We start from the raw sequence: 120,652 nt of genomic DNA, 5'->3' as shown, positions 1-120,652 counted from the left end.
GCAGCTGTGGCCATTCACAATTGTGTCTTGGCACTCAGTGATACATGCTACATGGAGTTTTTGGATCGAAACAAGGTAAGTACGCGATAATATCTCGTTAAAGTCATGACGTCTGTAATTCAGCTCTCGCATGCTATCACCTCCAGATAGGGTTTTGCTGTTTAAAAAACTTTTTTTTTTTTTTTTTTTTTTAATGCCCTCCTGTTCAAAATTTTTCTTCCCCCAGAAAATTGAAATTTTAAGCTTTCCAATGATGTATCACACATGCATATTGGACAATTTTGAAAGTTGGCCAAATTGGAGGTCTCGGAGCAGAACTTCAAGTCACCTGAGTGTTTTCCGCCATATATATGGCAAAACCCTAACTGGAAGTGAGAGCATGAAAGAGCACTTTTCATGGACAACACTGGCAAAATGACACTTTGACACAATGAAAAGTAGTCTGTGTGCAGCTTATATAATACAGTTCATTTATTTTCCCCTCAAAATAAGTCAAAATATAGCCATTCATATCTAAACCCCTGGCAACAAAAGTGAGTACACTCCTTTAAAAAACGTACATCCCTAAATGTCCAAATTGAGTACAGCTTGTCATTTTCCCTCCAAAATGTCATGTGACTTGTTACAGGAGTGCTGTTAGCATTGCTGCAGAGATTGAAGAGGTGGGGGGTCAGCCTGTTAGTGCTCAGACCATACACCGCACTCTACATCAAATTGGTGTGCATGGCTGTCACCCCAGGAGCTTTCCTGTGTATACAGTGCCCTCCATAATTATTGGATTCATAATAATTATGTGTTTTTTAGATTCAAATTTTTTTTTCTAAATAATATGGGACCTTAATGGAAAAAAAAAAAATCCAACCTTCAATACAAGTGCATTTATTCAGTGGGGGGAAAATCCCACATAAAGAAATAATTATTCGACATCAAATAATGTGTGTCACAATTATTAGCATCCCTGGTGTTAATACTTTGTACAACCCCCTTTTGCCAACAAAACAGCACCTAATCTTCTCCTATAATGTTTCACAAGATGGGAAAAGACAGAAAGAGGGATCTTCAGCCATTCCTCTTTGCAGAATCTCTCTAAATCATCCAGAGACCTGGGTCCTCTCCTCTGTACTCTCCTCTTCAGCTCACCCCACAGGTTTTCAATGGGGTTGAGGTCTGGGGACTGAAATGTCCATGGGAGGAGCTTGATTTTGTGTCTGGTGAACCATTTCTGTGTAGATTTGTCCATATGTTTAGGGTCATTGTCTTGCTGAAAGACCCAGTGACGACCCATCTTCAGCTTTCGGGCAGAGGGCAACAGATTTTGATTTAAAATGTCCTGGTATTTCAAAGCATTCATGATGCCATGCACCCTAACAAGGTTCCCAGGGCCTTTGGAAGTGAAACAGCCCCACAGCATCACTGACCCACCCCCATACTTCACAGTGGGTATGAGGTGCTTTTCAGCATGCGCATCTTCTGTGGCACGCCAGACCCAATCAGAGTGTTTGTTGCCAAAAAGCTCAATCTTGGTCTCATCTGACCAAAGCATGCGGTCCCAGTTGAAGTCCCAATACCGCTTGGAGAACTCCAGACGTTTGCGTTCATGATAGTGAGTGAGGAAAGGTTTTCTCCATGCATGCCTCCCAAACAGCTTGTAGGCGTGTAGACAGCAACTCATACCTACTGTGAAGTATGGGGGTGGGTCAGCGAAAAAACACATCATTGTAATAAATCCAATAATTATGGAGGGCACTGTATATTATAGAAATTCCATGCAGCAGACTTGTTTGCCCAGTGGAAGGGGACAGCCTATCGATGAGTTAAGGTTTGCAGACACAGTATCTCCCATTGCTACCTGTACAGTGTGACAGAAGGGAAGTGGTCAAAATAGTTGTAGCCCTGCTTGTTGGCTTGCCTAAAAGTCGGGAGATATTGATGTGATTTCATCTGAAATAAAACGGATGGTTCAGCCACTGACCACACAGAAACCAGCTGATAATGATCAGTTGCCTGGCACCGCCAGACTATTCTCCCTGTATTTTTCAAACACTGTGGGAAGAGTCTGGGACCATCTCCTTATTGGCCTCTCGAGCCCGAACTAAATCCTCCGTGCAACTTATTTGCGTGACGTCTTCTTAACGAGCAACGTCACTCTTGCGCGTCGGAAGTTGTCTCCACAACAACACAGATGGCGAACGGGAGAGCCAAGAATATATTCCAACCCGCGGTAAATTCAGTTTTAAATGACCAAAAACACATCAAGTCGCTAAAACCAACAGTCTGTGTCGCTCTAGCCATGTTGAATAAACTTCTCGGTTCTCCGCTCTCCTCATATGTTTATTCCTTTGCACTAGTTTCTTGTCGCTTTATCAACGGCACGGCCGCCCGTCACTGATTGGTCCACTCCGCTGGCTGTTTGCTGTGGCTTGCTCCGCCCTGGGAATTTGATCCACGTAACGGTCTCCAGACTCTATAGCTGGAACAGCGGCGAGTCTGGTGTACCAGGCAAAATGATCAGTAGCTGATAGATTTTAGCATTACTCGTGATAAACGTCATAATCTAAATCGAAGCATCTACCTGTGAGTGAGTGAGTGAGTGAGTGAGTGAGTGAGTGAGTGAGTGAGTGAGTGAGTGACAGAAAGAAAGAAAGAAAGAAAGAAAGAAAGAAAGAAAGAAAGAAAGAAAGAAAGAAAGAAAGAAAGAAAGAAAGAAAGAAAGAAAGAAAGAAAGAAAGAAAGAAAGAAAGAAAGAAAGCGAGACAAGGGAAATGCTTATTTAAATGAACTTTAATTGAGGTATCTTGATGTACTTGTATGCAAGTATGCACAGCGGAATTCCTGGAGATAAAAAAGAGAACATAACCACAGGCATTAAGAATAGATGATGGTTTTGATTGATCCCATGATGACAGTAGCAATGATGCAAAAACTGCTGACTAGGCATGAGACTATATTGCTCTGGGAGTCTGTGTGGGCTTTGTTTCTACTCGAGTTGTATGGCTACGTGTGTGGCAACAAATTCCCTGCCCAATTTACTTTCCCTGCATGAATTACTGAAGCACCTTCTCATGAGATCACTAATAAAAACATCTTCATTGCTTTACTTACAATTGCGATTGCGCACAGTAATATCTATTGGTTGCAATGATTTTCCACTGCTTTTTTCTCCGTTGGTCAGCAAATTCTGTGAATTATCACCAACCATCTCTCTCTGTTCTCTGCATCTTTTGCTCTAACTAATCTTCCTTCACCCTATTCATAAATCTCCACTCTGGTCTTTCTCTTTGACTCACTCTAAAAACAACCCAATGTGGGTTCATTCGAACCAAATTACTGGGTTGAAAAAAGACCAAACACCCAGAGGTGGGTAGTAACGCCTTACATCTACTTGAGAAACATTTAGAGAAAAATGTACTTCTAAGAGTGCTTTTACTAAGCCATACTTTTTACTTGAATAGTACTACTCCACTTCTTTGGGCTACACTCGTCTTTACATTTTTCCTCTTTAATTCTACAATATTTTATTAATGTTAGTGATGTTAAAATAATATTCTCTTGCACATATGTATTGTTGTGCACTTTCAACTGGTTTAATGGTGTTAATAAATGTAACATTCTAAGCAAATACTGTGTTTTGGTTGTCGGGTTGTGATAAGTATACTTCATGCGCTGTATTTTGTGAGTCAATCGTTTTTTAATTTTCTTGCTTTTTTTTTTTTTTTTTTTTTTTTTTTTTTTTTTTTGCGTGGAGGGTGACACCAAAGCATAGTATCGCCCATGTAGGCTAGGAATGCCACTGGCCGGAATTCAATGTTTGTTTTTTTGTATTTAATTTGGCTTAATGTGGTTATGTAATAGGATATAGTACAGTTTAATAATGTTCAAGGTTATATGGGTAACGTTTGTGCTGAGAAAAAAAATACCATACTAACAATACAATACCAACATCTTTAGCAGTTACTCACAAAGTTACTCATTACTTGAGTATTCTTTTCACCGAATACTTTTTCACTTTTGCTCGAGGACATTTTTTGGGATGACTACTTGAGCAATTATTATTTTGAAGTAATATTATTTTGAAGTTATAAAGTATTTTTATATTTTATAGACAGATAGATAGATAGACAAAGAGACAGACAGACAGACAGACAGATTTTATATATATATATATATATATATATATATATATATATATATATATATATATATATACCTGTGTGTGTGTGTGTATATATATGTGTATATGCGTGTATATATATGTGTGTATATATGTGTTTATATATATATATATATATATATATATATATATATATATATATATATATATATGAAACGGAAAACACTCAGGTGACTTGAAGTTTTTAAACTTTTAAACAGCCAAACCCTATCTGAAGGTGAAAGCATGCGAGAGCAGAATTACAGACGCCATGATTTTAACGAGAGATTATCGCGTACTTACCTTGTTTCGATCCAAAAACTCCATGTACCATGTATCATCGAGTGTCAAGACACACCTGGGAATGGCCACAGAGGGATTTTTGGGGGATTTTAGGGGTGAAACATGGTAATATAACAAGGGTCGTGATGCATAAATCGCAGACATCAAGGAGAGGTCGAGATTTTCTTTTGCATATATTTACCTTTTTAAATGTTTTTTTCCAATTTTTCTTTGTTTGGATCGATTATTTATCATCTAACATATCGGAAAAAATGCGACAAACCATGCACCCAGCTTGGAGGTTACTGCCCGTAGTGTCCCTAGTGTATCTATATCTTTTTTTTTTTTTTTTTTTTTAATTAAAAAAAAATATATATATATATATACAGTGCCGTGCAAAAGTATTCGGCAAGTATTCTTGCAATCTTTCGCCACATTTCAGGCTTCAAACATAAAGATATGAAATTTAACTTTTTTGTCAAGAATCAACAACAAGTGGGACAAAACCGTGAAGTGGAACATTTATTGGATAATTTAAACTTTTTTAACAAATAAAAAACTGAAAAGTGGGGCGTGTAATATTATTCGGCCCCTTTACTTTCAGTGCAGTAAACTCACTCCAGAAGTTCAGTGAGGATCTCTGAATGATCCAATGTTGTCCTAAATGACCGATGATGATAAATAGAATCCACCTGTGTGTAATCAAGTCTCCGTATAAATGCAATGATCCAAAACATAAAGCCAAATCTACAATGGAATGGTTAAAAAATAAACGTATCCAAGTGTTAGAATGGCCAAGTCAAAGTCCAGACCTGAATCCAATCGAGAATCTGTGGGAAGAGCTGAAGACTGCTGTTCACAAACACTCTCCATCTAACCTCACTGAGCTCGAGCTGTTTTGCAAGGAAGAATGGGCAAGAATGTCAGTCTCTCGATGTGCAAAACTGATAGAAACATACCCCAAGCGACTTGCAGCTGTAATTGGAGCAAAAGGTGGCGCTACAAAGTATTAACGCAAGGGGGCCGAATAATATTGCACGCCCCACTTTTCAGTTTTTTATTTGTTAAAAAAAGTTTAAATTATCCAATAAATTTTGTTCCACTTCACGATTGTGTCCCACTTGTTGTTGTTGATTCTTGACAAAAAATTAAAATTTTATATCTTTATGTTTGAAGCCTGAAATGTGGCGAAAGGTTGCAAGGTTCAAGGGGGCCGAATACCTTTGCAAGGCACTGTATATATATATATATATATATATATATGTATATATATATATATATATATATATGTATATATATATATATATATATATATATATATGTATATATGTATATATATATATATATATATATATATGTATATATGTATATATATATAATATATGAATACGGCAGAAAACACCCAGGTGACTGGAAGTTCCGCCCTGAGACCCCAATTTGGCCAAATTTCAAAATTGTCCTTTATGCATGTGTGCTACATCATTTTATTGTGTTCATTGTGTGATAATCAATTTTCTGGGGGAAGAAATTTTTTGAAAAAGAGGGGCATTTAAAAAAAATAAATAAATAAACAGCAAAACCCTAACTGAAGGTGAGAGCACGCAAGAGCATAATTAAAGACGCCAGGATTTTAATGAGATATTATCGCGTACTTACCTTGTTTCGATGCAAAAACTCTATGTAGGACGTATCATCGAGTGTCAAGACACACCTGGGAATGGCCACAGATGGATTTTTGGGGGATTTTAGGGGTGAAACATGGTAATATAACAAGGGTCGCGATGGAGAAACTGCAGACATCAAGGGGTGGTCGAGATTTTCTTTTTCATATATTTAGCCTTTTAAACGTTTTTTTTTCTCTTTTCTTTCTTTCTTTGGATCGATTATTAATCATCTAACATATTGGGGACAGTAACAAAAAAAAAACTATTAAGCGACAGTTATGAATGAAGGAGAGGTTGAGATTTTCTTTTTCATATATTTACCTTTTCAAATGTTTTTTTTTCCCCATTTTTTCTATGTTTGGATCGATTATTTATCATCTAACATATCGGAAATAATTGGACAGAAACCAAAAAAAATACAATTAAGCGATAGTTATGAGGTAAATATCCCTGACTTTTTTACAGACACCATTTTTTTCATTGTGACGTCATTTGTTTAAAAGTTTAAAACATGCGAGTGAATAATTTTTTTAAGTCATTTTTTTTTTTTTTTTTTTTTTTTTAATTAATGGTTCTAAGCTAAAAATGACACATTTTGAATAATAAATATAATTATCTTCATTTTATGGCTGGGTCGAAACAAAAGCGGTTGTGCAAGGTCTGTAACGGGGATTTCCAGGGTAAAAGGGACAAATTAAAAATAGTTTGGGGGCTTAATGCGCCATAAATCTGCTATGGCAGCAAATAGACATATTGTTCTATCAAACACAACAGTTATTTTGGCTTAAAATACAGCAGTTTCTTTTAAAGAAGAGTGCAAGAGCCGAAACTGCTTTTTCAGTCTTGTCTGTGTTTTCTGCCATATACATATATGTATATATATTTATATTGTATTTTGAAGTACTCCTACTTCAGTAAAAATTTTGGCTACTTTACCCACATAGACCCCCTAAAATGATGAATATTACTTGGGGAAGGAGGTGCAAGATTTCATTCCAACCAATTAGGACACTTTGTCACCAAAATGGCCAAAATAATCCAAGTGGTATTCAGTCCTTTTTGACCCAAATTAGTGGGTTAAAATAAATTGGGTTAATTGACCCTTCGCAAAAGCTCCAACCCCCTTAATTACGGTTGCTAATCCGACAAGCTTCATCACTCTCACAGCACGGCCAATTCGGGCGTATATACCGGAGTGTTTTAAGTGATTCATTTTGTTGAAAAACCAGTGGAACAACCTCCGGATTGATGTAAAAGGTTTACAATATGCAGCGGAGGGGTATATTGAAAATATGAAAAATTGTAGTACATTACCTTGGCCAAAGCCGACAGGTTCAATACCAACAGCAACATTGCTGGCAGACATACAGGAGTGTTTTAAGTGATTTATTTTGGAGCAATACCAGTGCAACATTCTCCAGATTGAGGCAAAAGCGTTCACAATATGTAGCTGAGGGTCATTTTGAAAATGTAAAAAAGGGTATTGAGGCAAAAGCACACAGGTTAAAGACTTCAAGCCAAGCAAAGGGTTAGAATACTAAGGTGTCCGTTCAACAAATGTTATGTGAAAGATGAGAACAAATTAAGTTCAATGCATTTATTAGGGTGCTATGTTGACTTAGAAAGAGGAAGCATCGCTTAATATGTTTAGCGCACAGTATTGTTAATCTTACCTTTAAAAAGTAATTAGTTCCAGTAACAAATTACTTTTCCCAAAATGTAATTGAATTATTTACCTCATTGTAAGACTAATTATCATAAATACTCTAGAGCCCTGTATAGTGTTTTTCTACCTGCATCGGGACTGATAAAGGGTTCAGCATCTTGCTTAAGAACACTTCAGCACAGTCACCAGGGTGGGGAGTGACTACTTCACCACTGAGCCATGAGGCGATAGACACTTCGTTGGAAATGGGCAACAGTGTTTGTGTTCCATAAAACCTCTTGATCGTAAAACAGTTTCCATTACTTCAGTGTACTGCACATTAAAAAAATATGTTGAGTTGAAAAACAAGTCATTGTTATGAAGATGCAACACAGAAATATTAATAACTATTAATGTTAGATGTATAATTTTCAACAATAATGTGTTAGCTTGGGTAATGGCTTTTTCCTTAGTTGGGAATAAGAGATTACCGGTGCACATCATCCTTGAATACTTGCCCTCAATAACACCCATGAATATTGAATGCTAATAGGGTGCTCCTCACTGCTTAATAAATAATGTCCATCAATATTTCTCTCTCACTTTTGCTCCCTCTCCCTCTCAGTATGTCTGTGTCTCTCTCCATTTGTTAGTCAAGGCAATGATGAAGCTCAGGAGTAAAAGAGCACAGACAGAGGAGATACTGGAAAGCTACTGAGATCGTAAATTCAAATAGAACAATAGTCAAGCAGATAAGCCAGAGCATAAAAACAGCTTTTCATCCAGCAGGACTGACAGGACAAATTGTGATTCCAGGAATTCATATAGACGTTGTCCAAAGATGGCTTCAAACTTCAACGACATCATCAAGCAGGGCTATGTACGCATGCGTAGTCGCAATCTTGGGGTAAGTTTTCTCAGTTTCTTTTTACAATTTCTGCAATATATATATATATTTTCTTCATTCATTCATTTATCTTCCCTACCGCTTATCCTTGAGAGGGTCACAAGGGTGCTGGAGCCTAACTATAGGAAGGATGCGAGCTACAACATCAACTGGTCTCAGGGCACACATACACAAGCAACCACTCACACCGATGAAGTCATTTAGAGTGCTTTTCGGGATGTGATAGAGAGAGTGGGGTAATCAAATAGCTTCAATAATAATAAAAGTTAACGTAAGAACCACCCATTGGAAAATGTTATCTGCTAGCCGTTAGCGCATCCTGGCAATGAGGACATCAAATTGCCAGATGTATCCTATGTTCCTATGTTCAGATGTAACAAGACTGAAGAAGCAGTTTCTGCTCTTGCCCGCCTCTTTAAAAGAAACTGCTGTGTTTTAAGCCAAAGGGTGTTTGATCGAATAATATGTCGATACGCCGCCATAGCAGATTCATGGCGCATTGAGCCTCCGAGCTATTTTTAATTTGTCAGTTTTACACTGGAAACCCCCGTTTACAGATGTCACGTAACCACTTTTGTTTCAAACCAGCCATAAAACGAACGTAATTAGGGCCCGAGCACTAAGCGTGCGAAGGCCCTATTGTTTTGCAAAGGATTATTATTATTATTATTATTATTCTTCTTTTTTCAGGGCAAATGAAAATGGCCAATTTGGAGGCCTGAACATGCACGAAAAGTCACCAAAATTTGCACAAACGTGCGGCTTTGCGTAAATTTCGATAATCTTGTGTCGTTTTGAAAAAATGTCAAAAAATGGCTCAGTGGCGCCCCCTTGACCCTTAAAATTTTCAAAAAGGCCTCTCCTCTCAGGTTTTCAACGTAGAGCAATGAAATTTGGGGAGTAGATACCTTATGCCTAACTGTTCAAAAAAGCCTCTTGCACCCATATTCCAAATCCAACAGGAAATCGGATATTTTGGATCAAATGTGAAATTTTTATCGGTTCACAGTTTGAGTTTACATTTGGAGGCCTGAACATGCACGAAAACTCACCAAAATTTGCACATACATGCAACTTTGCGTAAATTTTGATAATCTACAAAAAAATTTAACAAAATGGCTCAGTGGCGCCCCCTTGAAATTTTCAAAAAGGCCTTTCCTATTAGGTTTTTTCAACGTAGAACGATGAAATTTGGCAAGTCGATACATTGTGCAAAACTGCTCCAAAAAGTCTCTTGCACCCATATTCCAAACCCAACAGGAAGCCGGAAATTTTGGATCAAATGTGAAATTTTATCGATTTACATTTGAGACCTTGTCGCTGAAGAAAATAGTTGGATAGTCTTCAAAATTGGTCAGACTATTCAGGAGACATATGAGATCTTAAGTTTTCAAAATGGTGAGTTTTCACTCAAGGGTCTGACCTGGGCGTGGTCCCAAAGTCGGCCATTTTTGGGCAAAATACCAAATTCAGAAAATGATTAAAAACTCCGTGATACAACGTTCAATCTTTTTCATTTCTAGCATGTATATGAGATATCCCAGCCTGAACACGACTGCATTGAAATATTACCCATTAGGCCTGGCGCCCCCTAGTGGGAACAGGAAATGGCCTTCTTTACGAGACAGGCTCCTCCTCCAAGGGAAAAAAATCTATTGACCTCAAACCTGTTTCAGGGGAGCCTCACGACATGTGTTCAGGTCCCTGATGAAAAATATTGAGGTTTCGTTGAAGCGGAGAGGTCCAAACTGGAAGTGAAAATGACCGTCAACAATTTGTCTCGCCAAAAATTTTGAACAGTCATAACTCGGCAGATATGCAACATATCTGCGCCAAACTTTCCGTGTTTGTTGAGAGTCATACCCTGAAGGTTCTTGTAGGGGTCATTTGCATCAACTCTACAGTGCCAACTAGTGGCGACAGAAAGAAGTTTTAAAAAAGGCCTTTCCTATTGGGTTTTTTCAACATAGAGCAAGGAAATTTGGGGAGTAGATACCTTATGCAAAACTGCTCCAAAAAGTCTCTTGCACCCATATTCCAAATCCAACAGGAAATCGGGTATTTTGGATCGAATGTGAAATTTTCATGGGTTCACAGTAAGAGTTTACATTTGGAGGCTTGAATATGCATAAAAACTCACCAAAATTTGCACATACATGCGGCTTTGGATAACGTTCGATAATCTTGCAACGTTACGAAACAATTTAAGAAAATGGCTCAGTGGCGCCCCCTTGAAATTTTCAAAAAGGCCTCTCCATTTAGGTTTTTCTAACATAGAGTGATAAAATTTGGAGAGTCAAAACTTTGTGCAAAACTGCTCCAAAAAGTCTCTTGCACACACATTCCAAATCCTACAGGAAATCGGGTATTTTGGATTGAATGTGAACTTTTTATCGATTTACAGTGTGCACATTTTACACCTTGGCACCTAGGGAATTAGTTTGATCATTCTCAAAATTGGCGAGACTGTTCATGAGGCATATGAAATCTTAAGTTATAAAAATGGTGTGTTTTCATTCACGGGCCTGACCTGGGCGGGGCGCCAAATTCTTACATTTTTTCGCCAAAACACCAAATTCGGAAAATGACTGATAACACCCTCATACAATGTTAAATCTATTTTAAATCTGGCATGTGTGTGAGGTATACCAGCCTGAGCAGGACTGGATTGAAAATTTACCATTTGTGCCTGGCACCTCCTAGTGGAAACAGGAAATGCCCTTTTTTACGGGACACACTCCTCCTCTAAAGGGAAAAAACCAATCTACCTCAAACCTGCATAAGGGAAGCCTTAAGACCTGTCTTCAGGTGCCTGATGAAAAATATTGAAGTTTCGTTGTAGCGGAGGGGTCCATACAGGAAAGTGAAAATGACTGTCAACAATTTTTCTCTCCAAAAACTTTGAACAATCATAACTCGGCAGATATAGAACATATCTGCGCCAAACTTCCCGTGCTTGTTGAGAGTCATACCCTGAAGGAACTTGTAGGGGTCATTTGCATCAACCCTACAGCGCCAACTAGTGGCGATAGGAAGTCACTCGTTTTTCCAAAACATGTCCAGTTCTTTTCATGTTGGTCATTGTAGTTTCAAGACCTATTAAAATACTTTTTTACGGCCCATGTCCACGTGTCTCTGTCTGTTGCCGTGACGACCCTTTGTTCGCCATTTAAAGGAAATATTTTTTTTCAGAGACTCAGGCAGCTTATAGAGCCACAATATTTGGCACACTTGGTCGAATTGGCCAAGTTAGAAGATTAATTTTGGTTTTGAATAAGGGCTTGGCTGCACAGCTCAGTAGTGGCTCCTTTTTTGTAGTACTCTCTCCAATAGGGGTTTTTATCTCTTGGGTGTGGGAATGTAATTAGGCGACTTTCGAGCATGTTAGGTTCTAATGAGATGATTAGAGAGGAGGATCTGCCACCACCCTGACCTGCACACAGTCCGAGTTGCGTGACGTCCGAGTTGCGCTAGATTGCGAGGGCCCGTTCAGTCCTGCTTGCAGGCCTAGTTATATTTATTATTCAAAATGTCTATCATTTTTAGCTTAGAATCATAAATGGATGTCTCATATTTCGTTTAAAAAAAAAAAAAACGTCTTTAAAAAATTATTCACTCACATATTTTAAATTTTTAAACAAATTTGTCACAATGAAAAAAATGGCGTCTGTAAAAAAGTCACGGATATCTACCTCATAACTATCGCTTAATTGTATTTTTTTGTTACTGTCGCATTTTCTCCAATATGTTAGATGATAAATAATCAATCCAAACAAAAAAAAGAAGAAAAAAAACGTTTAAAATGGTAAATATATGAAAAAGAACATCTCGACCACTCCTTGATGTCTGCGATTTCTGCATCGCGACCCTTGTTATATTACCAAGTTTCACCCCTAAAATCCCCCAAAAATCCGGCTGTGGCCATTCAAAGCTGTGTCTTGACACTTACTGATACCCTGCTACATGGAGTTTTTGGATCGAAACGAGGTAAGTACACGATAATATCTCGTTAAAGTCATGGCATCTGTAATTCTGCTCTCGCGTACTCTCACCTCCAGAGAGGGTTTTGCTGTTAAAAAAACTTAAATTTTTATTTTTTCCAAATGCCCTCCTGTTCTAATTTTTTCTTCCCCCAGAAAATTGAGATTTTAAGCTTTCCAAAGATGTATCACACATGCATATCGGACAATTTTGAAAGTTGGGTAAATTGGGGGTCTCAGAGCGGAACTTCAAGTCACCTGAGTGTTTTCCGCCATGGATGGATGGATGGATGGATCTGAGTCAATATTGAAAGAAAGAACCAGAAAATATATTAACTGCTCAGTTTTATTTAAATCTGTGCAGACTGGAAAAAATAAGCAATTAAAATTACTGCACTGTAGACAGAAACTTAACAAGCTTAAATCTCCAGTATTGTCCCAAGTACTGATAACTAACCAGATTTCATCTCTCAGCAAAGTGAGGCACCTTTTAGCATTGATGGTATCGCTAAGGATGAAGGGACCTACAATCCTGTGGTAAATGCTGGTGTTCATATAAAAGAAAAATAATAATAACAGATCTTAAAAGACAGTGAGAACATAGTTTTACAGTAATTGCCATACATCAATGAACATCCACAGAAAATATGGAAAAATATTACTTTTGAATATATATATTTTTAAAAAGGAGTTACTTATCAATCATCCTGTAGGCAACGTATATGCACATGCACCTACACCCACATTTTTTAAAAGCGACTTTCAGATACTTAGGCTAGGTTCATATTGCAGGGCAAATGCACAATTCAGATTTTTTTTTTTTTTGACGTTTTCTTGGCTTGCCAGTTGTAACGTGTGGCTGGACAGGATACGTGCATAAAAAGTAAAAAAGGAAGCAGACTTCAACTTATGCACTTTTATTACACAAAATAATAAAAAAACCCTGCTTGACCACTCGTCACTCGGGAGTACGACGGGCCACGCACACGCGGTCACAATTGACTCCAACAAAAAGCGAGGAGCAACAGAAGGAGAAAACAAACATAAATAAAGAGGCGCCACCATGTGGTGGATGTCGTAAGGAATACAGAGGTGACCGTTACATCGTTCAGACTGCCTTTTTTCCATTGAGCCCGTTAAAGTATCACAAATGCGCAGTCCGAGATGCGCTGTGCAAACTGACCCGCATGCGCAGGAGCATCAAAACAAATTCTGGCTCAACAGCATTCTAGGGTGATCATTAATTTGATTTCCAAAAACAGCACACAAATAACACAGATAAAGAATCCCCATTTTGTCTTATATTTAAAGTTTATATGGATTGATAGCATGCACGCAATGACACATATAGGCTACGGACAGTTTGCGCCGACTCTCGGCCGTGTAAGCAATCTTGAACTATTGCTCATTTGGAACACAGATAAGCCCCCATTTTATTTTTTATGACTGTTGTCAAGCTCCCCTCTTCCCTGAAAACTGCGTTCAAGCTAGGTGCTAACGCTAATGTACAACTCCATCGCTAATGTAGCGCCATGTATCTCTCATGCTTTGCTGACGTAATTGCTGCATGAATTCCGAATTTGGGGGACTTGACAGTTCAGAAGAATGCAGCCACATTATGGAAAAATGTGGCCCAGATCGGATTTTAACCACATAGGAAAGTGACCTAGATTGGTTTTGAAATGGTCCACTTTTTGGTTTTGATTTGCTACGGCCACCTGATGTTCTCGATGGTTCTGAGAGCCCTGCTGTCAAAGCCGTCTCATAGAGGAGAATAGAGAGTACAGCGGTGTTGAAAATATAACCAAAGTAAAATTGGAATTGTGTCTTACTTTACCCCATCTGAAGTGCGAACTGAGACAGACTAGAAAAATGAAAAGGGTAAAGTGAACCAATGAGGGCTAAACTGAGTTACTTTTTCCATCTTAAAGTGATCCTCCAACTTAAATACATGTATGCTCTAATAAACCACAATTGTTCTCTTGTACTAAAATATGTTTTTAGAAACACATAAAATGTTAAATCAATGGCAATATTTTATAATATTTAGTCCATAGTTTGACCGTTAGTTGGCTCCATGGTTTGCGGGCTCACAGTGATGACGTAATTGGTATCTTTCCAAATATGTAGCGTGTTTAACAATTGCTTATTGCCGCCTAAACTCGCCAAGTAAAATGCCACGGTGTGCTGATTTTGGATGCAATTTCCAGTCAAATGGAAACAAGGGGAGTGAAGTGAGTGGTCAAGGTGGAATTATTATTTTTAGTGAATAAATGTGCATAAGTGGAAGCTTCTCCGCCTTTTTGGTCCCTGTATGTACGTACCCTAGCCACCACGCGTTACAACTGGTGCCCGAACATTTTTCCTGGATCCTCAGTCAAGTAAGGGATCAGTCTATTTTCTGGATCCAACGGTCCCACCCCGTCTGCAATATTGGTTTCGGATCTGTCCATTTTTTTGATTCGTCGGTCCCACAGCGGCTTTTCAGATCAGTCTATTTTGTGGAATCCACGGCTGCGACATTGCCATGGGATCGGTCTAATACCTGGATCTTCGAGTGAGTAAAAAACGCGGATTTGGATTACTACTGCTATCTTTTATGTTGACTATTCTCCGTGGACGTTTTCCCCAAATCATACTAAATAATCAAAGCACTATGGCACGCTACAGTGACGACAGTGACTCTGACGTGGACCTCACAACAATGTTGGAGTTCGTCAGGGAACGCGGGTTTGCTTACTGATGAGCTCCCGAGTGAAGAGTGGTCAAGGTGGAAATAATTTTTGTGAATAAATGTGCATAGTGGAAGCTTCTCCCCTTTTTGGTATTTTTATACACGTATCCTAGCTACCACGCATTACAATGTATAAGACAATGGATTACACAAGGTGTGCTCTTTGGCCTGTACTGTATGTAAAGCACATGAAAGCTCTGGATGCTAACAATCTACATAATTATATTGGGATAAGTTTGAAAACACAATATGCTTACCTTGAATATCTGCTAATAAAACCGGACAGCGTACACTCTCGCTCCCAACCGGAGTTCCCAACACAACAGCACTCTCTCACATCACCAGTTTTGCCCAACTTTTGTCTTATCAGGTATTTGCTGCACGCATTTTTCCCTGAAGCTCGTCTTGTGAACGACCGACAGTGCTGTCCTGCTCTTCACTTTTCAGATCTGGTTCAAATAGGAAGGGTAGAACTGACGACATGTTGGGAAAACTAATGAGTGACACGCTGGAATTTCTGCAACGGGAACACTAGGGATGGGAATTGATACGATTTTTACGATTCCGATTCCATTATCCATTCCATTCCATTATATTGCTTAACGATTCGATTCTTTATCGATTCTCTTATCGATTCTAATTTCAGGAAAAAGAAGAACAAACATTTTGATTGGCATCAAGCTTGTTTAATCAGAAGTCACAACCTCACAAACTCACAACGAGTTCAAAAGAGGCCCAAAGCCTCAATGTTAACTGTGGCTATAAGTGGCAAATGCACAAGAATGTGTAACATTTTACTGAAACATTTTTCTAATAGAAATAAAAAATATTGGTATATTTTGGCATATAGGTCGTTGTTCTGCCTTTGGCGATGTCCCCAAACTTTTTCCTGTGAGGGCCACATAACTTTTCCCTTCTCTGATGAGAGGCCGGGGTCAGTTTGTAACAGAAAAAGTGTGACGATTGCAGGAGTGCGTAAATGTAAAAAAAAATATTGTTTTTCAGAAAGCCACAATCAAATAACCCTCTGTGGATTCTTTACGAAACAAAAGTAAATAAAATAAAAATAATAATATAACATAATAATAATAAATAATAATAGCACTATTAATTAAATAGATAATAACCAAATAACCCTCTCTGAGTTATTTACTGAAAAAGGCCAGGAAATAAATAATACTACGGAGGGAGAAAAAAAAAAAAAAAAAAAAAAAAATCAAAATGCTCTCTGGAATTGTTCAGGGGGCCGGACCAAATATGGAGCCGCGGGCCGTAGTTTGGGGACGCCTGTTTTTATTTACTAGTATATTGAAATGCATGCCTTTTAGTTTTTATGGTGCTTTCACGCTCAAGTGGTGGCGCCCTTGCGCTTCCTCACGCGAAGAAGAACGCGCTCACGTGAAGAAGAGCGCGCTTACACGCGAAGAAGAAGAAATGCCGCATCCAAGCGAGTGAGCGAGTTAGTGAGAAAGGGAAACACTGCCACGAGCCTACGTTCTTTGTTAATGTTTGCAAAATATCTACAGAGCCAATGCCTGTATGTATCATCTTCTGTGTTGTTGTTGTGTGTTTCCACTCGCGATCGGACACTTAAATCCAGTTGTGTAGTGGTTTAAACGATGTGCTAATGCTAGCGAACGCATGCTATCTGTTTGTTATTTCTGTGTTAGTAGCTAATCATCGCTGATTTACTTTGATGCAAACCTGTTTTTTATTGGGGACGAAATTGATTTGTTTCATTTCTATTTTTAGTTTCAAGTGATGGTTGAACAAAGTCAGCAAATTATACCAACGTCTTCTGCATCGTCATTTGGGAGTTTAGCTAGCTGTATAGCCAGGACTGAGCCTTAGAGTCTCGGTGAGGACAGTGCAGTCTATTCCCTCCCGATGCAGTTATTTCCATCTCGCAATGACTGCAAGTCGCTTTGTTGTAATTTTTCCTCGTGAAGTGAAGACACACTTTCGAGCGTTCGAACCTACGTGCTGTCATTGTTATGTTTACGGCGGCAATGCTCGTGCTAAACTATCGTAACCTTTCATTTTCACCCTTTTTCCTGGTGAAGTGTAGACAAACTTTGGAGCGAGTGGTTCTTGGCGTCATGCTAGTTTGATGCGTCTGGACAACAAGACAAGACACGTCACGACGCAATATGCATCTTTAGGGATCGTTAAAGGGATCGTTAAGGATTTTTCATTGTGATGTCGAGGCCTCGAAACACTCGGAACCGGTTCCAAATTGGAATCGGATTTCGATTCCCATCCCTAGGGACCAGTGACGTCACGCACTGCGACGTAACAAGAATGGCGACCTATCACTTAAAATAATTTTCCAAACTTTATTAAAACAAAAACATTAAGAGGGGTTTTAATATCAAATTATTATAACTCATACTAACATTTATCTTTTAAGAATTACTCGTCTTAAAAATAGAGGATCCCTTTAATATCAAAAATCATAATAGCAAATGTTGTGAAATTTAGCATCCTAAGAGGTAGCTTGACAATAAGACAATTCAGAATGAATGTCAGAATAGTAACAGCATCCTCAAGTTTGGTCATTTTTTTAAAAAGCCTGAACACAACTCAAGATCTGCTACACTATAATAGAATATCATCATACACCATAACATAATATGACAAAATTACCCATGGCTGATCCATGTTTCCTGGATCACTTCTGTCTTCAGAACTATTCATTTGGCAAGTGTTATTATAAGTGTTGGAGCCGCCAACTACAATTTTCGTTTTGGTTGTTTTCTTTTTTGAGTTGGTCTTTTTTTCCCTTTTTTTACAACTTTGCATATTTCGGTCTGGGACCATGTGGCACATTTGAGTCAGCTGACCAGGCTTATCCAGGTGGACCACATGCAGTGAATTGATTCGTATCAGTTACTGAATTGTCTGAAGCGGGTAGTTCATCTGCAGGTGGATCATCTGCATTGGTGGGTTATCTAGATCTTCTACAGCTCAGGGTTTGGCCTGTCTGACACCACGGATGGTGCAAATGCTTCATCAGAGAAAATTCAGTAGATCTAAATCAGTGGTTCTTAATCTTGTTAAAGGTACCGAACCCCATGAGTTTGACACGTGCATTAATCGAACCCTTTGGAATGAGAAAAATCATTTTTCTTTCAAATTCAAAATTGATAAGTCTCAGCTAGCAAGGTAAAACCGAAGAAAATTTCCATTCAAATTTCTTTTCATTTAGACAGCATGTTTTTAAACAGGCCAAAATGTATGTTTTTATCTTTATGCCTGCAGCATTATCAGACCACTAAGCCAAGACTGGCCCAATGCACATACCTTCGAATTTTTCATTCAGATTTGGAGGAATATATCTTACATTGTTTAGCATTAAACCTGCTTGGTTGCATTAACCTTGGCTGTGCAATTTCTGTCATGTTTTTTACATCTCAAGTGATATCAAATTTAATGAAAAACCCTGCACAAAATGATCGCCAAATTTTTTATACAAAGTCATTATGTTAAAAAATAAATAAATAAACATGAATCTTCTCACAAATCCAATAAACATTGTGACTTCACAACAAATAATTTTGCCTTTTGGTTTGCTTTTCACATTGGAAAATGAAATTAAACTCAATTTATTTCACAGTTTCTATTTTTGTTTTCATGTCGACATTCTCATTCTATCTTATTCTTGCCTCACATACTATTTTCGTAGTGTAAAGTGGGACGCAAATGTTTTTTTGTTTGTTTTTTGTTGTTGTTTTTTTTTTATGTAAATGCACTGCCTGTTACCTGTAGGTCCATTATACTTCCTCCTACCAAGTGAGAGTCAATCTTACACTGAGCAAACCAGTTTCTTCTCCCATCAGATAGAGGACTAGCAGTTGAAAGAATTGAAATAAAGCTGTAAATTGGGGCCTAACCAGTCCAAAACCTGGTCTAAAACGCCACTTTGCCTAGATTTCAGCATCCCAAAATCTGCGTGTCTTAACCATTACCAAACCCCTTAGACTGACTCACTGAACCCCTGGGGTTTGAACGAACCCAGGTTAAGAACCACTGATCTAAATCCAGATGCTATCTTATGTATTGTGTCACTGCTGACATGAAGGAGTGAAGTGAGACTTTACCCCACATCATTTGTCTCACTTTACCCAATCACCAAAATATTTTGTAGAAGAAAAAAAAAAAAAAAAAAAAAACGCCCCCCCCCCCCAGTAACACAGGCTAATCTTAAACTAGCACCATCACATGGTTTTAAATGTTGTTAGTTGATAGACATGTGTAATAAAATATTTTCAAGCTAAATCAGTTTGCTTTGGCACAACAGCTGATTAAGTTGACAGAAAGAACATTTACCTTTACATGAGAAGAAATATATTTTTTATTGTGGAAAAAAACATGTTTACCACAGTAGAAAGAGGATTTCTGGACAGGTGCATTGGTAGGGGTTTGAAAACATGATGGTTGCATGATCACAAATGTGCTCCCTCACTTAGGTATAGGGGGTGTCACATTACCCCAGTCTCCCCTACTACAGACAGTAACTTTGGGATATGAAAATATGGGTTGTGCCAGTAAGTTGCCTCTTAGCTGCACACACTGTATAAAACTTTGCATTTCTTCGGTAGCAAACGGGCTATGAATAGTGAGTGAAGATTTTTCCCTCCCCTTTTAAAGCCTAATTATATATAGGTGTACTCACAATTTTTTTTCATTCATGCAAATTTTGCAGGCTGGTTAACAACAATCTTTACTTTTGTAACCCTTACTTTTGGAGTTCATGAGATCTCTTGAGGCTGTGAGTAGATCGTAGGCCTGAATGATATTGGAAATAACTATTGTTGTGATTTTTGGGGGGTTTGCGATATATTGCAATATTATATTGTGATATAAAATAAATAAATATATATATATATATATTTTAGGGCTGTAAAAATGATCGCGTTAACGGGCGGTAATTAATTTTGAAAAATAATCGCGTTAAAATATTTGATGCAATTAACGCACATGCCCCGCTCAAACATATTGAAATGGCAGCACAGATTCATGTGCACTTGTTACTTGTGGTTTTTGGAGTTTTGTCGCCCTCTGCTGGCGCTTGGGTGCGACTGATTTTATGACCATGAGAATTGTGTAATTAATGACATTAATAATGACGACCTACTAGTTCATTTTTTGATTGAAAATTTTACTAATTTTATTAAAACGAAAACATTAAGAGGGGTTTTAATACAAAATTTCTATAACTTATACTAACATTTATCTTTTAAGAACTACAAGTCTTTCTATCCATCGATCACTTTAACAGGATGTTAATAATGTTAATGCCATCTTGTTGATTTATTGTTATAATAAACAAATACAGTACTTATGTACAGTATGATGAATGTATATATCCGTCTTGTGTCTTATCTTTCCATTCCAACAATAATTTACAGAAAAATATGGCATATTTTAGAGATGGTTTGAATTGCGATTAATTACAATTAATTAATTTTTAAGCTGTGATTAACTCGATTAAAAATTTTAATTGTTTGACAGCCCTTATACATATATATATATATATATATATATATATATATATATATATATATATATACAGTGCCTTGCAAAAGTATTCGGCCCCCTTGAACCTTGTAACCTTTCGCTACATTTCATGCTTCAAACATAAAGACATAAAATTTTAATTTTTTGTCAAGAATCAACAACAAGTGGGACACAATCGTGAAGTGGAACAAAATTTATTGGATAATTTAAACTTCTTTAACAAATAAAAAACTGAAAAGTGGGGCGTGCAATATTATTCGGCCCCCTTGCGTTAATACTTTGTAGCGCCACCTTTTGCTCCAATTACAGCTGCAAGTCGCTTGGGGTATGTTTCTATCAGTTTTGCACATCGAGAGACTGACATTCTTGCCCATTCTTCCTTGCAAAACAGCTCGAGCTCAGTGAGGTTGGATGGAGAGTGTTTGTGAACAGCAGTCTTCAGCTCTTTCCACAGATTCTCGATTGGATTCAGGTCTGGACTTTGACTTGGACATTCTAACAACTGGATACGTTTATTTTTTAACCTTTCCATTGTAGATTTGGCTTTATGTTTTGGACCATTGTCCTGTTGGAAGATAAATCTCCGTCCCAGTCTCAGGTCTTGTGCTGATACCAACAGGTTTTCTTCCAGAATGTTCCTGTATTTGGCTGCATCCATCTTCCCGTCAATTTTAACCATCTTCCCTGTCCCTGCTGAAGAAAAGCAGGCCCAAACCATGATGCTGCCACCACCATGTTTGACAGTGGGGATGGTGTGTTCAGGGTGATGAGCTGTGTTGCTTTTACGCCAAACTTATCGTTTTGCATTGTGGCCAAAAAGTTCAATTTTGGTTTCATCTGACCAGAGCACCTTCTTCCACATGTTTGGTGTGTCTCCCAGGTGGCTTGTGGCAAACTTTAAACGAGACGTTTTATGGATATCTTTGAGAAATGGCTTTCTTCTTGCCACTCTTCCATAAAGGCCAGATTTGTGCAGTGTACGACTGATTGATGTCCTATGGACAGACTCTCCCACCTCAGCTGTAGATCTCTGCAGTTCATCCAGAGTGATCATGGGCCTCTTGGCTGCATCTCTGATCAGTTTTCTCCTTGTTTGAGAAGAAAGTTTGGAAGGACGGCCGGGTCTTGGTAGATTTGCAGTGGACTGATGCTCCTTCCATTTCAATATGATGGCTTGCACAGTGCTCCTTGAGATGTTTAAAGCTTGGGAAATCTTTTTGTATCCAAATCCGGCTTTAAACTTCTCCACAACAGTATCTCGGACCTGCCTGGTGTGTTCCTTGGTTTTCATAATGCTCTCTGCACTTTAAACAGAACCCTGAGACTATCACAGAGCAGGTGCATTTATACGGAGACTTGATTACACACAGGTGGACTCTATTTATCATCATCGGTCATTTAGGACAACATTGGATCATTCAGAGATCCTCACTGAACTTCTGGAGTGAGTTTGCTGCTCTGAAAGTAAAGGGGCCGAATAATATTGCACGCCCCACTTTTCAGTTTTTTATTTGTTAAAAAAGTTTAAATTATCCAGTAAATGTTGTTCCACTTCACGATTGTGTCCCACTTGTTGTTGATTCTTGACAAAAAATTAAAATTTTATGTCTTTATGTTTGAAGCCTGAAATGTGGCGAAAGGTTAAAAGGTTCAAGGGGGCCGAATACTTTTGCAAGGCACTGTAAATACAGGGGTGCACATAATTTTTTTGCCCAGGTTCTCAGAGGAGGACCTGGAGATGTGACTTGGTCCTCATTGAGCTTGAGAGCCGACCCGCCTGATGCGATAAATTTATGACAAGCTTTACTTAGAGCCAATTAACTTTAATTAATTATATTAACAATTAATGCTTGATTAACATCAACTGGCACAACGAAATTGCCATTACTTTGAAGTGAAATGTAAAGAAATAAAAAGCACCAATTCAAAATAAAGGGCATTATGCGGCTCCCACATTAACTCCAACCCTTTTTAAAAGTGGGATGTCCTCCTCATAAGACCTTATTGAACGTGCATGTTTAGCTTTGTAAAATGCAAGCAAAAACATGTTTGTCAGTGCATGTCGCTGTTCATTACCTTTATTTCGCCACTTGTCCATAGGGCGAGCGGGGTCCTGTTTGACATCGATAGTTTGCTTAATTGCCACATACTCTCTGTTTTTTTCGTGCTTTTCAAAGTTTGGATGGCTGAAATTCTTTGACCCTACATAAAATGCGCTGCTCTTATCGGCGACATTGGGATTCTCACAGCACATTTTGTACCGCATTTCCGTGCGAGCATCATTTGCTTCTAGCCATGGTACCTCCTACTTTTCAGCAAAAGTCCTTTTTTTCGGTAGCTCCGGTGACGTCTCTGTCGTCTGTCTGTCTTTTGACGGGGGTGGGGGAACACGAACTCAGTGTGGCCTGCCTCTTTGACATTTTGAGAAGTTATTTTCTCGTGTCCGCCGCAAATACGGTGGTCAGCCATCGGTACGCAAAAGCGTATGGAAGTCGTTGAGGGCCAGCGCGTTTTTCTACGTCCGGTACGCATGCGCGCATGCGGACCACTTATGTGCACCCCTGTATATATATATATATATATATGTATATATTTTTTTTTTTAAAGAAAGTTTTACTAGATGACTTGAATAGGTGTTTGGAAAGACTTTGGATGATTCACCGTGACCACAGTGTACAGTGATCCCTTGTTTTTCGCAGTTAGTGGGGACCAGAACCCGCCGCCATAAATGAAAAAAAGCAAAGTAGCGCCCCCCAAAGAAAAGAAAAAAAAATTTTTTTTTTTTAGTGTGTGTTCATGTATTATTTAGATTTAGCATCCGAAAGAGATACATATAAGACATGTTTTTTCACTTTTTTTCCCCAAAGTATGATTTTTAAAAATGTATATATGCTGTCAAACGATTAAAATTTTTAATCGAATTAATTACAGCTTAAAAATGCATTAATCGCAATTAATCGCAACTCAAACCATCTATAAAATATGCCATATTTTTCTGTAAATTATATACATATTCTGTAAAATAAATTGTTGGAATGGAAAGATAAGACACAAGATGGAAATATACATTCAACATACGGTACATAAGGACTGTAGTGGGCATTTCACTCTACTGTCATTTAAATCTGTCTGTGCTGTCCTCACTCCGAAGCGTCTACTTTTTCCAAAGCTAGACAGCTAGTGAACGAGGCCTTAATAATCAGACTTCTCCTTTTTCATCTGATTTATTAATAAAATGGCCTCAAACCATTGTCTTCTTTAGACTGTCGTAAAACTACAAAAAAAAAGTACACAAGCATTGCATTAGCAACAACGTTAGCTTAGCACGCTATACAGGTTCACTAAACATAAACAAAAAGCGTCTCATACAAAAAATATAACATTTCGCTTACTAACATAATATGTACATTCTTTACAACTTACGGACAAATGTTGTCCAAGGATCATATAAGCACAACATTACAACGTAGGCGTCAGCCCGAGACGTCGTGCAGCCATATTGAACTAGCAAGAAAACAATAAACCATGTCGCAAAGCGACCACAAGAGTTTGCTGTTAGACTGCACAAAAAGCCTTGCTGTAAAACTTACCAAAAGGCAGAATACTGTCTGAGCGGGACATGTGCGTTAATTGCGTCAAATATTTTAACGTGATTAATTTAAAAAATTACCGCCCGTTAACGCGATAATTTTGACAGCCCTAGTATATATATTATATTATCATTATATTATATTTATATATTTTTATATTATATATTTTAATAAATTGTTTTTAAGAACTTCAAATGTAATAATTATGATCAGTTTTAAACATTACTGTCCCATCGAATCATTTTTAAACAAGATGGTGTTAAATGGTGTTATACTTATATAGCGCTTTTCCACCTTTCAAGGCGCTCAAAGCGCTTTACACTATCTCGCCATCCACCTACTGGTGACGCAGCACCAGGAGCAACGTGGGGTTCAGTGTCTTGCTCAAGGACACTTAGACGAGTTCATCAGGGCGGAGAATTAAAACCCACACCCTCAGGGTTGGGGGACAACTACTCTACCACTGAGCCATGCCGCCCCATAAAGTACTGTCGTAGAAAAATGCTTGACTTCATTAAATGCTTTCTGATTCCTGGAGTGACCTGCAGAAATTACAAACTCCTCAAGATCACTTCTAGCGTTTATTGCCCGACATAACATGTCCGGCTGCCTCAAACGTCTCAATACACACACATTCATTCCAGCGCGCGCTTCCTTGCGCAGCAACTGTTTTCCAAGTTAAATGATGATTGACTTATGAGCCGCGTGTGAAGTCGGCTTCTCTGGCAAGATCAAAGACAACCATCTGTCAACATTGTTAACTTTAATAAGCGAGTACCACAGTGACTAAGGAGCAAAGAGCTGGGAGAGGGAGGGAGAGAGGCTGTGCGAGCGCATGAAGTTTGTGGGATAAAAAAAAAAAAACTATCGCACGTCCTTGCGATGGGACTATTGCGCATGCGCACATCGCGATAGGGATGTTTAAACGATATATCGTTCAGGCTTAGTAGATCGTGTCACAGTTTTCTTGTTGTTGTTGCTTGACTGCTGTTTTCCTTGCTTTAACAATAACCAACACGGCAGGACAGTATCAACTCTGTCTTTTATTTTCTGTGCGGTGTGCACCAGTACTACCCGTGTTCAATGTAAAACCGTCCTACCACAGCAAAACAAGTACGAACTAATATTCACAGAGGAACTAAAATTATTTAAGAAAAATATAGATGATATCACATTTGAAAAAAAAAATACAAAATAAAATAAATAGCCCATATAAATAAATACATTGAAATGAGATAAAACACATGTAATTAAACAATAAGAATAATACACAAATCCTGCTTACACTTTTGTCCAATTAAACAATTTATTCATTTTTACTTAGACTGGACAGTCACTTTAAATATATGTAAGTGTTGTTTTTAATATTACAGATATATCGACGTTGCTGGTTAGTTTTCAAGAAGTCATCCAGTAAAGGACCTCGTCGACTGGAAAAATATCCCGATGAGAAGTCTGCCCACATTATAGCCTCTCCTAAGGTGAGTGTGTGGGTGAGTGATGTAGGAGTGATGAGCTTTCACACAAACATACTGTTTCCATTCCCTCACTCCTTAGCCGTTAAAGTATGTAACATACTCAGCCAATGTACTTCCCTCTGGATACGAGTAAATGAAATGCCCTTCTGCTCCACAACCAACTTATTATTTCATGTTCTCTGATGAGGAAAACTAAATTGCTAATAAATCCTACTTTTGTATGCTAAAAGAGCTGTAATATCAGTTTTTCCCATCACAAACGTCACTCTCAAGTCCTGTCTATATGTATTGGACTTTGAATATTATTAAAAAAAAATTTTTTTTTAATCTCCTTGTTTTTATCTCTCTTCTGTTGAAGACACGACCGTGTAGATAGGCGAAGAAACAGGCTTGAGGAGAAAAACATTAAATGTGGAATAGAGTTTCATGAAAGGCTGTAAGTCAAGTTGGACAGGCAACGTGTTTTTTATGTATTAAACCTGGGTTTATACATATACTGTATATATGTGTGTGTGTGTGTGTGTGTGTGTGTGTGTGTGTGTGTGTGTGTGTGTGTGTGTATATATATATATATATATATATATATATATATACAGTGGGGAGAACAAGTATTTGATACACTGCCAATGGGTTTTCCCATTGACTGTGTATCAAATACTAATCAGATACCCTGCTGGCATCGTATCCTGGCCACTGGAAGAGATGCAGGCTACCGACATCAAGACAAGGAAGCTCCTTACAATGCACGGAGGGTTTCACCCTAAGTCCAGCATCCTGAGGCTCTACACAAAGCGGAAAGAGGAAGGCCGAGGACTAGTGAGCATGAGCATCAGAGCCATGATCCAGGAGGAAACTACATCCCTCCAAGAGTACATCATGAAAATGCCCCCCAGTGATGACCTGCTCGGTGAATGCCTCAGGCAACAGAAACCCAATAAGGAGGAGGACCCTGAGGAGCTATCATGGATGGACAAGCCCCTGCATGGTGTCTACCACCGACAAATCGAGGAGGTAGCTGACATGGGAAAAACATACCAGTGGCTGGAAAAGGCCAGACTGAAAGACAACACAGAGGCACTGATCATGGCAGCACAAGAACAGGTCCTTAACACAAGAGCAATAGAGGCTGGGGTCTATCACACCAGACAGGACCCCAGGTGCAGGCTGTGCAAAGAGGCCCCTGAGACAGTCCAGCACATCACAGCAGGGTGTAAGATGCTAGCAGGCAAGGCATACATGGAACGACATAACCAGGTAGCAGGTATAGTGTACAGGAACATCTGTGCCGAGTACGGACTGGAGACCCCAGAGTCAAGGTGGGCGACACCTCCGAAGGTGGTCGAGAACAACCGAGCCAAGATCCTGTGGGACTTCCAGATCCAGACAGACAAACTGGTGATGGCCAACCAGCCTGACATAGTGGTGGTGGATAAACATCAGAAGACAGCAGTAGTGATAGATGTAGCAATCCCGAGGAATAGCAACATCAGGAAAAAAGAACATGAAAAGCTGGAGAAATATCAAGGGTTGAAGGAAGAGTTGGAGAAAATGTGGGGAGTGAAGGCAAGAGTGGTGCCAATAGTGATCGGGACACTAGGGGCAGTAACCCCCAAGCTGGGTGCATGGCTCCAACAGATACCAGGAACAACGTCCGACGTCTCCATTCAGAAGAGCGCAATCGTAGGGACAGCTAATATCCTGCGCAGGACCCTCAAGCTCCCAGGCCTCTGGTAGAGGACCCGAGCTTGAAAGGAGAGACCATGACGCTCGGGTGGGTGAGACGACAATTTTATATATATATATATATATATATATATATATATATATATATATATATATATATACACATATATGTACATACATATATATATGTGTTAATAACGGTGTGAAAGCAAACCCCCTTTGACGCCGTCAATTTTGTTAATGCGCAAATAATTATGGCCCTGCCCACCCCCCGTAGTATGGACTTCAAGATAATGTATGCGTTCCCGTGGTTGCCAGAGTTGAACCAGAGAGCCATTTTTGAAATACTGGCTATCAGACAAAACTTAATTTTGGACTTTAATGGACAAAACCGGGCATGTTGTGGTGATGCAACAAGTGTGAACTTGACTTGCAACTTGGCACAATCCATTATGGTCGTTTCAAGCATGCTTGGATCAAAAAAATACAGCAACTGGCACAGTGGGCCGCCCAAGACTCACTATATGTGTTCTAAAGCACACAGAGGTTTGGGGTGAAATCCCTGTGTCTTTTTAGCCCAAAATGTGGCACTCTGAGGTGGATTGTGGCATCTGTTGGCTGTTGGGGGTGGCGTGACTCAGCGGTAGAGTAGTTGTCCCCCAACCCAGAGGTTGTGGGTTCAATTCTCTGCCCTGATGAACTCACCTAAGTGTCCTTGAGCAAGATGAGCGCCTTGAAAGGTGGAAAAGCGCTATATAAGTATAACACCATTTACCATCTGTTGTCATTCGTTGAGCTGCAATGCGCTGATAAACTGTGAATGAATGTGTGGAATGAAAAAATTCGACCACCAAGAGAACCTCCAGCGTGGAGGCTCAAGGCGGTTCACGCTCCTGTTGCACCTGCTCGAAGCACACCATTTTGGGGGCACAAGGACACAGAAGATTAGAGTGAAATCTATGTTCTCAGGCATAACGTAACTTTGGCGTTTTAGCCAAAAACGTGGCGTTTTGGTGAGTTCATCATTTTATCTTATTTCATTTTTTTCTAATTTTTATCATTAATAATATTGAATCACTGTTAAAAAATGATATATTTCATTAACGTATACATGTATATAAAATAAAGATATGTAAAATATAACAAAAGTGTTTTAATCGCTGGACGGTGCTGTTATAAAAATTTAACAAAATAGTCGGACGGAAAAAAATCAAGCATTTTTTTTCCCACAGAACTGCGAGTTAACCCCTACAAGTCTGGGCCTATTTTGTCCGATTTTGCATGCCTTTGATGTTGCCTTTATATATCAAAGACAGAAGGGTTCACAATGTCCTCGGTTTGGTCCCCTTTTTCCAGGACACCTTGAACTTCATGTCCAAACGGTTGTTTACGTCACTGATGTTATGTGACCCAAAAGCACAGCAATGAGAAGTCGGAAATCAGTGGCCTATACTACGAAGCCGATTTTCTGGCTTAGCAGGGTAACTTCGAGAGTAACTTTATCACGTGCGACGTAAGTTCGCGCCTATGCGAGACTACGAAAGGTGGATATGTTGGAACCGAGAAGTGTTGCCATGGCAACACATGCCACACGCCAAACCTGGTCGTGTCAGAGTTAGATCTTGCTTAACATCAGGATTCCAATTAACCACGCTCTATTTAAACAGCACTCCTCCGCGGACGTGTCCCCCTGACAATGACAGCGTACTTGGACGACCCATACGACATTGGCGCGCGGATTGTGAGGGGCTCTCTCCGGAGGGCACGGGTATTTCGGGACCGCCAGAATCCGCTGGCGTACCCGGAAGATGTTCTCCATGAAAGATATAGATTTTCAGCTGAGGGAATTCTTTACCTGTGCCAATTGATCTAGGCAGACGTCACTAATGTAACCCGCCAAGTCAGGCCCTCACAACCGCGCAGATTGTGTGTGCCTGTCCGTGCGCTCTTTCGCCAGGAAAAATATATGTATTCCATCGGTGATGCTGAATATCTGCGTAAGAACACTGTATGCCGTGCGATTCGGAGTGGGGTATGGAAACGCTTCAAATTGATGCATTTATAATAATCATAGAAATATGTAGACTATTTCAACATTGAGAAAACTTGAGTTTTTTTCTGCCAACTCGAGGAGATTAAATTAAATGTCAAATCCACTGATAGGACAGACGCACACATATAAAAGATATAAATGTTTATTGAATATGCATCTTACAGTCTTGTTTAACTGTGAAAAATCGTTACAAAAGACGGGCTTTTATTTACGCAACAACGCATGGCATCCCCGCATTTCCTTCTTCTCCTGAGTCCTCACAAATATAACATAATTTTTTTTGGGGGGGGGGGGGGGTCGCTGTCAACAGACCCGTTGCGCTCTACTCGCCGAAGCGGTGTTGGATTTCGCGGTGAGGGTGGATTTTAATTCCTCATAATTCCGCATGATCATCGCGCATTCCTCCTCCGTGAAGTAAGGTGCCCGTGCCATCGTCACAAGTAGTGTTTGACTGTGGTCACCGCCCCCTTTTATGTGAACGCGCAGTAACTCTGACTGGGTTGACACAGGTTCGACTAATCAACCTCATAATCAGCGTCGTAGCACCGATTGACCACAAACTAGACAACCAGGTTTTGTCAACTCCGGTTACCCGATGGTAAACTGGATTACTTCTGGGGAGGTTGAACTCGGTTCGTAGTATAGGCCACAGATGTCCAAGGGCGTGTTTTGTAAACAAAGACAAAAATGGAGAATAGGTAAAAAGTGGTGGTTCTGCAGATTTCTTGATTGTGCTGGAAGGCTTAGTTGGCTCAGTATTGCTGTAATGAAAGTAATTACAAATGAGGCTCAAATTTAGTGAATATAGTGGCCTGAACTTTTACTATACGAAGTGAGGTGAAGCTCTGGCGTAGAATTATGTGTAGACCAGTCTCTCATAGTGGCAGGCAGTTGATTGTGGAGTGGAGGCAGGTGTGGACATTGGTGATAGGTGTGCACAGCAGTCAGTGAGGAGAATGTGAAGCTGAAGATGAGTGAGCCGTAACAACTGACCAATTATAAATTAACATTTTGGGCCCAAAAAGATAAAAAAATCAGAATCTTATGAGTCAAAATTTGTAATTGTCCTATTGACAACCAAACATGCTTAACGAGCCATTTTGAACCTATATTCAACATGTTAGGATGAACATTCAAACCCCAAAAAATACAATAGTTTTACATTTGATAATTCAACGTAAACAGCAGGTATAGTCATAAGTGTTATTGGCCTTTATACGTATCGTTTTGTGGTCAAAACTACTTGAATACCCGGGGGCCTCAATTAGCGGACCGCGGTCCACGACCGGACCATGTCACACCTCTCTGCGGACTAACGGACGAAAAAAAAACATTCCAACATATATCATTCGTTTGAATCGCCGATCTATCACTATGCACTATTCTATCGCTAAATTCTGTTTGATTTTTACTTAAATATCTATCATGTTCCCACTTCTGTTGTCCTCTCTAACAACGATGCGCTGATTGGCTGAGAGAGCCTGCATGGATGCGCTAATTGGCTGAGAGAGCCTACATGCAGCTAGCTAGCGTGGACGAGCCGCAGCAGTGTGAAACACGAGTCGCACCCGGCACTTTGCAATCTCTTTGTTAACATGCCACCAGTAGAAGATCGAATCTAGCAAAATGGCATGACCAAGAGAAGAAAAGTGGACAACGAAAAATGCCGTTTCAATGAGGAATGGAATGACAAATATGAGTCCATTTTACCAACTGCAAGTACCAAACCTATGTGCTTAATATGCTTAAAGACAGTTGCTCTGATGAAAATGCGAAACGCCATTATGTTAAAGAGCCCAGCTCTTTTGAAGATTGTTTTATCCTAAATCAGAATTGAGAAGGCAAGAAATTAACAGGCTAGTTTAGATGTTCAATGTATTTCTAGTTGTTGTTTGTGTATGTGTTTCTTTTCCTTCTTCTCTTGTATTTCTTTTCTTCTGTCCCCCCATAATCCCTTCCTGTTCGCTGCTTTGTCATAATAAAAAGGTATTTTGAATGATCACAATGGGAGTATGTCAGACTCTCAATGTGAAACATTAAAACTGTTCAGAATCTGGGCACTTAGACTTCCATTCTCTGTGTCAAACAGCTGAACAGGACAGGTTTAAAAAAAAAAGGAAAAAAAAAGAAATTAACAGGCTGAAGCAGTCATATCAAGAGTCAAGAAAGGTTATTGTAAAATCTATGACATAACAACAAATTTCAACAGAGTGCACACTCAGAGTGTCGTGGGTGTTTGCCAAATATAAGAACCTGTTTTCTAATGGAGGAATAATAAAAGTGTATGACTGAAGTGATGACAGCAATGTTCAAAGGGAAAGAAAAGGAGGAAATGACAACAAATCTCACTCTCAGATTTATCAACCACAAGATGCATTGAAGTACTGGCTGATGATGTCAGTAAACAGCTTTGTAACCCCCAAATGCCATTTCTCTCATTGAGCAGTGTTTTACAGTTAAAGTTACTGTCAATAATTGTTATGTTTTCACCTTAATGACGGAGCTTGTCATTTATGTTAACATGTACTGTAGACGCTGAACTGATCTGCCTGTCCATCTTCCGCTCCCTCCTACCCTCACTCGTGAACAAGACCCCAAGATCCTTGAACTCGGGGCAGGAGCTCATCCCCGACCCGGAGAGGGCACGTCACCCTTTTCCAAAATGAAAATTCTCCTGCCCTGGGCCTTGTGGTCTTGCTGCGGTTCAGGCCAGGTGGGGAGTTGCGGCAATGGTGGGGGATGCAGTGGGTGGGTGGTGGTGGTTAGGGTGGTCGCGCCTCTCTTCCTGCTCTTACCGAAGGCCGGTTGGCGGCAAATTGGATGGACTGGGAGACCGCTCTGGGTTCTGGGGCACTGAGGGTGTCCCATCTGCCAGAACTGCTGGTGGAGAGGCACGCTGTGCCCACACCCCTTTTAGCTGTGCCTAACCGGGGGGGCCCTGCACAGCAGTTATATTTTCTGCATAACTAACACACACCAGAGTGGATACATATAATACTGATTCAGATAAATAAAATGTTGACAGCATAATCAGATCAGATAGTTAAAGTAGGATGTCGTTTCATTAAAACTCACATGTTTTGTCGTCAAGAGTTGACAAGGCAGGACTCTAATGCAGTTTACTTGATTAACAAAAACATTTAATTCAAAATTTTTCACTTAAGGTAAAAACAAACTTGGCAAGTTCTTAAAAAAAGGTTCACTTCATCAAGGAAGGCAAAAACATTATCCAAAACACAAAGTAGCAAACAAACACAAAAAGGCTTACGTATGATTCAGATTCAAAAAAACAAAACAAAGGGGAGACTGACACAGCACACAGAGGGTAATGGGGAACATGTGGAACCAACTGGTGATTAGGGTGGACATGAGGAAGGGCAAGTGCTCTGAAACAAGGAGGGAAAGATCAACAAAATTAAGCAGGAAATACCCATGACACGACAAACCTCACCACGGTGTGACACCCTCTTCTTATCCTTCAGTTACTCGTCATTGTGAATGCATTTTTGTTGATTTGCTTCCATCAGAATTACTCAGGGATGCTGGAAATCAGTCACAGCAGGGGATGCTGAGGATTTTCTTTTTTTTTTAGTTTTCCCATCCAAACACAACCGTTTCGGTCCAAATTTGTCCTGCGCACGCGTTTTCTCCATACAAGGCATCCGTAATGGCAGTACACGCGCAAGCTGTATCATTTATGTACAGTGGTACCTCTACATACAAAGTATATCGTTCCACAGCCTTGCTTGTAAGTCGAACTGATCGTATGTCCAGCTGGATTTTCCTGTAAGAATACATTATAATTCCATTAATTCGTTCCACAGCCCGAAAACCTGCATAAAATGCTTATTGTTAAATCTAAATCTAAATTGTTAAATCTATGACATAACAACAAATTTCAACAGAGTGCACACTCAGAGTGTCGTGGGTGTTTGCCAAATATAAGAACCTGTTTTCTAATGGAGAAATAATAAAAGTGTATGACTGAAGTGATGACAGCAATGTTCAAAGGGAAAGAAAAGGAGGAAATGACAACAAATCTCACTCTCAGATTCATCAACCACAAGATCAACCACCAGTACTGCTGGTACTATTGAAAATAGCAATTACACAGGGCAAAACAAATAAATTATGAATAAAAATATAATAATAGTAATAATACCCGCAATAATGTAATGAATCGGGTTCTAATGTGGCGAATGTGTTTTGCATGGTGTACCTGAATGCACCGCGTGGCTGACGTGACAGAGAGAGAGAGGACTTTTTACTTTCACTTTTCATGTTCAGCTGCAGCGGAGAGTAGGCATGTTGTGTTGCACAAGTTCTGAAATAAATGCTTAAAAACCTGACGAAGCTGGCGATTTATTTTGCGATGTTACCACAATAATAATTGTCACCATAACCTACAAAGACTGGCGAACGGAGGTCAGAGGAGGACCGTGGAGATCGTCGACCTTCAGCGGCCGAAAAAGTAGTGGAGTAAAAAGTATAGATACCTGCTGTAAAATGTAGTGAAGTAAAAGTAAAAAGTACAAATCAAAAACTTTGTGAAAAATGCTTTTTATGTTGTAAAATCATGTGCTGAAAAATGACATTATGAAATAAAAATTGTGGAAAAAGGGATTATGAAATAAAAAAAATAAAAAATACTTTGTGAAAATAACTTGTAAAATCGTTTCAAAATTACCTTATTTTACAATTTAAGGGCCGTAATACATAATTTGTCTGTGATTTATCAAAGGGTAATTATTTCAAAATGTTTTTATTTATTTATTTTTTACCCTTTTGGGGTTCCATAGAGAATCTCTCACTCAAGAGCTACGTCTATGATTATTATTATTATTATTATTATTATTATTATGATTGATATGTGGTATTTAAACTGTATCAATACTAATATTATTTTTTATATGACCAAATGAATAGAATCAATCTGAGTGAATTAATTGCCTATCATTGGGATATATCCTCTCACAAGTTTATTTATGTGCTAGAAATAATTTCCTGATGTTTCACCAGCATTTTATTTATTGCTGCAGTCCCTGTAATCTGTAACATGATGTGTTTTTTTTATATTATTTCTATGTGACTCAAACAGCATTACTCCTGCAAATTGATATTAGAGAGTTATTTGCTTGCAGCAAGGATAAATCAGCAAGTATGGGAAGAGGTAAGCTAGCTAACCCACCTAGGGAACATAAACCACTATTAGGTCACAACCTATCAGTTGAGAAACACTGATTAATTGCATAACAGTTCCAGTGATACAACCCCATTTCTGTCCAGACAAAGTAGATCAGCAGAGTGTAGGAAGAGGTGAAGGGGGGATGGAAGTTGATGAGCATGAGCAAGAGTGAATGGACTAACATTAATACACTCATGTAAAGCTGTCGGAACACGAAGAGGATGCTGGGACACACACATACACATACAGCAAAAATCCATCTTAGCCAGTTGCATGCCAGAAATGCTAGGCAATAGCCACTGGCAGAACAGCAATAAGTATGTTACGTTCACTAAACTTTTGGAGCTGCGAGTAAAAGCCATACTGTACTTTTGCCTTTCATATCCTGAAATTTCTTTCGTAACGAGAGGCAAAAGTTTCTTAACCTGAAAGTTCTGTATGTACAGTGTATCACAAAAATGAGTACACCTCTCGCATTTCTGCAGATATTTATCTTTTCATGGGACAACACTGACAAAATGACACTTTAATACAATGAAAAGTAGTCTGTGTGCAGCTTAGCCTGTATATTGGAGTCAATTTATTTTCCCCTCAAAATAACTCAAAATATAGCCATTAATATCTAAACCCCAGGCAAAAAAGTGAGTACACCCCTTAGAAACTACGTACATCCCTAAATGTCCAAATTGAGTACTGCTTGTCATTTTCCCTCCAAAATGTCATGTGACTCGTTACAGGAGTGCTGTCAGCATTGCACTGAGATTGAAGAGGTGGGGAGTCAGCCACGAAAAGATATACTTAAATATCTGCAGAAATGCGAGGGGTGTACTCACTTTTATGATACACTGTAGAGACGTCCGTAAGTAGACAGTACCACTGTATTACATAACTTGGACATGCCAATGTGGCCAGTGCTGCTCAAGTTCAATCAGGTTTGTGTATCACTATTTCCTCTGTGTCCGTTGTTACTTCTGAATTTTCTGAATAAACAAAAGATTGGAAACAACTGCAAAGCTAGTAAACCAAACTCCCGTTCTGCATGTCAAAGCAGCGGAACAGGACAAAAAAAAAGGAAAAGTGAGTAAAACAAAAAAAGATCAATACAAAGTACAATTGCAATCAATTTTTTACCCACTCCCAACCCCTTGTATTACCTTTATTTTGTTGCCTAGGTGACAGAAATCAGCAACGTTAAGACTGTGACACGTCTGCCTCGTGATACCAAGCGACAAGCATTGGCCATTGTATTTAATGATGACACCTCACGGACTTTCACTTGTGAATCAGGTAAAAAAAAAAAAAAAAAACTTTGATTTTTCTAAACCATTTATTTGATGGATTGTGTGGTGCTCCAAAAAACTTAAGGGGAACATCTTTCTCATGTTTGACAAAATTGACTCATACTCCAACGCTGCTTTGTGTGCAACAAACAGCATCATCGGCTCTTGGGAGCCATCGGGACAGTGTGTGGATGGTGCAAACCCAATTGTGCCTCGTGTGCAACGTGCATTAAGGTAGTACGCATCCAGCAGGACGGAAACCTATTCATTGTGAATGTCGGTCCTTTGTTGAAGTTTTCCAAGCGTTGGGACGCTTGAATTGTGGCTCAACCACGTTCTCGCCGAAACCTGTAGATCTCACCCTCCTCTATGAAATAATAAAACTCATTGCTTTGTGCCTGCATTTCGTTTAGCATCTTTCTCATGCAACAATGAAAAATAAGGTCTGTCTTTGGCCATTTTGCACCCCCTCACCCATTTTTTCCCCCGTTGTATGTCCTATCTTTACCTTCAGGTCCACGAGAAATATGAAATAGCTTTATAGTGTTACAGTCCGCGAATGCGGAAAACAAGGCTGGACCCCGAAACAGAAAACATGAGAGGCATTCGATTATAGTTTATAGCAGGGGTCAGCAACCCTGGTCCTCGAGTGCCACTATACAGCTTGTTTTCCATCTCTCCCTCCTTTGACACACCTGAATCAAATGATCAGCTCATCAGCAAGCTCAGCAGGAGCCTGATAATGATCATGATTATTTGATCCAGGTGTGTTAAAGGAGGGAGGCATGGAAAACAAGCTGGATAGTGGCACTTGAATACCAGGGTTGCTGACCCCTGGTTTATAGTATACGAAACACGCGATCACGAAAAAGATAACAAAAAGGGGCCGTTATAACTGGTCCACAGAGATAACTAGAATTAACCCGAGGGTAAACCAAGGTGACAAAAGTAACAGAAATACACTCAAATACCAGCACAAGGTAGAGGATTCAAAACAAGGTTGGCAGAAAAACTAACCAAGGCAGGGGCGGAGCTAGCCAAATGTGAATACCGAGCTCAAGAATACAAAGCGTCCGTTGGCGCCCAGCAAGGCAATATCTCGACAACCGTTGCTTGGTTTGCCTGCGTTTAAATATGCCGCTGATGAGAATTGGTTGCACCTGCTTCCAAGAAACATCTCTGAAACAAGAACAAATGACCAGCAGCCAAGTCTGTAATGGGTAACACTGTCGTAGAGAGTAGTCATCCGTTAGTAGAACCACGACATGACTTCAGAGTCTTGATACCGAGCGCTATCGGTAGTGCTTATGTACCGTAACCTCAGTGCATTTACCTTATTGTCTGAACTTCTTCTTTAATGGATAAAGGACATTGCACCTTTCTTTTGTTTTTCGACAGCTTCAAGCAAAGTCGTTGTAGTCTCAGTTGTTGCTTTGAGCGTGGCTTTTTCCGTCTTTAGCTCGTGAACTTGCTGTGTCAAAACAAGGCTTTTTTTAAGCACTTTAATCTTTGCTTGCAGATTTTCTAAAGCAAGCGACATTTTTCTATCGGAAAAATGCTTTGAAACTTGGGAAAGCCGGTCAAAAGTCATCAGTTAATGTTGCTGAGTCTTCTAAGCCTACTTTTTCCTACTTTGTTGGGGGGTCGCTCCGATAGTGGGATACGTGCATGGTGTTTATTCGTTGGGCGTAGGAGCATAAAAATGTAAGAAAAATACATAGAAAGAAAGTGAAAATTAATCTCTTCATGGCAGAATTGTTTGTTTCGCCCCGTCGCTGATTTATTACATCACGCAAATCTGCGGTGTCGCAGCATGTTCAGTTGTCAATGGAGTGTATTGAGCAGCACCTTGTATTTGTAAACCATCTGTTCAGCACCATCCCTCTGCTGAATGTCTCATCTCCAAGCCTAAATCCGGGCATGGGTCCACTGAAAAACACCTCAACATTTAAACATCCCCCCTCTTACGGGTCTGGCCTTGATGCGGCAAGGGGGCTTGTGTGTTCCAATGACCCTGGAGAGCGATACCGTTGGGAGCTTGCTCGCGACCGCGAGCAAGGTCTCCAGGGTAGGTTCCAGACAGACAAAGACCCCAGCGCGTTGGTGCGCTGTGAGGTTGCAGCCCCACCAACCAACTAACCTGCGGAGGGCTAACAACCCAGCCAGGAGAAACACTTTTTTACAAAACTGACCAAGCCGGACTGACCAACACGGTAACAGAACCCAACCTGCCCTCGACCAACGAGTACAGATTGACCTTCGTCTTAGGACCCGTGTTGCCACATGGAATGTCCAGACACTCCTTCACCCTGGAGCTACCACACTGCTGTCCCGAGAGCTCTGGCAAATAAAACGCGAGCTATAACATAAACAACTGAGGTAAAATTCAACTACGGGTCATCAACATATGAAACAGTGAGATTTCAATAGTGGCGCAGTGGCAATAAAGACAATTGGGTGCTATTTTCAAAAAAAATTCATCAAGAAGGGAGAGGAAATTGGCGAGAGAAATGTGGCAGGAGATGCTTTCTGGGTCTGGCAGCTCGATTATGAGTGAAGGCCCGCACCCGATTTTCATCCCATTCACAGTAAAGTCCCCCACCATCACAGTGTGGGTCGCTCTCTCTGTAGCCTGTCAGCAATTGAATTAGCTTCATATCTTTCTCTGGAGCTGTATAAGCCAGTTTGAGTGGGAATTCTCAGAGTGACGCAAATCTGTTCTCCAGTAGAATCCCAACATCTTGAGGCACTTTGCTGTTGGCTTTTGCAGTATCCTTGAGCTTTGGTCACTTTCTCATGAGTGCTGGAGTAGATGTGGCATTCCTCTGTGAAGGCAATAGAGGCCTTTCATTTTCAACATTTATCTGCCAGTGCCGAGTTGTAGTGCTTTAGCTTTGCCTCAAGAGTATTCCAGGGAGGATTGGTCAGTTTTTTGCCATTTACACCTTGCTCCATTGTGATGGTGTAGTTGGCATTCTGTAAGCCTGTTCCCTCTCAGGATTACCAAACTGTCCATTCACTTCAAGATGGTGAATTTTGGTTTCCAGTACTGCTATCTTCTGGAGCAAAAAAAATAGCTCCGTTAGCCATGTTCTTCAGTTCCAGTCATGAAAGGGCCGACTTGTGTTCCATTAAAAAAAAAAGAAAAGGCGCTGTAAAATGCTCTAAAAATCTTTGTTTTAATAATAAAAATATTTTATTTTGCGTATTTGTGTTAAATTATCATAAATTATCAGAGGGGTTTGTTCAGTAAAATGTAGTTTGAGAAAAATATTTTTCACATTTTAAAAAATTGTTTTGCGTAGCGAATCAAACCTTGCCCTTCCCCTAAATGGCACCAGTGTTTTGAAGACAATCACACATTATATGTATGTATATATATATATATGTGTGTGTGTGTATAATATCAGATATTTATGGGTTCAGTATCTGCTGTTTATGCCCATGGATATCAGATATATAGAAAACATGACAGATGTAAAACGTCAGAGTCGGCATCATTGATAACGAAGGTTATGTAGGTAACTACGGTTCTATGAATCCCGAATGACCTCCAGAGGCGGTGCTGTAAGCACTGAATGATCTCTTCACGCATGCGCAGTGCGAGTACAACTACCAACGAAGTCACCTGTCCTGACCCCCTGCAAAGGTATAACTTCCGGAGCCAACCGAGATGCAGTCCCTACAGAACCTTCTCGCGTGGTCACAAGGATTCTGAGCGACGGAATGCTGTGGCAGTCAGCCTACTGACTGGTAGCTTTCGTTCTATTTCATCCCTGCTGGCCACCAGAGGTGGTGCCGTAAGCACTGAATGACCAATATCAGCGGGGTAACGAAGAATCACCCACCCAAACTTCACAGGGACCCGATGACCACGCCCAGTGGGTGGGAGGAGGTGACATCAAAAACAGTAAAACCCGAAGAAGGAGCCAGGCCCCGACCATGAGGCAGCAGCACAGACGACCTCCAGGGCCACTCCCTCGAGGCAGCCCAGGAAGCAACAATGTCCCAGGCAGAGCGACAGCACACCCCAGATGGCAGGGGGCGTCTGATAAAAGCAACAATTGGATCCATGATCCAACGAGGGAGGCGCTGCCTGGAGAGGGCAGATCCCCTGCCACGAACCCCATAGCAGACAATAAGGCGTGAAGACCTACGAAAACCTGTCGTAGAGTCCCCACCAATCCCCAGGGCCCTGGCCAGGCACAACAGCCCCCTGCGGTCATCACCGCCTCCCGCAGTCGGGGGCAAAAATAAGCAAGGCGTAAAGGCCAATCACAGTATGAGCCAGTCAACACTTACTGTAGGGCACAAAGGTAATGTTAGGCCACAGCGTGACACCCGAGCCCCCAGAGTGCAAAAACATGCACAACGGCCAACCGAGAGCGCGAGCAATACGCCGACACGCCAAGCAGAGGCAACGTTCAGCAGGAAGAGGCTAAAAGGGGGGCAGCACAAACAGTCGAGCACCGACCGCCGACCCCAAAACCGGGGCATGAGGACATCTGTGGGGCGGAGCCGCAGGGCCCCCATGAGGAACGCAGTGACCAGACTGTGGCTCCCTACAGAGCCACCAGAGACCCTGGCGAGAGGAGCAGAGATCGCAGCAACACAGACCATGAGGGTGGATGTAGAACAACCCAATGAAGGAGGGACAGCAAGTCCAGAACAACAGGGATAAAACAGCACACCAGGTCATCCCCACGGCCCGCACGCCACAAACAACCACCACCGACCGGCATACTGAAGCCGGGTGGAGGGCGCCCAGGCGTCCAAAAGCGTCCACCTTCTTAAAACTGAGCAGCCTCCAATCAGCGAGCCGGTACCTTTCAGCAGCCAGACATGCCGGCAGAGACGGCGAGGATCGGGAAGTGATACCAGGCCTCCCATATGGGACAGTAGGGGCGGCCAGAAAAATTGCCGACAGCCAGCCAAAAGGGGGCCACAGGCAGCAACAAATGCCCCTCCAAAGGGACCCTCTGAAGCGTCAGCCAGATCAGAGGGAGAGGCGGGACGGCGTAGAGCAGGCCCCCAGCCAAGAGTGCTCCCAGCGAGAACCGACCGTGCAGATGGGAGTGCTCCACCAGAGAAAACCAGAGAGGGCAGTGATTCAACTCCCGGGAGACGAAGAGAACGACCCCAACCCCGCCAAACATACACCAAATAGTGTGCACCACATCGGGACGGAGGCTCCAGACCCCCGGTGGTAGACGACGGCAGGATAGGGCACACGCAAGATAGATCATCAGGCCGGGAAGAAACGAGGCTTGCAGCCTTGCAAGGGAAGGGGCCAGCCACACAAGACAATGGGAGGCCCCCAAGAGAGTAGCAGACCCCGCGCCCCCGGTGGATGGTGTAGTACACCATGGCGGCAGCGTCCGTCGGCACAGCACCAGCCACCCCCGCAGGTATAGGCAAAAACGCCCGAGAGCAAGGTGAGCAGCAAGCAGCCCCAGCACATCGCTGTGATCGGCGCGGTCTAGTACAGAACAGCCGCCCCAAGCAGCCCTGCGCTGCCAACAGCACCCCATCTCGAGCGACCGGCACCCGCAGTGACCGAATCGTGCCGGACAGGGGCCATACCCAACGGTACGCCCTACCACAGGTAGACACCGTTCCCCCATAGCATCAAGGCAACTGCGCACCGGCTGGAGACACCAAGCCTCCGGAGCTGTACGGCAACCAGGCGAAAGCCAATCAGCCACCGAAGCAGGGGCGCAATAAAAGAAGACCCAGGGGAACAACAGCGGACGAGGACTTCAACACGCCCAAAAGTCGCAGGAAGGCCACACACGGGCACACTCGACTAACCTGAAAACGTAAGACGAGGCGCAGAGCATCCACCCCCACGGGACGACGGACGAGCCAAAATAGCCACCGCGTCCACAGACACCTCAAGGAAGGCCACCTGTTGAGAGGGGATCAAGCAAAAGAGCCCCAAATTGACACAGACACCCCAGCGAGCCGCGTGGGCAAGAAGAACGGCCCGATCGCCGCATACCCGAGCGCACGACGGTGCACACATCAGCCAGTCATCGAGGCAGGGAAGGATCTACATCTACAAAGTAATCTGAACTCTTGCAAACGGTTTGTTTTATAACAAACCATTCAACGTGACAGTGCTTTTGTTTGGATGTTGCGTTGTATAAGTATGCAATTAATTTACTACATCTCTGACGTTCATGAAAAACCAAGCCATTTAAAAATCGGTTAAAAATTGTGCAGTTTATAGCTATTTAAAATTATACACTGCATTGACTATAATGTTATGTTTATCAAATGGTACTGAAACAAAATGGCCAACAAGTCCCAATTGGCTCACAGCATGCATTACGCATCTCGCTCTTTACAGGAGGCGAAGTACCCCTGAATCCAGGTTTGCCGAGTGATGCCATCTATTGATGTATTTCGATTGGCAATAAAAGGCATGGATCGGTGATTACTAGGAAATCAGTAAATAATGATCAGTGGCTTAATAGGACAATTTCTCGCAGTACGGATAGTCTCTCACATCATCTGATGTGACATAATGCACTGGTTTGGAAATACTGCTCAAATCTACCCAGGTGAATGTTTTAGAAAAACTGTCTGGTTTTGTCTTTTGGTTTCTACAGAGGCGGAGGCAGAAGAGTGGTTTAAGACCCTGTCTATCGAATGTCTGGGAACACGGATCAGTGACATCAGAATGGGAGAACCAGATCTCCTCGCAGCTGGGATACAACACACAGGTCTTATGCACATCTAACACCTTCTAATGCCAGCATGCATATACAGTAGATTTTGTGATTGTTGGCACCAGTACTGGAGCACAATCAGTTTTTTTTTTTTTTTTTCCTTTTTTTTTTTTATGCTGAGTGGGCACAGCAATTTTGGAGAGGTGTTCAGCCTGGCATTATACAGTACTGTGATCAGTTTGGAACTGAGTCATTACTTTGGGTATATCTATCCATCCGTTATCTGTAGCGCTTACACTCAATAAGGTGGCTATGAAGCCGAAACCTATGCCAGTTGACTATGGAGAGGAGGCAAGGTAAACCTTGAACCGGTCACCAGCCAATCGCTAACTGGGAGCATTTGGAAATTCAATCTGCCTCTCCAACTTCTATGGACGTTCCAACAGCACTCTATGCAGCTGGTGCTGCAGAATCCACGCTTTACCTTGTGGTTGATAGAATATCCGAGGCTGTCATTGATCAGAAGGTGAGGCATTTGCATGCTGACTAAATGTCAAGAGAAGAACCCTGTGCAGTCTTGAATGAAAAAGAACAAACAATGGGTGGTTCGACAGTGTGATATGACAAAGCCAATTCAGAGGAGTTCATCAAGCAATTTGTCTTCTATGAGCCAAGAATATGAGGTAAACTTCAACTCCACAACAGTCAACGAATCTCCACGACGTGTCTGTCTGACTAGAATTGGGCTGAAATTGTGTAGTCTGACTCAGGTGTAAAAGACTACAGAATGTTGTTAACCTGGTAAATGAATAGGTTTTTTGATCAATGGCTCATTGTCATGATTGATATTGATAATTGACAATAAAATAAGTAATGACTACAGCAATGACAGAAATAACTTTTTTTTGTTTGTTTTAAAGATTAATAATTGAACCAAAGATGGACCTTAAATCGCGACCTCCTCCTCTTCTCCCACCCTTTACTGCCTGTACAACCCATAGCAAAAAGTATGGAACCACCAGTCTCGGACGAGTACTCACTCAGACATTTTATCATGTAGAACAAACTCTGATAAAAAGCTTGAAAAAAATAATGAGTTAGTTCAAAAGTGAAACTCTTTAGCATTCAGAAGCACTAAAAGAAATGAATAAAAACATTGTGGTGGTCATTAAATGTTACTTTTATAGAGCAAGTGCAGGGAAATATACAGTATATGGAATCCCTCCATTCGGAGGGGAAAAAATATGGAATCATGAGAAACAAACAAAGAAATAACAATCAAAACACATCTCTAGTATTTAGTAGCACCACCTCTGGCTTTTATGACAGCTTGCAGTCTCTGAGGCATGGACTTGATGAGCATTCGTCATCAATTTGGTGCCAACTCTCTTTGATTGCAGTTGCCAGATCATCCTTGCAGGTCGGAGCCTTGCTGCGGACCATTTTTTTTTTCAATTTCCACCACAGGTTTTCAATAGTGTTGAGATCTGGGCTATTTGCAGGCAATGACATTGACTGGATGAGTCTTTCTCAAAGGAATGCTTTAACAGTTTTAGCTCTGTGGCATGATGCATTGCCATCTTGGAACATGACAAACATATTTTCAATTGAAGCGATAAGAAAGCTGTCTAAAATTTCAATGTAAACTTGTGCATTTATTGAAGATTTAACCACAGCCATCTCCCCAGTGCCTTTGCCTGACATGCATCATCACCTTATCAAGAGTCAAGAATCTGCATTGGACAAGGTGTCAAGAGTCAAGAATCTGCATTGGACAAGGTGATGATGCTGGAACTTTGGTTTGGTGCTGTTCCAGTGAGATTTACAAAGATGACTGCCTGAAGAAAACATCTAAATTCCCTCAGACTTTGATGATATAGGGCTGCATATTTTTTTACTCAGAATGGAGTGATTCCATATATATTTCCCTGAATTTGCTCGATAAAAGTAACATTTACTGACCACCACAATATTTTTTATTCATTTCTTTTAGTGTTTCTGAATGCTAAAGAGTTGCACTTTTGAACTAATTCATTATTTTTTAAAGCTTTTTATCTGAGTTTGTGCTAAATGATAAAATGTCTGAGTGCTCGTCTGAGACTGGTGATTCCATACTTTTTGCTAGGGGTTGTAATAACTGAGTAAACTGTAAAAGCTACACACAAGAGACCCAGGACTAAGCTGTGTCGTGTTGTTCAGGATGGAGAGGAAAACGACTGACTTTGAGGTGATGCCTGCTTGGACAGCAATCCCTACTCACACCCCAGAACCTAGCGTGTTTATCACATTCCCAGATATCCAGAAGTTGAAACATCCTCCTGTTGGGATTAGACAATCAGATGCCCTGACTCTGATGAGTCAGCACTTCCAATCCAGTTAGAGCCATATGCAATTGAGCTTCCTGTAGATAACCCTGAAGCCTACACACAAAGTGTTCTAGACCCAAAAGGCTTGTTTGGACTTGATTTACCAGAAAGTGCCACAACAAGCAATAATGTTTTGTTGCTTGAGGACCCTTCTCCCAAGAAAAATGAGGCCTGTCCCTTGTTGACAGACATTTCTGACCAAAAGAAAGTAGCCTACCTTGTGAAGACACAACTGTCACTGTTCAGCCTAAATAAATGTGTACACAGAATGACGAATCCACCCTTCTATGCCCTTTGAGGCAAAGTAATTAACTAGAGCATTTACAGTAGTAGTCGCCAACAGGTGGACCCTAACACCATTTTGACTGGACCTCCAAATATTTTTTAAAAATTCATAAAGGCAAAAGTTTTCCTTTAAGATGTACAACTCAGCCGAGCAGCGTCCCTCTCGCTCCAGTGTGATGCGGTCAAATGCGTTCATTAAAATAACAATGCTCACAAAAATCAAAAAGTGGTACCTTGAGATACGAAAGCTTCTGTACACATAAAATTCATTTCACACAAAGGTCTTTGAAGCTTTTCGCTTCATGTTACGAAACATTGTATTGATAATATGTACTGTAATAGATTGTTCCCACTCGCAACACTTCAATAATGTAACTACTGTGTTGTTCATCTTATTATTGTAATAATCAGATGAGGTTCGAAAATTATGCTCAAACGTTTAATAAACACTTTCGCTTTCCCTCTACCACTCGCCCAGTGTAGACTACACTTTCTTTTATACAGCTTAGACCCATGCACATACAGTACATACTCATAATGTGTTGTCCCATGAGTAATGGTAAAACACGACAACTAGGTTTACATTAATAGTCAAACAAACTACTAGGCCCAGAGCAGGAGAGGTCCCCCACCCCTAGGGTGCGACACCCCAATGACCCGCTGGCACCGAGCCGGCCTGCCGCGCTGGGGCCGGAGGAGGATGCCCTGGTAGAGAGAGGAAGGCGGAAGCAGGAGAACGTTGGGGGGTACAGGGTAAAGTACAATAATGACACAGAAATGCAACATAAACAGTAGGAATTAGGTAGTATACAGAAAGAAATATAAAACAAGAAAATAGCAACGAAAATGTGCCATGTAAAAAAGACCAGAAAACACATGAAAATCAATATACAGTTGGAACCTCTACATACAAAATTAATTCGTTCCAGGACTTTGTTTGTAAGTCGAATTCAGGCCCGGAGTGACTAATCGGGAGCTTCTGGACGATTCCAGAAGGGCCGGCCGGCCAGATGGGCCGGTCCAGGTTTTATTAAAAAAAAAAAAAAAAAAAAAAAATTACACTGTTATCATTTTTTGTTTGGTATTTATTTGTGACAGTGTCACTGAGTATAACTTACATTCTGTTACCGCTGTCCCTGTGGGCCGTCTTAAAAAAAAAAAAAAAAAAAAAAAAAAAGTATTTTTTTTTCCAGACTCATCCTCACGTGTGCAGACGAAAAATAGGGAATGGGACGTACTACGTCATTGTTTGGACGCGCCTCCATGCTGGCAATATGATTCACTTCCGGGCCGGCAGGGTCAATGCGGATTGTAACGTGTGGTAGTGCTAAGCTAACTCTTTCGGTGTTTAGAAAGAAAATATGGGTGCTTATTGTTGCGTTACCGGGTGCAACAGCGTCTCCTACGACAAAAAAAGGGGTTAGGAAAAATGGACTCACTTTTCACCGTTTTCCTGCATGGAGGACCAAATATAAGATCACGAAGGTACGACGGATGGCTGGATTGCAGCGGTTCGTCGGAAAAGCATTTATGATCATATGTCTGCTGGAATGAGAGTGTGTTCCTGTCATCTCTACTCTTGTAAGTTGAACGCTTTATCCACTTTTGGTTTCAATACGTTTTTGTTTTTTTACACCGTTGTGTAAATCTGCCTCGGTAGCAATGCTCGCCTACTACGACTCATCTACCTGTTGTGTTCCTAGGTAAACCTGCTGACAACACATCCCGATTGGTCACCATATCTCTTCTTGGGTTATTCTGAGGTCAAGCGCACCACATCGGAGCGTTATGAGAGGTTGGAAAGGCGAAGAGTGCACGCTGAAACTTCAGTTTGCTCTGCTCTTACAAACACGATCCCAAGTGTATTGTGAAAAGTCAATAAAATATGAATACCAAAACATGACTTGAACAACTTCTTGACAAACTGTAACTGCTTGTTGTTTACTTCAGGTCGTCATAATAAACAGGTGTAATAATTACAAAGTCAGGTGACTTAATTTTGTTATTCTATTTGGAATATGCATTGACAATTTTTGGACAGTGTTGTAGACAAGAACTGGGACTGATAAATTGCAATAGATTTATTTCAAGTAATGCAATTTCTCCAATACGATATTTGAATTGACAGTTTAAAATCTTTAAATTAGTGCAAACAAGGCCCACCCTCTGACGGGGTCAGCAAATATTATATAATTATAAGTAATATATACAAGATTAACATAAACGTGTCTTTGTCAAAGCAGTTTAAAACACTATTTACTGGCCTTGGGTAAATTGCCAGACAGGATAAATATGTGCTTTAAAGTTCTTGCATTTCCATTTTAAGTATTGCAAGTACTAGTCTCCAACACAGTATTTGAACTGACAGTTTAAAATCCTTTTAGTACAAAATGGCCCACACTCTGGCAGGGGGCAGCAAATATTATAATACATAATACATTATAAAAAGCTATATACTATATAAATACAAGATCACAACAAAACCTGTATTTTTCAAAGCAGTTAAAAAACATCCAGTGGCCTTAGGTAAATAAAGGTGTATAAATATGTACTTTACAGTTCTTGCATTTCTATTTTAGGTATTGCAACTTTTCCAACACTATTTGAATTGACAGTCTAAAGTCTACATAAGTGCAAATAAGAATATTATAATTTAAAAATAATAATAGAATATATAAATTCAACATTACAATGAAAGGTGTCTTTGTCAAAGTGGTTAAAAAAAAAAAAAAAACGTCACTGGCCATAGTTAAATAGCCAGGCAGAATAAATATGTGCATTAAAGTTCTTGCATTTTCACAAGTTAAAAGCCCGCAGTTCATCGACAAGAAGGGCAGACCCAGATGGCGTCTGCTGCAGGGGCTTGTTTGAGTCCGACACAGGACAAATGGAACCACTCCATTGAACAAATTTTCTTTGTCAAATGATCCAAGAAGAGAGATGGTGACCAATCGGGATGTGTTGTCAGCAGGTTTACCTAGGAACACAACAGGTAGATGAGTCGTAGTAGGCGAGCATTGCTACCGAGGCAGATTTACACAACGGTGTAAAAAAACAAAAACGTATTGAAACCAAAAGTGGATAAAGCGTTCAACTTACAAGAGTAGAGATGACAGGAACACACTCTCATTCCAGCAGACATATGATCATAAATGCTTTTCCGACGAACCGCTGCAATCCAGCCATCCGTCGTACCTTCGTGATCTTATATTTGGTCCTCCATGCAGGAAAACGGTGAAAAGTGAGTCCATTTTTCCTAACCCCTTTTTTTGTCGTAGGAGACGCTGTTGCACCCGGTAACGCAACAATAAGCACCCATATTTTCTTTCTAAACACCGAAAGAGTTAGCTTAGCACTACCACACGTTACAATCCGCATTGACCCTGCCGGCCCGGAAGTGAATCATATTGCCAGCATGGAGGCGCGTCCAAACAATGACGTAGTACGTCCCATTCCCTATACAGCATGCAGCTCCGCCCCCTAATTGTAGTCTGTATTGAGCCAAATTAGCTGCTAATTCGGTGCTCGGATGGATAAAAAGAGCAAGGGTGGCGCTGAAAAATAAGAATTAAAAAGAGAAAAGCACTCGTGAAAGAATCGGCAAAATGCGCAAAAATAGCTATTTTTTTTCATGCAGCGACCTTGCTGCCTCAAACTACAGAGGATTACAACGAAAGTGGTAAGGCCAGATGGCGAATAAAATGCAACTTGCACCGTGTGATACGACAATATGTAATTGTGGAAACTTTGGCTTCTTGTAGCACCTCACAAGGGATATGTAGCAGCAAGCATTAGCCATAATGAACACACCACAGGTGCAGAGCTGGAAGGTAGGATTGCCATGTCGTTCAGCGAGTTAACATTAGAATTAATGTAATCATTTACGTGGCGTTTTTAAAGTGGAAATGGAAAATGGATAATAGTATCATTAGAAGTTGTTACAATGTGCAATACGTATTCTTTATTTTTCATATTGTTATGTTGCTATGTTTGTTTTATCTGTAAGCACTCATTTTGTTAATATTTGATGTTGCAGAAAAGGTCTTATTGATTCATTTATTTTAGGGCTGTCAAAATTATCGGGTTAACGGGCGGTAATTAATTTTTTAAATGAATCACGTTAAAATATTTGACGCAATTAACGCACATGCCCTGCTCAGACAGATTTAAATGACAGTACAATGACATGCCCACTTGTTAATTGTGTTTTATGGAGTTTTGCCGCCCTCTGCTGGCGCTTGGGTGTGACTGATTTTATAGGATTCAGCACCCATGAGCATTGTGTAAGTAATTATTGACATCAACAATGGCGGGCTACTAGTTTATTTTTTGATTGAAAATTTTACAAATTTTATTAAAACGAAAACATTAAGAGGGGTTTTAATATAAAATTTCTATAACTTGTACTAACATTTATCTTTTAAGAACTACAAGTCTTTCTATCCATGGATGGCTTTAACAGAATGTTCATAATGTTAATGCCATCTTGTTGATTTATTGTTATAATAAACAAATACAGTCCTTATGTACCTTATGTTGAATGTTTATATCCATCTTGTGTCTTATCTTTCCATTCCAACAATAATTTACAGAAAAATATGGCATATTTTATAGATGGTTTGAATTGCGATTAATTACGATTAATTTTTAAGCTGTAATTAACTTGATCAAAAATTTTAATCGTTTGACTGGCCTAATTTATTTTTCAAATGTATCATTTAATATAGTTTTTTTTTTAAAATCCATTTTTAAATTTGTTCAAAATATGTTGTGTTGCACTTGTTAAAATAGAGCCACCTTGTTAAACAACCATTACCTGCACTGAATTGGAATACACAGAATTACAGTACACGGCTTTAGAGAACACTGAACTTAACACGTGTATGCATAATGACATAATTTTAAATGAGTGGGCCGGTCTGAGGCATGAAATTCCAGGGCCGAAAATGAGTCCCACTCCGGCCCTGGTCGAAATGGTCGTATGTCGAGCAGGATTTTCCCATAAAATTACATTATAATTACATTGATTTGTTCCACAGCCCGAAAATGTACACTAAATCCTTCATAAATACTGCTGGTATTATTGCATATAGCAATTACACAGAGCAAAAGAAATAAAGTATGAATAAAATTTCGAATAATAACATATTAATAGTAGTAATAATAAAAATGCCTGTAATAATGTAACAAATTGGGTTCTAATGTGGCAAATGTATTTTTGCATGGTGTACCTGAACGCACCGTGTGGCTGACGTGTCAGAGTGAGGGAAGACATTTTACTTTCACTTTTGTGAATGTTTAGCTGTCGCGGACAGTAGGCATGTTGTTTTGCACAAGTTCTGAAATAAATGATTAAAAACCTGACGGAGCTGGCGATTTCTTTGGCGATCTTATTATAATATTAATTGTCACCTTAACTTATAAAGACTGGCAAATGGAGGAGGACCGCAGAGATCATAGACCGTCTCTGGCTGTATTGCTGAGCTAGTTCACGGATGAAAATGGAAATGATGGAAAAATATGAGCGTGGGGTCTCATATTTTTCCATCGTTTCCATTTTCATTTCAATGGTAAGCCTAACCTTTTTCCTTTTTCACCACCTGCGCTAACATTGTTGGAACCCATGTTGATTTTTCTCACAAAAAAATCTGTGCGTCCGTGTTTTACGAAATTTTCCAGGTTCGCAGTGAGTAAGCAACAGGCACACTTTTGCTTAATAGGCAATGTTTATTAATTAGAAATTGCAAATAAATGAATAAATGGAGTTTAATTGATTACAATCCCACAAAAGCAAGCAAAAAACAGCAAAAACAACATCAAGCATCACTCAGAATAACTACAATGCTAGGTCTGAATTGTCAAAAACCCTTACAAAGCAGTTAAAAACACATCAGCACACATAACTTTGGCGCTAGATAATCAGTTGTCGAAGCTAATAATATCCCCGCACCAAAGCGCAACGAGTTCCTCTATGATATTGAAATCAAGCTCTTACCTGTCGACAATGAACGGAGGGCCACACAACGTTCCTGGTTTGAGCGATCAAGGAAGCTCCGGCCGAGCGACTACGCGTGAAATCCTCTGACCGACCCCAGGTGTGGCCCGGAAAAAGTCCACTCTTATAGGCATATGCCACGTAAGAACAGAGGGGGCCAACCCCTGCCCTCAGGAGACATATTGCCTGCCCAAACATGGTAAATTTGACATGTTTTGGCCAACCTCTTAAGGAGATTAGTCTCGTGTCCAAATATAATTGGTTCACTCGTTGCACTTCCGAACGGCATCATATATCTTGGTTACCATAGCAATGAGCTAAAACTCCCGTCAGAGAGGCAAGCATAACCTGATAAGAAGTTGCATTATCAGTCCAAAACAATGTGTGCACCTAGAGCACACATTTAGTTACTTTTCTCAAAGGCAGTTATGGCGCAGTTAAAAAGCAGTTATGACGCAGTTATGTTTATATGTGTATAGTTATACATATATGGCACAATTCGGGTCACAAAAAAGGTTACAAGGTCATAAAAAGGTCATAGAAAATGTTACTGGTGTTTTTTTTTCCAATACATTCCACCCTTCGACCCGGATTGGGTCCATCATTAACCCCTTAATTAATTAATCCTTCAATATATTGTTCCCAATTATCAAATATCCATTGAAACCATGGCACATCGTAAAAATGGACATATTGAAACCAATGGTGATCTTCTAAGACACAACGCACTACAGCGGTCAACATTTCAATGCGTGTATCAAAACGTGTTTCACGACGAGTATATCCACACCCTATACGTCGAACATACTCAAAAACATGTCCTGGCTCTTCTGGGTGCAAAGTCAATTCACATACGTACTGATTGTACCAAGAATTTGTTGTTTCAACCCTTATTCTCATTGATAGGCTAAAGTATACATTTTATTAGTTAACGACCGTTTTACCTTTCGGACATAGCAAAAAACACATACATTCAAAGCAGTGAGTATACTTAATACAATAATCAATATAAACATCGGAGGTACAAAATATTGTCTTGCTGTCATAGACATCCCGGTAAATATATCCCACCAATGGTGAGCAGACTCCTGCTCAATTTCCTTGGCTGCATGTACCACTTCATTTTGAGCTATCAATGTGGACACTTTAAGCTTGGAAACGTTAGACCTGTGTTCCTCAATCATCTTTTGAAGCAACGTGGAACGGTTTAGTGCGCTGCTAAAGCGCTCCAACGTCACTTTCCAAGGAAGACGTAATGCTTCCCACTGTGCCGGCGTTAAGCGCTGGCTCCAGGTGAAATTAGTCAGCTTGAAGGTCTGATTATTCCAAATGAAAAGCTCCACATTGTCCAGACAACCCGAAAACGGTGTTTTAGGCAACTGTGGGTGTGGTTTCATAGTAGCTACACAAATAGAGTGGGGTCCTATCTGATATAGCAAGTCATGAGGTCTTTCTACATACCAATCACATAATGCCTGTGTCGCGTTAAAACATGCTTCTTGATACATTACTTGTTTCATACATGCAATACCTTTATCCGATGTGTCGCATCCGCTTAGGTCATAAGTAAGATTGGTTTGTGGGCTAAACCATTCCCCTTGAGGTCTCACAAAATAATAAGCATTAGTTGTAATTACAGGCAAAACATGATATCTGCAAACTAATAAGGGTTTAGTTACAGTCATTTGCAACCACATTCCTTGACACACAGTTTCATTACATATTGTTTTCTCAGGATATACCTTGACCCAAGACTCAGTGGAGATGTTCCACACTTTACGCCATTGGTCTACCGAGGCTGATGTTACCACCCTTAGGAACCTTTCTTTCTGTAATTTCATGTTAAGTACCTGTAAGTTACACACAGTCATATTCAATGCATTAGAAATATTGGTTAATACTTTGCGTGTCTCATCCCACATCCCTTTATCCCATGACAATTGTGCTAAGAATAAAGACGCCGCTTCTTCATGAGGCGCGATAGATGTGGGCATCCAAAGTCCTACGGTCGAGAGACCGTGCGCAATGTCACTTCCGGTGTTGGACAACATAGTTCTGGTGACTTCTCCATCAATCGTGTTAGAGATGCCTAACACGGTTCCGGTTCCACCCAGAAGGGTGTCATACCAAGCAGGCTTTTTCCGTGCTGCACAAGTGGGGAAAGGGGGAAACAAAACGATCCAGTGAATCTCCGTGTGCGTTTTCTCCAAAGCAAGATACGTGCAAGAGGGCAAAATTGGGGCCAAGTTGGTGTACCTGGGGACAAAGGGGGCAAACGAGGGGGCAAAGGAGCCAGAAGGGGGATCCAAAGAACCAGAATCAGCGAAAACTGGCCATATCATCCATGCGAGTCCTCCCGTATCCGTGCTGTTGGAAAGCCATAGGTCAGCGGTGACCTTGGCCGTCCACTTGGTGCCATTGAATTGGGAATGGCACGTATCGTTGGGAAGCCATATGCAAGCAGGCGTGTCAGACATGACTGTGATTAAGCATCCCGCAACCACCATGGGACCCCTGCGAACTCTTTCCGGATTGTTGACTCCTGGTGTGCAGGGAGGTCCGGCAGAGCAGAGACGCCTTCCCTCAGATATCGGGCAGGGCGAGGTGATGTTGTAGCCGACGAAGCACACTTCATGACCAGGACACCCCGCAATCCATTCACCGCGATACGGCTGCTTGAACGTCTTCTGGAGCTGCACCGGACTCCCCGAGGAGTCGACGCTCGTCATCCACCATGCAGAAAGAACACAGAGGATGGTGGCCCATGATCCGACACCACCACCGACGCGGAGGAACATAGTGATGCTGTGGTTGCGATCCTCCAGTAGCAGGTGTTCCGATCAATCGCTTCCACATCCCATCATTCGTCAAGCTAGAAGAAGAACAAGAGATTTCAAACGCTTCGGACCGGACACAGTTTTGTATCAATTTTCCCGCAGATAACATTTTTGTATAGGAACATTCGTCCATTTAGTTTCCCCAGAATATAGCACAGTAACCACCTGATCTTTCCCCTGTGCTATTATTTCAGCAGGCCGCGGAGGCCCGTTTTCTTGTCTCACCCATATTTTGGCTCCTGGCTGGTCAGTGGAATCAAAACCAGCTCGCCCTCTAGTGGTAACTACCGTGGGCGGTTCAATCTCAATTGCCGTGTCAAAAAGGCATGGTTTTACAACTAATTGAGCAATCTTCTCTCCAGATTTTACAATGAACGGTTCTGGAGTCAGATTGTACATTACCACTCCCAATTCGCCTTGATAATCTGCATCTATAACCCCCGCAAGTATAGTTACCCCTTTAAGTGACAATCCAGACCTAGGTAAAATGTGCCCGTAGTGTCCCTTGGGACATTTGAGTCCTAGTCCGGTCGAAACTACTTTAGGTGACGCAGGGATCAAAGTGCATGTTTCAAGAGCTCGCAAGTCAAGGCCAGCCGAACCTGGAGTAGCTCGAACAGGTAATTCGGCGGTTTCCGCAATTTTCCAAATAGCTATAGGTTGTTTTTCGGGCGTATCCTGTACATTCAGCATTCTGTAGATAGGCGTTAACCCAGGGCCTACAGGGCGATTGTTTATCTGTTTGACGGCTTCTTCCAAAACTACACGCCATCCTGATAAAGAACTGTTGGTGGTCAATTTACAGATCGAGGACTTTAGAAGCCCATTCATTCTTTCAATCAATCCGGCAGCTTGCGGGTGATAAGGAACATGGTAAATCCAGATGACGTTATGTTCCTTAGCCCATTGCTTTATTTTCCCACCAGTAAAATGGGTGCCATTGTCAGTTTGTATTTGTAGTGGCACGCCATAGTACCTCTCAATCAAAGCCAAACAACGGAGAGTGGACACTTGATTGTCGTTCAACTAGCATGGTTTTGACTACCTGATCGATCTGTTGATTGAACAAAGCCTCTGATGTTTGCTTATTAGTGTGGGCGTCTACATGCGTAATGTAGACTGGTAGGTTCTGAACCTTCTCCCAAATTTCCTCCCAAAGGTCTTTTCCCCAAACTTCCTTGTTTTGAATTTTCCATTGATGTGACTTCCAAGTAGGCATCCAAGTAGTGAGCCCATTGCACACCGACCATGAGTCCGAGAAAATATGCACTGGGGACACACCAGCTGCCTGATGTATCACCATATGCACTGCTTTCAGTTCAGCCCATTGGCTGCTCTTTCCTTCCCCTAGTTCCTCCAATATTTGCCCGTTAGCCGGATTTAAAGCTCCAGCTTCCCACCGTCTTTTGCCAGCCTTCCACTGAGCTGAGCCATCAGTGAACCAAGCCCTATTGCGTTCCTCTGGAGTGAGGTCATCGTACGATTTTCCCCACTTGACTGGGGACTCGGACAATTCCTCCACATCAAAGAACTTTTCTCCTTCTTCCGGCGCATCAGCTACTTGTTCGTGCAGTGCTGACACGCCCTTCAAACCTGGCTTGGCCCTTTCAGATACATACCATTTCCATTTAATGATACTGCTTTCTTGGGCAGTCCCAATCCTGTGTGTTGTAGGGTTGGACAACACCCATCCCAAAATAGGAATGACAGGTCTCATGAGGACTTCATGTCCAGTAGTCATTCCCTCAGTTTCCACTAGGCTCCAGTAACAAGCCAAAAGTTGTTTCTCAAACGGTGTATATCGTTCCCCAGCAGGGGGCAATCGTCTAGACCAGAAACCCATTGGCTTCCGGACCCTGCCTTGTTTCTGCCACAAGCTCCAATTAGCATAATCATTATGCGCTGAAACCTGTAACTCAACTGGACCTGTTTGTAACTTTCCTAACGATAAAGCCTGTTGTATGGCCTCCTTGGCCATGTCAAAAGCAGTTTGTTGTCTCTGTGTCCATTCAAAATCGTTCTTTTTTCGAGTCACATAATACAGTGGCTGCAAGATCTGACTCAAATGTGGAACATGATTTCTCCAGTAGCCAAAAAGACCTATGAATTTCTGCACGTCCCTTTTTGTTTTGGGCACTCCAAAATTCTGAATCTTGTTTTTAGCCTTCTCCGTGATTTCTCTCTCCCCTCGATTCCAATTTATTCCCAGGAATTTCACAGTCTGGGAGGTTCCTTGAACCTTCGCGGGATTGATCTCCCACCCTTTGAACTTCATGTGCGTGATCAATCGTTGCAAGTACTCTTTAACCAACTCCTCAGTAGGAGCCTGCACCATTATGTCATCAATGTAATGAGAGATCATTACCTCAGGAGGTATTTGGACCTCATCCAGATGTTCTGCCACAATCCGATGACATATGGTGGGGCTATGCAAATACCCTTGGGGAAGACGAGTAAACGTATACTGTCTTCCTTCCCAAGTAAATGCAAATTGCTCCATTCGATTCTCTGGAATTAGAATAGTGAAGAAGGCATTTGCCAAATCAATCACACCATACCACGTTCCAGGATGGTGCTGCACTCGTTCAATAATTGTGATGGTGTCCGGGACAGCAGCAGTTAGGGGAGGAGTATGTTTATTCAACTCCCTATAATCTACTGTCATCCGCCATGACCCATCAGACTTTCTCACCGGCCATATTGGATTGTTCCATGACGTGCTGCAAGTCTTCAATACACCCGCATCCACATAGTCTTTAATGGTGGCAGTGATTTCAGCATGCCCCCCTGGGATGCGGTACTGCTTTAGACAAACCACCTTATCAGATTGAGGAATTTCAAACGGTGGCATATGAACTTTGCCCACTGTCACCGCTCTCACTCCAAACTGAAACCTTCCTTGCTCCAAATGCAGTGTCATTCCACGAAGCACATCCATTCCAATGATCCATTCCCTAACAGGAGTAATGATCACTGAGTAAATGGCTTTTGGCAATTGTCCAATTGAAAGAGGAAGTTGAACTTGCACTCCCTTCACCACGTGTCCGCCCAGTCCAGTCATGGACACAACAGGCCCTTTAAATTTGTCTGGGTTCCCATAAATTAGAGTGGCCTCCGCCCCCGTGTCTACCAGAGCTTGCACCTCCTGCTCCGAATTTTTCCAATGAATTTTCATTTTCACATGCGGTCGGGAATCCATTCCTGACCAATCGGAACAGTGTGCCCTGATAGATATACCTGTAGGTGAGGCTTGGCCTTCATCCTATTCTAAATCTATGAGATTAGGATAGAGAGAGGAAGAAGTCCTCTCTCTTCTCTTTTCCTTCTTCTCCTTACGACATTGTTTGTCCTTGCGGCGCCTGCTTGTCTTCACCGCCCGCACTCGTGCTGACTCTCCCTCCCCTTCGGAAGCAGAAGAAAAAGAATCCTCTAATTCCAGAGGTGGAGCTGTTGGAGCCGCTCGCCAATCAGACAGGGAAGGATAGCGCAACAAAACAGCTTGAGCATACATTTCCCCCACGGAGTAAACACCGTCAGCCATCAAACGAATATTCGCTCGAAAATCGGTATTCACCACCGGATCACGTGAAAGACCAGAAAATCGATGTCCATCTTGCACATCAATGTCAGTCTGCCACGCGCCTTCTTCCATTAATCTCAAAACCCACAAGTCCAAAGGTTCGTCAGACTTCTGACGAAATTTCGAATTCAAATGTATAATTTCCTCAGCCGTATAATCCTCCAGTGTCTTAGACATTTCAGGGGCAGGCTGCTCACGCGGTCTTTCCCAGTAAACAGGCTCCCCATCCCTGTTCAACACTGGATCGCCATCCTCATCCAGAATTGCCTCGCGAATAGGTGGCAAAACGCGTTCAACTTGTCGTCGGCGAGATACGGGACGTTCCTGATAATTTCCAGCACTCTGCGCATTCCAAATATCCCCGTCCCATGTTTCGGGGTTCCACGAATTTGCATTCTCCAACGATGACGCAACAAATGCCCGCACTTTGACGGGATCAGCGCGCCTTCGAGAGAGTGCGCGCTCTCGTGTTGGCAAACGTCCCACACACTCAACCGCTTGTTCACACAATCGATGCAATCGATCCCGTTGGCATTCCAGTAATTTCATTTTTGACTCCAAAATGCCCTTTTCACTTTGACAATTATCCAATTGTACTTTTAATTGTAACGCTCTTCTCTCAGCGTCCTCCAATTTCTCTGTTTGAATCCTCCAAGCAGCAGCACAGGCCCACATGCGTCGTTGGACCCCACCCAACGGCGCCTTAGCCCTGACCACCACAGATGACAACACTTTTCTAACATCGTGCGTTGTACAGTCTCCTAATGAATCTTTCCACGACTCAGGACGACCACCACATTCACGTAAACACGATGCAATCCCATTCCAGGGCTCTTTTTCCCAACCAGGAGTTACGATGACCCCATCGATCGACTCCTCAGCTTCTTTCACATTACACTTCCGCAATTTCTTAAACATCGCTATTCTGTTACGTCTCACTCAGTATTACTTTAAGCAACACAACCCAATTTTACTCAAATTACCAAATCAACTGACCAAATAAAATTCCCAGTATTACTTAATCACAATGACCAATTCCAATCAATAATCAATTAATCAATACTATTGATCCTGCCGACAACGCCAAAATGTTTTACGAAATTTTCCAGGTTCGCAGTGAGTAAGCAACAGGCACACTTTTGCTTAATAGGCAATGTTTATTAATTAGAAATTGCAAATAAATGAATAAATGGAGTTTAATTGATTACAATCCCACAAAAGCAAGCAAAAAACAGCAAAAACAACATCAAGCATCACTCAGAATAACTACAATGCTAGTTCTGAATTGTCAAAAACCCTTACAAAGCAGTTAAAAACACATCAGCACACATAACTTTGGCGCTAGATAATCAGTTGTCGAAGCTAATAATATCCCCGCACCAAAGCGCAACGAGTTCCTCTATGATATTGAAATCAAGCTCTTACCTGTCGACAATGAACGGAGGGCCACACAACGTTCCTGGTTTGAGCGATCAAGGAAGCTCCGGCCGAGCGACTACGCGTGAAATCCTCTAACCGACCCCAGGTGTGGCCCGGAAAAAGTCCACTCTTATAGGCATATGCCACGTAAGAACAAAGGGGGCCAACCCCTGCCCTCAGGAGACATATTGCCTGCCCAAACATGGTAAATTTGACATGTTTTGGCCAACCTCTTAAGGAGATTAGTCTCGTGTCCAAATATAATTGGTTCACTCGTTGCACTTCCGAACGGCATCATATATCTTGGTTACCATAGCAATGAGCTAAAACTCTCGTCAGAGAGGCAAGCATAACCTGATAAGAAGTTGCATTATCAGTCCAAAAGAATGTGTGCACCTAGAGCACACATTTAGTTACTTTTCTCAAAGGCAGTTATGGCGCAGTTAAAAAGCAGTTATGACGCAGTTATGTTTATATGTGTATAGTTATACATATATGGCACAATTCGGGTGACAAAAAAGGTTACAAGGTCATAAAAAGGTCATAGAAAATGTTACTGGTGTTTTTTTTTCCAATACAGTCCGTCTTGCGGAAAAATTAAGAAACTGCGGCGCTGTCATAAATCGTCGTATTTCAAGCATATCGTCGGATGTAGAAACAAATGGCGAGTCAAATGTTACATTGGATGTAAAAAAGATAGTGTTGAGGACCTGGCCAAGTCTTGGATACAAAACACCTCTATTTTGCCACAACGTGAGGGGTTTTGATGTCCTTGAGATAAGTGGCTTCTCCAAAAAGGCACAGACCTCCAATTTGGAATCAGTCACTGGATTCTGACAGGTGCTTACAGGTCTGAGAGCTACCGATTAAATTCTTGCCAAATTTGACTGTCCTGGCTAGATTCCAGGGATTTCGTCGCTGGGAGAACCCTCCCGGTAAGGGTCACCTTTTTCCTTTCACCACCTGCGCTAACCTTCGGTGAAAATCCGTCCTGCGCCGGGATCAAACAAAAGACTGGATGGCAACACAGCATACTTAAAATCAGAGATTGGACAGGGGATCAGCAGCGTGGGTGATATCGAGGCAGGCATAGACAAGAACCACAAGAACTCACAGCACATGGCGATCTTAAATACAGACATGGAGTAACGAGACAATGAGGCACAGCTGGGTGACGAGATAGGAAGCTGATTGGTCGATACACAAGGCTACAACAGGTGAAATCAATGGGCAACCACAAGGACAAGACACACTGGTGCACACACTTAACTCAAACCATGACAAGTATTCCACAATTGCCTTACTTTTTCCACAGTTTTTCTAATTGCCATCATGCCATTATTTATTATTAAATTAAGCGTGTAGCCAAAACAGAAAAGGTGTGGCATCCCTGTGTTCTGAATTGCTTTAGCCACATTGGAAGCACTGTCAGGCACCTTGTCCTTGATGTCCCTTTCCATTGCAACTCTAATAAGCTGCTCTAATTGCTTGTTTGCTGTGTCTCTCTTGCTCATTTCAAAGCAGTCTGTATTGACAGTATTGACATGAAGGATGTTGTCGTTCTTGATTCCAGCAGTCATTGGTCGGACACATTGCTTCTGCTCTATTCACCCTTTCTTTCGTCTTGTCAAGTGTTCTCTGGTACAAATCAGTATGACTGTGTTTGACAGAGTTTTCCGACTAGGTAAAACAAAGTGTGGGTTAAATTCCTTTGTAAACCGCCAGAATCCAGGGTCTTCCGCAATCGAGTAAGGTTGAAAATCCAGTGCTATCATCTTAACAAGCATCTCATCCAATGCCTTTTGCCTAAGCAGGTCAATTGACTTTAACACAAAACGGGTGAGTCTGGCTTGTTTTGCTCTCCTTTTCCTGGCTATAGCAGTGACTCGTGGAGTACCACTGGTCTCAGGGGCCTGAACAGCGCTGGTTGCAGCAGTGCTGCTGCCTGAAAGACCAGGTTCTTGTCTCACCTCTTGTAGCTGAACAGTTGGCCATCTTGTTCTCAAATGTCGGAGATTTTCTGTGGACCCATCTTTAGTTGAAATCTTTGTTTTGCATATTGCAGCTGTTTCAGAGTAGTGGTCACTCTGTGTCCAAACAGCACTTCGTCTTCATGATTCGCTCATCTTCTCTTAAATACTCTCTCACTGTTTTACTGCGTATTTGTTTGTTGAACTTCACCCACCAAAAATGTTAGTAGTACAAGTGAACTAACCTAGGACATGGGCCCATGGAATTAACAGAATGTGAATGGTGGGTTTGTGCGTTTTTAAGCATTGTGCTGTCATTTGTAAAAATTTGGCTGAACTTGCCACCCCTATCTGATTAATGAAAGTTTAAAGAAGAAATACAGTGGAGCAAATAAGTATTTAGTCAACCACCAATTGTGCAAGTTCTCCTACTTGAAAAGATTAGAGAGGCCTGTAATTGTCAACATGGGTAAACCTCAACCATGAGACAGAATGTGGAAAAAAAAAAGAAAATCACATTGTTTGATTTTTAAAGAATTTATTTCCAAATTAGAGTGGAAAATAAGTATTTGGTCACCTACAAACAAGCAAGATTTCTGGCTGTCAAAGACGTCTAACTTGTTCTAACGAGGTCTAACGAGGCTCCACTCGATACTTGTATTAATGGCACCTGTTTTAACTCATTATCGGTATAAAAGACACCTGTCCACAATCTCATCAGTCACACTCCAAACTCCACTATGGCCAAGACCAAAGAGCTGTCGAAGGACACCAGAAACAAAATTGTAGACCTGCACCAGGCTGGGAAGACTGAATCTGCAATAGGTAAAATGCTTGGTGTAAAGAAAGCAACTGTGGGAGCAATTATTAGATAATGGAAGACATACAAGACCACTGATAATCTCCCTCGATCTGGGGCTCCATGCAAGATCTCACCCCGTGGCATCAAAATGATAACAAGAACAGTGAGGAAAAATCCCAGAACCACATGGGGAACCTAGTGAATGACCTACAGAGAGCTAGGACCACAGTAACAAAGGCTACTATCAGTAACACAATGCGAATGTGTTATGGTCAGATTAACCAAAATAGAACTTTTTGGTAGGAACACAGGTTCTCGTGTTTGGAGGAGAAAGAATACTGAATTGCATCCGAAGAACACCATACTCACCGTGAAGCATTGGGGTGGAAACATCATGCTTTGGGGCTGATTTTCTGCAAAGGGACCAGGACGACTGATCTGTGTAAAGGAAAAAATGAATGGGGCCATGTATCGAGAGATTTTGAGTGAAAATCTCCTTCCCTTAGCAAGGGCATTGAAGATGAGACGTGGCTGGGTCTTTCAGCATGACAATGATCCCAAACACACAGCCAGGGGAACAAAGGAGTTGCTTCGTAAGAAGCATTTCAAGGTCCTGGAGTGGCCTAGCCAGTCTCCAGATCTCAACCCCATAGAAAATCTGTAGAGAGAGTTGAAAGTCCATGTTGCCCAACAACAGCGCCAAAACATCACTGCTCTGGAGGAGATCTGCATGGAGGAATGGGCCAAAATACCAGCAACAGTGTGTGAAAAGCTTGTGAAGAGTTACAGAAAACATTTGGCCTCCGTTATTGCCAACAAAGGGTACATAACCAAGTATTGAGATGAACTTTTGGTATTGACCAAATACTTATTTTCCACCATGATTTGCAAATAAATTCTTCAAAAATCAAACAATGTGATTTTCTGGGGGGTTTTCCACATTCTGTCTCTAATGGTTGAGGTTTACCCATGTTGACAATTATAGGCCTCTGTAATATTTTCAAGTGGGAGAACTTGCACAATTACAGGGGTGAAAGTGGGCCAGAACAGTCAGGAACGCAGTTCCAGTATAAGATTCAGGGCCAGAACGCAGTTCCGGTATAAGATTCAGGGCCGGAATGCTGTTCCGGTACACAGTGCTTTGATTCCGAAAATATGAAGGCAAGGCAATGCTGTTCCGTTACACAGTGCTTTGATTACGAAAATATGACGGCAACTGTCAAAACGCTAAGCAAAAAATAAATTTAAAAAAATGCTAGACTGCCACACATGCATTTCATCTACAAGAAGAAAAACTACCAACATCAAGGTGGTAGGAGTGATCGAGTCGGGTGACGTCACATCCGGTGAGTGTATCGTTTGTTTGTTTGTTAGCGCTGCTACTAGTCGCTAATCTCCTAGTGCTCCTCAATTTGTTTTATCCCACGGACACATCGTAGAATCGATCCCAGGCTGGTTCGGCTCTCCTAGTGCTCCTTAATTTGTTTTATCCCACGATTTAACAGGTCGTGGATTAAAACTACTCTACTCTCCTCTTTAGCTCTATCTTGCTAGCCTAGCTTATCCGAGCTATGGCTAGCCCTCTGCCTTCTTCCTCCCGTCTTTTCTGCTCAGTGTGCTGTATGTATAGCGAGCACCCTGGCTCCTTCGTCGAGGACAGTAGTAGCTGTAGGAAGCGTAGCTTAGTCTCAGGGTTGGAGACCAGGGTTTCTGAGCTAGAAGCACAGCTCTGCACTCTAGAGACGAAAGCTAGTCCGAGCTATAGCCAGGTAGTGGCAGGGCCCGCAGGTCGTGCTTGCAGTAGTAGGAATGCTAGCGCAGTTAGCCCCCCAGCGAGCCCCGTGCAGCCGGGGGAAATTAAGGATGGATTTGTGACTGTATGGGGGAAGCGCAGTGGTAAACGCACAACCTTAGTGCACCAGCAGCTTCACGTCAGCAATAGGTTTGACCCCGTCAGCGACACACCGGCTGAACCAGACACTCTCGTAATTGGAAGCTCCATAGTTAGAGACGTGAAGCACCCGGCGGTGTCTGTCAGGTGTTACCCAGGGGCCAGAGTCGGTGACATCGAAGGAAACCTCAGGCTCTTAAAGCAGAGTAGGAAGAGGTTCCGCCGTATCGTGATTCACGCAGGCGGTAACGACGCCCGGCGGAGACAGTCTGAGGTGCTTAAATTACACGTAGCCTCGGTGTGTAAACTTGCTAAGTCGATGGCGGACACCGTAGTTTTCTCTGGTCCTCTGCCTAATTTGGTCAATGATGAGATGTACTCTAGATTCTCATCATTTAACTGCTGGTTGTCAAGATGGTGCCCAGAAAACAATATAGTCTTTATTGATAACTGGCACGCGTTTTGGGGCAAGTCCGGGCTCATGCGCCGAGACGGCATTCATCTGACTTGGGACGGTGCTGCTCTCTTAACTCGAAATTTGGCCGCCAAACTTAGTCTCCCAAAGTGACACTTCAGAGTGGGGGCCCGGGCGCAGTGTTGTAGTGTAAAACACAACTCTGTTAGTAGTGATCACTCGCCTCTTTCCGAGCTGTCACAAATCCAACATTCAGGACAGACGATAGAGACTGTGTCCGTGCCTCGTATAGTGAACAGGGGAAAACAGAGTACTATAGGAACGAGACCAAAGAATTTAATACATATAGCCCCTGATAGCAGTGAAAATAAAATAGCTCTTAACAAATATATAAAATGCGGATTATTAAACATCAGGTCAATCTCGCCCAAATCTCTGTTAGTTAATGACTTAATTGGGGATTATAATATTCATATTTTGGCCCTGACTGAAACTTGGCTTCAGCAGGATGACTTTGTTCGACTTAATGAATCCACACCCCCAAGTCACGTGAATTTTCACACAGCTAGAAGCACGGGCCGTGGAGGGGGGGTAGCAGTATTATCACACTCTTGTTTAGGTATGAGCCCAAAAAGTAAAGCTAATTACATTTATAACTCCTTTGAAAGTCTAGCACTATCAATTATAGATGCTAACTGGAAGAACCAAAAACCAGTTCTCTTCATAGTGGTTTACCGTCCCCCTGGTCCCTACTCACAGTTTTTGTTAGATTTCTCTGACTTTTTATCTAGTATTTTGCTAAGCTGGGATAGAATTATAATTGTAGGGGATTTTAATATACATGTTGATGATGAAGGTGACTCCCTTGGTAAGGCCTTTAATGACCTACTAGATGGGACTGGCTTCATTCAAAATGTAAATAAACCAACTCATAGTCACAAGCACACCCTGGACTTGATTTTAACCTACGGTACGGAGATTAGTGATCTTAGTGTCCATCCCCACAACCCCGTACTGTCTGATCATTTTCTAATTACCTTTCAGTTTGTGCTTCAAGATAATCCGCCACTAGTGACTAGAACTCAGATGAAAAGGACATTAGGTGATCGCTCTGTTTCAGAGTATAAACAGATAATTCAGCTTATATTTGCCTCCATGTCATCTAATTATGAAGGAATAATGTCCGGCCTTGCTGTTAATGACGAGTTTGTTGATCGTGTTATGTTTACACTTCGTACTACCCTCGATGTCGTCGCTCCCCCCAAATTAAAGTTTGTCAAGCCGAGACGAGCCTCTCCCTGGTATAATGCTGAAACACGCTCTCTTAAACAATCGACATGTAAATTAGAAAGACTTTGGCGCCATTCCAACACAGAGCACACCCTCTCTGCCTGGAAACACAGCTTAGTGACATATAAGCAGGCCTTGCGTACGGCTAAAACCAGATATTACTCATCCTTAATAGATGAAAACAAAAATAATCCTAGGTTTCTGTTCAGCACTGTAGCAAGGCTGACAAACAGTCACAGCTCAATAGAACCTTATATCCCAACCACCCTTAGCTGTGATGACTTCCTAAAATTTTTTAACAATAAAATCGCAACTATTAGAAATAAAATAAATGAATCACTCCCAGTTATTAGGTCTGATAAAGTGCAGACAAAGAATTCAGAATCTCCTATAAACCCCTCTAAAATATTAAATAACTTTACCACTGTAGACCAAATCGATGTAATTTCAATTATAATGTCCTCCAAACCATCAACGTGCCTCCTAGACCCAATCCCAACCTAACTTTTTAAAGAGACCCTGCCTCTAACTATTGACATTATCTTAAATATAATAAATACCTCATTAGTTACTGGCTACGTGCCGCAGTCCTTTAAATATGCAGTTATTAAACCGCTCTTGAAAAAACCTACTCTTGATCCTGCTATTTTGGCCAATTATAGACCTATTTCTAACTTACCATTTCTCTCCAAAGTCCTTGAAAGAGTGGTCAGCACCTACAGCACAATAGTTTATTTGAACATTTCCAGTCTGGCTTTCGAGCTCATCATAGAACTGAAACTGCATTAGTTAAAGTAACTAATGACTTGTTACTTGCCGCTGACGTTGGATTAGTCTCGATCCTGGTTCTGTTGGACCTGAGTGCAGCCTTTGACACAATCGACCATAATATCTTATTGCAGAGATTAGAATGTGACATAGGCATTAGAGGAGCAGCCCTCTGTTGGTTTAAATCATATTTATCTAATAGGTACCAGTTTGTCAATGTAAACCAGCAATCATCATCGTACTCTAGAGTTAGTTATGGTCTGCCGCAAGGATCGGTCCTCGGGCTCATCTTGTTTACGCTGTATATGCTTCCTCTAGGTAATATCATCAGAAAACATAGCATTAACTTTCATTGTTACGCTGACGACACACAACTGTATTTATCAATTAAACCTGAGCAGGTCAGGCAAGTGGATAAACTAAGCGCCTGCGTCCGAGATATAAATACCTGGATGAGCACTAACTATCTTCTACTTAACCCTGAAAAGACAGAAGTCCTTATAATAGGCCCGAAAAGTGTGAGAGACTCTTTAGCTGCCCAGATAGTCACTCTGGACAATGTAAGTGTAGCCTCCAGCACCACAGTTAAAAACCTAGGAGTTTTATTTGACCCTGACTTATCGTTTAAAGCACACATTAAATAAACCTGTAGAACGGCTTTCTTTCACCTGCGCAACATCGCCAAAATTAGAAATATTTTATCTAAAAGCGATGCAGAAAAATTAATTCACGCGTTCGTTACATCGAGATTGGATTACTGTAACTCCCTACTTGCAGCTTGTCCTAAAAGTTCTCTAAAAGGTCTTCAGCTAGTCCAAAACGCAGCAGCAAGACTTTTAACAGGAACCAATAGAAGAGAGCACATCACCCCTGTGCTCCAGGCACTTCACTGGCTTCCAGTCGAGTTTAGAATTAAATTTAAAATACTCCTTCTTACATTCATGACCATTAATGGGTTGGGGCCATCTTATCTCACCGATGCTCTGGTTCCATACCGCCCCAACAGAACACTCCGATCTCAGAATGCAGGTCTACTGGTAGTTCCCAGGGTTTATAAAAGTACTGTCGGAGCTAGAGCCTTTAGCCACCAAGCCCCTGTTTTATGGAATCAGCTTCCAGCTAGTATTAAAGAAGCCGAGACAGTCTGCACATTTAAGATTAGATTAAAAACGTTCCTATTCGACAAAGCTTATGGTTAGACTAGTTGAAGTCGGAGTAGACTCACAGTTTAGTCTAAGCTGCACTAGAAGCTATAATGCTGGGGGAAGTACAGCCGCTGAGTTCTATCTCCTTTTCTTACTCTACCTACCACTTGTCTTACTTTATTTCTATTTTCCAATGTTAATATCTAGTTGTCTAATCTCTTCATCACTAGTCACCCGGTGTCCCCTTTCCCCCCTTCCCTCTGGGGAGGGGCTATTTTTCAGCTGCAGCCTCCTGACTGTCCAGACCCCTGGCTGGATAGACGTCCTCGCTGCTACCCCCGTCTCATCTGGCTAGATGGACCTCTTCTTGCTCCTTTACTCCACTGCATTTTTACGGACTGTAACTTCGCTTGCTAATTCCCATTAGCAGTTCTGGGGTTCCTGTCTATCCGTCCTGGGAGTGGATCTCTCCTGACTGTGGTACTCCCCGAGGTTTCTCATTTTTCTCCCAATTGACTCTGGAGTTTTTGGAGTTTTTCCTTGCCGGCATGGAGGGTCTTAAGGATAGGGGATACCCAGGACTTTAACTGTATCTATTCATCTTTGTTGCTTCATTTCTAATTGTGTATCATATTGCCTCTGTAAAGCCCTTCGAGACATCTGTTGTGATTGAGGGCTATACAAATAAAATTGAATTGAAAATTGAATCAGATTTACATACACAAGTCTTAACAACAAGCATAATAAAGTGCGTGTGTAGCGTAATCCGTTTCCACCAATATTTATTATTTATTTTATTCCACGGACGGCTTGGATGTTTCCTCAGCTGCTGCAGTTATGAGTCTGACGATGATGAGTCACGTCAATGTGCGAATGCACGCAGCAAAGCAAAACGCCTGGACTCATTTATCGGTTCAATTGGCTGACATACTGACATGTGATCAGCAGATATAGGTTCAAATGTGCATGTTTTCTGGAACAGCAAAAAGAAAGGTTGAATTGTTGTGACGATAAAAGGGCAGTACAAGATAAAATAAATCAAATCTTTAAAGCAATGAAAGAGTTGAGGAGTCTTATTTATCATATATAGTTTTATTTGCTCTGATGGTTCAGAACATCTTAGCTGTCAATGTGCACTTTAGACTTATATTTGTTCATTTATGTTAGACTATTTATTCATTTCCTTATGATTTAAAAAAGTCAATGTTTGCGCGATCTTCAAAATATATTCCATTTCATTCTGCATAATATGTCATTTGTACTTATTTTTCTGAATGTATGTTACTTATATCTTTGTTATTAAAAAAAATACAGAAAGTAAACGTTTACATTAACTTCAATTTTAAGATACATCCTATGTTCTTAAGTAGTTAAAATTGAGATTTGGCATTTAGTATGTGAGGAAATTAGGAGATGGAGGTTGGGTTATTGCTGTTTTTGTTAACTTTTATTTTGCAAATCATTGAAAAAATATTTTGAATGAATTTTTGAATTTTGAATGAAAATCAGTTTTTGTATGTGTTATAGAAATAACTGTGCTAAAACAGTTTTCTTTGCATTTTAGTAGTTGAAGAGGTTTGACCCCTACCCACCAAAAATGAAATAAATAAATAAATAAAATTTCTGGCTCTGTGGCGATCTTCACATCGGAAAGTTCCGGCAAGAAGTTCTAGCCACTTTCACCCCTGTTAATTAGTGGTTGACTAAATATTTATTTGCCCCACTGTATGTTGCATTCCGAAAACCCTTAATTTTGTTTTTTTCTATTATTATATAGTGTAAGTATAAGTAGAAATAACCTGTCACCCTCCGTTACATATTTTCCGTATCAAATGAAGAAAAGCTGATTTTACTTGCCCACGCCGCAGGAGTTCCGAAGACACTCGGCCAATTCAACAGCATGGCGAATCATTGTTTGCTAGCAGCTGTTAAGTCACGGGCTATTGTACGTATTTATGCAGCAGAAAATTTGTCAACTCGTTTTTCTTCCGCGATTCAGACATTGAATCAAATGCAAAGTTTTCTTTTTCCCGGAAGATGGTTTTGAGGACAATTTATGGGCTGATGACGGTGGAACTCTTCCCAATATTGCTATACTACACATTTATCAGCTGGAGGAGAATCTCCAGCAGATGACGCAATCACTGACGGCGAAGTTGAAGAAATCAACATCAAATTTCCTCTCATATTCTAAAAACTCTTAACCTCCTCCCGAAAACCCTTATAATTTGATTCCTGCATGTTGGGGAGGGAAACCTGGAAAACAGGCAGGATTGAGGAAAAATGCATTGCAAAAGCTTTGGTCTCAAGAGCTAACGGTAATTTTCAAGACGTACCATTCTATATTTAGTATAGTCATACAGTGCCTTGCAAAAGTATTCGGCCCCCTTGAACCTTGCAACCTTTCGCCAAATTTCAGGCTTCAACCATAAAGATATAAAATTTTAATTTTTTGTCAAGAATCAACAACAAGTGGGACACAATCGTGAAGTGGAACAAAATTTATTGGATAATTTAAACTTTTTTAACAAATAAAAAACTGAAAAGTGGGGCGTGCAATATTATTCGGCCCCCTTGCGTTAATACTTTGTAGCGCCACCTTTTGCTCCAATTACAGCTGCAAGTCGCTTGGGGTATGTTTCTATCAGTTTTGCACATCGAGAGACTGACATTCTTGCCCATTCTTCCTTGCAAAACAGCTCGAGCTCAGTGAGGTTGGATGGAGAGTGTTTGTGAACAGCAGTCTTCAGCTCTTCCCACAGATTCTCGATTGGATTCAGGTCTGGACTTTGACTTGGCCATTCTAACACCTGGATACGTTTATTTTTGAACCATTCCATTGTAGATTTGGCTTTATGTTTTGGATCATTGTCCTGTTGGAAGATAAATCTCCGTCCCAGTCTCAGGTCTTGTGCAGATACCAACAGGTTTTCTTCCAGAATGTTCCTGTATTTGGCTGCATCCATCTTCCCGTCAATTTTAACCATCTTCCCTGTCCCTGCTGAAGAAAAGCAGGCCCAAACCATGATGCTGCCACCACCATGTTTGACAGTGGGGATGGTGTGTTCAGGGTGATGAGCTGTGTTGCTTTTACGCCAAACATATCGTTTTGCATTGTGGCCAAAAAGTTCAATTTTGGTTTCATCTGACCAGAGCACCTTCTTCCACATGTTTGGTGTGTCTCCCAGGTGGCTTGTGGCAAACTTTAAACGAGACTTTTTATGGATATCTTTGAGGAATGGCTTTCTTCTTGCCACTCTTCCATAAAGGCCAGATTTGTGCAGTGTACGACTGATTGTTGACCTATGGACAGACTCTCCCACCTCAGCTGTAGATCTCTGCAGTTCATCCAGAGTGATCATGGGCCTCTTGGCTGCATCTCTGATCAGTTTTCTCCTTGTTTGAGAAGAAAGTTTGGAAGGACGGCCGGGTCTTGGTAGATTTGTAGTGGTCTGATGCTCCTTCCATTTCAATATGATGGCTTGCACAGTGCTCCTTGAGATGTTTAAAGCTTGGGAAATCTTTTTGTAACCAAATCCGGCTTTAAACTTCTCCACAACAGTATCTCGGACCTGCCTGGTGTGTTCCTTGGTTTTCATAATGCTCTCTGCACTTTAAACAGAACCCTGAGACTATCACAGAGCAGGTGCATTTATACGGAGACTTGATTACACACAGGTGGATTCTATTTATCATCATCGGTCATTTAGGACAACATTGGATCATTCAGAGATCCTCACTGAACTTCTGGAGTGAGTTTGCTGCACTGAAAGTAAAGGGGCCGAATAATATTGCACGCCCCACTTTTCAGTTTTTTATTTGTTAAAAAAGTTTAAATTATCCAATAAATGTTGTTCCACTTCACGATTGTGTCCCACTTGTTGTTGATTCTTGACAAAAAAATTAAATTTCATATCTTTATGTTTGAAGCCTGAAATGTGGCGAAAGGTTGCAAGATTCAAGGGGGCCGAATACTTTTGCAAGGCACTGTTTATAAGCATTTCAATACAGTACAGTGATTCCTCGTTTTTCGCGGTTAATGGGGACCGCCCCCCTCCCAAAAAAAAAAAAAAAAATCAGCGAATTAGAAGCGCCGCTTGTTTAAAACATTTTTTTTCGGGGGGGGGGGGGGGTTAATTTCTTTATTCTGATTTAGCAGCATTGGAAAGAGATCCATATAAGACATGTTTTTCTCCTTTTTTCACCAAAGTATAATAGGTGACTTCCAGCACCCCTGATTCTATTCTATTCTATTCTATTCTATTCTATTCTATTCTATTCTATTCTATTCTATTCTATTCTATTCTATTGTTTTCTCAGAGAATTTCTTATGACAGAGCAAAATGAATGCAAACCATGAATCCAATGTGCTCTACAAAGTCGGATGGAAGGGGAGATCTTGCATAAAACCGAAAGGCCAAACGTTTTTTCTATGTTAATATGGACAAATTTCATATGATATTCAAAGATATACAGAAACAAAACATCCACAATATACATTGATTCTTTTTTTACAAAGCATATTCATATTTGTAAAACACACCTAAACATAAATGATATTTACACAACAGAAACATCGATATTGACAAAATATACAGCAACATTCACATTGGATCATGAGAACAACCAATTTTTATGACTGTTGCGAGTTTTAGAAAAAAATCTTCAAACATGGAAGTGTCTCAAATGTGGCACGTTTGACATGTGGCCTTGTCTTCGTGACTTTAACAGCGACAACTTTTTCAATATGGGTTAGGGAATAAATAAAAGCTCCATTCGTGAAAAAGTAGTGCCAAAATGCTTTGTGACAGCTTTTGAAACACTTCAATAAAATTAGGTGAACAGTTCAGTTTTAAATTCTAAACTTTAAAGTGATCCTCGATCTTTAAGACAACTAATTATTAAAAGATAAATGTTAGTATGAGTTATAATTAGGGTTGCTCCGATCATGTTTTTTTGCTCCCGATCCGATCCCGATCGTTTTAGTTTGAGTATCTGCCGATCCCGATATTTCCCGATCCGATTGCTTTTTTTTTGCTCCCGATTCAATTCCAATCATTCCCGATAATTTTTCCCGATCATATACATTTTGGCAATGCATTAAGAAAAAAATGAATAAAACTCGGACGAATATATACATTCAACATACAGTACATAAGTACTGTATTTGTTTATTATGACAATAAATCCTCAAGATGGCATTTACATTATTAACATTCTTTCTGTGAGAGGGATCCACGGATAGAAAGACTTTGTATATTTTGACTAAATATTGCCATCTAGTGTATTTGTTGAGTTTTCAGTAAATGATACTGAAGGCCATGCCCAATGCATGATGGGAAGTGGAACCATGACAAGTGAAACCACGACTGTGCGTAGTGCTACCAATTCATATATCTTCTCTGCGATGGGATATAATCCAAGGTGTTAAGAAAAAGATCGATTGCTACCTTGCTTTCCCACATTGCTTCCCATGATCTTTCTAATAGTAGGGAGAGAGATTGCAAGGCTTTAGCCAATTAAAAAAAGGTTCCAAAGGCTGCCAAAATTCACTCTACTCATTTTACACTGCCTTTTAGCTCTCTATATTGGCAAAACGGCGCCATTACAGATGGAATGCGACAATGCGTGAGTGAGTCGTGCAGCACATGCGTTAAATATTTTAACATGATACATTTCTTTAAAAATTAATTACCGTCGTTATTGGGATAAATTTGATAACCCTACCGTAAGCCTGAACTAAAGAATCTGGATAAGTGTAACATATTATGTCTGTAACGTTAAATACAATTAGAAAACGATTTAATTAAAAAATATACAGTGGGGAGAACAAGTATTTTATACACTGCCAATGGGTTTTCCCATTGACAGTGTATCAAATACTTGGCCGATATTTTTTTTGCCGTTTCCAATACTTTGAAAATGACGTGATCAGACCCGATCAACCGGGACATCTCTAGTTATAATAATTTGATATGAAAACCCCTCTTAAAATTTTCTTTTTAATAAAGTTTGTAAAATTATTTTAAGTGATATGTTGCCATTCTTGTTACGTCGCAGTGCGTGACGTCACTGGGCTTCCAGCGTGTCACTCGTTAGGTACCCCAACATGTCGTCGGTTCTGCCGTTCCAATTTGAACCAGATCGTAAAAGTGAAGAGCAGGACAGCACTGTCAGTCGTTCACAAGACAAGCAGCAGAGGCAAAATGAGAGCAGGAAATACAGTTCCTGATAAGACAAGAGTTGGGCAAAACTGGTGACTCTGCAGGGTCCTCAAGGGTGCATGGGAGTTCGCCCAACCAGTCTACATGTGTTTTGTGGATCCGGAGAAGGCGTTCGACCATGTGCCTTGGGGAGTCCTGTGGGGGGTGCTCCGGGAGTACGGGGTACCGAGCCCCTTGGTTGTTCGGTCCTTGTACGACCGGTGTCAGAGTTTGGCGCGCTTTGCCGGCAGTAAGTGGAATTCGTTCCCAGTGAGGGTTGGACTCCGCCAAGGCTGCCCCTTGTTACGGATTCTGTTCATAACTTTTATGGACAGAATTTCTAGGCGCAGCCAAAGCGTTGAGGGGGTCCGATTTGGAGACCTCAGCTTTGGATCTCTGCTTTTTGCAAATGATGTGGTGCTGTTGGCTTCATCAAGCCGTGACCTCCAACTCTCACTGGAACGGTTTGCGGCCGAGTGTGAAGCGGTTTGGATGAAGATCAGCGCCTCCAAATCCGAGACCATGGTCCTCAGTCGGAAAAGGTTGGAGTGCCCTCTCCAGGTCGGGGATGAGATCCCGTCGAAAGTGGAGGAGTTCAAGTATCTTGGGGTCTTGTTCACGAGTGAGGGTAGGAGGGAGTGAGAGATCGACAGGCGGATGCAGCGTCCGCATTACTGCAGACGCTGCACCGGTCCGTAGTGGTGAAGAAGGAGCTAAGCCGAAAGGCAAAGCTCTCGATTTAACAGTCGATCTACGTTCCTACTCTCACCTATGGTCACGAGCTGTGGGTCGTGACAGAAAGAACAAGATCCCGGATACAAGCGGCCGAGATGATTTTCCTCCGCAGGGTGTCCGGGCTCTCCCTTAGAGATAGGGTGAGAAGCTAGGTCATCCGCGTTGAGAGGAGCCAGCTGAGGTGGCTCGGGCATCTGGTTCACATGCCTCCTGGACGCCTCCCCAGAGAGGTGTTCCAGGCATGTCCCACTGGCAGGAGGCACCGGAGACAGCCCAGGACACGCTGGAGAGACTCCGTCTCTCGGCTGGCCTGGGAACGCCTTAGGATCCTGCCCGAGGAGCTGTTTGAAGTGGCTGGGGAGAGGGAAGTCTGGGCTTCCCTGTTAGAGCTGCTGCCCGCGCGACCCGACCCCGGAGCAAGTGGAAGATGATGGATGAATGGATGGATACATGTATTTAAGGAAGAGGATCCCTTTAAAAGTCCTGACCTTTCATCTTCCTTGGTGGTTGGTGGCTGCGTAAACCAAGAAAGAAGAAATGTGCTTCCTTGGGGTGCCTGCTGCAGCTGTTTTTCCTTTAACATTTTTTTTTTATCTTTCTTTTCGAGAAATTATTGCTGCTGCAAGTGGTAAATATACAGAATATGAAAAAAAAACAAAAAACAACAACAATATGAATAAGTCTGCTTGGTAACATGATAACCGGGCACACATACCACTCAGCTAATTTTATATTTGCTTACAGCCTGCTTTTGGTATAACAGTGTATCTGTATGCCCATACTCAAACAAGGGAGACTACAGTTTTCTTTGAGCATATCATTTACTTTCTCCTACACACACTCAAATATATATTTGAGTGTGTGTTTATTTGGATTCTTAGTAGTTTTTGTTACGCATTCTCATTCTCCTGAAGTAGAAGTACTATTATTAAACATGTAAGCACATGACTAAATATTGAGCTATAATATATATTTTTATTTCGTTTTTTTCTACCGACTCTGGTTGAGTGCTGGTCGCCACGTTCCATTTATCAATTGAATTATGGCGGGCGGCTAGCCTAACTTGTTTAACAGGTGGGACTGTGTAGCAGGCTAATTTAGGGAATTGCACAGAGACAAACGCTACTTCGAGTTTATGGAGGTACACACATTCACTTGAGATCCGACTCATTATGTATTACCTTTGCATAGGAGCTGCTGGCTGTAGCGAACAGAGGGCGTGAATGGCAGCTATCAATTGTCGGTGTTGCATCTGCCTTCGTGTCCCGCGCTGCGCGTTCACAGGAGGGCGTGTGTTTACGCGTTTGAAAGATACAGAGGATGCTCTCACAGTGATTCTGGCTGCGGCGCTTGGGAGGGCACACGCATTACTAACAATAATGACCACAACTTAATAACCTTGATAAGGGCACTTGTTCGGTTAAGAGGGCAAGGACCAGTGTCTGAGCACCACCTGGCGTGGATGTCTGCACCCCACTGTGTGGAAATGTGTTCAGACTGCAGAGGTGTTGGATTTACTTCCAATGTTTATCCACATACGAATAAGCCCAGGTTGGTTTTGAATAAATTGTAACTGGACTGTTCACACTGCATTAAGAAAACCGATGTCTGTCATATATGGGCAAAGAAATCGAAATTAAAGGGTATGACAACACCTGGGGAAATGCTAATATTCCATCATTTATCCATCAACGCATGCCTTTTGAATTCATATCATGCCACTCCGTGTAATTACACACATCGCAACACCAAGAAAATGATAGAAATTAGGTCGATTGTCAAGCTAAAAGGACCGCCCCCGAGATGCCGGAAATCTAGCATATTGTGTAGGTGACGTCACTTTCGGGAAACAGCCGGCTCAGTGCTTAGTACTGAATGGCGGCGATGATGGCGGACAATTTTGTTTCTATTTGCAGCGACGAATCCGACGAAACGAACATTCTTCTAATGGTGACGAGGAGAGTTATGAACCTTTCTTTGGTGTTTTGGGTTATCAATTTGAGCCCATACGAAAGCCAATGCAGCCTAATGAAAGGATCATTGAGGGGAGCAATCACACTGATGAAACCCCGACAACAGTTCGTGTGGGAAACACCAAATGGTACGTTTTGCATTTCTTTTTGTGAAGCTGATACACCGTGACCGCAAAATAAAGTAATGTATAGAATAATTATCATTTAATATGCTATCATCGGTTTCGCTCTGCCAACCAACACAAATATGAATGGGATTAGAGCAGGGGTCCCCAACCTTTTTTGCACCACGGACCGGTGTAATTTGGGTCTTTTTTTCGCGGACCGGTGTCCCACTTTTATATTCAGTTGGACTCTCAATGTTATCCAATGGTGCTAAAAAACTATTTACATCACAAACATACATGTGCAACACGGAAATGGCGTAAATTAACGCTTAACGACACAGCAAAGTCGTTAAGTGAGAGGGCTACGTGCAGTTGTTGTGGCAAATGGAAGTTAATATTCCATTCTTTAAAGAAAGTTTGTAGTGTGTACTTAGGAATCGCTGCATTCGCGGTCCTTTTTAACGTTACGCGCATGCCAACTTTGTCAGAACACCGGCAATGTGTGGCAGAAAAATACAGCAAATATAAAATAGCATATGTTTTTAGCCCCGTCGTGTTAAGTGCAGGGAAAAAATACAACTCACCCGCTGAATCAGTGGGAGGGCTGAGTTTGTTTCGTTGAGACGAGATGGTCCCAAGATGGGAAAGTGAGAGAAGTTAGCATCACAAATACACGATGTTGGAAATTGTAGCAGTTTTCAGCTCACTCCTAGTGATGTCGGGATATTCCGAAATGATTTTAATCCAGAACTTCGGTAGAGTTGTTGTCTCAAATGTACGTGTAAGTCGCCGTGATTTGCGATCACTACAAGCTGATATTCCTGTTCCACAGACATGCTCGAATCACTCGATTTATTCACATACGGGTCACGAATTCACTCCTTCGCAGTTCGTGGGTCTTTAGTGATTGGGAAGTAGCATACATTTTGTTTTCTTTGAGGTTGTAGGCACATCTTCTGGCTTGTCAGGTTCCCGTTTCCCTGTAAAATTGCAAAATTAGCCCTCTTAGCACTGACGAACTTTACTCATTGTCTGCGTAGTCCAGCTCTTTTTCTCGCATTCGGGAACTCATGGGACTACATTGCGACAAATGGCTATTTGTAAACCACATAGCATGACAGGTTTGAACCATTTTAGCGATTTTTTGATAAAACACGAACGCAACTCTCTCGTCGATAAACAACGATGGCATCTGCCTCGACCTTTTGTTTCCTTGTTATGACGTCTCCGCCCCATTCAGCTGTTTCCGGAACACTTTCAGTAATGTTCGTCATTTTCGATCTATTTTCGATAATTGCTCATTAATGTGATTGATTTTTTTGTTAACTTTATCAATATTTGTTATCTTGGCACATAACGGTTCTATTGATGTCTCACACCCCCTTTGCGTTTTCATACCCTTTAACTTGCAATGTAAATATGGCCTTTGTTTCAGCGCATCGTAGACTGTAAAGTTTTACGCATGGGTTAAAATGGCCTTATACTTATATAGCGCTTTTCCACCTTCATGGTTTATCAGTGAATTAAGATGTTGAGTAGACTAATAAATAACTCCAAACCTCACCAAAAATGATTGCAATATAAGGACATTTAGCCTTTCCAATTTAGCACTTACAATTTCCATAACATGTTGTGCTTTGCTTCTTCCAAGAACGTTTCAGTGTATTCCTCCTACCCTGCCCCGATTTGGACATTTATGGAGAGTTCATGATGCAGATCACTCATGAGAACATTTACCTCTGGGACATTCACAATCCCCGAACCAAATTGGTCACCTGGCCGCTTTGCTCCTTGCGACGGTATGGACGTGATGCCACTCGCTTTACCTTCGAAACAGGAAGGTAAGACACCATGCATATAATCTGATTCAGTATTTTTCTGATCACAGATGTTTTTGATTGCAGTCTTAAGGATGGAGAGAGCATTTGTTAAAACAAGGGCGTAGGTTTGCATAGGGACGGTAGGGACCAAACACTACTTTTCAGGATGCTCAAATTGGCCCCGTCAACTTTGAAGCAACCTTATTTGCGCTATACAGTATAATGACTTCAGTTATATAGGTCATTCAGATTGTCTTCCCATATGTTGTAAGGATAGAATTGTGCCTGCCGTTATTAAGTCAATTAATATTTTTATTATGTGCAGACTTACATGTACCTGTTTCCGCTTGCTGAATGTGCCGGTCCATTTTTTCCCTCCTAAACGCACATTTGATTGGCTGATGACTTGAGCCCCCCGATATACAGTGGGGAGAACAAGTATTTGATTTTTCCCATTGGCAGTGTATCAAACACACACAATACATAATAGAGATATTAGGGATATTATGCGTTTTTTTTCCCAGCCAGCAGCAGCCACAGTAAGAAATGTAAAAAGACGTCAATGTTGCGGAAGTGGGGAATACACCACTAATTTTGCTAATGAAAATCCGACCTGCATCAGAGTTAGCATAACATCAAACTGTCTGAACTTGACCAGCAAAACTTAAATAGGAAGCTCCTTAGAGAGAAGTGTCCTCCTGTATGTGTTTTGTACTGTAACGTTAAGTTAACTGTGAGAAATGCAGTAAACCAAGGTTTACCCCCTTACCCCCAATTTTCATTTATTTCTATGTCGTCATAAAGCAGCTTACAAAGGAGCTTTCATTTTTTGTTGTAGTGTTTTACCTAAAGGACAGCTCCATTTTTATTTATTTTTGTTATTCCCTGACAAAGAATTTTTTTTTTTTTTGGTTATATTTAATTTCTTTATTTAGACAATGTTGAGTGGCCTTAAGACAAATGTTTATTTTCTTGAATTCCTGTATAGTTAAGAGGTGATTAACAAGCTTGTATTTATTGTGCATCATGTTAATATTATTTGTACATATTTGTACATTTGTACAAATAATGCCATTTAAATTTGTTCATAAAATCCAGACATTTTTCTGGAATAAAAATATATATATATATATATATATATATATTTTTTTTTTTTTTTTTTTAAACAAAGGTTTGAATTGAACGGTGCAGCCTGAACCAATACACACAAAAGTTAGAATCAGTCTATACAGATGTATTTTATATATAAATCAGCACTGCAACCTGTAAAAGCAACATTGTCAGTGTTGTCACAGATTACTTAAAAAAGTAATTTAATTACTGATTACACCTAAAAAAGTAATCTAGTTACTTTATTGATAACTTATCAGTTACTTTTTACCATTTTTTCTCCTTTTGCTGCCTCAACATAAAAATGACAGAAAAATTTCATCACGTGTAATTGAGTTTTTCAAATAAGGCTTAATCTTTGAGTTAGCGGAGGTTTAATTAGTCCTAGCTTAGCCATTCCGGAGCCCTAAAACTAACAAATAACTGACAAACTGCACGAAATTTGCTTAAATAAAGTCCAACGACTAATTAAATCCCCACTAACTCCAAGATTAAGCCTAATGTAAAAAATTCTGAACTTCCCCTTTGAAATAAAGAACTAGCCATTAAAATGTTGTCTATAAAAGCAATAAAACAACAAAAATTAATGAAATTAACAAAAATACTACAACGTAGTTTTCATATTGGGTCAAAATACTTTTTCGAACAGATCATGTTTTAGCACCTTGAGACTATTCTTTGATTTGTTTAGCCAAAACTCCACCAGAGGAGACAAGATGGATATTTAGAATTTCTTTAAACCTAAGCTTTCAAACGCTACCAACAACAACTTGAACAGTTGATTGAACTCCAACAGTATCAAGATGTGTATGTATATATATATATATATTCACACAGTAAACAAAGGTTTGGAGACACCTCAAAGGTGGATGCTTTGAGGAATGTAGAATACAAAACCTGTTTTCAGTTATTTCACTTTTTTTTGCCATTCCACATGTTCGTTCATAGTTTTTATGTCTTCAGTGAGAATTTACAATAGCAGTGAAGATATATAAAACGCAAAAATTATGATGTGTGTCCAAACTTTTGACTTTCGTTTCAGTCTTCAACATGCTTCTCCCCCCAGTCCCACAAATGTAAAACTCCGCCTACGATTACAAACTCTAACTATAAAATGTACATAATTACACATATTATAAAGGCTGGTTGCAAACTGTAGAAGCGCCGGCTGTCTTGTCAGCTGTCGGCTTTGTGTCGAGTTTTTTTCGCGACGCGTTGTGCTGTAATTCCAAGTGCTTCCTTGTTGAATTGGATGTCGAGTATACAGCAGTCGACAGTCTTTCTGAACCAGCGCGGTTTGCAACGCGCAGAGATATTTTTGTCATCTTTACTGGACGGATATGTGATGTAGTAATGTAATGGCTGTATCGCCAGTGAGCAAATGCAGCCGTTTGTTGTATCTCTCCGGCTCCTTTACTGTTAGCATCCTGATAGATAGCCACGCTCTGTGGCAGACGGCGCGCATACAGCATGGTAATACACGTGACCAGTTTTTTTCCGATGAGAAAGCGTGAGATGTGATGTCACTCCCAAACTCAAGAGCAGTATTTTCTATTCAAATGCTCTTTGTACATGACTACAGTATTCTTCATTCTACATACAGTATGAGGCAACAACAAAATAGTAACGCACAGACACTAAAGAAACTAACTTTAATCAGATTACTGGCTCGGAAAAATGAACGTGTTAGATTGCTCGTTACTGAAAGAAAGTAATCAGATTACAGTAACGCGTTACTGACAACACTGGACATTGTGCTTTTGGCCTCAACGGTTTATTTTCAGTATGCATTTATAGCCAATCAGAAAGGCTAAATATTTCACATACGAAATGTACGAAATACGAGACCAATCATACTGTAACAGCAACATGTACAGACTTTCTCTTCTCATATTTAAAAGGGAAATTAGCACCAGAGAACAAAAATGAAAAAGAATTTTCTGTAATAATTAGGAAAATCTAACCTGTGTCCTTTTTTTTCTTTTTGCAATCAATATTTGAATGCATAGGCTGGACACCGACACCGGTGAAGGTCTCTACATATTCAAGACCAGAGACGGAGAGCAGATATATCAAATGGTTCACTCTTCCACACTGGCAATTGCTGAGCAGCACAAGAACGTTCTGCTGGAGGTGGAGAAAAAAAACAGAGTGAGAACCCTTGCTATGACATATACACACTTACAATTCTTTATTCATCCTTATAAGTCTGCACCATCACTGATGGTTAAATCTAGGTTAAAGACCTACTTTTTTAGACAGGCTTTTTAAGGTTTTAATGTGTTTTACCTGTTTTATTTGCTGTAATGAGTTTTAGCGTGATGCATTGTTTTTTCCTCCTCAATTTTATTGTATTCTGCTGCCTTTGATGTATTATGTACTGTATTTTGCTTTGTTGCTTAGCACTTTGAGGAGCTCTCTGATTTTGTAAAAGGGCTATGTAAATAAATTTGAATTGAATTCGCCAACTTTAAATTCAAATATCTAAAATTGGCCAAAACAGTGGATTTAAGAGTTCCACTGTGGATAAAATTTGAGACAACAAGCTGGGGTACAATAATAATAGTGAGAGTCAAGAAACTGATGGTCCAAAATTTTCATGACAAACTATCAAAGTGTCATCTATGCCACATAGATAGTAATTTGGACCACGAAAGTCCATTTCCATGATTAGAATGTTGTGGGAAAAGTTCAATATTTTAGAGCAGACATGTCCAAAGTCCGGCCCGGGGGCCAAATGCGGCCCGGGGTCAAATTTCCTCCGGCCCCCAGCCTCTGTCATAAAATCAATAACTTCTGGCCCGCACACAGACTTAATAAATTGGTCAGCAGTATTGCTACCAGCATATGAAGTAGCTTACACACTAAATGCTGCTCCTCATTTACCCACTAAAAGGCAGCAGCACTCTCACATTACCCCGTGTGACCCTTTACTTCCAATTTCCTAAAATTGCGACAATCAACCAAAAAAAGAAAGTTGACTGCGACGGGCGACACTTCAAGGATAGGTGGAAATTGGATTATTTCTTCAGTAAAATACGCAACAACTGTGTCTGCCTCATTTGCAAAGAGACGGTCGCTGTTTTTAAAGACTTCAATGTGAGGCGATATTACCAAACAAGACATGCTGACATAACGACAAGATTACAGGGAATATACGCAGCGAGAAATTGAAGCAACTTGAAGCTAGTTTAATTTCACAGCAGCAGTATTTCGCAAGAGCCTGAGAGTCGAAAGAGAATGCCAAAAAGGATAGTTGCGAGATTGTTGAAATTATTAATTTAAAAAAATAATAAAGCAAATGTGACACACAGAATGGCTTGCTAAAATTTGCTTAAATATATTGTTCTATGTAGGAGACGTCAGCCAAGATCAGCCCTCCACATTTTTACCACACCAAATCTGGCCCCCTTTGCAAAAAGTTTGGACACCCCTGTTTTAGAGGGTACATTTCAGAAAGTATAACGTTATTTTACTTTACTTTCAGTTCAAATAAATTGTGGGAAACCACTTTTTTTTTCCGTCTCACTGTCTATGTTTGCATGGGGAAAAATTCTTAATCCGCTCAATTTTCGGATTAAAATTATGATCAGATGCACTGTTTTCATGTGCGCTACAAATATTGATCCGATGACGACTGGTTCATTCATCAGACCTTGTGATGTTGTAATTATAGTAAATATTCTCAGAAATTTAGCAGACTAAGGACAGCTTAATAATAAACAGGCACACACAAAAATTTGCATGCACACACAAATACAACACTAGAGACACACCCATTGTGGGATTTATAAACACATTTGGCAAGAAACACAAATTTTCAAAGCACACACATCTGACATGACACACACACACTAATTAAATGTGTGTGTGAATTTTTATACGCATGTTTTACCATGCTTTTTAATCCACACTCACGAGTGTGAGGATCTTTTTAAGACTCATTTCAGGCTGTCGAGAAACATGCATTTTTTTCTATAAGGAGCCAGTCTCCAGCCAATCAGATGTCGCCCTCTTTTACAGCCAATCACATGGGTTGGGGTGTTGTGTCACGTCACTGCTGTGAACCCTCCAACAGGAGAAATGGCGTCTGGCAGCTTATCTCATTTGAGAATGAAATATAAATTGATGAGTTGAGTAGTTCAGACCATTTTACTCAGAGTTAAATCTGGCACAATACTTTTATGTGTGTAGTGCTCCCGTGAATGTGTTTTGTTCTTTTACTTCCAGCTGATGTTTCAAGGCTCAGAAGCGAACACCTACCCAACCACCCCTAAAGCCATTCTGCCCAGATCAGCCTACTGGCACCATATTATGGGAAGCCAGTTTGACACGGATTCTGGTAGGGTGCCCACTAACATTTAAGCATCCTTCTATCCATCGACTGTAAACATTTCCATAATTCGTCAACTGTATGTCATGACTCAGCCATATTTCCAGCCAATCACCGGGTTGACACATTGAGAGAACACGTGACACAACACTCGCACTCTATCTTCAATGAATCATCAATAATTCACCATCAGTTATTCATCCTTCACACAGCCGCTGGAAACAGAAATGTCAGTCAGTCCAACTTCAGGCAACCGGTAGATCAGGATTTTACGACACTGTGCGTTGATCCTCATGGGAAATGCAGTCTTCCTTAAAGCAAAACACTTTTGTCCACCTGCCAAAACTGAAAGTCCCTTAGTTTTGCTTTAAGTTTTTTTTTTAAAGGACTGAAAAAAGTCACTTAGGCTATATTGCCGGGGTCCTCAATTAGCAGACCGCGGTCCACAACCGGACCACGGCACACCTCTCTGCGGACCCACGGACAAACGAAAAAACGGGGAAAAATACCCCAAACTTTTTTTCAACATTCATCATTTGTATGAATCGCCGATCTATCGCTATGCGCTACTATTCTATCGCTAAATTCTGTTTCATTTTTAGTCAAATATCTTCCATGTTCTCACTTCTGTTGTCATCTCTTTGACAACGATGCGCTGATTGGCTGGAAGAGCCTTGGCAGAAAAGGAGGAAATGACAAAAAAAATCAGATCTCACTCTCAGATTTATTGCCACAAGACGCACTGAGGTTGATGATGTGAGTAAACAGCTTTGTGACCCCAAAATGCCATTTCTCTCATTGAGCAGTCTTTTACAGTTAAAGTCACTGTCAATGTCATGCATTAATGTTTCAGCTATTAATGTTTCATCATATTGCATGTATTAATGTTGCAGCTATTAATGTTTCAGCATATTGCATCACACTCATGCATCACAAGGGTTTTGTCACATGTACTGTGTACACGTTATTATGTCACAAAGAACAACTGAGAAGACTATATAAGCCTTGAACAGACAACATTCAGTGTCAGGTCGTCAGCGCGACTCAGCATATGTTTGCATGCCAACTGGCCATTACCGCTTGACCTGATTGTCTCCTTTGCCTGTCAAAATACATAAAATCCTGTGTCTGCGATACGCAACTGGGTCCTCCGTCTCGTACATGACAGTAAGACCTGACCAGAATGGAACCAGCGTATCAACCCTCTGTCCTGGACCGTCTTGACCAAACGGAAGAGGAGGTCGCCCGGATGTCTGGTGACATCGCATCGTTAATCCAGATCGGCAACAAACACCAGCAACAGCAAGAACAACTGACTCAGGTGATCCAAACTCTCACCAACCTGGCAACTCCATCGTCACCACAATCCAATGGTCTGGTTCCAGAAGCCCCAGTTCCGGCGAACCCAGCCTTGGCTATTGACGCTCCCGAGCCCAAGATTGGAAACCCCGAACGCTTTAACGGCGACCCAACTCAGGTATGAGCCTTTCTGACAAGTTGCAAAGTCCAATTTTCCCTGCAACCCCGGACCTTTTCAACCGAAGGGGCCAAAGTTGGATACGTCATCACCCACTTGACTGGTCGGGCTCGGCTTTGGGGAACAGCGAAATTTGAGAGGCAAACACGAGCTTGTAATAACTTCAATGCCTTTGCCGATGAAATGATCAAAGTGTTTGACCCGTGCTTTTCTAACTCTGAGACATCCCGCGCCCTTATGACCATCCGTCAAGGCAATCAGTCAGTGTCGGAGTATTCGATTGAATTCCGAACTCTGGTGAGGCGCAGCGACTGGAACATGGAAGCCGTGATCGGCGCATTCTATCACAGCCTGGCGGACTACATCAAAGATGAGCTCGTCTTCTATGATCTACCCAGCACCCTTGATGAAGCCATTGCCCTTGTAACCTGCACTGACTGTCGGATTAAGACCCGCCGGCGAGAGAGGGGACATCGGAACGCACCCTCTGCCTCTCAGCCTTTTCCAGTTGTTACTCCAACTCATTTAAACCAGCCTGTGCCCATGGAGATCGGCCGTGCTGCCCTAACTCCTGAAGAGCGCCAGCGACGTTTCATCTCTAATCTGTGCCTGTTCTGCGGGGGTGAAGGTCATCGAATCGCAACCTGCCCAGCAAAAGCCAGAGCTCACCAGACGTCGGGGAGATTCGGGTGAGCTCAACGTGTCTTCAGTCTCCCCCCATTCGTAAACCCTTGCTCCAGATTCGCCTCCTGCTGACTGACACCACCCATACCTTGACCGCTCTCATCGACTCTGGAGCGGAGGCCGACATCATGGATGTGGATCTGGCCCAGCAGCTCGGCATTCGGCGTCACCAACTTTCCCCATCTGTTCCTGCCCAAGCTCTGGATGGACATCTACTCGGCACAGTGACCCACATCTCAGCCCCGGTGACCATGCTTCTGTCCGGAAACCACCACGAGTCCATTCAGTTCCATCTGCTTCGCTCACCAGGTCAGTCTCTCATCCTTGGTTATCCGAGGCTGCGTGAGCATAACCCTAACATAGATTGGGAATCTGGAGTGGTACGAGAATGGGGCAGGAGATGCCACCAGACCTGCCTAAAGGAGGCGGTCATACCCATCAACCCTGAACCTGTCAGTCCTGTTAACCATGAACCTGTCAGTCCTGTTTCAGATATCTCCAACGCGCCTGCCTGCTATCATGGACTCCATGAGGTCTTTAACAAAACCAAGTCCACTTCACTACCCCCTCACCGACCATATGACTGCGCCATACACCTCCTGCCCGGTGCCACCAAAGAGCCGTCTGTATTCCTTATCTGCACCAGAAAGAAGCGCCATGGAGAAGTACATTAATGAATAACTAGCTGCCGGGTTAATCCATCCATTGTCCTGCTGGAGCTGGATTCTTCTTTGTACCGAATAAGGATGGCTCTCTCCGCCCATGCATAGATTACCATGGACTCAATGACATAACCATCAAGAACCACTACCCCCTGCCACTCATGTCATCTGCTTTTGAACTTCTCCAAGGTGCCACTGCGTTCACTAAACTGGATTTGAGGAGCGCTTATCATCTGGTTCGAATGAAAGAAGGCGATGAGTGGAAGATGGCATTCAACACGCCCTCAGTACACAATGAGTACTTAGTCATGCCCTTTGGCTTAACCAATGCCCCTGCAGTATTTCAGGCCCTGGTAAATGATATCCTTCGAGACATGCTCAATATCTTTGTGTTTATGTATTTAGATGACAACTCATATTTTCCAAAACCATGTCTGACCATATTAATCATGTCCAGCATGTTCTGCGCTGTCTCCTGGAAAACTCCGTTTGTCAAAGCAGAGAAATGTGAATTCCACACCAGGTTGGTATCATTTCTGGGACAGATAGTGGCAGAGGGAAGGGTTCAGATGGACCCTGCAAAAGTGACGGCAGTTACATCCTGGCCCGTACCGGAGAACCGCAAAAAACTGCAACAATTCCTGGGCTTTGCCAACTTCTACAGACGATTCATCCGGAATTACAGCACAGTGGCATCTCCCCTCATTGCACTTACCAGCACAAAGGTTCCGTTCAGGTGGACTCCAGCAGCCGACAAGGCCTTCGAGACACTTAAGGCACGCTTCACTTCTGCCTCAATCCTCCTAATGCACGACCCAGAGCCACAATTTGTGGTAGAGGTGGATGCGTCCGACGTGGGGGTCGGGGCAGTGCTTTCACAGCGCGCAGCATCGGACGACAAGCTACATCCGTGCGCCTTCTACTCTCGCCGACTGTCCTCGGCAGAGCGGAATTATGACATTGGGAATCGCGAGCTGAGGGCTGTGAAACTCGCTCTGGAAGAATGGCGACATTGGCTTGAAGGATCAGCCGTTCCGTTTCTGGTGTGGACCGAACACAAGAACCTTGAATACATTAGAAAAGCTCGGCGGTTGAACCCACAGCAGGCCCAGTGGTCCCTATTCTTCACACGTTTCGATTTCACCCTCTCTTACTGCCCTGGTTCCCGGAATGCAAAGCCCGATGCCCTCTCTTGAGTATTCCAGAATGATGAAGCACTAGTGGAGGATTTTGTGCCCATTCTCCCAGATTCCTGCCTAGTTTCCCTTCCCAGCTCTGCAACCGGCCTGTCTCCCTTTCACACTGTCTTCGGCTATCAACCGCCCCTGTTTGCCAGCCAAGAGGGAGACGCTTCCTACCCTTCCGCCCAAGCCTGCGTACGGCGATGTCGCCGAATCTGGTCTCAAGCCCGTACCGCTCTTTTAAAGTCTGTTTCTGGTTATGCCATCAGAGCAAACCGACGACGGACTGCAGCCCCTGCATACCAAGTGGGCCAGAAGGTATGGCTTTCTTCCCGGGATCTGCCACTCCAGGTGGAATCACATTAACTGGCACCCAGGTTCGTTGGTCCGTTTCCCATCAAGAAGATCATCAGCCCATCAGCTATCCGACTCAAACTACCCAGGTCTATGAAGGTTCACCCAACCTTCCATGTCTCCAAACTAAAGCCAGTCCATGAGAGCCTCCTGGTCCCCAATGCAGCACCACCTCCCCCTCCTCGCCTGGTGGACGGGGGTCCTGTCTACACAGTTCGCCACCTGCTCAAGTCACGCTGCCAGGGCAGGGGCCTCCAATATCTGGTGGACTGGGAAGGATATGGTCCTGAGGAGAGGATGTGGGTTCCAATTGAGCAGATTGTAGATTGGACCCTCATATCAGACCTCCACCGACTCCATCCGGACCAACCGTCTGTCCGGCGGGATCGACCTAGAGCGGCTTGCTCTCAGCCCATGCCTACATCTGACTCTGAACCCGACCCTGTGCTATCGGTAGTTGATTCTTCCACTGGCGAGGAGGAGATTGAGCCAATGCCCTCGAGGGATGAGGCCATGGACTCGGATAGGTCGGTGGATTAGTAGCCCTTGGTGTGCTCAATCCTTGGGACTTCTGGAGCCGTCCCTTGAGGGGGGGGGTTCTGTCATGTATTAATGTTTCAGCTGTTAATGTTTCATCATATTGCATATTAATGTTGCAGCTATTAATGTTTCAGCATATTGCATCACACTCATGCATCACAAGGCTTTCCTCACATGAACTGTGTACCCTTTATTATGTCACAAAGAACAACTGAGAACACTATATAAGCCTCGAAAAGACAACATTCTGTGTCAGGTCATCAGCGATTCAGCATATGTTTGCATGCCAACTAGCCATTACCTCATGACCGGATTGTTTCCTTTGCCTGTCAGAATCAATAAAATCCTGTGTCTGCGATACCCAACTGGTTCCTCCATCTCGTACATGACAGTCAATAATTGTTATGTTTACACCTTCATGACAGAGCTTGTCATTTATGTTCTGAACAAGTGAACATGTACTGAACTACTTGCACGTTTTCTTTTTTGTCCAGCAGTGTTTTACAGTTACAAAATGTACTGTCAATACTATTGTTTGCACCTTAAAGACAGATCTAGTCAATTATTTAGTGTACAGGTGTAAACATTGTACTTGCATGTTTTGTATTTTTATTTGAAGTAAAAACAATTGTTTTGTTAATTTATTTTCATTTAATCAGAATGTACATTGTATTTTTGTTTGGTGAAGGGAAGTGATATTTAATAAAGGGTATTAACATTTAAAAAGAATGGAACAGTAAAAATGCATTTGCTATAAGAAAGTTGAGACTGTTTCTGTAAGCAGGTGGGGCCGATAACATATCGCTTCGGACCAGTGATTGACACTTGAGGAGTGAAGGCATCAAAAGACAACATGCCATCTGGAGTTGGCCCACCTCGGAGAGGTCTAAAGAAGAAGGGAGCAAAGGGCACATTTCCGAGGACCAGAGGATTCTGGTCCTCAGAAATGTGCCCTTTGCTCCCTAGGTGTAGGGGCACCTATTCTGGCGAAGCCAACAGCTGACATCGAGAATAACCATCTCCCCATTTGGCATCAAGGGACAGGAATTCCATGGACATTCAACCAATCACATGAACTCACATCCTCAGTTGTTCATCTATAAAATACCGGGCAAGCCGGAAAGACTTGGTCAGTCTACGCCGATCGTTTTTGGGCTAGGATCAGGAGTAGTTCACTGACCCAGCATGCTGCTTAGACTCCTCTGTCAAAAAAACTTAATAATAAATAAATTGTTGACTTTGAACATGTCGTTATTGGAGTCCTTCAACAAAAACGAACACGAATGGAACCTTGAGGATTAATCATTTAACAGGTAATTTAAAACACAGGTTCCTTTATTGGTCAAAAGAAAACCATCTTTACCACCTTCGACCTGCCATGTACTTGACCGACATTAGTAAATGGACCCATGCTTGTATGAAAAAAATTATTGTGGACCATCAAGATTTGTAATGGAGGACCCCTGCCCGAGACCCTCGAGGTGAGAGCATGAGGGAGCATACAGTGCCTTGCAAAAGTATTCGGCCCCCTTGAATCTTGCAACCTTTTGCCACATTTCAGGCTTCAAACATAAAGATATGAAATTTAATTTTTTTGTCAAGAATCAACAACAAGTGGGACACAATCGTGAAGTGGAACAACATTTATTGGATAATTTAAACTTTTTTAACAAATAAAAAACTGAAAAGTGGGGCGTGCAATATTATTCGGCCCCTTTACTTTCAGTGCAGCAAACTCACTCCAGAAGTTCAGTGAGGATCTCTGAATGATCCAATGTTGTCCTAAATGACCGATGATGATAAATAGAATCCACTTGTGTGTAATCAAGTCTCCGTATAAATGCACCTGCTCTGTGATAGTCTCAGGGTTCTGTTTAAAGTGCAGAGAGCATTATGAAAACCAAGGAACACACCAGGCAGGTCCGAGATACTGTTGTGGAGAAGTTTAAAGCCGGATTTGGATACAAAAAGATTTCCCAAGCTTTACACATCTCAAGGAGCACTGTGCAAGCCATCATATTGAAATGGAAGGAGCATCAGACCACTGCAAATCTACCAAGACCCAGCCGTCCTTCCAAACTTTCTTCTCAAACAAGGAGAAAACTGATCAGAGATGCAGCCAAGAGGCCCATGATCACTCTGGATGAACTGCAGAGATCTACAGCTGAGGTGGGAGAGTCTGTCCATAGGTCAACAATCAGTCGTACACTGCACAAATCTGGCCTTTATGGAAGAGTGGCAAGAAGAAAGCCATTTCTCAAAGATATCCATAAAAAGTCTCGTTTAAAGTTTGCCACAAGCCACCTGGGAGACACACCAAACATGTGGAAGAAGGTGCTCTGGTCAGATGAAACCAAAATTGAACTTTTTGGCCACAATGCAAAACCATATGTTTGGCGTAAAAGCAACACAGCTCATCACCCTGAACACACCATCCCCACTGTCAAACATGGTGGTGGCAGCATCATGGTTTGGGCCTGCTTTTCTTCAGCAGGGACAGGGAAGATGGTTAAAATTGACGGGAAGATGGATGCAGCCAAATACAGGAACATTCTGGAAGAAAACCTGTTGGTATCTGCACAAGACCTGAGACTGGGACGGAGATTTATCTTCCAACAGGACAATGATCCAAAACATAAAGCCAAATCTACAATGGAATGGTTAAAAAATAAACGTATCCAGGTGTTAGAATGGCCAAGTCAAAGTCCAGACCTGAATCCAATCGGGAATCTGTGGAAAGAGCTGAAGACTGCTGTTCACAAACACTCTCCATCCAACCTCACTGAGCTCGAGCTGTTTTGCAAGGAAGAATGGGCAAGAATGTCAGTCTCTCGATGTGCAAAACTGATAGAAACATACCCCAAGCGACTTGCAGCTGTAATTGGAGCAAAAGGTGGCGCTACAAAGTATTAACGCAAGGGGCCGAATAATATTGCACGCCCCACTTTTCAGTTTTTTATTTGTTAAAAAAGTTTAAATTATCCAATAAATTTTGTTCCACTTCACGATTGTGTCCCACTTGTTGTTGATTCTTGACAAAAAATTAAAATGTTATATCTTTATGGTTGAAGCCTGAAATGTGGCGAAAGGTTGCAAGGTTCAAGGGGGCCGAATACTTTTGCAAGGCACTGTAGTTAAAGACAGCATGATTTTAACAAGATATTAACACATAGTTCCTTTTTTTGATCCAAAATCTCCATGTAGCATGTATCACCGACTGTAGCGTGTACCACCGACTGTCAAGACACATCTGTCAGTGGACACAACCAGAATTTGGGGGGAATTTATGGGTGAAACGTGGTAATATAACAAGGGTCGCGATGCAGAAATCGCAGACATCAAGGAATGGTCAACATTGTACTTGCATTTTTTTTTAAGTCAAAAAAACGTTTTGTTATTTTTATTTAATCAGAATGTAGATTGTATTTTTGTTTGGTCAAAAGAAAACCTTTACCACCTTCGACCTGCCTTGTACTTGACCGACATTAATAAATGGACCCCTGCTTGTGTGAAAAAAATAATTGTGGACCTTCAAGATTTGTATTTGAGGACCCCTGCTATATAAAGGCCTTAGAATAAGTGTAAACTTTAGAATAGCTGTGTTTTAAATCAACTGTCAACACACTAATCCTCAAGGTTCCATGCGTGTTTGTTTTCGTAAAACAACTTAAATAACGACAACATATTAATAGCCAAACAGTTTATTTCCCTAAGTCTCTGTTCTAATTCCAGTGTTGGGAAAGTTCATTTTCTACTTGAACTAGTTCAAATTGCAGTTAAAAAATTTTAAAAGAACTTCAATTCATAATTCCAAATTTTAAACTAAAGTTAATAGTTTAAAAAAGTTCTGTTCTTACTTCACGCCAATAATTTTTGCAAGCTTGTATTGACAGTCGATATAGAACCAAAGAAAGCAATTATTTTATCCACTTTAATACTGAAACGGTGTCAGATTCACCTTCATATTGTTAGGGTTGCTTGAGCAAGAGGGGATCCCAGAGCAGACACACAGGGGTGAGATGAGTAATCTTTTATTAGCGATCACAAGAATGTGGCGGGGGTGGACGACTTGGCTCGGGGTAGTTGAGCTGGCGTAAGACGAGGAGGCTCTGAAGGAAGGCAGGCGTGGAATCCGACGAGGGGCACGCAGAAAACAGGACCTGGGAGGAGAGCAAGGTAGTCGTAAGCCAGTGATCAAAGATATCATATAGGAATGCGAGATACAACTGACGTGGGTAACAGACGAGTTTAACGGGCGACGAGGTGACAGCATCCACTGGCTTTTATGGATGGCCGATTGGCATTGCCAGCACCTGTGGCCGCTCTATCCATCTGTCGTCCAACCTGCAATCAATAAAAACATGCACGCCTGCCGGAGGTGGCCCAGGTCACAGGAGGGAGGGGCAGAGGCCCTAGCACATATTCAATTTCAAATCCGCGGCGGTACTGATCTGTTCGTAAAACTCGCCTCAATGTTGGCGCTGGGCCGTGTTCTGTCTGTACCCCATCAGAAATGGTAACTTTGCGGTACTTGCAAACGGCCGCGAATGCAGCGATTCCAAAGTAAACACCAAAAATTTTCTATAAAGAAAAGAATATGTACCTCCATTTTGTCATGGACACACATGAGGAAAGTTCTCCTAATACAAATCCTACCATGTGGCTACGCTCAACTCGACTGCACATCTCACAAACACTAGAATGAGCGCATTCACAGTAACGTTCTTGAGACAGTGTTATGATGCGTTCAATACACTTTTACCCAAAACATGAACGTGTTCATGAACGCGTTCATGCATAACACTAATTCTCAGTGTGCTGGGTCAAGCTACACCTCAGGCAAGATCTTATAGATTGACTGAGAATGTCTAAATTTTAAACCAGATCATAGAAATTAGAAACTGAAGAGGGTCTAGTTTTCTTCTTATTGGTCATGAGTCCATTAAGTTCCTGGTTATTGCCAGACTGATGGGAAGAATGTTTAGACATCTGCTGTCAGCCGACACAATGGATGGACACCCTCTTTCGTCTCCACCATCTTCCCTGGCTGGCTAGCTGGCTGTAGTTGTTTTTTATCCCCCTTTTGGCCTCTGTCGGCAGTCCAAAGGTGTATTTTATCAAAAGAAACTGTCTAAATGTTCTTGTAGCAGATCCATCTTACTGTTATTGCTCCTTTTAAACGTTACTTCTGGTTGTTAACTGTTACTTCCCTTTATTGTCCTCAGCAGTGACCACTGTCCCTGAAGGTTTAATTTAGTAATGTGCCATGACTGATGGTTTGGGACTGTAAAAGTTCCAATTTCATGTTGTTGTTTTTTTTTTTTTTGTCTCTTGCAGCTGCTATTTCTTCTGTAAAAAAACAAAAAACAAAACAAAAAAAACTTTTGTGCTTTGTTTTAGGCAATGCTTCAGAAGAGCTGTTGCTGTCAACTTGTTTCCCTGCTGAAGGTGGTGCTTCTCTGTCCTCTGAAAACATTCCTGCACAGTCCCAACCTGATATTAACTTAGGTTTCAAAAGACTCCATACTATCTTTCCAGGACAGTAACACATTCACACACTACAGTGACTGTGATTAAATCTGCTCAAATCATAATACTGCAAGTTGGTTCATCATCTTTTTTGAAGTTCAATAGTTGTGGTTATCTCACAATTCAGGAGAAATTTCATGTCTGGTAAATTTGTAAAATCAGTTAAAAAAAAAGAAAAATTGGGGAAAAAGAGTGTTGATGAGTACTCGATGAAAAACGTATTCGTGTTCGTTCATTTATAAAATGTGCAGTGGTGTAAGTGGGCCCGACCGTTCTGGAACGCCATTCTGGTATAAAATTCGGGGACAGAACGGTGGTTCAAACCTGAAAATAAGACGGCAACTGTCAAACCTCCATGTTAGAAATAAAACTGCCTCCTGCCACACACACATACAGTGGGGCAAATAAGTATTTAGTCAACCACTAATTGTGCGAGTTCTCCCACTTGAAAATATTAGAGAGGCCTGTAATTATGAACATGTGTAAACCTCAACCATGAGAGACAGAATGGGGGGGAAAAAAACAGAAAATCACATTGTTTGATTTTTAAAGAATTTATTTGCAAATCACGGTGGAAAATAAGTATTTGGTCAATACCAAAAGTTAATCTCAATACTTTGTTATGTACCCTTTGTTGGCAATAACGGAGGCCAAACGTTTTCTGTAACTCTTCACAAGCTTTTCACACACTGTTGCGGGTATTTTGGCCCATTCCTCCATGCAGATCTCCTCTACAGCAGTGATGTTTTGGGGCTGTCGTTGGGCAACACAGACTTTCAACTCCCTCCTCACCCCGTGGTGTCAAAATGATAACAAGAACGGTGAGCAAAAATGCCAGAACCACACGGGGGGACCTAGTGAATGACCTACAGAGAGCTGGGACACAGTAACAAAGGCTACTATCAGTAACACAATGCGCCGCCAGGGACTCAAATCCTGCACTGCCAGACGTGTCCCCCTGCTGAAGAAAGTACACGTCTAGGCCCGCCGGCGGTTCGCTAAAGAGCATTTGGATGATCCAGAAGAGGACTGGGAGAATGTTATGGTCAGATGAAACCAAAATAGAACTTTTTGGTAGAAACACAGGTTCGCCGGTTTGGAGGAGAAAGAATACTCAATTGCACCATACCCACTATGAAGCATGGGGGTGGAAACATGCTTTAGGGCTGTTTTTCTGCAAAGAGACCAGGACGACTGATCTGTGTAAAGGAAAAAATGAAAGGGGCCATGTATCGAGAGATTTTGAGTGAAAATCTCCATCCATCAGCAAGGGCATTGAAGATGAGACGTGGCTGGGTCTTTCAGCATGACAATGATCCCAAACACACAGCCAGGGCAACAAAGGAGTGGCTTCGTAAGAAGCATTTCAAGGTCCTAGAGTGGCCTAGCCAGTCTCCAGATCTCAACCCCATAGAAAATCTGTGGAGGGAGTTGAAAGTCCGTGTTGCCCAACGACAGCCCTAAAACATCACTGCTCTAGAGGAGATCTGCATGGAGGAATGGGACAAAATACCAGCAACAGTGAGTGAAAAGCTTGTGAAGAGTTATAGAAAACATTTGGCCTCCGTTATTGCCAACAAAGGGTACATAACAAAGTATTGAGATGAACTTTTGGTATTGACCAAATACTTATTTTCCACCATGTTTTGCAAATAAATTCTTTAAAAATCAAACATTGTGATTTTCTGTTTTTTTTCTCACATTCTGTCTCTCATGGTTGAGGTTTACCCATTTTGACAATTACAGGCCTCTGTAATATTTTCAAGTGGGAGAACTCGCACAATTAGTGGTTGACTAAATATTTATTGGCCCCACTGTACAAGAAGAAAGCAATCTACTAACATCAAACTTTACATACACAAGTGTTAACAACAAGCCTAATAAAGTGCTTGTGTAGCCTCATCCGTTTCAACCGATAATTATAGTTTATTTACTTCACGGAGTTCTGCCGAGCGGTTTCATTGTATGAGTCTGACAAGTCGCGTCGATGTGCTGAGTTGTCCAATCAGTTGGCTGACATACTGACATGTGATCAGCAAATACACGTTTTTTTTTCTGGAACAACAAAAAAAAAGAAAAAAAGGACCAACCTAAAAGGTTGTAGTGACAGGTAACGAACAACTTGAATTAATGCAATTAAAAAAGGATAATGAAATTGAAAATCAATCAGATCTTTCAGAAAAAGAGCTGAGGCTTATTTTATTTTATTTGCTCTGTTGGGGAGGTTAAGAACATTTTCCATGTTAATGTGCATATTCGGACTTATTTTTGTTAGTTATGTTCGGTTACTTATTTATTTCCTGAAAATTTAACCCCTTCAGACCTGCATTTTTTTCTGCTGGGCAAAAAAAAAAAAAAATCTGTGCTGATTTTTACTCTACTCAAACACCAGAACAAAGTGCAATTTTTTTGGTCAGGGATATTTCATGCTTTTACGGGTTATTTTTAATGTTATTGTTATGTGTTTTTAATGAGAAATAAGCACCTTACTTTATCCTTTTTGAAGTTGCGTTTGGTCAGCCGTTTTCAAAGAGCCAAAAATAGCAAAGAGGACGTGCCAAACCTCATGATTTCATTTGGATGGGTAAAGTTTCATCCAATCATCTCACAGAAGTGGCAATAGCAACTAAATTCAATGTATTTATTGGTTTAGAGATGTGAACGTGTGTTGTCCTTCAACAGCATGCTTAGGTCTGAAGGGGTTAAAAAAGTGGATGTTTGCATTACCTTTAAAATATATTTCATTTCAATGTGCATAGTGAAAGAGTAATTTCTACTTATTTTTGTTAAATTTTAAAAATGTGAGTCACATACAGTACATTCAAAAAATAAGTCAATATTGACATTATTTTCAATTTTAATGTACATCCTATGTTCTTACATTATGTTCTAAAGTAGTACAAGCTGAGGTTTTGCATTAAGATGTGAGGAAGTGAGAAAAAATAAAATTAGGAGATGGCGGTTAGTCTTTTTATTCACTGGTATTTTGCATATCATTGAAAAAATAACATTTTGAACGAAAAATAGTTTCTCATACATGTCTCGTTACATGCATTAAACCTGTTTTGTTTTATTGTGTGTTATCGGTATAACTGGGCCAAAAGTAGTTTTATTTGCATTACCCCCCCCCCCCTTCTTTTTTATTTAAATCATTGTCTGATTAAATATGATCTTCTATTCGATATATAGTTAAAATTTTTTAAATATTAAATATTTCAAATATATTCTTTTTCCCTTTTTTTGCACAACGACCCCCCCCCCCCCACCCCCGTCTTAGCAGAGAATGGTTTGACCCCGCCCTGGCGCACTCAAGGATACACTATGTACGTGCTGTGCCCTGAAGTGGGAAATTAAAATCTATTGTTATAAACTCTCGTCGTCATAAATTGGGTGCGCAGAAAAGAAAACAAGAGATGAAAATCATAGAGGCGAATGAGAAAAAATGATGAAGTTTTTAAAAGGGGGACAAGAAGCCAGAGAATTAGGGCTAGAGTTGGCTGTGGACGGTGTTGTCGGTAAGTGAACAACAGTCTCTAAGTAAACAATGAACGTTTACATTCGCGATCACCATGACCAAAGCCCGATTCAAGGATATAGGGAGCTTTTAAGTGACCATCGTTGTTGACTTGATCACTAAGCCCTGAAAGGGGCGATCTCGTCAAATTCATTTCAGCTGTTTAGAGAAATGGAACAGCCCTTAGCTTCAATTCAAACATTTTTGCATCGCCTGTCTGCCTCGCCTCCGTGCTTTCCCTGCATTTGGGTCCACACCGCCCATAGGCGGTGAAGACAGTATGCATCTTGCCTAATGCAGTCTTCTGATATGCTTGCAAGCATGACCAAAAACGGAAATGTTGGCTGCGTTTCAATCGAGGTTTAAATGAGCCCTCGCTCACTTGCCCTAGCCACCGCCCCCTGGGGGAATCCCCGCCGCCATCTTAAGGGCCATTCCAATTCCCAAAACAGCGAAGTGAACTTGGTGAGATGGACCCTCAGAGGGCTCAGTGATCGAGTGAAAAACGATGGTCACTCCGGAGCTCCCTGTATCCCACAATGCATTGCAGTGGTACACGGAAAATATGTCCATGCGGTGGTGATAATGAAGCTCAAATACCGTTGGCTGCTGTCTGTTTACCACCAGAGAAGAAGAAAATGAATGGAGGAGCCAGCACGGTGTTTGAATGTGATACCAAACTGCCTTTGGAATTGTAAAATTTATCATTGTTGTTAATAAATAAAAATTTAAAAATTAGACTGAATGTGGCAGTTATGGCAGGACGTATGGAATCACAGGAGTGCCAAAATGAATAAATAAATAAATAATAAAGATAAATAAATGAATAAATAAAGAGTAAAGTTACTTTTTTATTGACTTTCACTTTTTTCAGTAAAGAAAAGGAAAAAACAATGACAATTTTTGTCATTGATGTTTCTATTTCGCTTGCCTTTTCTATTTTGCTTTTAACGAAAGGAATGGTCTGTCAATCAAATGGCGTTGGGAGGGACTGAAACTAAACTTCAAATAGGTTAAATGTTTACAATCTGTTTACAGATTGGAAGGTATAGACAAATAAATAAATAAATAATGAAATGCCCAAATAAAATTTGATACAAAACTAATAATTCTGATAATTCCCAGGTACCAATGTATTGCCATCAAGCGCGGAATACTTCTCCGGCTTATTGACATGAGTCGCAATATATTTTGTGCGATGTGGAATAATGGTGCGGTAGCGAGGCCCGGCCACGGCTCCCCCCAATGAATTTGTTGGCTACCCCACTTGTCACCCCACTCAGATTGTAGTAGCTGCGGAACTTAAAATTTTGACTGGACTATTATGGACTTTGTACATTAACACAATACAATACTACACAATATACAATATAACACCATCAACAAAAGCATATCAGAAGGTGTGTCTTGAAGTCTTTCTGACAATTTTCTACTGGCCTGTTTAATACTACAACATAGTAAAAACTAGGGCTGTCGTAAATCATCGCGTTAACGGGCGGTAATTAATTTTTTTGATTAATCACGTTAAAATATTTGACGCAATTAACGCACATGCCCCGCTCAAACAGATTAAAATGACAGCACAGGGTCATGTGCACTTGTTACTGTTTTTTGGAGTTTATTCGCCCTCTGCTGGCGATTGGGTGCGACTAATTTTATGGTTTCAGCACCATGAGAATTGTGTAATTATTGACATCAACAATGGCGAGCTACTAGTTTATTTCTTGATTGAAAATTTTACAAATTTTATTAAAACGAAAACATGAAGAGGGGTTTTAATATAAAATTTCTATAACTTGTACTAACATTTATCTTTTAAGAGCTACAAGTCTTTCTATCCATGGATCGCTTTAACAGAATTTTAATGTTAATGCTACCACCACCACCATAATAAACAAATAGAGTACTTATGTACAGTATGTTGAATGTAAATATCCGTCTTGTGTCTTATCTTGTGTCTTATCAACAATAATTTACAGAAAAATATGGCATATTTTATAGACCGTTTGAATTTCGATTAATTATGATTAATTAATTTTTAAGCTGTGATTAACTCAATTAAAAATTTGAATCGTTTGACAGCCCTAGTAAAAACCTGAAATTATGGCTTTTATTTTTTGGTGTGCCACCCCAAGGTTTTAAGTGGCCCCATTTGGCCACCCCTATGAAGAATTTCTGGAGGCGCCACTGATTTGAAATAGGCAGTATAGCGCTACTCCAACACCTTGTGGTTGTTCCATGATTTTATTGCCTGTAAGTGAACGAGGGCAGGTGTGTTCCATTTACGTCTTTCGCTCCCCCTCCGCCCACTTTCCCTCCACCCTCCAAGTGGCCTCAGTGTGACGTCATAGCAAGTGCTCAGGGCAAGTGAGCGAGGCCAACTCAAACTGTGATTGGAACGCAGCCATGCTTTACAGAAAACTGCTGATAGTTAGTGTCGCCTCAGATAATCATGGACTTTTAACTGCCAATGCAGCAACGCTAATGACCTTTTTTGCAAGATCTACAAGAAGAATTAATCACCAAACATTCCAGACACACCTCATTATTTGTTGTTGTTATTTGTGTTTCTTTATTTGCCGAGCCCTCTGTTTAGTGTGCATTTCTCTACATGGCTTGTTCCGTAACTAAATGCACCCAGAAATTTCTGCAAGTAAAACTGCGCTGTATTTTTTTTTTTTTTTTTTTGTTAAACCTGTCCTGTTCAGCTGTTTGACATAGAGAATGGAAGTCTAAGTGCCCGGATTCTGAACAGTTTTAATGTTTCACATTGAGAGTCTGACATACTCCCATTGTGATCATTCAAAATACCTTTTTATTATGACAAAGCAGCGAACAGGAAGGGATTATGGGGGGACAGAAGAAAAGAAATACAAGAGAAGAAGGAAAAGAAACACATACACAAACAACAACTAGAAATACATTGAACATCTAAACTAGTTACTAATATGCTGGTGCTATCGCAGCCCATCCCTCCTCCCCCAGCCCAGCAAAGGAGCCATCGTCCCCCCCCCGGGACCCAGGGTGGTCCCCCGGGCCACCCGCGCACCCATCAACCGGCCTTCAGGGATGGCAGGAGGGGACGCACCACCAACCCCACGCCTACACCCACCCCCGCCCGCAACCCGGGCCACGAGCCACGGCCGCAGCCCCCCAACCGGCACGGCACGCCACGGGACCCCCAGCGGTCCACCAAGCCCCAGGCAAGGCAGGGTCCCCCGCCGGTGCAGGCGACACCCCGCTGATACACCGGCGCCCAGCCAGCGACCCGCGACGGAGCGCAGGGCGGATGCCCAGCCAGAGAAGAGAGGGGAAGGCGGAGGCAGGAGAACGCCCAGGAACTGCCACGGGGCGATGCAAGATCGGAGACCCGACCCCCCAACCTACTCAGCCGAGGCAGAGGGGAGGCCACACCCCAGGAGCCACGCCATGTAGAAAAAGTGTGGGACCCACCTACCACCCTATTACTGTGGCTGCCAGGTTCCCGACTGGCAGCCACAGCACCGTGATGGGGGTGTGAGGGGAGGGTAGTGCAATGTATGCATTAAAATAGGAGAGCTTGGCTTGGGGCAGTGGGACCGCAGCATGGAGCTTCTGCCCAGCCGCCCGTCCCACCGCCCTTTGCCGGAGCTCTCCTGTGGAGTATGATATGTGGTGAATTTAAAAAAGGTGCAGAGATGGCGGGGCCTGTGGTGAGGAGGCAGCCGTGAGGTACCTCCACCCCCAACAGGTCTCAACCATCCCACAACCTTGGTGTGTGGTGCATTAAAAACAGTGGGGAGCCGGGCCGGGACTGTAAAGCCCCGTCCCAACTCTCCCCGGAGAAATGTATGAGCATGTAAGTGCCAGGGTGAAAAATATTTACAGTGCCGAAGTGAGGAGTGCGTGAGTTAAGAGGCAGGCTCCCGCGGGCGTGGCCCCGTCCACCAGAACCACGGGCCGCAGGGCGGAAGAAGCGTCAGGGCCCCGACCAATCTCCGCCCCAGACCACCCACGGCGCCTCCGCGACGGCCCCCCCCCCCCCCACACCCACCGAGCACCCACCCCGCACCCCGAGCAGGCGCCACACCAAGCGCCGGCGACCAGGGGACGTCCACCCCACCGGCAAGGGACAGCAAGCCCCACCCAAGGCCCCGCGGGCCCCGCCAACGACCCCGCCGGCCGGGGGGCAGCAGCGGCCGCCACGGCCCAGGGAGGTGGACAGGGCCGAAAGCAGACCAAGGGGACCGAAGCGCGCCCCCCACAACCCACCCCCGGGCCAGGACGGGCGCGCGGCATGACACCAGAGGGCACCTCCCCGGCACCCGGTACAGGGAGACGCGGCTCCGGCCGGGCGGACCTGGGAGGGAACCATGGCTGCCGCATGCACCCCCCGGTCCCCACCCCAACTCCACCCCACCCCACCCCGGCCGGCCGGGGAAGGGCCGCGGCCCCGGACCGGCACCCGCGCGGCCCCCCCACCCGCCCACGACACCAGCGCGCGCCCGACGGGACCCCCGCACAGCCAGACGCAACCAGACAAGCCCCGGCCGAAAATCCCGGGGGCCAAGACCGGCGACGGGACGGCCCAGGGCAGGACGCCAACAAACTCCACCTGTAAAGCTGACAGAAGAAGAGGTTTATCAAACACCATTAGATGTATGCCAAGGACCGGTGAAGTGTATTATTTACGCATCGTTCCTTAATTGTTCCAAGTCTGATAATATAAAGGGTGTTCCAAAAAAAGTTGCATATGTTCCCCAGCAGCTGGAAACCAAATTGTCTTTGAGTATCCTTGTAAAATAAGCCCATTGACCGACTAAACTGTGAAGGAAGAAAATGTATTTATTACATGCTGTTGGGAGTGTATAAAACAGTTCGGATTTAAACATGTCCTGTTTCCAGCTGCAGAAGGATGCATACAACTTCCCTGGACACCCCGCATACATCAATTTATATATACATTTTTATTATTTCCTTCGCAGGTGAGAGAGAATCCTTATTCTATGTTCATCATTCTTGCGACCGTTTCCCACTGTTGTTCGTATTTGTCCATTTTATTTGTCTGTTTGGCAGATATTTTCTCTAATGTTATATATTCAATGATTAGATTTAGCCATTGGTTAATGCTAATATTTTGTTTGTTTTTCCAATTCAACAATATTGTTTTTTTGGCTATCGTTAGACTTGCTAGTAGTGGACGGGTTTGATGGATAGAGATATTCACTGTATTCAGATCGACAAGCAGACAAAGAGTTGGAGATAATGGAATCCTGCAGTTCAATAGGAAAGAGAGTTTCTTCGTTACCTGTGCCCAGAAATCTTGTATTGGTTTACATTGCCAAAGAGCATGAAAGTATGTATCTGAAGTATCTTTGTTGCAGCTTGTACATTTATCGGATTGGGAGAACCCCATTTTGTGCATTTTAGATTGAGTAATATGCCATCTGTGCAGTATTTTGAACTGTATAAGCTGAAGGTTCTTATTCTTTGTCATTATAAATGTATTTTTACAGATGCTGGACCAATAGTTATTATCTAATGTTACCGAAAGTTCTTTATTCCATTTTTCGATTGGTAGGCAAGTAGAGTTGTTACATGAGAGGGCTTTATATACTTTTGAAAGTATTTTTTTTTTTTGTTGAGGATGTATATTTATTATTTTATTTACGAAAGGTGGTGGGTCTAACGTACCCGTTAGTGATGGAAATTTGCTTCTGATGGCTGCCCTGATTTTATTATATTGAAGGAAATTGACCCCTTTGATCTGGAAATCTTGTATTATTTTTTCATATGACATGAATGTATTATCTTTAAACAAATGCTGTAACTGCTTTATTCCCGTATCATCCCATGTGCTGAAATGAATAGGAATTTTATTAACGCCAAAGTCTGGGTTGTGCCAGATTGGTGAGAATTTACACGGGGCTTGTTGTGATTGCGTAATTTCCATACCTCTCCACCAGGCTTTCAAGGTGCATGCTATCATTGGGTTTTTGAAGCAGCTATGGTGCTTAATACTAGAACTAATAAAGGGGAGGTTTGCCAATTGTATTTGGTTGCAGTCTGTTTGCTCTAATTCTAGCCATGACTGTTGTTCAGTGTTAAGATATAACCGCCTAATAAGATATTGTATTTGATTTGCTATATAGTAGTTTTGGAAATTAGGGGCCTCTAGACCCCCCTCTGGTTTATTTCTTTGCAATTTGGCAAGGCTAATTCTGTTTTTCTTATTTTTAAAGTAGAATTTTGTGACGGCTGAGTCTAGGTCTTGAAACCATTTTTGAGTGGGTTTAAAAGGGATCATTGAGAACAAATAGTTTATTTGTGGTAATACTTTCATTTTGACTGTTGCTATCCGGCCCAAAAGTGAGATGGGTAGATTATTCCAGTGTGTCAAATCGTCACATATTTTTGCTAAGAGGGGTGTATGGTTTAGTTTAGTTAATTCTGTAAGTTTTGGTGAAATGTTGATTCCAAGATACTTTATATTCCCTATTGGAATATTGTGATTTTGATTTGCAGGATTCCATGAGTTTGTTGATAAGGGCATTATAATTGATTTTGACCAGTTTATAGCATAATCTGATATCTGTGAAAATGTCTTTATTAGTTCAAAAGTCTCATGTAGGGAGGATTCTGTTTTTTCTAGATATAATAGTATATCGTCTGCGTATAAGTTAATTTTGTGTTCTGATGTGTGCGAGCAGATCCCTTTGATATTAGCGTTTTGTCTTATTGCAATTGCTAATGGTTCAATAAATAGAGCGAATAATAGAGGTGAGAGTGGACAGCCTTGTCGAGTTCCCCTTTGAAGACAGAAACTTTGTGAAATGACCCCGTTCGTGTTTACAGTGGCTTTTGGGGCGTTGTAGAATATTTTTATCCAGCGGATAAATGGCTCACCGAAGCCAAATTTTTCCAAAACTTTGAAGAGAAAAATCCAGTTGACTTTGTCAAATGCTTTTTCTGCGTCCAAAGAGAGGATAATTGCTTTCTGTTTATAATTCTGTGCAATATTAACCCTTGAGAGTCGAAGGACGCGCTGGCGCGTCCTCAGCGCACGTCGTCTTTGAAGCGCCCTCACATTTTAAATACGTCACCCACATGCCGTTGGTTGGTCTCGTTTTCAAGTGCGGAAGTTGCGGTTTACTCTCGTTATTATTTGAAGTCAATCGACCAACTAAAACGTGAGATATTGTCATTTAAGTTTGATAGTTTTATTGTCATCTCAAAAAAACATTAAAACGCTGCATGGATCATTTGTTTATGTCTATATTTCGATCATTTCTTGTCCTTTTTCAAAACGGAAGCTCCATGAAAAAAACACAAATCAAACGGACCCTTTCGAAGTCACAGTGGAAGCACAAAATGCGTTTTTTTTTTTTTTTTATAAATAAAACTGCCGTGCGAGGTTCAACCGAACGAGAGGGAGGAGTGTTCTGAAGCAGCGAGGTGGCGAGCGACGGCCGTTTGGATCAAGCAGCGACTTTGTGTGACTTTGAGAATGAACGGAAAACTAAATTTAGCGCAAGCAATTGTGCTTTTTGATCAACTTGAGGAAGAGGATGGTCTAAATTCGTCATCATCGTCTTCTTCGGAAGAGTCCTTGAGTGAAGATAGTGACGGATTGAACACGTGGGTGACGCCATCGACGAGCAGAGGTAAGCCAACTCACTTTTTTTTTTTAATGCTGAAAAAGTTTCTTTTGAAAGTTTCTTTTGATATTGCAAGACAAAGTTAATTTTGATGCAATATAAGTGTGTGTTTGTGTATATAATAATAAAATGTGCATATCAGATCAAAGTCGTACGTGCACTGTGTGTATCCCAGGCAGGAATTTATAATTTGTGTTCTTCTTTCTATATGAAGATTAGGGATGTAGCACATATTCATCAGCTATGGTATTGCTATGGTATTCTTTCTATTGTCATACATATAGATTTCCATTATTATTTATTGCTGTATATATTTTTATTTTATACTTTATTATTTTCATAAATACTGACTTTTTTTTCATGTACATTTATAGTGACAATGAAAAATCTACATTCACTGCCCAAATGGAAAGAGGACGAGGGAGAAGGGGTCATCACGGAAGAGCGATGAGATGTCAGCGGAGGAGAGGCTGGAGAAGTCAGCGCGGCAGAAGCCGATCACCATTGGCTCAGCCTGCACCTGTGCCATGGAGCACAGAGCAAGACTGGTTTCACTTCCAACTGTGCAAGATTATTGGAAGGCAAGGAATTCCAGGACGAAACAGCTTTTCGGAGTGGCATGCCTGAAAAAAATTTAACTTGTTTATTGTAAATATTTTTGAAAATACTTTTTTTTCCAATGCTATATATTTTTTCCCCCCCACAATCAGTCTTCTCAATTTGTGTATATAAATGTGTGTTCAAGAAGCTTCATTGTGTGTACGTGGTTTTCATCAGGTGATGGGCCGCAATACCTAAACTCATAAAGAGATGGCCTCTAAACACTTTTTGTGTTAGATGGTATATATTTTTCACTGTTCTTCACTGTTTGGTCTGCTGTATATAACCTGTTTTGACTAGAGCATGTATAAAAGCAAAAAACGCCTATGGCTATACCTGTTGTTTATGTTGAATTGTCAAATATAAGACTATTTATTCTAAATTTTTTTGGTTGAATGTTCATCCTAACATGTTGAATAAATATTATAAAGTTTCAAAACGGTTCGTTACACATGTTTGGTTGTCAATTGGACATCAATATTAAACATTTTGACAAAACGATTTTGGAATTTTTGGTCTTTTTGGGCCCAAAATGATGATTTATAATTGGTCAGTGAAGGAAACAACAGTTTGGACATGAAGTTCAAGGTGTCACAAAAAAAGGGACCAAACCAGGCCATCGTAAACAATTCTTTCTTTGAAATATAAAGGCAACTTCAAAGGCATGCAAAATCAGACAAAATAGGCCCAGACCTTAAAGGGTTAATAAGATTTAACACGCGTCTTATATTGTTTGTAGAGTTACGTCCTTTAATAAAGCCGGTCTGGTCTTTATGAATTATAGTGGGAAGAGTTTGTTCTAATCTAGTAGCTAAAGCCTTTGCAATAATTTTAATATCTGTATTCATTAAGGATATTGGTCTATAGTTTGCTGGTTGGGTTAGGTCTTTCCCTTCTTTTGGCAGTAGTTTGATTACTGCAGTGTTCATATTGTCTCTAATTTGACCCTTTGCACTGATTTCTTGAACCATTCTATAGAAAATTGGTGCCAGCATATTCCAAAAGTGTTTAAAATATGATGTCGAGAACCCGTCGGGCCCCGGTGCGCGACCTGTTGGCATGTCCTTTACGGCATTCCATAATTCAGCGAGGGTAAGTGGGGTATCTAGCAATTGTTGGCTTTCCAAAGTTATTTGGGGGATGTCAAGATTATTAACGAATAGGTCAATGTCTTCATTATGATCGATTGTCACCGAGTATAAGTTTTTGTAGTAGCTATAGAAAGTTTGGTTAATTTTTTCTGGTGATTGTGTTATTATGCCGGCTGAATCTTGTATTGTTGTAATTAATGTTTTTTCTCTGTTACGTTCGAGTTGGTTTGCTAAATATTTCCCGGATTTGTTATTATGCTCAAAGTTGGTATATCGTAGTTGTTGTAACAGAAACTGAGTTTTTTTAGACAGAATACTATTGAGCCATTCTTTGGCGCTGAAAAGTTCTTTTGTGGTATTGTCTGTGGGATTATTGGCGAATTCTTCCGTCAGGTGTTTGATTTTTATTTCTAATTCGTTTTCCAACTTCTGTTCTTGTTTTTTTTTATATGATGAATATGAGATAATCTTGCCTCGAATTACGCATTTTCCTGTTTCCCAAAGCAATGATGGTGAGATGTTTGGGGAATCGTTAAGTTCCATAAAGTCTTTCCATTCTTTCTTAACGAATGTATCAAATGCTGGGTCATCTAATAAGGAATCATTACAGCGCCAGGTTGCGTGGGGTATCGTGCGGGAGTCAATTTTAAGGGCTAAAGAAATTGCTGCATGATCACTGATGATTATTGGATGTATTCTTGGCGAAATATTATTAATAGCGGAATTATTCGCTAGAAAAAAATCTATTCTTGAACACGAACCATGGGCTAGGGATTGAAAGGTATATTCCCTTTTTGTTAAATGTTTTGCTCTCCAGACGTCACTTAAGCCGAAATCGTCCATATATTTCCTAATGGTTCTTGCAGTTTGTGACTGTTTAGTGAGTTTAAAATTGGAGCTATCTATACTTGGATCAAGTGTTGTGTTAAAGTCCCCTCCTATAATAATTGTTGAGTTCACTGACATGTCACTCAGTTTACCAAAGATATTGTGGAAGAACTGTGTGTCCTCGTTGTTTGGGGCATATATGTTCACTAATGTGAACAGTTTATTACTTATGGTGGCTTGTACTATTATGAATCTACCTTCCGGGTCTGCAATTGCACTATTTAATGTGAACGAGATTCTTTTATTTATTAATATTGATACTCCTCTTTGTCTGCTGTTATAGCTGGCTGAATACATCAAGTTAAAATTTGAGTGTTTAAAATATTTCTCTTCGGATTTGGCTAGATGTGACTCTTGCATAAAGAAGGGGTCTGCCTTTAATTTGGTGATGTATTCCATAGTTTTAGTTCTCTTTGCCTGCGATCGGAAGCCATTCACATTAAATGAAACAAAATTTATATACGTCATATGCGGATATTTATAAGTATCTTAAGGAAAGTAATGATCTCAGGATGTGTGTTATAATATTCGGTCCTGAATGTCAACAACCATTCACATTCATTAGAAGCCATACGAGTATGTAATAAATCAAATTCTAATAAAACTGAATGCAATTTTTTGTAAACCTCTTAATTCACACAACATTAAGACATTGTTAGAAGGATTAAATACATGGGTAGCATCAACACAAAACATTACAATTTTAAAGTGTGTACTTAGTGTGTGTTTGAAAACAGCAGTGTGGAAAAGGTGAGACAAATAACCCAGAAAAAGAAGAAAAGATATGAGCGCCAGTATAGAAATGTATAGTGTGAGACATGCGTGACTCTTCTAGACTAAGTGATTATCATGCAACCCTGATCTGTACGTGTGCATTGTTGAAATCAAATCTACTTAATACGGCATTGTGTACATATTGGAAGTGTTTAGGAAGTACAGACAAAGTGATTATCATGCAATCCTAATCTACACATGTGCCTTGCTCAAACAAAAAACAACTTAATTCAGCATTATATACGAACTAGAAGTGTTTCGAAGGTACAGACAAAATAGTTATCATGCAGCCCTAATCTACATATGTGCCTTACTCAAACCAAAACAATTTAATTCAGCATTATATGCGTACTGGAAGTGTTTAGGAATAGCAAACTAAGTATTAAGCATCCCTAATCTATACATTTTTCTTGCTTAAATCAAGACAGCTACATTCAGCATTGTATGCATAATAGAAATATTTAGGCATTACTTATCGGTCAGAATAGCCATGGGGTGAGCACTTGGTCTCGGTATAGTTGACCATCCACGTAAAGTTTGTCGACTGCGATAACTGCACGTTTGCCCTCTGCTCTGGACCGCTTCAGAATTGGGTAGAGGATTTTCCGTCTGTTGTTGATCTCGCGCGGGAAATGATCATTCATACCGAATCTTGTTCCTTGTAATTCTCTTCCTTTGGATTTCACCATTACTTTCTGCTGGTAGAGCTCGAACTTGGCGATTATTGGACGCGGACCGATCCCTCTTGGCTTCCCGAGACGGTGTACCCTCGTAAATTTTATCGAATCCACAATTTCCTTGGGCAGCTTGAGGGATGTTGCCACAAATGACTTGACGAGGGCTTCTGGTTTGTCTCCTGTGTTTTCTTCGATGCCAGAGAAAATTAAATTGTCCCTCATGCTCCTTGATTGGATGTCTAACATTGACTCCTTCATTATCTTGTTCTCTTTTTTAATAGATTCTAATGCTCCGGTCGTCGACTCGAAGGCGTCTCTCAGTATAGCGTTTTGCGATTTGAGATACGTTACCTCGTGCTGTGTAAACACGAGGCTTTCTTTTAAATCTTTAATCTCGGCTTGAAGGATTTCTAATGCAATCGATATTTTCTTATCGATTGATCCAATTCCCTCGCTAATTGACTTTGTGTATTCGGGGGGGCTTGCTAACAACAAATCGTCGGTCGATGTAGCCGAATCAATAGAATCTGCCTTTTTACGCTTCGCCGGGAGATCACTGCATTGGCTAGATGTTGCCATGGTGTTTCCTTGATGTGTGGCGGAGTCGGAGAAAAAAGGTGAATCACGATCGTGAAAAATCTGAGGTAAAAATTAGTTGAAGTCTACTTGAGCAAAGTTACTTGCTAGTGTTAGGTTAACGAATATACATACCAGTTTTCAGCAAGTGTTTTACCTTATCTGACTCCAATTAACATTAATCCAATTAGTTATACTATACCTTTACCTTCTCGCACCTAACAATTTTGCGCATTCTTTCTGTCGCAGAAGAGACCAGGAATCAATCAGACCAGATTAGCAGAGGTAGATTTAATCTCCCAAGTAAAAGTATTACAGACGTCTGGGTTCTCAGCTGATCAAATGCACAGGAACACTGCGGCTGAGAGAACAACACCCAGGACAAGTACATGGTTTATATAGACATAATGATGACGATGCAGGGATACATGATCTTTTCTGTCTCTCATTGGTTGGTTCTTGTTCTTCCAGGAATTCTTCTTCTAAGAAAATGGTTTCTTATAAGAGGTCTCGCACTTTGTAACCTCGTCTGCATACTTCTTCAAAACACTTCCCTAAATCAAGCAACCATCTGGATCCAACTAGACAAACTGAGTTCTTCAAACTGAATCTTTGATAAACATGCCCATATATAGTATTCATATCAGCCTGTTCGTGCAAGCAAGCTACTGTCTCATGGCTTCGTATATGGAACTTAAGCTTATCTACAGATCCCCTTGGTATTTGGCCTATTAATCATTACCAAAATGCCTAATCACCAAGGTCAATTGGTGTTGGCCTTCTATTCAATTCTTTATTTCTTATTCATTTATTAAAATGCCTAATTACCAAGGGTGAGATGCCAGAGGGGGGCGAAAACCTGCACTTCCAATATCATTTTGATTATTATTTGGGAGTATATATTTGCTTGTTCTTGAAGCCAGGACAAAATTCCCCTCTCTTACCTTCCGCTTGGAACGATAGCCTCTTGGCCTGGTCATCTCTAAACAATGTACATACAATAATCAGACACTTACTTATTGATATATGATAATACAGCATAGCACATAGTAAAGCATACGCAGCACACAGTAAAATATACACTCTCTTCTTTCTTCTGGATCCTCAGCTTCCGGCCCATTCCCAAACAGGCAGGATTAAGATGTTGTCGGCATTTCTGCCGTGAGTCACCAGTTTTGTCCATTGTCCTTCAATGTCCATGATTCCTTCGTTGGTGCTTAAACATGGGCCTGCCTCGTGGTATTTTCCAGTCAACATGTCCCAAACACAGTGGCGGCCAGGTGATGCGAACTAGGGCGCGCCTTAATCATGCATTGGTCTTCATTCCTCTCAGGTGCAATGTCAGTTGACTCAAAAGCAGCAAAGGTGCAATGTCAGTTGATTCAAAAGCAGCAAATAATCAGCCTTAGCCTTTCACTAGCCTAGCCAGTTGATTGCGTCATGCGTCTACGGAGTCTCGCGAGAGTAACGACGTCACAGCATGGTAGGTCCAGAGAAACAATGACATCATCTCTAGTCTTTCTAATGGCTGCGAAATTTAACTGGACGTTACAGCTAGTGAAGAATAATAAGTACGAGGCGGCAAACCAAAATGCCCTCATCACCGTCTTGTCTTTTCCTTGCCGTCCAGAGACCTACCATGCTGTGACGTCACTGCGCTGTATTGATCTCTTGCCTCCAGTCTTCATTTAACAATCCAGTCTAGCCGTCTCACCTGAATTGAAAACGAACACGCAGAGGACCTGAAACACTGCCCCTCACAGCAGAGTTTGATTTTTGTGGTGGGGGGGGACATGTTGATGACCCCGAAACACATTTTCAGCAATAAAAATAACTTACAAGATATACACTCGGATATCAGCTTAGCCCATGCTCGTGTAACTGGTCTGCATGGAACCGCGCCGTGCGACGAGATCCGTCCCCCTCGTCCAGGTCAGGACTCATACCTGCGTGCACGACGCACGGCAGGTGAGTGTGCTGACCACTAAGCCAAAAGCCCAGATTAATGGCTTCAGCTGCCAGCACACCCTCTTGAAGGCAACGGGAGGGAGGTCTTTATGCACCGCTCACAGCGGACACGCATGCACTCGTACATACTCTCTAGTGGAGAAGTAGACGCCAGATCCTTTTTGACTGAATATTCTAGCCAGGAATCTGTCCTTAGGTTGCCTGGCACGGCAAGACTGTTCTCCCTGTATTTTTCAAACACTGTGAGAATAGCCTGGAACCCAGTCCATTAACGGCTTCTCGAGCACGGACAAAATCAACCGTCCAATCTGATTCGTTTATTTGTGTGACATTTTCTTAACGAGTAACGCCACTGTTCCGCGTCGGAAGTCGTCTCCACAACAACACAGATGGCGAACAGGAGAGCCGAGAATATGTTCCAATCCACAGTACAATCAGTTTTAAATTACCAAAAACACATCGACACGAGTCATTGACAACAGTCCGCCTCGCGCTAGCCATGTTGAATAAACTCCGCTCTCCTCGTATGTTTACTTCCGCGCGCAAGTCCCTCGTCCTACCCTCATCGCTTTACTAACGTCACGTCCGCCCATCGCTGATTTGTCCACTCCGCTGTCTGTTTGCGGTGGCTTGCTCCGCCCTGGAAATTGTATCCGCTGAATGGTGGCCAGACTCAATAGCTGGAACAGCGGTATGTCTGGTGTACCAGGCTAGTCCTTAGGTGGTTTTGGCTAAGCAAAGCAAATGGCCATCTCTAAGGTGCTAGTCACATGAAGTGTTTGAAAAATAATTTTGACCCATTATAAAAATGTTTTTTGTTCATTTCATCCATTTTTGTTGTTTTATTGCTTTACAACTTTTATAGACAACATTTCACCAGCAAAGTCTTAATTTTAAATTCATATATAGGAAAGTCAATTAGATGCAATGACATTTTCGGCCACCAACGGGCTATGCCCCCGGACACCCCTTAATCTCCGCGTATGACACCGCCTGCCCGTCCGTCCGTCCGAGAAATGTGGCAATAATAAATTTGTACGTTTAAAGTGCCTTAACATGAAAAAGCATGTTTATCTCATAATACACGCGGTATTTTATGCTCCTGAATAAAATGGACCACTTGGATGTGTGAAGAAGCGATCTATATATTTATTCAATTTTCTGAATCCCGTGCTACAAAAATGACAGACTTCCGGCTTCGCTCTTGCATTGAGGAAGAGGGCGCTGTGACGTGTACGGAAGAAGGAGTCCTCTTCACTATACAGCCGACTGTTGTATGAGAAGGACTAAGGCTTCAGCTGATTTTGCGGATTAATTTGTTTATTTTTCGCATCATGCCAGCCAAACGGCTGCAGAAAATTCTTGCTGTACAAGGGAGAGGTTTCAAAAGGTTCCCATTCACCGGTGGATATTGGCCAAAACAAGCCCTACTACTGTGGGACCATGGGAATTACGAGGAAGTGAGTAAAAATCGTGTTTTGTATTATGTCAAATACTGGGATCATTTAAATATGTTGCTGGTTTGCATTTTGTGGCTGACATGCTCCTTGTCCGCTCGGCCAACGATCGGCAGCTTGTCGCACATCCCCCCGCCGGGAGAGCACTATACTCGGCTTATTGCCTCTTCATGTGTCCGATGTTCTGTCAAATTTTCCGACCGATCAGAAATTGCAACTTTGTGTTAAAAATAGCCGCGAATACAGCGATTACAAAGTAAACACTACAAACTTTTTTTAAATAAAGGACTACTGACGTTTGATCATGGATGGGCATGTAAAAAGTTCTCCTCATACACATATTGTCATGTTACCCGCATAACAACTACAGCCGCCCTCCTATGAGTCTCTCGCTGTTTACGACTTCGCCGTGTAGTAAAGCATTATTTTGCCATATTCATGTTAACCATTTGGCAGCTACATCCTCCTCCGACGTCAGCCGGTTTGTCCGGCGGTCATTGTCCAGCTGCTTTCCCACAAACGAGCCCTATGCCCTCAGCAGGGGAACGACGAGCTCTAACTTGTTCGCCGCCGGGCGGGTTTCCAGTCGGCGAAGACAATCGACAACCCAGTTGTCATGTGAAATGATCCGGGCTGGTTATGTGTGATTTTCCGCTTCGAAGACTTTGAAACATCACTCGGTTCGGGTTAGCATGTCGGCTAGCTGTCAAGCCTCTTGGTTTGTTTACATTCTCCGAAGCCAGGGAAGAGAAATGACATAAGCCCGACTTAGATGGCATAAAATATCATTAGGGAGGAGGACAGTAAAGGTGAAGTCGACAGTTTTGACCATTATGGAGTAATTTTGCCATGTCTTGCTGAATGAATGCATTTTATATTATTTCATATTTCATTTAGCACAAGACTTTTAAGTTACAAGTTATTTGTCATGACCATGCCATTTATTTAGCTATTGGGGAAAAATACTTGGATAAAAAGAATATCTTGTAAAAATATTGGAGTAGAGAAACTGAAACAATTACATTTTGCGGCTCTCTTCGTCGCGTTTTCCTCAATCTGAACAATTCCCCCTCAATGGGCTGCTACTAAATCAGATGAAATCATGACTCCGCTTATGTCATCCACCTGCTGGGGACGCTAGAGCCCTATAATGGTAGGCGTGGCTAACTGGCAGCTTAAAAGACTAATTTCTCGTCATCTGCGCTTTGCTAAATTGTTGTATATCGTCGAATCGTCTCAAAATATGATTCTAATTCACATAATAATCCTATTTAAGACTTTTTTTCTCCTGTCATACGCACTTTAAGACAATTATCATTCCTAGTGTAGACGTAGCCTCAGAATGCTAACAAAATTGCTCAACAACAAAGAGAAACTATGAATGCAGCATCAGCTTTGTTCAAACACTCAAAAAAAACAAAAGTTAGGTAGCTGCTACTTAACACCTAGCATTTATATTTTGGACAAATAAACGTGGACAGGCTATGTTTGGGAATGGATCATCTCCTGAACATGCTAGCAGTCAAAGCTTTTGTTGAGAGAAATGGTGGAGGAAATGTTTTGTATTCATAAATGTGTCCTCAGTTGATGTGGAAATAATGCTCCTATTGGTTGTTATTATTGACATTAACTTTTCGCCACAAGATGGCAGGATGGGACTTAATTGTCTAAAGTGCTACTTTTATTACTTCTTCTTGTTTGACTTTGATGACTTTGATTTGTGGGATTGCCTGTGAAGACAGCAATGAGAGAGGATGTATCCTCATTGATGTATCCGCATGTCAGTAGAAATTAAACACGCTAAGTTTTGGCTAAAAGACAACTTATTCTCCGTCAATTCTTCCTACGAATGCAACGTTGAGCTGCAACCACCTCAACAGGTTATGGGCCCAGGAGTCATTCGAAGGTAAAGTCAGTTTCCACCGTGTAGAAGGTCACGAAGGACAGCGTGCTCACGGACTGCTGATTAGTGGAAAAAGCTAACAGGCAACATGGATCCTCGAGGAACAAGTAGGTTACCTCGACTGGCATTTGACGGAGATGAAGCTAAATATGAACTCTGGGAAACTAAAATGTTGGGACTTTTTCATCTAATCGGGCTAAAGAAGACAGTGCTGGTAGGACCAACCACTGAAGCAGAGAGAGAAAATGATGAAATGAAAAATGCGGACGCGTATGCTGAAATGATACAACTTCTTGATGATAAAAGCCTTTCATTAATAATGTGAGATGTGCCAAATGACGGAAGAAAAGCTCTGAAAATATTAAGAGAATATTATGCTGGGAAGGGAAAACCCAGGATTATAAATTTGTACACCATGCTAACATCTCTTCAAAAGGGAACCGAAGAAAGCATAATGGACTACATCATAAGAGCTGAGACCGCCATCACAGCATTGCGAAATGCAGGTGAAACAATGGCAGATGGTTTACTTATCGCAATGGTCTTGAAGGGGCTGCCAGAAAGTTACAAGCCATTTACAATTCATGTGGCGCATACCGATGAGAACATGATATTTGCAGAATTCAAAACCAAACTCCGAAGTTTTGAAGAAACGGAAAAGTTAAATGCAGCAGAAACAAGCGACAGAGTGATGAAGACTAAAGCAAGAGCTTCAAAGCAAACCACAAAAGCAAACGCTCGTGACTGGATCAAAGACGACACAGAGTTGGTGTGCTTCAAATGTGGTATCAAAGGTCACCGTGCAAAATCATGTCGACAAAAGACATGGTGTAGTCGGTGCAAAACGGACACGCACAAAGACACCACTTGCAGACGCAAGGAAACACCGGACGGAGCGAGAAAAATTACTGAAGATGGAGATCCTGACTTCGCATTCAAGGTGAGAGATGAACAGCCCAACACCAGGTGGCAGGATACACACAGCATCCGGGAACGAGGCCTGATGGCAGATGGTACCCGGTGCAGTGGAGTCTCACTAAAAAGAGAAGATGCGGAGTGCTACCTGATTGACAACGGATGACATGATAGCTGATATCATGACAAAACCTGTAACAAAGTTTAAATTGAAGAACTTTGACTGTTATTTTTGGAATTTGAAATTTAAAAGTTCATTTGGTTGTTAAAAAGGCCATCAACATGAGAACAAGTGGGGGTGTTGAGAGAAATGGTGGAGGAAATGTTTTGTATTCATAAATGTGTCCTCAGTTGATGTGGAAATAATGCTCCTATTGCTTGTTATTATTGACATATTAACTTTTCGCCACAAGATGGCAGGATGGGACTTAATTGTCTAAAGTGCTACTTTTATTACTTCTTCTTGTTTGACTTTGATGACTTTGATTTGTGGGATTGCCTGTGAAGACAGCAATGAGAGAGGATGTATCCACATGTCAGTAGAAATTAAACACGCCAAGTTTTGGCTAAAAGACAACTTATTCTCCGTCAATTCTTCCTACGAATGCAATGTTGAGCTGCAACCACCTCAACAGCTTTTCTCAATCGCTTTGGTTAGGGTGACTATATTTTGATTTCTAAAAAAGAGGACACTCAGCCCAGCCTCAGCCCGGCCTCAAGATACTTGAATTTTACTCGAAGTTCACTCAAAGATGCCTATATCACAAGTGTGCCCCCTCACTCTGGATGGAAAAATGCAGTTTGAAAAAAAATAATGACTTTAAAAATAAATATATACATATATATATATATTTTCATATATAATGCAGACCCATAGAAATGTAGTCCAGTCAATACACATACACACAGTAGGCTATGTGCCAACTAAACATTTTTATAAATTACTATCACGACAATTGTCCTTGACAAATTGTTATTCCCATTCAATTGATGTTCTCATTCAATGTTCTAGATTGCACACAAACAAAAACCGAAATAAACTGACAAACTATTCAATCAGCATGTTTCCAAACGTAGCAGTTCAAAACTACATTTCCCATAACGCCTAGCGCGGTTTAGCTTACTGATAGCTAGCTGAGGCAAAAATCAAACTTTGCTATAAAAGTTTGCAATCATCGGCAGCGCGCCGATGCGACACCAAACGGGATTTTACAGTCAATGCTCAGACAGAAGTCAACAGTTGCCATTATATATGTATTTAGCATTAAAAAAAAAACAACTTTAGGCATTGTGGCCAAATCGTCAACCCAGTAGATGGCTGTAATGCCTCATGATAGGGGTAAACTGACGACAAAAACAAGAAGAACTACTACTTCCCTCCATTCTCGTAAGAGCCATGTCAACTGCTGCCACCCAGCAGTTGGAGGGATTCTCTTCAAATTGGTCCCGTGAATAAAACTAAAAAAATTCATAAAAACCGGACATTTTTATGAATTTATAAAACCCGCCCGGACCACGAGAACACTACGTGAAATTAGGACTTGTCCGGGCAAAAGAACGTTTGGTCACCCTAGCTTTGGTATCATCCTGTCCGTTTGCATAATAATTTGTGCATGTCTCAATACAATTAGCACATGTAGAAAAATGCCTTGGATTAGTGGAAAAATCCATTCTTGGCTCAGAATCCTTGGTCCAGCTCTCAAAGTTAAATACATGTGTCATTGAACATGGCAATGCTATCAGAATGTTAGTTCGTGTGTCATTGTGTCCAAACAGGACAGTGAAATTGCTTAGTCTTGTCGTTAAAATAACAGTGTATTCTGGAGAGATGCTCTGATACAAAAGATGGCTAAAGTTTGAACACTTAATTTTTCATTAATAAGGTTTTCTTTGATTGAAGCAATCCTTTTTGTGTTAGGGCCATATTATCGGGAGGACATTTGTGTCTAAATCATTCAATCCCCCCAAAAAGTTGCTTCAATCAGAAAAATATTTTAAATCAAAGAAAAAAATTCATATGCAAAAATTGCCCTCTCCTAAAAATACATATATATATTTGAAAATGTTATTTTTATTTGAAAGTAATTTAGAAAAAAATAGTAAAAGAAAAACTTTTCAAATGCTTTTTTGAGTCCCAAATTTATTTTTGCATTCAAACATTTTTAAAAAAATTTAAGTGACTTTTTAAAATTGAAAATAGACACAAATCTACCTCCATATTGCTACCAGGTGTTACGCCACGACAGAGCTTGTGCAATGACACCGCAGAACATACAGCATCATCTCCAGCAGACGATGTGATCGCTGACAGTGAAGTTGAAGAAATTGATGTCACCATTCTGGAAATTTTTTTCTCATCTCCTATATACCCTCTTGCTGGGAAAATGATTATTGTAATCATGCATGTTGGAGGAGGCAACCTGGAAAACAGGCTGCATTGAGGCTCACATCTCAGGAGGTTGCTATTCAAGATGTGTAACGTTTGATATTCAGTGTAGTTCATGATCATATGTAATATAGTGTATAATATTAGTACATCTTGCACCATTTGCCCAAGGCATAATATTATATCGCTACTAATTTAACACCGATACCTTCATTCAGTATTTTTTTATGCTTGGTTATAATCTTGGAAACCTTAAATTGCTACATTTGAGTAAACATGAATATTCATATTTTTTATTTGTAAATAACTAGAGTTGCACGTCCAGTTTCGTTGTCAAGGCAATGACAAATAAAGAATATTCTATTATCGGAGAGTTTGTTATTACCATAACTCCAATGTGCTTCATGCAGATGGACGGAAGGGGAGCTCTTGCATAAAACCAAAAGGACAAACATTTTCTATGTTAACATAGACGACATTTCACGTCATATTCAAAGATTTTATACTTATACTGTATGTAGTAACATACGGTGTGGATCTAAATTCATTCTGAAATACAGATCGAACAGCACAATTTGAATTTTTGTTATGTAGCAAACATAATTTCCCCACACTTGAATTTAGTGTATTTGAAGGAGATAAACTTGGCAAGTTTACATTTCTGCACAGCATAATGAAGGAATTCCATCATAAACTAGAAACTGCAATTTCGGGAGAAATTACACCTGGTCTTTCCTGTGTGGCTATACAGATCGTAGCCCCGCCCAAGGCTATCACTAGAATGGACAAACATGCCTATCAATGGCATTAAACAAATTAAATGCCATTAGAAATTAATGGGAAATTTGGACGTCCATGGCCGTCAATGGCAGCACCCTCCATAAGCGTCAATGCAATCGGGGACATTTGGGGTACACGTCCTATTGATATCTGGTAATTTCCTGTTGATTTAGGGAAATAAAAATTCCCATTGAAAATGAATGGGAAAATTTTTGGACGTCCATGGACGTCAATGGTATCAACTTACATAAGCGTCAATGGAATCCAAGTACATTGGCATCACTAGAATGAACAAACATGAAGAAATGCCATTGGAAATGAATGGGAAGTTTGGAAGTCCATGGACGTCAATGGCATCACCCTCCATAAGCGGCAATGCAATCGGGGACATTTGGGAGACACGTCCTACTGATATCTAGTCATTTTCTGTTGATTTTGGGGGAAAAAAAAATTTCCCATTGAAAATGGATGGGAAAATTTTTGGACGTCCATGGATGTCAATGGTATCAACTTACATAAGCGTCAATGGAATCCAAGTACATTGGCATCAATAGAATGAACAAACATGAAGAAATGCCATTGGAAATGAATGGGAAGTTTGGACGTCCATGAACGTCAATGGCATCACCCTCCATAAGCGGCAATGCAATCGGGGACATTTGGGGTACACGTCCTTTTGATATCTAGTCATTTTCTGTTGATTTGGGGGGGGGGGGGGGGTAGTTCCCATTGAAAATGAATGGGAAAAGTTTTGAACGTCCATGGACGTCAATGGTATCAACTTACATAAGCGTCAATGGAATCCAAGTACATTGGCATCAATAAAATGAACAAACATGAAGAAATGCCATTGGAAATGAATGGGAAGTTTGGACGTCCATGAACGTCAATGGCATCACCCTCCATAAGCAGCAATGCAGTTGGGGACATTTGGGGGACACGTCCTAATGATATCTAGTAATTTTCTGTTGATTTGGGGAAAAAAAAAAATTCCCATTAAAAATGAATGGGAAAAATTTTGGACGTCCATGGACGTCAATGGCAGCACCCCCTATAAGCGTCAATGGAGTCAGGGATGTTTGGGGGACAGGTCCTATTGATATCTGGTCATTATCTGTTGATTTGGGGAAATTTAGTTTTTTCCCCATTGAAAATGAATGGGAAACATTTTGGACGTCCATGGCCGTCAA

The 120,652-nt window shown here is 41.4% G+C and overlaps 2 protein-coding genes across 2 annotated transcripts; one reads left to right on the top strand and one right to left on the bottom strand.

Moving 5' to 3' along the window:
* The first annotated feature begins 8,372 nt into the window (after nt 1-8,372).
* Nucleotides 8,373-94,591, top strand: LOC130922677 (docking protein 4-like). Its single transcript, XM_057847592.1, has 9 exons — nt 8,373-8,463; nt 8,531-8,648; nt 25,846-25,953; nt 36,044-36,158; nt 42,766-42,879; nt 78,258-78,447; nt 81,546-81,687; nt 83,767-83,878; nt 94,168-94,591. The coding sequence occupies exons 2-9, from the start codon at nt 8,583-8,585 to the stop codon at nt 94,311-94,313; spliced, it is 993 nt and encodes a 330-aa protein (XP_057703575.1). The 5' UTR covers nt 8,373-8,463; nt 8,531-8,582; the 3' UTR covers nt 94,314-94,591.
* Nucleotides 51,196-59,765, bottom strand: LOC130922667 (uncharacterized). The gene is made up of 2 exons (XM_057847583.1): nt 59,314-59,765; nt 51,196-54,343 (listed from the first exon to the last, which is right to left on the bottom strand). The coding sequence occupies exon 2, from the start codon at nt 54,267-54,269 to the stop codon at nt 52,368-52,370; it is 1,902 nt and encodes a 633-aa protein (XP_057703566.1). The 5' UTR covers nt 54,270-54,343; nt 59,314-59,765; the 3' UTR covers nt 51,196-52,367.
* Nucleotides 94,592-120,652: the final 26,061 nt, after the last annotated feature.

Source organism: Corythoichthys intestinalis, chromosome 1 (genome assembly GCF_030265065.1).
Source record: "Corythoichthys intestinalis isolate RoL2023-P3 chromosome 1, ASM3026506v1, whole genome shotgun sequence".
Taxonomy (NCBI): Eukaryota; Metazoa; Chordata; class Actinopteri; order Syngnathiformes; family Syngnathidae; genus Corythoichthys; species Corythoichthys intestinalis.
This window is presented reverse-complemented; position numbering and strand designations above follow the sequence as displayed.

Excerpts from the sequence above, each read along its gene's own strand:
- LOC130922677 (XM_057847592.1), top strand. The coding sequence starts at position 8,583 with ATGGCTTCAAACTTCAACGACATCATCAAGCAGGGCTATGTACGCATG. Across the intron at positions 8,649-25,845 it reads TGCGTAGTCGCAATCTTGGG|ATATATCGACGTTGCTGGTT; the intron begins GTAAGTTTTCTC and ends TTAATATTACAG. Across the intron at positions 83,879-94,167 it reads CCAGTTTGACACGGATTCTG|GCAATGCTTCAGAAGAGCTG; the intron begins GTAGGGTGCCCA and ends GCTTTGTTTTAG.
- LOC130922667 (XM_057847583.1), bottom strand. The coding sequence starts at position 54,269 with ATGTTCCTCCGCGTCGGTGGTGGTGTCGGATCATGGGCCACCATCCTC.